The sequence below is a fragment of the Falco punctatus genome, assembly GCF_963210335.1.
Source record: "Falco punctatus genome assembly, chromosome: 10".
NCBI lineage: Eukaryota > Metazoa > Chordata > Aves > Falconiformes > Falconidae > Falco > Falco punctatus.
This window is the reverse complement of record NC_137590.1, coordinates 9,692,842-9,837,020: the sequence shown is the minus strand read 5'-3', so window position 1 is coordinate 9,837,020 and position 144,179 is coordinate 9,692,842. Positions and strand designations below refer to the sequence as shown.

At 41.4% G+C, this 144,179-nt stretch overlaps 1 protein-coding gene across 8 annotated transcripts; it reads right to left on the bottom strand.

Moving 5' to 3' along the window:
- Window positions 1–47,363: 47,363 nt before the first annotated feature.
- On the bottom strand, window positions 47,364–112,669 carry DOK5 (docking protein 5). 8 transcript variants are annotated; one of them, XR_013930839.1, is made up of 10 exons: window positions 111,591–112,505; window positions 90,467–90,574; window positions 79,465–79,579; window positions 79,245–79,385; window positions 78,325–78,514; window positions 76,851–76,986; window positions 70,410–70,472; window positions 70,079–70,214; window positions 63,251–67,236; window positions 47,364–63,158 (listed from the first exon to the last, which is right to left on the bottom strand). XR_013930839.1 is itself a non-coding variant. In XM_080405252.1 (9 exons), exons 3-9 carry the CDS (start codon window positions 79,541–79,543, stop codon window positions 67,169–67,171), a joined length of 813 nt encoding a protein of 270 aa, XP_080261378.1. In that variant the 5' UTR covers window positions 79,544–79,579; window positions 90,467–90,574; window positions 112,560–112,669; the 3' UTR covers window positions 47,364–67,168. The 8 variants fall into 8 exon arrangements, 7 of the variants coding, with proteins under 7 accessions (XP_080261378.1, XP_080261373.1, XP_080261374.1 ...); XM_080405252.1 differs by lacking the exon at window positions 111,591–112,505 and adding an exon at window positions 112,560–112,669 and having other exon boundaries at window positions 47,364–67,236; XM_080405247.1 differs by having other exon boundaries at window positions 47,364–67,236.
- Between the last annotated feature and the right edge of the window lie 31,510 nt (window positions 112,670–144,179).

Sequence of the window (144,179 nt, the reverse complement as noted above, 5' to 3'; positions counted from 1 at the left end):
TCACTGCCTTGCATTATATGTTATGCTGCGCACAGGTTAGCACTAATCTCTTAAAGTTGAGAGCATTTTGGTAAAGTGACTAAAATTGTCCATCACTAGGGTCCTTTCAATCATTTACTTAGTCTAAAAGCTGTTTTTATGAGTATTTTAGGTGCTTGCTAGAAGGACTGACATGCAAACAGTGCCTGGTGGAAAATAAACTCTAGGCATGTTTTTTGTTGCTATTTTTATTGAAAATTACAACCTGTTTGAATGCCCCCTGGAATCAGCATCTGATTTAATTAACTGCCTGGCAAAAATGGGGAGAAACCATTTCATGTGAACTCATCTGGCTGTTGTTTTCAGACCCCCTTGTGTGGGTGCTTATTAGAGATGGGAAGCAAACCTTCCCCTGCGCAGCTGCACGGTCTCAGCTGGCAGACAGCATCCAACTTCAGAGTCTGTGCTTCAGGACAGATGAGAAACAACTCGGGAGTCCACAAGAGAGCAGCGAGCAGGAACATAACACATTATGAAAGACTCAGCATGCTTAGGCTGGTGAACTGGAAAGGCTAAAAGTACAGTGATAACTGGTATGGTTTTTTTCTAAACACATAAAAGTCCATGGAAAAGGAAGGGAATCATCTGTTTCATCACATTCAGTTTGTCTAGGGGAAGGAGTTTAAATGGCAGCAAAAGAAAATTAGGCTAGATATTATGAAACTAATTTCTAATTTTAAGACTAGTGAACCAATGGAATAGAGTGTCTAAAGCGTCTGTGTGGGGTCACTCCTAACAGGGAGTAGGTTAAAGAGAAACAACTGAGGGATTGTTGATCCTGCTTTGCAAGAGCTGGAAGGATTCCTTGTCCTCTGCCTTTCTCATGAAGCTTCATGGATAGTCCTGAAATGGACATCATAACTCACTGCTGCTTATTACCTTGTGAATACTCAGTGAATTTTAATTCAGTCCAATTATTAACAGAATAAGAAATAAAGAAAAATCCTTTACATAAATGTCAAACCAAGTAACAGTGTATCACTTTCAAATTTGTTTTGTATAGTGATAGACAATTAATTCAGTGACAATAAAGGCACTTTTCTGCTTGCCACCTCACTGAATTTGACATGCCTAAGGATTAATTTTTGCATGGTAGGATGGTTTGTGTAAGGATGGGTTTTTTTGTTTTTCTTTAAACCATATGTTTGACTCATCATTAAAATCCCGTCAATTGTATTGGGAAGAATTCCTGTTTAAGATAATACACAATTTAATCATGACTTGGGGTAAGAAAAGGAAAGCTAAACTGAAATCTTTTCTTTAAAAATTCCATTAGTTGAAAGAGAATTGGTTTGACTGATTGCATACAGTCGCACTGGAAGGCCAGGATTTTCTCTGGACTCAAATAAAACACTGCTTGCCTGTGTAGATCTGACTCTGAAGTAATGCAAAGCAGCAGTGTACGTCAGCAGCAGCATCAAAGTTAAAACCTGTACAGTGAAATAAGCTGTGTTGTTTGTGCACTGCAAACTGAACAGCTTAGTCCATGTGGTCTTTCTCATGTTTAAACAGATTAACTGCCCCAATAATATTTCAAAAGTAAATCAGGTTACTTTGGCTCATGAGGCATATTTATTCTTGTGTCTGAGTGCAGTTGCTGCATAAATCTGACCTTTAACTACCAAGAGTTCAGTATTTTTACTACAGAAAGTACTTAAACAGTACAAAATCATTTCAGATGTGGAAGACTACAGCATAAACTTTTTTTTTTCCCTTTCTTTCTTTGATCTTATATGGTCCTTTTTTCCCAATAAAAAAGAGAGTGCATTGGCTACACCACCAAAAGGCAACCTTCACAAGAGTTAAGGTACCATGGTAGAACTCAGGAATAAATAAGTCCAGATCTCAGACTGACCCGCTGTGCAGAACTGACCTGCTCATCCTGGCTTTCCACTCTCAGCTGTTTTCACCAGCACATAACCCGGCTGTAGCACGCTCAGCCCAAACATTCCCTTGAAAAAAACCCAATACTGGTATTTCTTTCTCCTTTCTGGCTCTAAACTTTTTTAAAAATAAATCCATTACTGTTGATTTGCCATCAATCTTCATTTCTATGCTTCCTTAAATCAGATTCTGTTTGGCAGTGGTCGGGGAAGAATGGTTTGTCCATGGACAGCTTTGCATAGAACTCAATAAATCCTGGTTGGAACACAGTTTCCATTTTAACTGAAATGTCGTTAAATGAGACTTATACCCTTCAGAAGAGAGCACACTGATTAACCAACAGCTATCCATAGGGATATGTAAATAACAACAAATAAGGAAAGAAATCCACATCAAATTTTTTAAGAAATTTACAGCTCTCACTAAAATTGTGCAAGTGTTAATTTTTGCTTCTACACATTTTAGGTAAGTGTTGTTCGGTCTGTCATATTAGAATAGCAACACAACAAACCAAAGATAATTAAGTCCAAAAACTTCTGCTAATGGAAAGCACCTGGCAAGACTTTCAGCCCTACCAGTCTGAGTAGGCTATACACAGGCCAAAACTGCCCAATACCTGATTCTCTCATTATAAAATTAATCACAGATAAATACAGCTTTCAAAATAAATCTGAATTATCGCTAGAGTTGAAAGTCAATTTACAGCAACACAACAAACACTAACAACTCCGGCAAATGGTCATTCCAAAGCTAATACACTATTCAGGCTGCATTAGACAAAATTGAGATATTTATCCTCAAAAAAAAAAAAAAAAAGCTAGTCACATCAACTGTATATGACAATATATACTTCATGCAACCATGGCATACCTTAGTGAATTTTGCTTGTTATATTTGACAGATGGTTATTAAGGCAAATTTCTGAAAGGTATCGATGGGCAAAGAAAAACCCAGAAACAGCTTACATATTTTAGGATACAACTGTCACAAATTCTAAACAAGCAACTGGGGCAAGAGTGATTGCACTGAATGATGGGGGTAGCGAAGCAAACTGGGGCAGGGAAAAAAGTAGCTATAGCATTGCTGGTGCCAGCATCAAAACCAAACCAATGGATTTTTCTACTAATTCCCTCATGGCTTTGCTCAAAAGACATGCTCATAGTTTAGAGCAGTAGGCATTTGACATTGTAATTGTGTCATTTTCCTTGTAATAAGTAATTTGTGTAATAAAGCTGTGAGGAAATTGAACTTGTCAGCATGTTAAATGCATTTGTCTCCAGAAATATAATAAACTACATATGTGGAATTGATAGGATTGGAAGCCAAAATTCCCTGTGATTTAAAATCTAATTTGTCATTATTTTTTTTAATCCATTCAAATGCTCAAGTTTTACCAGTTAACTATGCATAATAATTTCATTTTAAATGCAAATGAAAGAGGGCACAGCTAGGCATTGAAAACAAACATTACCCAAGGCAGACTGATAGAAAAATTATTTAAATCAGTGCATTCCAGCTTGCCAGTAACAATATCAAAAGTCATTTTAAACAGGACACAGTTGAAAACTGTCAAGATTTTGGTACAAAAAAAATAGTATTTTTAATATATGTGTGTGTATATAGACCAACATACCTGGCATTTAAATACTGGTGGCCAGTTTACTGCAAGTTACACTCAGCACTTAAAACATATATTGTAGGCATGTATTAATTTTATATTAGCTACACAGACCAGCATAAGGATATTTTTCTTCAGGTTGTGCTTCTGCTCTCCGTACCAGTTAGTGCTTACCTTGAAAACACAACTACAAGGGGGGGAGGGAGTCCGGGGAATTAGATTTATGAATGGTTAAAGTAGATTTTTGTTATGACCTTAAGTGACAATAAGTAAATTACTCTGTGGTTTGCAGGCATAGATTATATTGTTTCTCAGAGTATACTAAAAGATGAAAAGAATGTTGCAAGATATTACAAATCTGTCATTTTTTTCCACTGTCATTTAAGGATTTATATAGAATCCTTTCATCCATTTTGGCACTATATATCACGTGTTTAGTCAGATAAGACTTTCCATTTACTAAAACAACTTGGTTTTTTAATCTGTTATTTCTACATACAACTTTACAGTCTATTTACCTGAACATGTTATAGAACATGTGGAAAACTGTTATTTTCCTCTGTTTACAGTGTAGCTCAGCTAAATTTATGAGACATACCGGTTTTGAGTATCAAAAAATATATTCTACTGAATGCAACATTTCAATCTAACATTAAACTTTTAAGGTTCCCCTTCCCAAATGAAGGTCATACTCTGATGATATGATCTTAAAGATATTGCAACTGTAGATTCAAAGAAAAGAATAAGTAATAGACACCTATGCAAAATTTGAAGCCAAAGCAAACAGGATATAAAGTCAGACTTTTCCTAATTCTACTAAAGAAACTTCTTACCTAGAGTAGCTCATTTTTATAAACTATTTTATTGCTTTCTTTGAAAGCCAATAGCAACACAGGCCATCACAGGTCTATAAAGACTCAAGTTTAATTACTGGCTTTGCCATAGTTTTTTTTGTGAATGTGGCTGTCTTTATTTTAAGGTCTATTTCCCACCTGTGAACTAATATAACGACCCCTGTAGCTCTGCCTATGATCATCTCAGCATTTCATGTTAACAAATGCCTCATGAAGTGATTTAGGACACAAGCGACATTTTGATCTTCTCTGTTCTTATAGGAAGCCATAATGGCTAGTTTTTAATATTTAATTACTGCAAAACTCAAGTTATAAAATGTTAAGGATAGCTCTGGGGTGCACCATGTGGGACCATTTTGCACCATTTCATGATCTCTGTGCAGCCCAGATACATTGACTGTACAGTGATGTTATTGAAGATTACAGAAGTAACAAATCAGGAGCAGCTCTCTCTACTGTGCAGAAAGCCCTGTTCCTGACCCACTCCTGGCACCTATTTCCACCTCAACATTGGCTTTGGTGTTTCAGTCCCATCCAGTTTTCTCCCTCAGCACATTCACATCGTTCCAAGTTACAATGCTCCGTTCCCCTCCTTTATTCACCATCACTGCTGCCTCTGCAAGTCGTTGTCATGCACAATATAAAGCTCATCAAGAGGGACATTGCATTTTCTTTCATAAATTTGTAGCTTATTTATCATGTACTGTGTTGTCCTCTCCTCTTTTCTCCCTCTTCCTTGAAGAGTAATTTTCCTTAAAATCACAGAATCTTAGAAAGGGTTGGGTTGGAAGAGACCCTAAAGGTCATCTAGTTTCAACCCCCACTAGGTTTCTCCAAGCTCCATCCAGCCTGGCCCTGAACACCTCCAGGGATGGGGCATCCACAGCTGCTCTGGGCAGCCTGTTCCAGTGCCCAACAACCCTGACAGTAAAGAATTTCTTCCTAAATCCACACTCTTTCAGTTTAAAACCGTTAACCCTTGTCCTACCAGTACACACCCTTGTAAAACATTTCTCCACCTTTCTTGTAGTCTCCTTTAGGTACCGGAAGGTGAACAAGGTCTCCCTGGAGCCTTCTCCAGGCTGAGCAACCCCCTCTCAGCCTGTCTTCATAGGAGAGGTGCTCCAGCCCTCTGATCATCTTTGTGGCCTCCTCTGTTCTTGCTCCAACATGTCCATGTCCTTCTTCGGCTGGGGCCCCCAGAGCTGGACACAGCACTGCAGGTGGGGTCTCACAAGAGCAAAGTAGAGGGGGAGTTCACCTCCCTCAACCTGCTGGCCATGCTTCTTTTGATGTGGCCCAGGATATGGTTGGCTTTCTGGGCTGCAAGAGTACATTGCTGGATCATGTTGAGCTTCTTGTCAACCAACACCCCCAAGTCCTCCCCCTCAGGGCTTCTCTCAATCTGTTCTCCACCCAGTCTTTATTTGCGTTTGGGATTGCCCCAACCCATGTGCAGGACCCGGCACATATGTAGAATTAATATATAATTGTGACTTTCCTTGCATTGTTCCTCTATCATAGCAAATGAGAATCAAACTAAACCCCACATGCTTGTGTTTAAAAATGCTTATACAGCTGCATATAATGTAAAATTTCACATTGACATGATTCTTATTATTGAGGATTTATGTAATTGAATATCCTATTAGATATTAACATATCTAATAAATCTTACATTTATTTTCTGCTTTGCTTATGCACATCTCTAATTTAAGAGAAATCCTCCTTAAAATTTCATATGTTAAGTATTCTTTTCTACTTTATTTTTCCCCCCAGATTTACTAGGACAGATACATACAAGTACATGTTTATGGAAATACCACCACCAGTGATAGCACTTTCTCTCTTCTCAACTTCAAAGCTTGCAAAATCTTGCAGGGTTGGATTTTCAGGGTCATGTGACTATTTACAATTTGCAGACACAACTATTGAAACAGTCTTACAGGGGACCCACAGGCTTTCTGAAAGGCTTTCTGAAACTATATTTATTACACATTATATTGCTGCAATCCAAACCCAATTAATATTTTCAGGTCTCCAAGAGGATTATGATTCATATCGATCTCCAAATGATTCCTACAACTTAAGACAGAGGAAAAAAAAAACCTTTCAAATGCAAAAGGTAATTCATGAATGTTAACAGTAGTTTTGTACACAATCAAACCTGCCACCACGGGGAAAGCGAGAAGCACAAGAACATGGGGTTTGTAACAGGACTTGAGAACTGCCGATGGAAATCAACAGGAATCCCTAGAAAAATTAGCTGAGGACCAACTTCTTCCAACTGAGAGGCGACATAACCATTTTACCATCAAGGACATACATAGATGATCTTTCCTGACATCACACATTTCCACATTAACGTTTGGCTCCTAGCCAGTAAATGGAAACATAACTTCTGTGTCAGCTACAAGTAAGGCCGTAAGAAGTCACTAATATCCCATGGGCTACACCATTTGCCAGATTATTCTACAATCATCTGGGATGAGGAGTTTAGCTCATTAACAAAACATCCCTAAAAACTGCAGAGAATACCGACTAATAATTTGCACAGGTAAGCCTCAACATGACAAATGTGCTAAACATCTTCCATAAAAACTGCCACACGAACAGTCATTTAATACGGCATGTGCTCTGGCTGGCTTTCCAGTTACCTAATGTAACCTAAACTGAAGCAGCTTGCTGTGTAATATATAAGAAATGCCTTTTATCTTTGGCATGAGCAAAGTTAAACCATAGACTGGGTATTCTTGAATCATACACCTTACTTTTCTGGTTTTAACAACTTTATGCCACTTTGCTGAGTAACAAAAAATATACCAGACTCTATGCAAGGCACTTGAAAGTTACCTAAACCTCTTCCTCGTGGTTAAACAAAGTATCCTGAAATGTCTTATTTGGAATAATTTTGTCAGCCTGGTTTTAAAAATTATTTTCTTCTGGTTAGACAGCACAATCATTACTAAACTAATACCAAGGTTTAACTAAGAAGTTTTTAAAAAGTTTTATGTACTACCTAATTGAAATTCTTTAATTCCCCCCATAAATATGCACATAATTTTGTTTAATAATAAACACCTTAATCGCAGTATCCATATTCCATTTTAGCTTTATTGTTTGAGATTTAATTTTAAATTCATAAATTAATAACATGCTATTAAAAGTGACAGATTGACAGCACTATAAATTCTTGTTTATCTATTTAAAAAAAAAATCTACAAGCAAGTGAATGCTTCCCCATGAAATCACATTAGTGTATTTTAATCTCATTCTGAATATTGGCAATAGGAACAAGAATATAATTGAAATTAATGTACTTTTTAGACCTACTGAGACTGTAAGTGACTTGCATTTGTGAAGATGCTTCTATAATATGTTCTTTGATGCCTGCGAAATCGGCTACATGTATTTTAGTGGCAGAGACCAGATTTGAACATCTAAGCTGGAGATAAATCTATCACAGTTTCTCACCAGGTGAAAAGATTTTCCTTCTGTAAAAGCTCATTTCCTTCACTTTTAAGATGGAAGGTTGGAATTTTTACCTTTGCTCTCTGCTAGGTAAAATTTTTCAGTATTCTAAATGAGAATGATGAGGAAAAATTCAAAGATTAACAGCAGTTCACTTATGAATTAAGATTAAATCTTAGATGCCAGTAAACAGAAAGTCACATAAGGAGAGAATCTCAAAATAAAATTCGTGTGATAAACCAAAGTGACTAATTTATCTAGCACTGGTTAACAAATCTATGTAAGCATCTTGCAGCTACAGGAGACTCATTATGGAGAAAAACCTACCAAGAATTAATATTTAAGTAAAGCTTCCTAGAAAATGCTGGATTTCTTAGTTATTAGGTATATTTTAGCAATAATAGAAAAGTTTAACCTGAGAACTAATTTTCACTATGAACAGGGTGAAGTCATCATAGCCAACACAGAGCAAGATATGTCGTGTAGAAAAACAGATTATGAGAGCCAGCACGTCTGAAACCCGCACAGCTGTCATCTTGAGTCACTCAAAATTCATTCAGTTTTCCTCAGCAGTTCTTTTGCTCACCACGCTCCCACCCCTCTGGCCATCTATTCCTATCTCTTTTGTACATTTCCTTATGATCTTTTAACTACTTCAGCGGGTATTTATTTTAGAAACTTATTCTGGTGGTTATGTATCAAAAACAGCTTGGCAGCTCTTTTAGGTTCAGTGCGTAAACCTTCCCCGCTACTGCTATCAGCTAGTGCTGAATGTTTGGGAGAATGGATATATTTCTCTTTGCCACCAATACTACTTTAATAAGTCTTGATTTAGTAACAGCCCTCTATGGAGGTTACAGGCTGCCTTTCTTTTTCTTAGCGTTGGCACATCCCATCCTGAGCAATTCTAAAGACATTCTTTGGTGCAGGGTGACAAGGCCTCCTTTGTTACACACCACACACGCTGTCCTGAAATCATCCCTAAAATCCTGGTAGGACTTGTGTCAACCACTTGTTCCACTGCTTGCTGCTGCACCCCAGTGGAGCAACCTGTTCTCTCCCTACAACAATTCAGTACGTGACTTCACAAAAGATACATCATGCCTCCATGCGAAATAAAATCTCAGAGAATTATTATATATAATATTAGAAGAGACAAGTTTTACAAAAGAAAAAGCTAGAATACTTGCGAACAATGGCTGAAAGTGGCTCAGTAATTTTATTACATAGTGCCGTAATTCAAAACATTGCTCCAGTGGGTTAGAGTGGGGACATAAAACACACTATATGCTCTTTAAGACTGAAGTTAAAAAACTGCTTCAGAAGTATGTAATTTTAAAAATATACATGTCAAAGAATGTTGTCTTTTTATCAGAAACTCTCCCTTAAACTGTTTTATAGGTTCCATGTGCCAGTTCTGGTAACCTTTATGAAAAAAGCTGCAGAATAGCTTTGGCAAGGAGAGCATTTGAAGGCAGCCAAGTGGTGGTGAAGCACAATCACAGGACACAGATAATCTGAAGAGAGGACAAGACTAGGTAATCTGAAGAGAGGACAAGACTAACAGCAACACGTATAGAGAGTTTTACTGCACTAGTAAGAAAAACAGCTGTTAAATAGTATTTAAAAAAAAAAAAAAAAAAAAAGAGAGAGAGGGCAACCCAGACAAAATGCCATTTTTGCTTTTTCTGCCCTTTAAAAGAAGAAAAATTCAGGACACAATAACAGTCACAAACACTCCAGGATCAACAATGATATTTTTTTTAAATACACATACAACTTTTCCATTCTCTCCATTTCTTATAGGCACATCTAAATTCATAATCCTGGCATAGGATTATGATCAACAGCTCAGGATACAGCAGCTCGATGCTATGAGCACGCACACGCAGTGCAACAGCACGGCTGAAGCGGGCAATGAAATGTGACAGATAAAATGCTGAGTATTTGACATACCAGATTAATTTGCTGAGAAAGTAACTCCCATCCAAAAAGCCACAGCAACAGATAACCTCTGTTATCTAGTCCGTCCTGTGGCAATAGGGTGGTTTACAACAGCCAGTTATTACTGTTTTCCAACACCTCTTTTTTTAATTGCAAGTATAATACAGGATCTTACTTGTTACAACAATACTCAATAAAAATTGTGGGCTCTTAGGTCCTTAAAACCAAATAAAAATAAGAATAAAGAAATTAAGTATTATTTTAGCCTTTCCTATGATACCCAGGGATAATTCTGATAGCTGACATTGCCCTATTATTAGAAAGGCACAGGCTCCTAGCATCCCTTACGAAATTATGCATTTTACTGTAAGTCACCCTCTGCTCCAATCAGTCCATAGTCTGACCTTTTACCGTACTTAATATATGGATAGGAGTAAATAGTATTAAAAGCTATATAAAAGCGCACCCCTAGTAGGTGCACCCCTCACTCTCTCATCCCGATATTAACCTGACCATTTGCATTTAACAGGACCATGGACAAGGTTGCTTCCTTCCTATAGCTTTAAACCAATAAATAAATTACAGTATTCAGGTAATTAAAGAGACATGCCTTAACTTTGCAAATGATCTAAACCAGAAACCAGTTATTCCTCTATTTTAAAATCAGTCTTCTAAAATGCTGTCAAGTCATTGGGGAAGAAGTGGAAAGAGAACTTTAGAACATTTTCAGGCAATGCAAAAGAAACTGCTTTTTCTATTCCACAGCAATACACAAAATTTGATTAAAAACAGGAAACAGAAGTTGTTAAATCTGAAATTATAAAGTTACATTAGCGACAGAATAGAATAGTTTTGCTTCAAGTGGCCTACAGTGATCAACTGGTCCAACTGCATAATCACTGTGTGTAATTCACAGAAGAGCTTCTGATTCCTTGGGTTTTGTTTTCTTTCATTTCTATAGCGAACTGTCTGATGCATCATACCTGGGAATTATCTCCAATGAAATTATCTTGAGATTGTGAAGCATTCCTTACAGTTTAAATACCTACTACAAACACTATGTTCACAGTTGTGATTGAATGCTTTCAGACCAATTCTCATTGATTAAAACATTTTATAGTAATATTATACACAATCCTATTACTTAGCATAAGATTTCAACACCATAGTTGAAAAATGATTGATCTGAAAGATATGGTAAACTTCAAGAAAAGTATTCTGTTGTTGGCTAAATCAGCAGTCAGTATCTATCAAGCACAGCCCAGGGAAAAGTTCTCCCGAAGTAGTGGTTTATTTGAAAAATCTGTGATAAGCAGTCTTATTCAAAGTGCTAGAAAATCACTTTATTATCAGTAAGGTATGCACCTGTCAACTGTCTCTATTGTCTTTCATGCTGGTTGTTCTCAGGAAGGCCACTAGCAGGAACCTGAAGAATATCAAAGTGTTCTAACAACAAAAACTCATCTAAACAGAAAAAGGTTTCGCGCTTTTATTTTAAATCACATTTTTTCTGCAATATCCAACAAGTAGGAACCTCAAGTTATCCAGCAAACAGAGATGGTTCAGTTCTTAAAGTTGGTAAGAGTATCCTTTTTACATTTAAGAGCTATAATTAAACATTAAAATAAATAGCAATAGCCTAATATTTAAATTATGAATCAGATATGAGAACTGGAAGAAGCAACTGGCCTTGGGGATAAATACCTCAACAGAAGAAAAGTTCTCCACTTCCAGATTTATTAAAAAAGTTTGATAATTCCCAAAGGCATACAGTAATCTTCACCAAAAAGATACTAAAGGGACTTAAAAAAAAAAAAAAAAAAAAAAGGGATCCTAGGAATATTCAGGTTCATGATGGCATGGATAGATGTACCTCAAAGGACCCCCAGCCCCAACTGTGGGATTTCACATGGTGGGTTTTATCTTGCTGTATGCCTTTGTTCTCCTAAAGGCGCGCAAAAGCAAGACTGTCAATGCATATTCTTCCCCTTAGAGGAACAGAACATTTTTTTGGCTGCGACTGAAGACAGACACTAACAAACAATATCTTCTAATGTCACCTAATAAATATTCTATAAACATCCAGATCTCTCACTCATGCGTTAAATATTTTATAGTCTCTTCTGTCTATAAAAATAAATTTGAGAGCAGTAAAATTAAGCAAATGGAAAAAAAATCTTGAGATGGTTTATCAACAAGATGAATTTCATTTTAGAAAAAGTCATCAGTTTATTTAACAAAAAGCAGGCAGTTGTAATTAAATCCAGCCATTCGAACTGACAGAGCAATGATTCTTCTAACATTAAAGGTCTGTTACATGCCTTCTATTCCCACTTCTAATGCATAACTGATTCTCTGAACTGGAGGATCCAGGACGAGTGGGACTGTACTCTGACATTTTTTGTTGGGTTTTTCAAGCAGAAATTAGTTTAATGGAGGGATTTTCAATTTAAATAGAATATAAGAAGAAAATATGAAATTGAATAACAGCAATTGATACTGTTAGTTATGTATTTTATGGAAGGAATAGAATAATCTAAAATTATGATAGAATTCAAGGAAACTAACTCAGCCTGATCCGATTCTGCTGTTTAAAATTAGTAGTGTGATCTGTCATTGTCCAGCAGGTCTCTGAAGTTATGCTACCCATGTTTTTCCCCCACTTCCCATCATCAGGCTAAAGATGATAGATGAGAGAAAATACAGGGAAAGGGGAGAAAAATAAATTGAAATGTCTATTTCATATTTCCATATTTACATTAGTAAATAGGAGTAGTGGTTTTGAATTACCCTTCAGAGGTTGGGAATTCTCTGTGATCTTTAAAAGACACCCACTCCAAAATGCCGTGGCTTAGGTGCTCAACAGAAATAATATGCACAAGACTAAAAATGGTCACTTCCCCCATAATTCGTATTTGTGAAAAGGCAAAATATAGTGAGAACAGGATCTTTTTTAAAAAGTTAATAAAGCAATCTTCAACATCTCACTTTTTGTTTGGTGGGGGTGTTTTAGTATGTTTCTAGTAACTCCATTTCCTTCCAGACTTTCTTTTATCAAGGCTACAATTTTGGTGAGGCTCTAAAGGCTGGGCCACAGGGCCTGGCTTGATACTAAATCTTACCAGAGCAACAAAGGGTCAGCGTGAAGGGATCTGAAAATCTTGTTCTTGATTTCGGGGCAGCAGGTCATTCCTGTTATTATAGCTTTGCTCCAGGTAGGAGAAAATTTGCAGGAAGGACTTGGAATAATGAAGGCTGCACAGCCAGTATCACCACTGTCAACTGCAAAGTGGGGAAAGGTAATTTGAGGGCTGGTAGGGGTCAGCCAAAATGCCTTATTGCCACTCTCTTGGCAGGAACAGCTTCCTGAGTTTTTCTCACTGTTTCTGTTGGGTTACACCCCCCCCCCCACCCCCCCCCCGCTGAGTCCTTCTACTGCTTTATGAATCAACTGAAAATTTCTTTTACGAGATTCAAACAACTTGGTCTTAATTTTTGAATAATAGTAATAATATGTTTAGCTTGTATTGAAGTCAAAAATTAAAGTTCACATTCAGGATGGCTGGAACAGCAGAGCCTGGGCTGCAGCTAAATCCTGCCAGGCTTTCAGGTGTACGGAGCGAGTGCCCCAACATCCCATGGTTCACTTTCAGGCAGCCTATGAGGGTAACGAGCCAGCTGGCTTCAGACCCTGAATGGATGCTGCATTAACATAGCAGCTACCTTAACAGTTATTTGAAGAAATGCATAGATCTCTTTTATTTATTTATATATTTCCTGGGTTGTTTACTCCTTGAGTTTATGACGCTGCTCCCAAACCAATTTGTCCTTTGGCTTTACAGATAAAACAGGGGTTTTTTTACTTCCTTGGAGAGCAACCCAAGCCCATATTTCCCTGCTGTTTTAAAGACTACTATTTGTTTCAAGGTAATTTTCACATAAATAGGTCCCATTCACAAAATGAAGACAATCCATGAGCCTTAAAATCATTGACTTCAGTGACAGTGAGAGCTCACTGGAAGTAAGCAGAGACAGCAGTTTTATGGCCAGTCACTGTAAATGTGTCCCTCTGGAAAAGCATTGCAGCATGCATCCATAAATTTAAGCATTTGAATGGAAGGACACATTTCCTGGGCATCAAACAAGCAGGGAAGTTGAAAACAATATTCTTTAATCTACAGAACTTTGCCCTCAAGTCTTTAAAAGTCTTTTTAAAAGAAAAAGAGAAAAAGCACTTCAGAGCAATATATAAAAGCAAGATACAACAGAAGTAGATTTAGAAAACAGCATTGTGGAATTTCTGCTGCACTGTTGTCTGGTTGCCTGCATGCTTGCTCAAGTAATGTGCAACCCAACAAGCAGCCTTAGTCCACTCAACCCAATTGACATTGCCCCAGCAAATGGGTAAATAAAGTTGAAGAAATAATTTCCTAAGAACACATCATCCCAGAAGGCACACAATAGATCTCCCTTTCAAGCATTGCAAATTGTACTGTCAACACTCCACATTTTACATGTGAAAAAGTTCCTAGCCAAACTCACTACCCTTTGTGCAATAATTAGCTTTTTGTGGGGGTTTTGTTGTTGTTCTGGGCCTTTTGGGGGGGGAGTGTGGTTGATAGGTTTTTTTGGGTAGGGATGGGTGTCTTTGTTAAGTTTAGCAGGGAAGACAAACAGCCACTTCTGGCACAGCCAGTCTTCCACCACCTGCTGTCTCGCTTTGATCCAACCATTGTTTAGAGAGGAGCAAAGGCAGAAGGACCATGGCCATAACCACCTAAAACCTTCTGTAGCCAGGAAAACAAAAGGACCAACAGCAGCCCAGAAAGCCATACACTAGGAGCAGCTCACACTAATCTTCCTTCACCACCCAAGGATCTCTGTGAATTTCCTTCTCCCAGTTACAACCTGTGTCAAAACCTACATTTCAGGTGCAAGAAGGGAGGAAAAGCATACATTTCACAGTGTGTTATATATGCACAGAGAGGCAAAAATATACAGTTTCACTGTGTGGAAACCGGGAGCTAACAGTAGAGGTTTGAATTTAGAAAGTTTTTGAACATTTATGCCCGCGCAGTACAGATGGCTATGCCGTGTGCTTGCCAGAAACCTCTTCATTATGAGCATCCTTTCTAGACTGCAGGGTGATTCAGTCTCTAAGGAAATCCTTATTCTGCATAAGAACTATATACTGTTCTGGGAAAACCAAAGGAATTCTAAAAATACAGTTAGTACAGAAAATAAATTACTTCAATCGCCTTTCTCCCTCTCCTCCGATTTTGCCATGACAGGTCACCTTCACTCTAATTTCATTCCTACTGAACACAGCAAAAAAGGAAGAATTTCTGCAAGACCTGACTATGCCACTGAACAGCATCAATGCCATTCAACAGCCAGGTAAGTACAGTGACTTTGCCCCTGTTCTGGTGTAACGCTATTACAGGACAATTTGGCTAAGACTCTTCGAGGCACTGGCAACGCCTCCCTTCTGAGGGACTTTGTCTCTCTGGAGTTGTTTGTTCTTCCAGCCATGCAGAATACCCTCTGCATGTATCCTTTGATTTATAGCATCTGAAAATGATGTGTCAGGGTAACAAAAGCCAGTATGCAAGTAGTAGACAAGCAAACTCACAACACATAATTTATGCATTTGGAAGCATTCAGGCCAGCACACATATTGCTACAGTGGATAAGAGTTTTCTTTGAGCAGTTCTGAAGGGGAAGGTAGAATAAAAGAAGAGTTGCATCACTAGCAAACACTTAAATAATCCAAAGGTTAAGATTTTTGCCTAGCATGAAGAGAAAACTATACACCAAGCAAGCATTATTTTAAATCATTTATTTATGCTTCTAAGAATATTGATACAGCATTACAGTTACACAGGTTAGCAAGACTTTGAAGAATAATCAACTTTATTGATTATTTGATTCCATTTATTTTTCCCCCAGGGCCTGGGAATTGTGGCTGTGATTAGTTTAGCAACATCCTCATTTATGTTTCCAAAAGTTGTAGGCAAGAGGCAGCCACAACATTCAAAAGCCGCCTTTGTGCCTCCTTTCGTAAAAGGGGCATTTCCCACACACGATCTGCTTCACGGAGCAGAGCCGTCCCGGAGCTGCCACGCTGGGCACTGGCTCAGCTCTTGGCTGCACATTCAGATCATTAGAAGAAATAGCTGAATGTTTGGGTTATCAAGTTCAGCAAATGTTTCACACTGAATTAGGTCCAAGCATCTCAGATGCAGTTGTTTTGTCAAGGTAATATATTTGGACAATTCCCAGTGTTTAGTAGCCCATAAAATCACACCTATTTGAGCAAGTGGCAGTTTTAGAAGAGGCTTATAAAATACAGGTTAATTCAAAGCCTTTTTAGGCCAGTGCTTTTTAAATGTGATGCCATTTAACCACAAAGCACTAAGCATACGCATTTTAGAAAAGATATCTCAATAGGTTGTACAAGATTAGCTTTATACATTCACACAGAGTTTGACTTCTTTTGATAGTTTAAGCCCTTAATGTCACTCAAATCAGCATTTTTTTCTTTAATAGTTAATGTTATTGTAAAAAGCCTTGAGAAAAGAACTGTTTAAAGTGCAAGAACACACAAGAAGTTATTTTCACATTCAGTTTGATTTTTCCCTCAATTAATTCATTGTACTACTGCAAAAGCTATCAAGTCTCCCAGTCGCTTCTATTTCTCTTCTCTTATTTTATAGTGTCACAGCAATACACAAAGCTTTGCAGACAAAGAGAGAAACCAGGTCCTTGTTCCCAAGAGCTTTGTAGCTAAAGATGATACGACCTACTAAGGCATTACAGTAAATACACGTGGGTGGGTGGGCAACAGGAATAAAAAGGTTACTGAAAATAAACAGACATGCTTATTATCTCTGTAGTATAACAGCGTTCTGTAGAAGCAAGCACTTATATAAGGGTCACAGGAAAAAAATAGTTTATTTCAGCTATTTTTGCACTTTAATATCCTGAAGTGCATTAAAGTACAACGTCAGGAATGATGGTCACTCTGGAGATTACTTGTACGCTATTTAGCGAAAATGCACCCACAGTGCAACAGTACATCTGCTGCTGCATTTAAAGCTCAAGGTGGAGTTGCAGGACCAGCAGATGCTGAAGAAAGAGTTGTCCAAAAGTAGGGGGAGACTTCTATTTTCACTTCCCCACCCGCTGCTAGGCAAAAAAATCAGAAAAAAATCAAAAAGAAAAACCCAGAAGTTTCCCTGATTCATAGACAAGGTTATCTTACAGCCGCTATCCATAGTTTCAAAATGAATTAAGAAGTCTTTTGGTTTTACATTTATTATTCACTTATTGGTAAAATTTTATCTATACAGGTCATATTTAATGAAAAAGTTTATGATGTATAATACTCTCAAAAAGTTATTGGAAGCTGGAGCTCAGGCCACACGTTAAATTTGTACTATCAGGAAACTTACAGGTGCATCAACAACAGCATTAATTTAGATCAGAAGTGCAGTTTTGAAGTAAGTGTCCTGATCAGCTCCCACTCATCTGACTTCAAATTACACTGTAGGGAGGTATACGAGTACAAAAGTAGATTCCTTGCAGATAAAACTAAACCAAAAGACATATGCCAGATGTGAGGCTCTCACACTATCTACTGCCTCGTGTTCATATCTCACAAACTCCAGCCCAGATCGAAAACTCATTGTGGCTAGTAGGGCCACCATGTCCTCAGCAGCAGGTGTCTGACCATATAGCTCCATTCCTCTTGCATCAAACTGCTAACAGACATAGCCTAAGGCTGTCTCTGTTCCTGCCTTGTCCTAATATTGAGCACATACGGGCCAGAAAATCCAGCCCTCAGACAGGAGCAAACAGAAATTTTTGTGAAAAGAAAAAATTGCTGTTAGAGTTAAACCTATTTGGGTGCCTGAATGACTCCGGCATCCGAACAGCACTGCAAGCAAATTTCTATGTATTACACTGGCAAAAGACAAAATATTTTTTCTTACCCCTATGTTCCTGATCAGGTTAGCTTTATCAGTAATGATCTATAAGAAACCTTGTATCGCCATTGGCAACGTACAGTCCAGAGTATTCTGCCTATTTTACCTAATTAAAACCATGCTGCGTTATATTCAAGATCCTGAAGAAACTGGTAAAACTTTCTGTCATTTTTAATTCTAACAGAATAATGAATAAGCAAGTTGAGACCAAAATTGCTGATGCTGACCATGGCACAACAGATTGCTATTCTTACTGTATTAGACACCTATACAAAATTAATAATCTTTCTTTACAGTATTAGTGAATTTACCATCCCTCTGATCAAAGACAACAGTATGATTTTTCCCCCCTAACAGCTATGACTAATTACACAGCATCTTTTGCAAAATTGGAGAGTTCTTTGCAAATATGAATAAATGTCATGAATTTGGCATGAGGTCTATACACTCTGCAAGCCCTTATTGGAAATTTACCATGAATACTTTCTGTCCAAGTCTTGAAGAAGCCAACTGATTGTCAATGAAAAGTTATCTGTTTAATCTGTTTGAATATTATCTCAATTTTATTAAAACCTGAAGGTAGCTGAGCCCTAGCACCCTCTCCTTGAAAGTCTGCTCTGGACACTTGAAGGAGAAATATCATCTGCATCATCATGTGTATGGTGCTGATGCTAACCCACCTGATGCATCAGAGCAACTTCACCATGGTACGGATAGCCAGGACTCTACCAGGGCATCAATATTATTGGTGTAATCCACACTGATAACAACAGGTGGATTTGGGCCATTATCTCCCGAGTTAAGCCAGGCAAGAAAGGGTAATGCCAGTCAGTAACGGATGATTACAAATGTATTGCCTCATGCCCAGGGTCTGCAGCTCTCTCCACGACTGCCACATGGCCTAGTCCCGTCTACCAACAGAAAGTCCAACTGACTTGTGGATTTAGGATTCCTCAAGAAGCAAAGTACAAGGCTGTGTAACATAGCAGATATAAACTGTGCAGACTGTGACTCAATATAGTTTTCCTCAGTGATAGGCATTTCATAAGAATTTCTTTTCAGACAAAATTAAACTCTGTTTTATAACTCAAGGTTAAGACAGGTATAAATCAGCAAAGCTATACAGAGTTTGCTATGACTCCATCAATTTCTATCAGATGAGCGTATGACCTGTCAAGACTTCATTTAAATCACTATTTCAAAGTGTTTTTATTAAGTGATCATTGCATATGTTACTTTTTTGTCTTTAAAAATAATAAATCACCAATGAACTGACATGGAAGCAGCAAAAGGGACAGAGAACAATGTATTAAGTTTTCCATATACTGTTGGTGTTAAATGTAGCCACTGCACATGGAAGGGTAGTTAACTAAGGGAAAAAGTTTGAAGTCCTGCGAATATAAAAATCAAATAATTACTGGCAAATAATCTGATCAGATAACCTGGATTACATTACCTTTATTTTTTACTAGCTTTTTATACAACAGATTAATGGGAAAACAAATAGAAGGGATGAGGAGTAACATTACTTGAAAGCAAAGGCTAAAGAACTTTGAACCCCAGATGGATTGCAGACACTGCAGCAAGTCCATTTGAGTAATGCCAATACAGTCAATGGACAGAGCTATGTAATGAAAAGAAAAAGTTTACACATGTGAAACATGGATGGGGTTTGGATAGGTTTTTTCCCCCACAGAAGTCCTTGAAGGTATTTGAGGTGTTCAGATATTTGCATAATGAAAGCCACAGGAAAACTATTATTTAACTGATTTTAATTCACAGCCTTTAGGGTCTGATTCAACGCTTATTGAAGTCAGTAGGAGCCTTCCCATTTAATTCATGAGTTTAGATCAGATCTTCATCTGCATCTATAATGAAAGGGAGTTAAAAAGGGTAATTTGGGGGCACACAGTTCTCTTCAAGTTAGAATTCTTAGAATCAGCCCCTTCAGCTAATTCGTGCACCCCTGCTAGGGAGGACAGAGGAAGAGAATTGCACCCAAATGACAAGCAGATGAAAATAAAGTCAACCAATGTTAAACTGTGTATTAGCAACCTAGTCACTCAGAACGGCTCAGCGGTTACTCTCGCACAATTAGGTTACTCTCAGATAAATGCACTGTGTTGTATAGTCCTGCCTCAGATCAAACCCTCAAATCTCAATTTTTCCAGACTGGAAAATATCTAGCCTACAGCCTACCTTCACAATTTTAGGCACAAAAATGCAAATCTCAAGCCATCAACTTCTGTTCAGCCACCAGAATAACCACCTAACCTGGTTTAAATTCACGGTTAATTGACTTCCTAACAAATTAATTATAAACTCACTCCTGTTAAAGTTGTCACATAATCCCTGCAAGAAAAGGGCATGACCAGCTCCCTAAACAGAGAGAGATTTTACTTAGATTTCATACTTTCTTAGGCAACAAAGAGCAAACTTCCCCAGATAGGATCTTTCTTATGTATCTGCCTGGAGCCTGGCAACACCTGAACTTGCGTGAAATTTGTCCCATAGTTAGGATACGTATAATAGGAACATTCAACATAGAATCTCTAAATTTGGCTCTTGTTCATACTGCTTTTTTTGTCCAGTAACAGCATTAACAGGCTGTTTTCCACCTAAGCATTTTCACAAAATTCACAGAAATTGAGATCTTCGATCTTCCACCAAGTTTAATTTAAAGAGCTGAGTTACGGGGGGAAGCAGAAGACCAAACATGGGTGCCTGGAATCTCTTTCCTTGGGGAGAAGTAACAAACTAAAAATAGAAAGAATCAGACTTGTTAACTGTTCTGTTATAAAGCTTAATTGAATGCTATTTATTTTAATTCTGTATTCATGAAAATACAGAGAATCCCAGCTTCTGAACATCTGACAGGCTTCAGCTCACATCTCACTTCCCAAGCACTTAGTTTTTCCAGTCCATATTTTCCTGGTATCTCAGAAGTGCACTTGCTTTACCAACAAGACATTTTTGATAGTAGCATAGTAGACATGACTGTCTTTGGCAGCATGTCCTAGAGACACAGATTACATCCTGAGGTATTCCTGTAGATTTGATACCTACTCTCTGTCCCAGACTTAGCAAAGACAAACGTTTTGGAAATCCAAAACTCCATAAGTAGCCATACGCAGCAAACAACTCTGAACAATCAGTGTGAGTACTTGCTTTCTTACAATTGTTTCAAATATCAAGTATCATGCACCGTTACCTTCTCCAGCAAAAAAGAAAAAGCCTTGCTGTTTCCCAGGGATACGTGAAGGGAACAGATTCATGTTTACATCGGCAAACTTCTGTATGCTCCACATTATAATGCTGTTCTACTTTGTATGTAGACAGATTTAGTCTATGCAAAAAACTAGCCTCTTAGAAGTCACTGAAATCAAAGATCTTTCCATTGCACATAACTTCATTTGGATAGAGGTGAAATTTTAGAAAAAAATAAAAATTCAACTTTTCATACTGTTTTTGCAGCTGTAGCTTTAAAAGAAATGAGCCAAGGCTCATTCTCTTAATGTTAGCCCAAAAATCTTCTGTTTAGAGCAAATATCTTTGTGAAAGCTGATGTGACATTTAATTGAGCTGATAACTCCCCATTAAAAAAAAAAAAAAGAAAGACTTTTACAAAATTCTGAAAATAACCTATCTACTTTCTAAAAGCTCATGTTTTAAGATGAGTCTAGAGTAAATGTTTCTCCTTAATTTGGTTCTGGAGCATCTTCAGATGTATAATCCAGCAAAGTATGTCGAGGGAGATGGCAACACAACTAAATACACAAACAGAAATTATTCTTTCAGATCTGACACCTGCTGTCTCTTCAGACAGTGTGGATCTGATGAGAATTAATGTAGCAGATGGAGCAAAAGAAATGGCAACTGCTTGGTTTCTGAATCATCAAATTTTAAAGAAATCCTCCAACAGTTTTTTTTTGGAGGTTGCTTAGCAAGGAAGGAAAAAAAAAACACCAGGATTTTCCTGCACATCCCCTAAAGGTGCACACAGATAAAACTGCATAGAATTGGTCTTCCCATCCTGCTTATACCAGCCTAGTGATTTATGTTGATGCTTTAAGAAACATATAGTTCCTAACAGCTAAAACTCAAGTATTCAAGTATCCTGCTAAAACATTTCTGTGCTCTAGCTCTGAATCTCTGCTTTGTCAAACAAGTCGCCTTCCAGGCCAGGAAATCCTGTCAACGTCACACAGTCACAGCAATGACTTTCTGGAGAGGCAACAGGAGTCTGGAAATTTCACACCTTACAGTTTTCTGACAGATCAACACTTTACTATTGTGTTCTTTTACATTTTAAGAGGACAGAACACCTCACTAATGAGCTACTCAACACAAGGAAAACAATCAGTGCTCAAAAAAAAAATATGCACAAGTATGCAAATTCTGTGTTTAACAGGAATATAATAATGTCAAGGACCATTATGGACAAAAATTTTAGTTCCAATATTTTGTGACAATCTAGAGGTTAAGTGGTACTACAACTGAAAAAAACTGAATTTCAAGCCTGCCCTCCTTGTGTTCTTAGTGATTATCCTCAGTGCTTCTGCTTTCAGAAATCCTATTTGTAAAAGGTGTGGAAAAGAAACATATGCCTTCAGCACAGAGCCTTGAAGACATCTGCGTTTCAGTGAGATCAGGGTGTGACTGATCTTCCAAAGAAAGTACAGTTGTCAAGAGGGGCTTTTGGTTATTTCCATTTGTTTCTTTTCTCTTGCACATTACACATGGATAACTAGAAGCAGACAGTTTGAGTTAAGCTAGACATTTTTTAATCTTTCTGAGTAGCTTCCACATTGAAACTATTTTAGGCAATAATACCTCTATAGCTGTGGCACACTAGAGACAGGTCATTCACGTTTCAGAAATCTCTTTTGATTTCCCCACCTCTGCAGTCCCCTCAGCTATAGCTGTTTGGTTGCAGCAAGGACGCAGCTTCACCACCACCTTTGCTGCGGTTGTGAATGCTCTCAGGCATCTTGTGCTATGGACCTGCTCATAAAATCCCAGAAGGCAAGAGCCTAACCTGTATTTTAAATATCTAACCATTTGGGCAAGCATAAACTTCAGCAACTGGTGACATTTGGCAGTGGGGCCTGATGTACCGTCACTGTCTTCCTAATCTCCCTGTTACCTCGAGTACAGCTGCAGATGGAGGGAGCTTACCCAACTGTGAGTGAGCTCCTTTCGGGCCATTGCTTTTTACAAGCAGATCTTGTCTCACATTTACAATATTGAGCTACTCTTCCAACGCTATGGAATTATCTACAAGCCTACCTAGAGTTGTGGTGATTTATTAGGATGTGGCAGCTCCTACTATGTACATCTCTGTCTTTATCCAACTGCCAGAGCCTGCCCTTCTCAAATATTTCCACGTATTTGCAACACCATCTTAAGGTTTTCACTTTCTTCTAGCTTTAAAACTATACTGCTTCATTGCAAATCAGAATCGGGCTGAAATGATGACCTGCACTTTGAACATTTGTAAGAGATTATTAGCAAATCAAGTCACAGAAGAGATAGCTCCTGTGTGAAAATATAGCCTTTGTATAACCTAAACCCATCTGGCAGGCAGGTATCTACAAAATACTTACACCAGCTGTAACAAAATGTAATGAAATGCAATTAGGAATTTATCTTTCTCAGACAATTACAAGTGCAGTCTTCAGAGGAGCCATTGTAACCACATGGATGTGCTTTATCTTAGATTTTCACTTAAACTAATGGCTTCTAAATTACTTGAGTGGAAAATTGAGAATGCAATGCTGCACTTAAGAAAGCATTTGCATTTCATTGCATATGCTGTTAAATTTCCATTAAACTCTATATTTATATACAGATTTTTAATTCATAAAATATGGTAATAGAATGAAACAATCTGATTGGGCAGATGATATCTTCTGAAGAAAGCAGATATTTCTGGATATCTGCCTTCCTCAGAGTGTATCCTGTATCTATTCAGTATCACGTGGCCTTTGTTTGGGGAAAACAACTTTAAACAAAGAAGATATAAGCCACTTGAAAATCAAACTGTTCAACATTTTTTTTTTCCCCCCAAATCAAGTCCAAGATCTACCCTCCAAGGTTTATGATGACAATTAAGAATTCCAGGATATTCAAACAAATACACATAATGCACTGGTGGGTTAATACCAAAGCTGTATAAAGATAAAGTATTTTTAAAAGGCAAAATAATCTGTTTACAGAGCAGTGTTCAATAGTCTTTTATGCAAAAAACAAAAATGTGGTGGCTAACTTAGGGAGTAAACTGCAGATTCCAGTGAGACATTAAGAATTGCTTGAAAATATGTTGGACTCATCTTTGCCAAAGACTTTCAAAAATCATCTTGTGATGATCCTGCCTTCCAGAGATGCCTTAGCCTTTTTAGCCCTGTTGCAGATAGATCTGTTATTTCACAACAAGGCAACGTCTGCCACTGATTCATCGTAGAGCTGGCAATAGTCTATCTCATTAAAGCTGTATGCAGATCTCATTAAGGAAAAGGCAACAAGTCCAGAACATATTGCATTTACATTTCCGAGTTGTAGGGTACACTGCACATGCATTTTTGATCCTTTTGCTTACTATGTGTGTAAGGTCAAACAACTAATTATTTTTTATTAATAATTGACATTTTGATGACATCCTAGAAAATATGTTACCAGCTTTAACCATATTCAGCTTTATTCTCAAGTGCTAAATTGACATTTGTAAGGCTCTCCCTCAGGTAGGATTTTCAAGAAGAGGAAGAATTGCTTGGCCCGTATTGGTCACTAAGGGTACATAAAGCATTCAATCCTTGAAGGGTCATTGTGGAATCATTGCTCATGTTGGAACTATTCAGAGAAGTGCTCAATAAGGTGAGTGAGGAGTCCACAGTCAGCTCGAGGGCTCATATCTGCTCTGTTTTGCATAAGAAATCCATAGTCCACATACAAATTGACTGGTAAGATCAGCTAAGTGTACAAATACCTTATAGCTAGACTGAAGGGATGAAGAGACGGCAATCAGTCTGCATTTTCATCCTGTACAATATCTAACGTGAGGCTCTGATGTGGCTAATTTAAAGGCACTCTTTGCAGCAGGAATTTTTTGGTCCCATGTCCTTTTGTAAGCAAATTCTAAAGTATTTTACCACATTTCATTCTAATCACCTCTGTGCCATGTTTATGACTAACCCGTCAGTAGCGACTGTGGCTCTTTCACTGATGGGCTCCAGGAAATTTGTTTCATAAATAACTTTAGAAAATAAGGACATTAAAATCATTGGTGTTTACATGAAAAGTAATTGAATATCAATCAAAACACACTAGCAACCTCTTGACAGCTCCAGTTATGCTATAATTCATTGAATTAATCAAGTCTTGACACTACGATATTTTATTACAAAAGCTGAAGAAGGAGCAGGAAATTACAAAGTTAAGGGGAAAAAAAAAAAAAAAAAAAGACTTTTTTTTCCACTTCATTGTATGTGAAACTTTCCAGTGGAGGAGAATAAGACCATGAAAAGAACTGCCATAGCTAAGATTCAGCTATCTATTGTTTCATCTGTTAGTGGCCGAAACCAACCATCGAAATGACAATGATGAAAGAATTGCATTAGGTGAGTCTCTTGACTTAACCAAAGCAGCAATAATGTTATAGCATCCTGCATATCCTTATAACATACCTGTATTACCTTCACTGCCTCTCAGCTGTGTCTCATTCTTTTATGAGGAGAAAGGCCAACCTGACAATATTACATTAATCCCCCTCTATTTCTCAAAGAAAACTAGGAAGGCAGTACATAGTGTTCCCAGTGCATTATGTTGTAGATTATTGCAACCTCCTTTCACTGGCCACCAGGAAAACTTTGCAATACAGTACAATCCTTAAGAAAATGCTGAAAATGCCACTCCCTTTTGATCAGGTTGGGCATGAGTGGCAGCTGCTATGACTCCTTTGATGCACTTCAGCCACAGAACATCTTTGTTTCAGAAAACTCACTCCAAGCCACGCAACATGAAAACCACACATCGAGTTTCTGCTTTTATTACTAGGACATCGTGGTACAGGCCACAAAACATAGGTGAACATTTATATATGTAAAAGTATTCAGAGTATTTCTTCCCCACAGCGAAGCAAATGCAGCTAGTACTTGCTTTTGTATAACATCAAGATAGCTGCTGAGTACTGTCCCCTCTACCCCCCAAAGTGATTTCCCAATGTCATATGATGAAGCAGTGGTGGAGCTGCTACAAGAATTATTGTCTGCAGCCTCATAGCCTCCTGCTCTAGCCACTAGATCATGCGGTCATGAATAACTGCAGACACAAAGAGGCATTTGGAAGCACAATAACACATTCAATCATGCAAATGTGTGTTTAGTGCACACTAGAACCTGTCCTTAGAATAAATGGGTAACTTAGAAGCACAAATAGGACCCTATATAATCAAACTAATATTCATTCCACCCTTCCAACAGCTTATAGACACACAGCAAACACCGCAGATGTCTGTTTCCCAAGCTGTTAATGCTTAGAACAGAAAAGAAAATGCTGAAAAAAAAAAAAAGAAAAAAAAAAAGATCTACTGTAGGGAACATTTGCAAAAAACACAACTTACTTACTGGGTATTCTTCCCTACCTTATTTCCCCTTTGCTTTTGTAACATAAGCAAAAGCAGATAAACACCTAGCCATATGCTAAAAAAGTGCAGACAGTTTATAAAGCAGGAGGGAAATTATGCCATGGGATCTTTCTTCTCCAAATGACCTTCCTGAGAAATGCTGCATAGGATGAAGTGAAATGCTTACGCTTCCTAGTAGCTACAGTCTGATGCTATACTTGATGTTTTCTGATGCCTTGCATCTAGAGAAGGGGAAAAAAAGCCAAGCAGGTTTAAATTTCTCTGGAAAGGAGAAGATTTTAAGAGCATTTAAGCTGGCAAAGTGCCATATTTGCTCATGAAAAGGAGAAAGCAGGGTATTTTAAACCTCACACTCTATTCCCCTGCTACGGTGAGGAATATAAATATCTTCATCTCAAAGATTTTGGCAGTTGATATTATTTTATTCCACTTAAATTTGTTTTTAAAAAATGAGCTCGATGAACAGATGTTGAATTTACCCCAGTGGAAAATGAAGTCTGCTTTTTATCCACACAACAAATCCAGCCACTCTAAAATAAGAGCTGACAAACCTCTCCTGAAGCACCGTGTTATGCTGTTCACTTCCTTTTGTTGCACCCTCATCACTATCCAAACTAGATTTTTCCAGTCCTCCTCCCATTTTCTCACCCAGGTGGAAATACCATGTGTCTGATTTTTAAATGTCTTTTCCCCCTTATTAGAAAAAGTGAATTTTATACTTGGAAGGGAAAGAAGAAAAAAGTCTGCAGGCAATCTTCAATTGCGTGGAAGTAATTTGTTCTACAGTCCTGAACTGGTTTCCAGAAAAAAAAAAAAAAGTGTCCTGCCTTTACCTTGTGAAAGACTATTTTCAAATTGTGGACAAAGCAAAAAGCAAATATTTAGAGCAAACATGCCATCAGGCACATTTAGTGAGCTGCAACCTACATATCTCGTAGAAGAATTTTATGACTGGGAAATTGAAACACAAACATCTGTCTGAACTGGTACAGGGATGAAGGTGGTCTCAGGTATGTCAATGCCAGCTTTCATCTTCTCCTTCAATACCAGTCCTGAAGAAGAGGAGATAATCATGGCGCCTCTCAGCCCATGCTGCACATGGGTTCCTCAGTCCTGCCCAAGGACAGGAGAAGCCACCAGCGGCGCCTTCCCCATGCTCTCGCTGCCACAGGGAGCCACAGCTCGCGCAGGCTGCACAGGCATCTCTGTGCACTTGCTCCTTTAGTGTCACGGGACGCCTCATCCAGCACGTGTCCCAGCTTTTTCTAGATATCTGGCATACTTGTGGGCTCCTGGGTATCAACATCTCTGTTGCAGTCTTCCTGAGGCATATCATAGTTTCTTTTTTATATTAAAAGTTACTGTGTTGTATGTTTGCTGAGGTGGTGATTTAGCGTATGGGTTTGCTGAGCCAGAAAAGCCAAAAGACACTCTGATCTGGAGGGATATTCTGGACTAAAAACTGCTAACGTGCTTGCCTCCAACTACAACAAATTGGATTCAGTGACCCAGATAGTTTTTCCCACTTTGCATTCTCATGTTAAATACCCAGAGCTTGAGCCCTTTGTTAATATCCTAAATTAAAATACACATTAGCACATATTTCCATCACTAGAGGATAAAATCATAGCAAGCATGGCAGTGGCTCTTCCACTACACTGTAATTCAACCCAGCTGCCTCACTTTCTAGGAGTTCAACTTAACACATGACACATGACAATTCATATTAATGGGGTTTTATATTTGAGTTAAACCTAGAGATACTCCATCTATACATCATTTAGAGATCTTTGCTGCATCAACTTTAGAACAAACAGCAGCAGAGAGAATGGCTGAGGTGCAGTGAGACTTGGGCAAAGCCTTTAAATGATAAAAGGCAAAGTACAGCACATGGTAGATATTTTCAGGAACACATTCTCATCTTCAGTTTACATACAAACACAGACAGGGCAATGATATTTAATACCAAGGTACAGACCTCAGTAATATGTCCAACAGCAATTTGTAAAAGAAGAAATGGCTTTTTTTGCAGCAGCAATAAAGCCAGCTCTCCTGGGCAATAGGAAATAAAATGTTTTCCTGTGTCTAAAATATAAGTTGTGAAAATAAATAGCTGTGTTATACAGAAAACGTCATTCAAATAAACTGCACTTTCCTTTTGATGGGATATTAAATACAACACTGTCACTGTCTGATATTTCTTCCCAGTTTGCATTACCCTACAGACACCACTTAGTTATATACATTTTGTTTTATTATTCCTAGCATGCAATATTAATCTATTCTTGGTTAGTAATTAATTACTGTTACATATTTTCACGGCTCCATAGTCTCCTCAGGGGAAAGACTCTACTACATATTTAAGAAGTAGATTAATGTGTACTTATGTAGATTGACCCTCTGGAATAATTTACATTTTGCTAGGGTGATTACTTAGTCAAACACATCTGAGTGGCTTTTTTTTTTTTTTTAGTGCAAGAATGACAATGGCTGCAAAATTAGGCAAACTGATACTAAGAAATAAAAACGAAATAATGTGGTGTCCTTTGGGAGCTCGAGGAGCAATCCTGTCTTCCGTAATGATAGTATTCAGTGATAAAATAGGAATGAATCAGATCCATTATTTTAATCTACTTTCCAAAAGGCAGAAAAAATTGTTAGTTTGCCTGCCTTAAGTAGTGCCACTCCAAAGCATCCTCAGAGCGGAAGAACTTGAAGGGGTCTCACTTTACTCTTTCATTGCTGTAATCCTGAAGATATAATGACTTCACACTTCTGGCTTGATTCAAAGCACACTGAAATTAGCTCAGGCCTTTCCTCTGGCTTCAGATTAGGCTGCTCAAATAGCCTGTCTCTCGGCACAGTATCTGGCGAAGGAGTGTGACTAATGCACTTTAAGGGTGTATAATTCCTATTCATGTCAAAGTATAGAATTTCTATGAAGATCAACATCTCCTGATTGTATGGCTAATCATTGCATTCCCACTTCGCAGGAAAGGAAAATAAATATTTTTCCTAGGAATGAATAAATTCAAATGTGACAGCTGAAGTGATAGAAGTTAATGGAGAAAGCAGCATTTCAACTGTGAGGAATGATAAATAACTATTGAGGTCACACAGAGGCAACAAGAATAATAGCTAGAGACTTGCTATGCAGTATATTTCACCTATAGGGATGCCAGCTGACTTTTTCCTTTATCCTTACTTCCACAGCCTGTTTATTAATGTGGCCACGTGAATTCTTCTGATAGTTTCTTTTCAAACAGAGAACCCAGAAAGGCATGGCACAGCACCTTTTTCATTTCTCTATTAATAGTTACCAAATACTTTGCATTCCAAGAACCTATATAATTTACAAAACCTTCATAATTAGAAAGTGCTTGACCTTAGACATACAGACCTCGGCTGTTTTATTCCACTTGATGATCTGGCCTTAATACATTGCTGCCAAAAAAAAAAAAAAAAAAAAGGACAAGGACATCTTGAATATATGTGATGGGCACTAAACAGATTTTTACATTCCTGTAGTGCTAGGTTAGCATAGAAGTTTATACACCTTGCACAGTTATTGGAATCAAATTAATCAATAGGTCCTAATGAGTGTTATCAGTGCACGGACCTTTAGAATGGCCAGGAATCTGCCAAAGCTTTGCTTTTATATTCTATTCTGCAAACTCTCAAAGTGTTCCTGTGGCAGTTTGCTCCTAAGGCTTCGTGAATCGAGATCCAAGGGTTAAGTTGCAGGTTTTGTTGCATATTATTAACAGTTTAAAAGCGCTCTGCAGAAGTTCTAGTCTCCCAAGACAATGTTGGTCATAATGTTCATCAAAATGAACTTTCATTTATTCCTATTAAAAAACTGAATTATTTTCCATCCTTCCAGATTCAAGAACAGAAAACCAGAAGTCCTTTGGAGGATTGATTGGTTTGGGGTCTTGCTATTTTTTGCCTTCCTTAGCTGAAAACTCAAATATTACTTAGTTGTCCAATGAAACAAAAGGGATTATATTTCCTTTCAAACATTTCACAAATAGTATTTTCCTGAAGACAACAGTTATTACTCTGCATTCACACAGAGGCAGTTTGTTAAAAAAGCTATTTCCATTTTTGCCCGTGCCTTTGATGATAAAAAAATCATTTACTGGCTAAATTTACTCATGACCATTTTACAGCTATTTATTCTTATGTTCACCTTTAGTGGAAATAGCTCTTCTCCCCCTGTTCAACAATATCCCATATCTGTAGAATGCTGCTGTGTCATTCTCAAACCTTCTTTTGCCAGGGACCTTTAGTACTCTCCTACCTGAACACCACAGTCTGGCAACCCTGGACTTCAACTCCCATTTTCCTAGAATATATGGAAAAATATTGTAACTCCTCCTGCCTTTGGAATAAAAATAAAAGTCGTTGTGGACTGGATAAAATATTTCACTAAGGTGCAATCCAGAGCAGAGCCTCACCTCAGATAAGAGGGAAATAGAGACAACTGGAAACTATCAGATACAAATCAGTCATGCTATCCAGTAAAACCCACATATCACCTAGCCATGATAGTTATTCTCTTGAGAGTTCGTGTCATAAAATATTACATTTAATGATCTTTCTTCTTTCCTCAGCATTTTGCAGAAGACTAGTGAGCAGTCTCAATAGAGAGACTTAAGCAAGACAACTTTCACTGTCTTACCGTGCTTCATAAATAAAAAGATAATAACATGTTTTTCAGGTACAAGAAGGTACTATAGTGGAAAAATCCACTAAAGGACATCAGTTTGGAAAGTGATGTGGGTAGCTACTACGTGTGCAAGAGGACAGTTAGTCAGAAGAGGGGCCGTAAGTTTCAAGGAGGCTTTGGGTACAAAACGTATCTTCGCAACTGAAATAGCACGTAACTGCTCATATTCACTGTTTGAAAGTTCAAAGCATCCTTATCATGGAGGGGGGAGTACTCTGTGCAAAACACGCAGCAACCAGGAATATCAGCCAGAAGTTTGAGGAATGAATCTGGCTTTTACAAAAGCCACCCAGCAGTGCAATCAGCTCGGATCTCTCCCAGGTAAGATTTGGATCTCATCCACACTTTAAGGTCACCCTGCTCCTTCATGTCTCAGGTTTAACATGATCCACAAGTCAGGGACCTCACTTTCAGTCCTAAAGCTATAAATTCCTGATTATAGAGGATAAATTTGCTGCCGGTCATCTGCTCTTCCTGAGCTGCCATTGTCTAGCAGCTACTCCACTACCTATCATGAAATACTATAAAGTTAACTGCTATCTCCAGCTATGCTGAAAGAACATTTTGCTGGCTTCTGTAGTTTGTCCAAAGGGAATAATGTATAATATCCCAGCTCTGGAACCTGGACTGCTATGGAAGATTAACATTCTACACTTAGTGAATAAAAGCGTTTCAAAAGCAAATCTCTGCCTTCTCCTAATATTGTGAAATGCTCTAGCTCCAACATTGCCTTTCATTAGAACATTTCTATCCATTTTTAGTATTTATTTCTAAAGCATGTACCAACGATACATTGTTTTCATTCCACCTATTAAGTAGTTTAAAACATAACTGAAATAAAGTCACTGCACTTTGAAGATTTATTTAGGGCTCATAGAACAAAGTGTTGTGAAGTCTATTCAGCTGTTCTATTCAGGTTCTTAAATAGAATACAGAGAAAAATGTTGTCTCTATAGAAACAGGCAGCTTCCTTGAACTTATTGCTCGTCACTTAGCTTCAACCTTGACCCTTGAGATGACAATACATATGAAAAACTATTTTTTCATTACTTTTACATCTCATAGGAATGTATTAGAAAAAATACAGGACGAGCAGATTTGTTTTTTACCCTTAGGTTTCTAAATAAAAGTCAGTAATTCAAAATAGGGCAGCTTGACTGCGCCCTTAATTCTCTACTGTCTTTGTAGTAGCAAGGCATGGTGGCACACTGCAACACAAAACGATAATCTAAATGTTAACAAGTCACCATTAAAGAATGATGACCATTTTCGAAGTGCAAATGATCCCTGATATACTATCAGACACAATAGCGGACAAGATATTTTATTCATTTCAGGGCTTCATCATCAATCCCTCTTCAAAGCAGTCAGAACTTCGTGCACCTCTCAAGTGTGTAACGACTAGTGTTGTAATTAGCATAAGAAGTTAAAACTGGAAGCCTATATTAGCACATAAAAGTGTACACATATGTGCTTCTGATTAAATATGAGATGGCTGCATTCAGAAAACCCTTATACTGGTTTTCAGTTAGATGCTTCACCCTGCTTTTGGTGTGCTAACCTCTTTCTTAGAAAGCTGAAGGAAAGTTATTAAAAGGAAACATTACGCTTGCATATCGAAACCTGTACAATAGGCCACCTCATTAAGCAACTTCCAGCCTGAGAGAGGCCAGGACAGCCACAGATGCAAGAAGTACAAGACTTTAGTTTCATTAAGGTGAGCAACTTCTGGGAAAGAAATATGCTTCAGTCACCTCTGCAGTTTAAACATCTTCTTGATAAATTCTAAATCAAGTTATTCTGACGCAGATCTGCAGCCACCCAAGATTTCTTGTTGTCACCAAGTTGACAGCACCACTACCTCTCACTTCATGCCAAGAGAGGAGCCTGAAATCTGTTCATGCCACTAAAATCAGCCTAGCCCTAATGTTTTTACCTCAGTTGTGTTTCATAGGAGTACTGTACACAAAATTTCTTATCCAGAATCAGTCCTAGCATTCACAAGTATTAGAAAAATTGTTCCATAAGCAATGAAAGAGCTATGAGCTTTTGAAGTAAGAAATGAGGAAAACAGCTGTTCCTTTGGCCCACTCTTTCAAATGCATGGATATCCATCCCCAGTGCTTCTGTCCTGGCTCACGTGTCAGTGCCAAGCCCATATCGAGCTGCCCGTGTTATTTGATTTCTGGTAAAGGAACTGCGATGGAGGGAAAAGGGATGTGCTTTAGTGACCTGATGCCCAAGGTGGGAGGCAGGATTTTGTTTGATTGATTGTTTTTTAAAGACCAGACTTGTTAACCAATCAGCCATTAATGTGTTCCCTAACACAGAGGCATTTCAAACAGAACTGGGAAGGTAGGAACAGTGAAAATGACAATTCCCTAAAGGCAATCAGTAGTTTTCTCTGAAAGTGAAAGCTGCAGGAGGCAGAGCAAACTGCAACAGGAAAATAAGTGACAGAAGACATACCCTGACTATTCCCAGTAGGCCATTTGGTCAGAGGAGTGGTTGCTATAGCACCAACTCCCTTTATATGCATTCACTCCTAAAGACCCAAAATAGCTTCTTTTCTAAGTAAGAAAGATATGGGCAGGTAAGTTTTATACCAGTACCACCACTGGAGATAGACTGTCTCCAATCACACAACAATAGCCACCAATCCCTCCGTGAAAACTCTGCTTTTGGTTGTGAACTGACCCTAGCAGCAGGCTCTGGTTCACCTTCCAGAAATCACTTGATTTAATTATTATTAACTACATTAAATTATTCTTTAACTACAACAGGAAAAAAATGTGATCCATCAGAAGTGATTCCCTGCTGTGGTAGCAATAGGGTTAATGGCATTGATACAGCTGCAGCAAGGAACACCAGGTTCAACAAAGGGCCACAGGGCTGATTAGGGGACAGGAGCATCACATGTGAGGAAAGGCTGATGGAGCTGGGACTGCTTAGCCTGGGGAAGAGAAGGAGCAGGGGGGATCTATTAATGCAGATGAATACCTGAAGGAAGGGTGCAAAGAGGAGAGCCAGGCTTTATTCAGTGGTGACCAGTGACAGGACCAGAACCAATGGACACAAATTGAAACACAGGAGGTTCCATCTGAACATCAGAAAACACTTTTCTACTGCGAGGTGACAGCACTGGAATAGGTTGCCCAGGGTGGTTGTAAGAGTCTTTGTCCATAGACACGTTCAGAAACTGCCCAGACACAGTCCTGGGACGCTGGATCTAGGTGGCTGTGCTTGAGCAGGGGTTTGGACAGGGTAGCTTCTAGAGGCCCCTTACCACCTCAACCATTCTGTGACACAGACATCAGTTGAAACATAGCTTTATTGGTTGCCCGAGTTCTTTTGAGAGAACTATTCCCTTCTAGCTACCGTTCTGTGTTTATAACAAGTAACCATACCACGAGTCATTAAGCTTGGATAGGACTTGTGTTCACAGGAAAAGACAAAACATGTAATAAGCAAGAAGTGGTATGTGGGAAAACATCTACAGACCTTCAGATTAAACCTGGCCAAAATAGAGACAAAAAGTCAAGCATATATTGAAAGTCAATAAGCATCCCAGTACTTAACTGTCATGTCTTGGGCTAAGTCTCCTTTGTAACATTGGCACCTCCACTTACCCTTGCTCCAAAGCCTCCTACCCTTCCTAAAATAAATGACTTTTCATCAGGGTAGGATAAAAGTTACGAGGTATTGGCTGGTAAGCTGAATTTTGATAGTCTGAGGCAGACAAAAATGGCTTTAAGTAAGGTATTCTGGCCAGAAAAAAGCCAGCCTTACTGCTGTGTTAAATTGCATCAAAAATCTACCCCCTGGCTGTTTGCCAGGACTGGCAGAAGATAAGATATAGAGCTCCTTCTCCGATTAGGTCTCTCTCATGTATGAAGAATTAGCTTGGTATATTAACATTTAATTAAGTTAAAAACCAAAAACTTAATGAAATGACTACGCAGCATCATGATCTTTATGGATCTAATTGAATCAAAGTGAGTCATTTTATCTTGGTTGCATCAAGAAAATTTAATAAAAAGGGCAAATATTCTCAACTTTATGGTGAAACAGTCATCATCTGCCCTTTCTATAGGGCACACCTACATTTAGAGGAGAACAGAAGTTTGATTGAAGTGGTAGCAACAGCTTCGCCATGGAACTGGTGGAGAAGCACCAAATTGTACTAGGTTTCACAACTCAGGTACACAGCTGCTCAAATTTCCTTTACCTGTGCCATTTATGAAATTACAGAACATCATTTACAACTGGCTGGGCTGGTGCACACCACAAAGTAATCCAGGTGAGCGGAGGGATAGCAGCCGAAATGACCGTAATTTGGGCGAGTTTGAGTCTCTTGCTGTACTGAACAGCTAACTCTGATGTCTCTAAAACCAGATCAAGTCCACCAGAATTCATTCAACACTTTGTCTTAATAATGATCCAATAAAAATCTGGGAAGTCCCCCTCAGCTTGCATCCTTCACTTGTTCCACGGAGCCTTGGATCAATAGCTGTCAGAGGTGCCTTAACTGATGTGAATTCCTGCACCTTGTGTAGGAGCTACAGAGAGCAGATGTGCTCAAAGTAAACTAATAGAGCAGCCATTGCTGTTAAGTAGTAAGAGGCCTCAGGTATCACAGCTCACGGATTGTTTTGGCTTTTTAAACGTTTCTGGGGCAAGAACACTAAAAAATGAAACTAAATCCTTTAGTTTCCTAGCACTTCCTTTCATGCCTTTCCTGATCACATTTACTTAGCGTCACACTCTGTCATCTCTAACAGCTCTGGCTACCTCTGTTAATATTTTCCACAGCTTTATCCTGACATTAGGTTCATTTTCTTAATTTAGCCAAATTAAAATCCAACATTACTGGAACACCTCCTTCCACCACTTTGAACATGACCAGACATCAAGTCCTGGCAATATCCTGTTTGATAACAGGTTCTTTAAGAGACGTGAAATAAAATGGAATATGCCAAGGAAGATTTAAATTCTAGCAAACAGCCTGGGGATCACATACAAGTACTTTCTCCTTCCATTTCAGATTTCTGGGGAGGACCAGACAAATCAGCCAGCAACACTTCACGTGGGTACAGCTTATGGAAAGTTTTGCTGGTGTACCCTAACAGTTCTGTCAAATATAAGTGCGCAGAGTTTTGAAAAGACCATCTTTAGGCATTTATACCACCAAAACTCAATTGTGGAAAAATTAACACAAAGGTTTGTACGTAACAACTGTCTGTTACCCAGACAATAACCGAACTGGATTGCACTCTCGCTTGTGCACGGTCAGGTCAAGCTGGTGCTACCCTGCTGAGGGTGAGAACACAGCTTGGTCTGCGCTCATTAGTCTCACTTTCATAAATGTCAGAGTCAAACTGGCTTTATTTAAATGAGAAACATATGCCCACTCCACAGGCTCCATTTCTACTTTAAAGAACCGTTTCATGAATGAGGCAGCTCTTCCATTTTTACCCAGCTATGCTCTTTTTCCTGTTAACTGCTGTGATTATCAAACTTGCCAGCCAGATTGCATAACGGAGTTGCCATGGTAAATATTTTTACTTTTAATAAACAGTCAGCTATTTTCTAATGCCTCACAGCACACAGGGAATATAAAAGTAAGATTTTTCAAGTCTCTTGCCAAATTTCACGCTAAGATTCCTAAGAACTCTTTTTTTTTTTTTTTTTTTTTTTTTTTTTTTTTTAAGCAGGGCTAAGCTGATATAGCTCCCATAACTAACTGGCCGCGCTAATAACACACAGGCTTAATAAGAAAAGTTTTGGTTTTGCTATGCAAACATGTTCATAAACATGGTGAAAGCTTTGCCAGAGTAACATCCTTATGCAAAGACACTTTTGCCCACATTACGCCATTTACCATCAAAACTTCAGTGCATATATGAAAAATGAAGCGTTTCTTTTTCCCGTCAGTTGATGGGGACCCAGTAAATCGCTCAGACTTCACTGGAGCTGGATTTTCCCTCCTGTGACACCATTCCCTTCAAACTGTGGGGGATTTAGTATTTCCCATACAATCCCCACATACATAATCTAAAATTTATAGCTTCTCCTTTTTCCAGGATTCTGACAGTGGTTTTCTTTAGCACAATCCAACTATCCTAAACAATAAAAATTTAAAAGGGTTCTGAAAATCTGTGTGTGTTGCTGCTATTCCCAAGTCTGCTGCACCTTGAAAAATTCATTGTCAAGATGTGTGGCAATGCTGTATGCTTTCCTCATATTAACAACAACACTAATAATACTTATGAAAATCTATTGTGCTTCCTCTTTTGTGCTTGATTATTTTTTTTACACTGTTTCTAATGCCTCTTTAGTGTTATACAGCCACTAAGCACTTCCGAAATGGAGCAATACACCTGTTTTTTTTTTTTTTACTGAAGCCCTAAACTCCTGGCCACCATTTTTTTTTAAGTATCTATAATCACAACTAATCAAGCCATCAGGGTTTGCTAATTCTCTAAGAGAAAAACAAAATACAAAAGCATATGCAAAGTCTAAGCTGCAGGTATGAGTGGGAAGACAATTATGGGAAGATACCTTACGTGAAATATAAAAAACCCACGTGTTTAGGGATCATTTGCAGCTCAGTCATTAAAGAGTCATTAAGAAAGCATGTTTTATCTCTTCTCTGATAAAAGCCAGGTTTCACAAGGGCCTTTTGCTGTCTTTACAATAAGAATCTGTGCAGGACTGGCTTCATCATCCAAAGATCCTTTAGGTTACACTTCCACAATTCTAAAATATGTCCACAGCTATGGGTTTATAAACATATACCTGTGCAGTGCTGTTTAGTTCTGGCACTCGGTCATACCATACCTATCCCATTCCACCTTACCCTTTCCTTTTCCATAACCACTTCTTAATGGCATTTAAAATTAGTCACAACACCTAGTACTACTGTCAATATTGCGTACCTCAAATGATCCTAAAGAGAAAAACATATTGTAAATGCACGTTACTCAGTCATCTGTCAATACATGTTGCTTTACACTTTCCCAGTTTTCACATTAGTGGGGTTATTTTGCTGCTCCAGTGCAAATCTTGGGTTGTGCAAACCCCAGTTTGGCCATGTGGGTGCCTTATGTTGCCTAAGGAGCAGTTGTGGGTCCTCTGAGTACAGTAGGAAGAGACAAAACTCCTTATGAGCTGTAAAACCCCTGCAATAGCCTCAGTACTCTGCAGTCTGATGCATCTTGCAGCTCAAACTGTCATTCATATATAAGGGGGCAGATGCAAGAGAATTTAAGTTTTTGACCTACAGTTTGAGCCAGTAAACCCAATCCAGATAGCTCCTAGGGGATGGCTTTCAAATGCTACAAGACACCTTATCAAAATCCTCAACCACAGCAAAGGTGAACTCTGGGGCATCACAGATCCCAGCCCAGGTTTTATACCAGATGCATGTTTCTGACTTCAGATACAAGCTACATTCAATGCAGTTTTATTGGGAAGAGCTAATCAAAGTAGAAGGGACAAACATGCAGAACTCGGGACAAAGAACCTGGACAAGCCCTTACAGAGGTCCCAGGTACTCAGCAAGCTGAGCCATGGTACCTTGGGGCTCCTCAGCTCCCCACCTCAGCTCAGCCTGGGCAGCAGGACACATCCACCTCCCAGCCTCTGCCTCCCTAGCACCAGGGCTGCCCAGCAAAAACCTTTCTGAAAGCTTCAGGGCACAGCAAGCTGGGTGTCCTCATGGCAGAGCACACTTGCATATCCCCAGCAGGCCCGGGGGCTGCACACCCCCAGCCGCTGCATGCAGCATCCCCATACACCCTTTGCAAGCTCTCACCCACCTTGGCCAGGTCTCACTCATTCCTCCACAGCTGCACCAGGGAGCCACAGAGTTTACCTCCCCCTATGTAACACCACTCATGTCTCTAAAATTTGTCTGAAAAGCCTTATAGTGTAATTTTTCTCCTACTATTGTCACACTCCCAAACCTGACTAGGACCTTGAAGCATAGAAAGAGCTGAAAATTAAAAAAAAAAAAAAAAAATCTTCACCCTTAAGAAATAAAGAAAAATGTTTTCAGGGTTACTTCATTTAAAGTTGCAGGGTGGTTCTTTTTGTAGTTAAATTGGGACCCATTCTGGGTCTTCCATCTGATCACTTTAAGACTATTGATCCAGGCATCTCTGCCTGAAAAACTGCTTTATTGTATGGCTTCCATATTTTTAACTGTAGTTTGAAAGATACCGTAATAGTTATGAATTCCCATTGAGACCCATTATGCTGGCAATCAGGTGCCTCAAAAGGGCAGAAGTATTCCAGGCAACATTCACTGTTCAGCTTTGAAAGAATCTGTTGTTATACTGTCCTATATTATTCAGTGTATAACAATAAAGCATTTCAAGCACTTTAAAATTAGTCTGTTACTGTGTGTACTTAAGCAGTCCAAAGTAACAGAAAATATTTCTGAGAAACTGTTAGAGCTTGGTGAAGAGATTTTTTTTATTTTTTTTGCATTTGCTTCTAATGAAGAGAAAGAAGCAGCAATGTTTACCAAAAGCCTTCCTGAGCCACCAACAAAGCAAGTATAGAGCACATATACTCTTTCTAAACTGCAATGCATGCATCTAGAGCTGGTAGCATCTTTATGTGGTAGTTATCTGTAATGATCACTGAATCCAGTACTAGGAAGACACTTATTTCCGAGGAACGGTTCAAGTGCTAAAGTAGCTGTCCACAGCCACTCTGAAAGGCAGCGCCTTCTAAACATCACTATTTAGCCATTACTAAAAAGCATTTCTATCAACAAAATCCCTTGGAAAAGTAAAAAATGAAGGGCATTACAGGGCTGTCAGTGCCCTTGATCTGGGGAAGTATTGCCCTCACTGAGCTTTTGGTCTGTGCATCAAGGCATGGTCTGTTTTGACTCTCTTAAAGTAGTATAAATGGCACCCAGGTGATTTCCCAGAGAGGCTCACACATTTGGCAATTAGGAAACCTAAGTGCAGTGCATGTAGGTGTCATGGTAAGAGTGGTCTGGGACCAAAATTTTACTCTTCCACTCTGGTGCGGGAAGTGCTACTTATTTGGAGTTAGTATGTCTCATTTAAAACTAACTGGCACCACAACCAGAAGAGCTGGATCCAAACACAGTGCAACAAATTGCACAGTTTGCCTCTTGCCTTTCTCCTTCCTCAGGGAGGCTGTAAGAAACTTGCACTTTCTTCCTTCAAACTGCTGGGACTGAACACACCTCCAGCTCTTCCTTTACCTGCCACCGCAGCAAGCACACCGTCCCCAGGCTGCCACTGCAAGGTGAGCCTCTCCCAGCACCTGCCCAGCCGTGGTCCCTCCACATCCCTCCCACTCCCCAGGCTCCCTGGGACATGGCCAGCAGCTTCCCAAGGCACCCAGCCATGCAGGCTGCTCAAGCCCTCCGCAAGCTCCTCAAACCCTTCCCATCCCGCTGTGCCCAGGCCATTCTACACAGACTCTTTATTTGGGGTAGTGGTTTAACTCGCAGCCAGGGCAGTAAACCGTCCGGACGTGCTGGTGACTGGATGGCTATCACAAATCTCTGCAAAGTAAGATTGCTCTGCATCCACAATGCAAAGGAGAATGACTATAGTTTATACCTCCATAAAACAGCCCTGGGTTCCAGGCTTGCATAAACCTGGGTAGCAATGGTAGAGGAGTTTGGGTAAGATGCAGAGGAAAGTACTTTAAACCTACAGCAAAGATAAATCCTAAGGGCAAAGCCAAATAGCTAAAAGGACATTTGCCTCACTACTATTTCTATCTGTCAGCTCCAAATAAGTCCTTTCGTATTATTCAATATTCATTTTAACAAGGTTAGGAATCTGGAGCAGACCAAGATGACTTTTGTAAAGCTATAATAATTTATACCTATCAGAATGTTTTGTTTTGCTTGAGGTTTGGTCAGTTTGTTGTTGGGTTATTTAGGGTTGGGGAAGAGCTCAAGAAAGGTGAATAACATGAAAGGTGACTCGCATCTGGGAAAATACAATTTCAGCTTTTGGGGAAAACTATTGAAAAGGAAACAGAAAACCCCTTTGAACTGCAGCAGCTAGCAATGAAACAAAATCTCAGAACAAGTAAATTAATAAATAAGTCAGATTGCAGATTGCTGCACAGCCACAACAAGCCGTACAGTTTATTGTTCTGTTTCCAGACCAAGGTCTACAGAAAATAAATATATGGGGCTCAGGGCATTTACAGATAATGAACATCCAGACTGAGGAATACACCCCAAGGTATTTTGGGAATCATCTCACTGACAGTACAGAAATCAGATAAAAAAAGCAAGAAAAAAATATGATCTGCAGAGACACAGAGAGACAGAGACTCAAACTGACTGGTAAGTAACAGCATCCTTCCTCCCATGGTACCAATAACTGCGTTTGAAGTTTACAGAGGAAGAGGTTTCAGCCGATTTAGCCCTGACCTGTTTCCGAAGTTTTGTGTATCGAGTGCAACTGGTGAACCGACAAACTTGCAGACCTATTGCAGCCTATGGAAGTAGCACCGATTCCTGCCTTCCCCACCACCAACCTCCACCTGGAGCCCTTCGGTATGCATTACACCCCACCAACCAGTCAACTAGGTATTTATTCTTCACGGGTGCATTTGTCATCAGGATAATAATTTTGTACAGTCTGCAAATGGCATTTTCATTACTCCGGAGAAGCCATCTCCGGTGCCTAAACACAGACACCTGGCTGCAGGGACGGCCACCCAGCACCACAGCCCTGGTGCACAGCACTGGCCCAGCCCCATGCCCAGCCCAGCGCCCCAGCAGCTCTGGCTTTGCTGTACAGTTCTGCACCGAGCCATCTTTCTGGTGTGTCATTTCTCAGTGCAATTCATACTGATGCATCTAATAGCCAGTTACAAAAGCAAAACCAAAAGAAAATTTTACCTGACCCCAACAAGACACCTTCCTACGATACATAATTATTCTGGCTTAGTGCTGGCACCTATAACCCATTAATTTTTAATTGAGTAAGAAAAAAAAATAGCTGTGTAATACACATCTTTCAAGGAATGGAAAATGTACCATGACTCCTGCCACAAACCATCTCCACCAATCTCTAATAACAAATATGCCTTAACATGATCCATAATAAATCCAAGAATGAAAAGAAAAAGCTTCATGAACTCACTTCAAGTGCAATGAATTTAAAGTCATTCTCCAAGAAGAAAAAAGGTTACGCAAGTTTCTTTACAATCCATTTTTTTTTTCAGCCCATTGTACAGCACAGCCAAGCTAACCATAGTGCTGTGCTAGATAGTTGCCTTTGCATTGTAACAGGAGTTTAGATCCTCAAGTACTGTAAACTGAGGTCTCTCTACTGACTCTGGCACATGGAGCCTTTCTGCTGAATCTTTACACCACATCAATCTTGTGCATTTCGATATTAACTTCAGTTTCCGTTTATCAACTTACAATTATTTAATCAAGAAAGGCTCTTGAAATGCATTATCACACTTTGAAAAATAATACCAAGGATGAAAGAAAGGAAAAGCAACAGATGGGTAACAGTTCCAGCAGGACATTTCAATTGCCAAGCAACAAGCTATCACAAGCACATGAGCATCCCTGCAGGTTTCTTTTTAAGTTTAGCAATAATGTGTTAAACATGCTTCCAATTTGTGAGGAATTTCACAGCGTAAACATTTTGGTGAACCTTTGGTAATTGCAGCAAAGCTCACTCAGATGCACAGCCCTGCTGGGATTCAGCTCTGCCAGAGATGCCAGAGGCTGCCCTGGGTGCTGCAGGGGCTATGGGGGTCTGCCTTTCCTGGGACTTTCTGGGTGGGCAGCACCCAGGTACCAGGGCTTGCAGTGTATTTGCCAACCAGGCATCCCACCTGAAGCTGAACCGTGTATAAATTGAACAGGGAGGGGAGAGGAAACTGGTTTTCTGTGCTGAACTCTCGCTGCCCATCACAATTGTGCAAGTGTTGCATTGTAGCTTCTCCATTCATCTCGGGGGAGATACCACCCACCCACCCCTTTTAATTGTTATCATCTATGTATATTGTTACCCAGCTGAAAAATAGGAAAGAACTGAGAAATCAATATAATCTATTAATTTAGTTCATTTTTGTCCCCCTTCAGGATGTCTGTGGAATTCTTGAATTCTTTCTACACATGAAGCAGAGTATTCCCAGAATTTAAATCTCTGTCAGGAACTACAGAGAGAATATCTGCTGCTCTAGGTTTATTTTCTGTTGAAATACCTCATAGCCTCCTTTCTCCTCTTTTTAAAAGCAGCCTTACAGAGGCAGGCACCTGGTACCAACAAGCACCAGTGCTCCAGCTCTCCTAAGCTGCAAGGTGCTCCAGCAGCATACGCAGACGCAACCCGCTCAGCCCAGTGCTCACCCTCGGCTCCCGTGCAGCCCAGCACAGAGCTGAAGCACACTCTAAGGCTGGAAATGGAACTAGTTTTCTTTTCATGCCCATACAACTGCTTGTCTGTGTGCTGCCTACACTTGTGACTTCTGGAAGGGAAGCATTACACTAAGCAAAACCAACAAAACCTAAGGAGTTTTACATTGTAGCCAAGGCAGCAAAACCAATTTAAGTCTTGTAGCCAGTACTGTGGGAACGGGGATGCTTTCTTCTTTCAATAAATAGCAATATTGCAATGTTTAATTCATTATGTTTATACATGGGTTTTAAGTCTTACTGTGCCTCAAGCTCATGTCAATGACTGGCAAGCCTTTGGTTTGATGCAGAGAAAGGAAGGGCTTGCACTTGGCTATCACTTCAGGCAAGGTGCAGCTTGCAACACTGTTAAGTAACAATTCAATGAATAACTATTAAGACTTTCTGTCCTATTTCTCCTCGAGTTTCCGTCTTCTCTGTGCTAAAAGCCTTTTTCTAGTAGCCCAAAGGATAAATGAATTTAGTATGGTATCACCTTCCTCTTCCTGGTATACATGATAATCTCCAGAATCTCTTACAGGGCAAAGCACAGCAACAAGCTTAGAATGAAAAAAACTGCTCAAACTCAATGTACAAACCTCTGCCTTCCTGCAGGCTTCCAGTGCAAAGTCAGACCATATAGTAAAATTCAGGCAACACTGAGGCATCAAGCTCCTGCTGGATTCAGGAAGCAATATTTACCTATCCAGGCTAAAGTTTCATTGCTACAACAGAGTTTACAACTTCACTCACTCAAAAGGTTTTTGCAGAGATTAAAGAAAAAAACCAAACCATATGCTGCAAAGTAACCAGGTGCAGTGAGGCCATAAACACAAAAAGTACTAATTACCTCACACCTCGAGCACACGGAGAGAGGGCTGCCCAGCCAGGAGAGCACGAGGAGCAGCTCTGTGGGGGGGTGACAGGGTGGGAGCCAAAAGGGACGATGTAGCAGCACCCTCACCAGCAAAGGCAGAGCCAGCTCAGTAGTACCAACAGGTCCAGCAAAGATGCAAAGTGATAAGCAGGTCCAAGAACAACCTGGAAAGGCATCAGCAAGCAGTGTTCAGGGGCAGGCAGGGCTGAGCAAAGAGCTGCTCACAACTGGCAAAAAACCCCCATATGTGGCCCAGGGTCTGCCCTAAGTGTGGCTCTGGGGCCAGTGGGTGGGTTGGGATCCCAGGTGACCCTGGTCAGGGCAATGAAGGCCTCAGCAGCAGAGGATAAGATGATTAGTCTCTGTTGCTTTTATGGAAGTTTTGACCCTTAATTTAAAACAAAAAGAAGAAAAAAAAAAGAGGGAAAAAAAGTTATTTTTTCATGATGAAGCAGAGTATTTCAACATCCTCAAGCATTTACTGTCTTTATCATCTTTAATATAATTTCTTGTTTCTAATAATTTTCATACATGATAGCTCTCTAAAAAAAAAAAAAAAAAAATCAGTTTCTACAAAATATCCTGAGAACTCTCATTTTATAAAAGCAGCTACAGAAAGAAAATACCTGTTCTACTAATCCAAACTAGGTTTCACTTCCTTAGTCACATCTGTCTGCCACTGCTAAGAGATGCATTAAATATTGAGCCCATTTCTTAGGACACCCAGGACAGTTTTTTTACTTGGTGATTCTCCATAGGTCATCCTCCACAACGCACCTTGCTAATGCCACCATTTTATTTTTTTTTTCCATTAGGGTTGAACAGGAGCAGGAGGTGCTTTCTGAGAGCAGCTGAGGTGATCAGCAGTTTCAAAATGTCACAGGAAAAGTTGGGATAGATTTGTTAGAAACAAATCACAAGAGCTCAAGACACTTCAAAAGTGGAATGTGTATCTGGAGTACAAGTGACCTGGGTAGGACGTACCCAGACCATTCCCATACAGAAAGGAATGGGTGTCCATGAAATAAAAATTTGCAAATTCAAAGAAAGAGCAAAATCGTACTGGTGGGAATGACAAAGATCATCTGAATGAATGGGGCTCTTATTCGGCTCCGTTCTTGCCACAGTTCTCCGTGCATAATGGAAGAGTCAGCACCTTCTTTCTTGCTCTCAGATGACACAGTACATTTAACCATCTGCTGAGCTTTGTTAGAGCTCAGGGGAAAGGGAACAGCAACAAGAAGAGTATCTGGGCCATCAATTGTGCGTCATATGTATTAGACAAATATTTGCATGTGTTAGCAGAGCAGTCTGATCTTTTAATTCTGATTAATGTTGATATTGCTTTCCAAATTCTGGAAACCTTTGCAGTAGTATCTGAGTGGTATCAGCACCAGCTTGCTAATGGAAAACAAGTGGAGAGTAGATGGTGAGAACTGTGCCAACATAATTGCTAAATGGACCAGCTAGCTGAGTTTTACAGAATTCAAAGAGCATGCTTCAGGAGCATTCTCCATGATTCTTGCTAAAAGTTTCTTAAATTTCCCCTATTTCTGCTGTGAATTAAGAGTCAAAACAACCTGAAAATGAGAAAATCAAAGTATTTGAAGGCACTGAACATATATCTTGCACACATCCTGGAGGGATATCTGCTATTATATGTGCATTTATACTAATAACAGAGGCAAAACAAGACAGGGAAATCCCAGATCATCCACCAACAGGAAAAAAAAAAATATTTTCAGCCCAACCACATCTTTACTCGACTTTGCACCTCTCTGTGGACAGCTGTCAGGCAGGAGACCTGATTCCTCCGCCAAGGTGTGGACAACTCAGTGTTGATCTCAGCGAGACGTTCTTCTGCCCAGTTAGTGAGACAACAGCTCCACATCGGCCGGAGCCACCAGCCACCCTGTGCAGCAGGTCGCAGGGCCAGGCTCCCTCCCTACACAGTGGGTGTCCATAGACAGGTTGCCAGCTGAAGCCACGGGGATTGCTGCGGCACTTGGGTTGGCAGGGGGCTGGGGGTAACAGCACCCAGCAGAGGTCCCAACCGTGCCAGTACACCCCGTACAAATGGTGGGGAAACCTTCAGAGCTGTGGCAGAGGGGGCCCAGCCTTCCTAGGGCAGGTCACCTGATGGAGGGAGAGCAAAAGCCAGAGGGAAATCACGTCTATTTTTTTGTATCTGTCTGAAGCTCAAGCAAAGACCAGGACATCCGAGTATGTATTTCTTACGGATGCTATACCTTTTCCTGTACTGCCTTTCCATCGCTTTTGCCCTTGGAAGAGCTAACTGGTGCTTGAGCGGGGAGCTGGGCTGTGGTCCGTGCTGCAGCCGAGGGTGTTTGTCGCTGCAGAGGAGGCACGTGGGACTCTGAACCTGCCTCAAGCTCTGTGACAGCACATACCTGAACTATGCACTGCTCTCCTCCAGTTGAGTCAATAAGGGTAAGAGAAGTATTGTGATTTTCAATATGCATTTTAATATACACTTTAAACTTACATTAACCATAATGGAAATTTAGATTTGGAAGCGCTCATTCTGCTGCCAATATACATAAATACTGGAGAAAACATAATTTGAAAAGTGTCAGTATCACGTACTGACACATTGCATCATTTACTTCCCGTGTGAAGGCATACTACTGATGTACATAATGCATATTCTACTGATGTACATCATATATATATATATATATTTGTTGTGCTTCAGCCATTTACCTGTAACCAGCTCTTCTGCCACCCTCAGCATTGCCACCAGCAAGAAGTGGGTTTTGTATCATCCTTCGATTTTATATTTTAAAATTCATTTTTACGTTTTTTAACAGTTGTCTCACATTAGTTAGAAATCATCTGCTTTTATTTTTCTGTTCTAGCATGGCTTCTTTTTTTTTTTTTTCATTTCCTGTTTACAGACAGAACCTTAACATCTATTTAAACACAGATACATCCTGCTACCAAGAATAATTGAAGTAGCTGATGATTTTAGGTACTCAGCAATTTACTGATTCGGAGAGCACAGTATCTCGGCATACCTTCTGCTTGGATCTCACGGTTTCGCTGCACAGCAAAGAGAGTTAGGAGTATTTGATCTAGCAAGCACATGTTTTATTAAATTATTGGCATTCTGCAGATTTCCATGGGGTAGCGACGGTTTACATTGCTTATCATTTCCTTTGGCTAAATTGCCTCATTCCATGTTTGACCATGTACAAAACCAAAGTGCCTACTATGTTTACAGCAGAGATCAGTAGCATTTTAATTCAAAGATATTAAATGTCCTGTGTAGTATTTACAAACTCTTCTTCTATATTTTTTAGTTAATGAATTGATTAATTTGGTACCAATTTATATATTACTATTAACCAGGAAATTTGCATTATTATGGTGATGTAAAGAAATGTCTTTCATGCTCAAAACAAAATTTTTAATTTTCAGGAGTTTTTGTTTTGTTGGGTTTTTTTGCAAGGAATTTACAATACAAAATAGATATGAAGGATAGCTCACACCTGGAGAAGGTCAAAATAATCCTTATACTACTGATATAGGAAAACACAAACAACATAAACAAAGCTACTAGGCACGCACCTTACATCAACTAAGTTATACAGATGCTGCTGAGGAGTTTGAGAGAGAAAACAGCCAGAGAGCTGTCACCTCCCTGCTTGGTGTGCCAATACTGGGGGTTTTGTGTGCTGCCTTGCTCTAAGCCTTGAAAATAGGCAGAGAGGCTGGATCCACAATCCAGCAGCTCCCACGCTGCCCAGGGGTCAACAGTCCGTAATTTGGACTGTAAAAAAAGACCCTCTTTGATCTGTAAAATTACTCCCTAGGCCAACAAAAACCATTTTGTTTTTGTAAAGACCATTCTCCACTGAGGCTGAAATGGCACAAGATGCTCAGCTTCACAGGGCAGACTTCAGAAACCGGCCCTTTCCTCCACACGTCTACTCCACTGTCCCAGATGTGGGATCCCAACACCCAGGAGGAGCACTAGGAACAATTTCTACACGTGCTTACAACCTACTGCTGCAGACTGCCCATCACCTTCTGCAGGCACGTTGCTCCCAGGGATGCTGCTCCCAGGGATGCTACCTGCCTCCCACCCTCCAGGGATGCTGCCAGCCAGGTACCGCTCGGCTGCTGCTGAGCACTGCAGAGCAGCGATCCAAGCACGAGGTGTTGGTGGGCCTCTCACCACCCACAGCTCCTCACTCAAAGGTCAGTCATGAGATTTTTCACATTTTGGTATAAAATAAGAATGGGATACTCATGCTGCCAGGTCCCTGTAGGCAGCATGCAGTTTGGCTGGGAAGCGGATCTGGGCCAACGTGCAGGCTGCTCTGCTCTACAGGGACACACACAAATGGATTTTAATAGCAGGAAAACTGGCAACAGACCCTGTTGTTCAGGTCATCACCAGAAGCATGTTTTAATTTATTTTCACAGAAAAGAACCTAACCCCCAAAAGAAATCAGCACCTATGTTTCCATGGCTTTCAAAAGGTGAGGCTCATTCCTTGATGCTCTCAGCTGACAAGTCAATCTTCATACCTGTGCTAAGGCAGAAACGTTGCTCTTTTCTTACCATGTAATTAGACATATGTAGGCAGGATTTCAAAGGCTTCGTGCAAGTGTATGTCCTTCTGTTTTCTTAAGAAATGGCACAGGCATTGCACATGCTCTTTAGTTAATTGTATGACCCCTCAACAGCTGTTACATTACCCAAGAGCTGTGGGCACCCAACAGTTGCACAGGATTGCACGTTCACCACCATGATCTGGTTGGGCAATTTCTTCTACCATACCTGCTCTGTTTCTGAATTTTAAGGGGGGGGGGGGGGGGGGGGGTGTTAGGTCTTTTTAATTGTGGGTTTTTTAAAAACAGTAGGCCTTTCTACATGCTAAAGAGTAAAGCAAAACCAAGAACCAGGTAATGCCTGAAGAAGAAAAAGTAAAATAGGTGAAATTCTGTTTTGAACTAATAAATATGAGTCACCACAATGATCTCATGAGAAAGAGAAGCCAGGTTTGTGTGTGACATTTACACTTATGAATAGCTAAAAGTCAATTCAGCTGGTGAACAGGAATGACAAGTGTTACAACAATAGTGTCACTGTATTGAGTGGCCTCTGGTTACTCAGCATAAGACACATTTAAAAGGGGTTGTTGGCCTAGGGGTTTTAATGTATGGACGCAGAAAGGTGTAGAGGTATTTACAGGAATTTCTGTGACCTGGGTAAGGTGAGGTTTCTGGGTAGCCTCATGGCCATGGCTCTGCAACAGTGCTAGTATCCCACTTAGCATGGTCCAGCCTGTCCAGACAGAACATCTGGCACTGATCAAGATGGATTTAAATGTATTTCTGTAGTAGTGAGTGACTGATTTTTTTCACCTTGATAACTGCTTGTAACACCATCCGATTTGGGACATATTACTGCAAGTGCCCAGCACAGGCACACTCTGCCCTCTCCTGTCACTGGAGGGAGAAGATGAGGCTCCTCTAGATGACACTGCAGAACATCTCAGGCTCCTTCTCTAAGTGACCCTTCCAGATCCTAGGGAGATAGGGGAAGCACTCCAGTTAGATACTGTGATTTTTTTAATGGCCAATGAGAAAAATCTGATGTTCTTAGCAAAGCCTTTAAACCGTTTCCAAAATGGCTTGCTGGGTGCTGAGCAGAACCAGTGGGCTTAATGGAACCTCAGTGGGACTCCAGCAATGCAAACGGACTTCCACCATTGTTGCATTTGGCCCTGTAGTCCCTGGGGTGGAATGATAAAGTTCACATCTCATAGTACATTATTCTTTCTTCTTTTTCTTCAGTGTTTCATAACATTATGAAACATGTGCCACCAAATGTCTTCCTTGACCCGATGCTGCAGGTGTGGCACATCAGCAAGGGCGTTTGTTATCACACACAATGGGCTTGTGGTGCAGCAGCCAAACAGGACAGCTGAAGCCTTACTTTATGAGGTTAATTACTGATTATCCCAAATGTTGCTACACTTACATACTCCTGCAGCCGGTGCTTCAGCTTTTTGCAAAAGCAGGGGAAAGAGGAAGGTCACAGAGGACTTTTTCCCTCACAGTAACAGATGCCTGAGGCTGATGAGAGATTGCTTCTCCTACCCCACTTCTACTGCCAGCCCCAAAACACTCTGATTTTAACCTTCTTTCAATTCTCAGATCCCTAAGCAGTTTCCAGAGGAGAGTGTAATTGTAAACACAGTGACCACGTGCTCACTTCCTTAACACCCTCTGGTGAGCCCTGGAGAGGCAGCTGAGGACACTTCAGAGCCCTGTAACATGGACTGAAAGCCGCTGCCAGCATTAGAATATTCTCAGCATCAGCAGTTTCCAGGCTTCACCTCTGCTTTACATCACCTAAGGCATTCAGATCTGTACCTCCTGCAGCACTGGAGAACGCTGCGCTGGGTTCCCTACGTGACAGCGATGTTGGCACACGGGCTGTTTGTTTGTCCACACACAGCCCTGTGTTACTGTGGTTCTACTGTCTTCAGCACCCACGCTTGCTCATCCACCTCCCATATGCCATGGAGCTTCACCCTGCCTCTGAGAGACACATCGAGATGCTTCATCGCACGCTCCTCCTCTTTTGACTGAGGAGCATCACTCGGGTGTTGAGGTGTTGCAGGTCACTCACTGCTCGGGGCGACTGTGCAGGACAGACTGGAAAAGGCCACTGGTTCACAGCACAGCGATGTCCCCTGCAGCCCTGAGGCTTTCAGAGCAGGTGGCACCTGGAAGGGATGTGACAGCCTTCCTCTTGGGAAGCAGTGGCCCTGAAGCAGCCTTTTCTGCAGGGATGGATTCTTTTCAGATAGGGCAATCCCAGCTTGTAAAACCCACATGAAATCAATTGTATAGGATTTGCTCAGGGCCAAGTCTATTTATTTAAAATAATGAGGGGGGAAAAAAAAGGTTAAAAACCCCAGTATCTGCACTGGTCATTCAGGGAAGAAAATACAGTATATTCCTGTCTCCCCTGAATCAGGTGGGGACGATTAAAGGCTCCCATCAGGAATGGCACAAACACTAATAGAGCCAGAGATGTTTTATATACAGCACTGCTTTGGCTGACAGCTCAGAATTTCCTTAGGGTGCTTCCCTGATGGAATGAATTCTATCTCCGATCTATACTGCAAGGGGAGGAAATGGGTATTTAAGTTATCAGTGTGTTGCTGTGGACTTTTAGACTTGCTACCAGTAAAATAATATGAGGAACTCCTGTTTCAGTGGCTTTCAGTGCACGTGTTAAGGCAGCACAGCTAATTCTCTGCAACTTAGACCCTGCCACTGCAATCTGCATTACATTGCCTGGTGTTATCATAGGACCAGGGAATTCTGAGCAGTCCTGAACAAGCCTGATGCCGAAGATGTTTATTTGTGATGGGCTTGTGCAAAGTCACGACTGAGCAAGTGCACTGGAAAAAGCCTCTGGCAGAAATTCCGAACACCAGGCGGTTGCACTATATTTTAAACAATTAATTTCTGCAAAATGTATGCGTGCTGGGGAAGGGGGGATAAAATACACCTATTAAATCACAGCCCTTCAAAATATGATGTCACAACAAGTCACATCCTATTAGAGGAATCAGAAGATAAATGTTTGCTGTGGGCTGGTGAAAGAAGCCAGGAAGAAAATAAAGCTTTCCACCCTGCATATAAATTGTAAAGGATGACTTCTTGTGTTGCCTTGCTTCTGCCACAGAAAAAAATTCTTTGCTAACTAAGAGAAATAGAGCAGAAGACAAATATCACAAAGACAGAGACAGCAACTGAGGCTTTTGAACAGAGAATGTCAGTTATTTCCAGATGCAGTTGTGTATTGTTTTGGTTTCACGCCACAGAGCCTGCTGACCAGGGCTTTGCTTTAATCCAAGTGACTTCATCCAAACCTAGAGGAAAAGGTTCCCATCTCAGGCTCTGGCTTCCAACATTACACAGATAAGAAACTGTTAAGAAAGGGAGAATTTGGGATCTGAGATAAAATTAATGAAGACTCCTGTTTAGACCAGTACGTGCTACTCAGGCGGCACTGGGGAAGAGGGAGGACAAGGCTAAACTTTCACATTCCTGGGAATGTTTTCTCAGGATGCCAGGAGCCAGCAGGAGCACTGCCCAGGCATGGCACCTGCATCAGCATCTCAGGAAATGGGCTTGTTTTTGCTGTTGTGAACTTCTGCACATTTCTGTATAAGAGCTGTATCTGGTGAAACTGATGTGTTATGACAGAGCTCTCTTTTTTTATTCTTACATATCAGATTAAAAGATGCATTGCAGGAATTACACATTGCTGTCATGTCTTTGCTGCGCCCTGCTTTCCACAGATTTATATTGCTCAGAAAAGAGGAGCAGCTGTAATTCTGCCAGCCTGACAGCCATTGACAAAGACAATGAAAGCATTCTGGGCTCAAAAGCAAATGGTTATTTAATTAAAGAAACAGGAAAACTCTCTTTCTTGCGATAGTCAGCAGCCAGATGGGCTCCAGCCCTGTATCTCTCTTCATTCCTTGAATCATCTTCTGGAGGAGAGGTAAGCAAGGTGACTAAATAGTTCTATACACTACATAAATACCAGGGACCAGCCTCCCAGGGGTCTGTGTCCTGTGGGTGAACTGTCGGGTGGGAGCTCTGCAGCACCTGCCTTTGCCTGTGTGGGTCTCTTGGGGCATCCCATAAAAGCCAAGTCCACAGATGTCTTCCCCTCTCTGGAAAACCTTCGCTCTTCTTGAAGTTTGTAGGAAGTTAATGATCTCTGAAACCATGACCACAGCGTAAAGTCAAATGCAGATTACACTCAGTATCTTTCAACAGCGAGGTGCTCCGTTCTGAAAAATCTTCTATTTTGCTATAAAAGAGTGCTGATATCTTTTCAAAATATCTCTTCTAAGTTGGGAGTCAATCAGATGTGTCCTTAGAAGCTGGCTCCTAGAGCCTTTGCTGCATAACCTAATATAAGGGTTTGCTGGAGGCATATATTAATGGTTTTTAAATGAACTTTCAGCAAACGGTGCCTTGGGAGCACCCCTTTAGCCTGTGCTTCAGAAACATTTTGAAATTAAATATAGTGAAACAGACAGCTAGAAAAATAGACCATATTAATACTAATAAAACCCCTAATAGACAACAGACTCCAAGACCATTAAAATTCTAGTCATGGCTGGAAGACCAGACTGCAAACTTTGGAGACAACAGCGGAGAAAAAGCAACTAACAGCAATTTTGAAGAGAATTTGATGTGATTGTAAGAACATCAGGTGGTTCTGCCTTGGTTGTGGTTAATAGACTCTGTTGCGACCCCCTGCACGGCAGAAATATAACGTAATGAAAGACAAGGCATATAAATCAGCAATCAACTCTTTCTTCTTCTCGACACATCAGTAACAACGAAATGAAATGAAGATCTGGGATGCTCCCCTGAGCTAGTTCTGCACCGCTTAAATTGCACCCTAATCTGCCATATTTATAATGCAAGCGACTTCAATGGATTAGGTTCTTCAAAATTCTGTGTAATTTTGTAAAACAAAGTAATTATGAAGCCAGCACTCTCCAAAGGGCTATTAAGGCCACAGCTTAGTACAGTGATAAAAGCATCTGATTCCATGGAAGTTTGAATCTAATCATAAATACTTTTTGCCTTCATTCTGATGGTGGGCTCCAACAAATCGCTTTGTGATCTAAAATCTCTTTTACTACAATGTATCTATCACTGCGTTCTGTAGAAAATGCTTGTGGTACAGGGAAAAACAGGAAGGAATGATGAAAATTGCAGTATTTTAGATGGAAATAACCATCCTGATACCTTGGTGTCTTTTTTACCTCATTATACAACTCAGATACCTCCACAGGTGTTCATTACATACTCAGCTGATTGATCACCAAAGGACACCTTAAAATGGCATTTCAGCAGGACCCTGACAGGTGCCAATAAACGACAAAGAAAAGAAAATCTAGCTAGAAATTCTGATTCTTGAATATAATACTGTTTGTGAAAATTGACGGGACATGGTGGGAAAACAAGTGACATTGCAATAATGCAGCTGGAAAACTCCACTAAGCATCATCAGGGTGAGAAAAACAACCTTCTTGCTTTCATTCACTCAGAAGTAACTGATTAATTCTTTAAAGAAATCAGTTCAAGCTGCCAGCCTAGTCGGTATTTTTAACAATGTGTGGCAGTGCATATTGGCCAGCGGCCCACCTCGGAGACCGGCTGGTTCTCTGGGAGGTTCCTACTTTGCCAGACAGGGATAGAAACTCCTTTCTGACAGGTTAGTATAAAATAAGACAATTCTTGCTGTTCTTGGACTTGGCGCTCTTCAGAACGTGTGGAGAGGTCCCTTCTATTTTTCACTGGAAAAAACACCTTGTTAAGTTCCATATGAAGGGAGCACATAAGGAACAGGGAAGAGGGCTCTCCCACTGCTGCCCAAGCCATAGCGGGTTGGTGAGATGCCTTTTGCTGGGTACCAGCTCCCACTTCCACTCTCACCTGCCTAAGGGCAATGGCTTTCCAATGGAAGCAAGCTAGCCAAGAGTTGGGAATTGCAAGGCAGAGGAATGCCTTTTTCAGGGTCTCCCCTCCTGGGACTGAGACTCTGCTTTGCAAACCAGGATGACAGTGCTCCCTTCCTATGGCAGAGGCTGAAAGGAAAGTGAGAGTTCACTGAGAGATCCTGAAGCTCAGACACTGCCAATGCCAGCACACCCAGCTACCCAAATAGCCATTTAAATGTTAACACTTAGTGGTTCACCTACTTTTATCCCATTTCTCTTTACCCTAATCAGAGTTTGGCACTCAGACAAGTACTTCCAGATCCAGCTGATGAGATGATTCCCTTTTCGAGGGCATCAGGAGTTAGAAAATGTTCCTTGCACAAAGAACCCAACAAGCAGTTCAAATGTGTTGCAATGTCAAAGAGTATGTTCTGCTTCATTCAGCAGCAAGAAAGATCACACTTCCCTGCACAGGAAAGCCAGTGCAATTAGCTGTTCGAGTAACGCTCCGACTTCTTTGACTCAGGCTTTTCACAAAGGAAAAAAAAAAAAAAAAAGCACGTAAACCTGATAAACCGCTTTTAGTTTATCAGGAGATAAAAGGAGAGGGGCTTTTTATTACCCACCAAGATGTTTTTACTGAATCAATGTGAAAACACACCTTGGTGTACTGTGTCAGAGACAACATTATTTGGGATTTTTGACAAGAAACTGCTTATTGACTTGCTCACAAGCTGCAAAAGTGATAAAAAATAAAATGCTAGAAAAAAAATCATAAAACAGTGATGGTTCAGGTCTTCTTGCAGTTAAAACAAACAAACAGCATTCTACTAAATTATTCTTTCCTAATGACATTCATTAGAAAGTGCTTTGGCTCAGGTTATTCTCTATAGTGAGAGGGAAATCAAGGAGATGCCACAGTTTAGGAAGATGGAGAAGGACCAGCGCAATCTGCAGTAAATTGCAGGGACCAACAGGGACAGGGTCTAAACTTCACACATATTGCCTGTGCATTGCAGCTCCTGGATTTTTCTCCCAGTGATTGCCTGCTGGTTTGTATGGTATTTCGCTGCTCACAGAAGCAGCAGCCAGATTTCCTACCCTACAGACAGCAAAACAGCGCCTGATCCAACTCAGAGCAAGCCAAAAGTTGAATTAACCTGCAGCTGCTTCTAGTAACTCCAAGTCAAACAGCAGAGGTTGCACATAGGTGGTAGGTACTGACGGATACATCCAAAGGATCCATGTGGCATCTTTGCTGGAGAGCTACCGCAGTAGTAGCTACCAGAAAAAACCCAAAACTTTATCATATTTTACTATCACAAAGCAGCTCGTCTCCAGCTTATCATGCTGCTTTAAGTATAAGCTTCGGCCCTTGATTATATCTGGTTTTCTTAGATGCACTTTGAATTATTTCTCTCTTGCTTTCTGACCAGTCTATTTTTGTCTTCCTTCTCATTTACAACAGGCCTGGATGAGATATTGCTCCTGGGAACAGAAGTACCATCCCAGCTCAACGATGGAAATCAATACAATTAGAAGATGCTATAAATCTAGTTTTCCCTGAAAAGCAGGGTTGTATTTTGAGCTCTAAACCTGTAAAATCTCCCCACACTTTGTAAAGCAAGTGAAATCACATCTGCAAGTACCTTCTGGAGTACTAGGGGTTTTATTCTTGGGCTCTGGGGTAAATAAATGAACACACAACAAAAACAGGAGGACCACTCACAACCTCTCATGGATAATGACATGTCAATCTTGACTCTTCTAATAAAGTAAAAAAAGCATTATTGTCCAGAATCACCTAATCATAATCAAACAAAATAACTAGCATAGAAACATAATCAAATAATATACAAAGGTTTGTTACCAGCCTATTAGTTGATCCAGACAGGTTAAAAATAGTGTTGTGAGCCGCCTTCTCCTAGATTTTCTGTCTTTATTTCTACCGGGCTTGGATTTCTTGACTCATTTGATGTGTTACAGACCTAACATTCACGTTGACATTAGCAGTGACAGGTGGTAATAATGCCATTGTCATTCACCGTTGTCTTCCTGCAATCCCAAGAGTGCTAAGAAATGGTTGCCTGATCCAAGGCCAGCAACATCAATGCAAAGGATTCTTGCTGCCTCCCATGGCTCAGTTGTTCACTTTTCCAGTTTAAGGTTGAATTAAGAGATGACTATTGCAAATAAAAAACATCAGCTGGGCTTGCTCAAATGTCATCTTTTATTTTGGGCTGTGTAGCTCAAGGAAGGAGCCTGGAGAAACCCTGACACTGAAGGCAACCTTTTCTCATATAATTTGCTGTACGCTCTTACTTAAACAATGGCTCCTCAGGAAAACACCAAGCTGTCCCCAGGGGAAAGAAGACACACAAAAGAAAGAAACCATCTTCTGCAAATGCATCTACTTAATGGGTTCTTAATTCCAGTTTTCTTACAGGTAACAATTTTTCCCAGCCAAACTCTCCCCATCTGACATGAAGCCTTTCTCAGCAATCCAACAAAACAACCCTACCTGCTTAGAAGTTAATGAACAATCGTATCCTCTTCTGGCAAAAATAAAGTGAAACTTTTCAAAAAATCTGAAACTTAAGTAAAACTCAAATCCAAAAGCGCTCTTCATACTGAACCAGATGTAAAGATTTTCCGTGTCAAAACTGGGCGATCAGTTTTCATGCCTGACTTACCTTTGTTCCACTTCTGATTCAGGCACACACCAAACTCAGAGATCTTTATAAACCAGCACAGCTTGGCACTGGTGCCAAAATTCTCCCCTTTATTTATTCTTGCCTCTGTTTTGGCCCTCTCCATGCCAGCAGCCCCAGAGTGAAAAAAAAACCTGAGAATTAATTTATTTAAATAAACTCAACAAAAAGCCAGACCCAAATGAAACATTCCCCAAAACCAAGTGCCGTTTTAAGCAGATCAGTCTTCTGCCAGCGAAGAACAACTCTCTCTGTGCCAGAACAAAGATTTTAAGACAGAAATCTCAATCAAGGGACAGCTTTTTTTTTTTTTTTTTTTCCTTTTTCCACCACCCAAATGAATATGGTGTGCGATTGAAACATTCCTAATACCTGGCAGCATATCAGCATCATAGGAGCCTGGTTATGACAAAAAGCTGAGCTTTAGGTACCTAGGCTGCCCTATGGGAAAAACTTCCATCCAGATCAGGCACTGGTGAGTAAGTGGTGGATTTCCATGTCAAAAATCATAGTTCTTCAGTAAAACCTATTTCTGGCCTTAAAAAACATCGACTAAAATACAACATAACATCTGGGTCTGCATTAACCCATCTCGGGGGGGTGTAGGTATTTAGTCATCAGCTGTAGGGATCAGGCCCATGTTAACAGGCGTATTGTACTTTCTTGCTAATGGCTCAGCTGGACAGAGACATATGTAAGCACGAGACTGAAAAGAAAACACATTCTCACACGCCGGTGAACTGTGCCGTTTCAACCTGTGCACCTGGTTCTCCTACAAATAAAGACACACTTCAACAAAAACCACTGAGCAAGTAAAGAAATAAAACAAAAGCGATCAGAGAGCATCAAATCTTCCAAGATAATTAAACTCTAATTAAGCAATCTGTTCTCACTTTGAACCATAGATCACACAATTCAAGCAATTTTCCACAAGGATTTGACAGTCACGTGCAGCAAAGGAAAAGCAACTTTTGATTGATTTTGTTTCACTCTGTAAGCAACTAAATTGAATAATACACGGGACAAACAAATGCTAGAAATAACAGACCCCGCCCCGACAAAACTAAATGGAATTTTTATTTTATATATTGCTGCTTTAGGTGGACCCTGGCCTTGGATCGATCTTTGTTGGCTTACTGCAAAAGGTCAGCAAAGGTCTGCCAAGAAAGCATTTTTTTCTTGCAATTACTTGCTACCTTTCTGGTACAGAGAAAAGGATAGGCTGTGCTAGAGACCTGCCACGGCTTTCAGGAAGGAAAATGACTCAACCCCTCTTAAAAGTATGCATTCTGCTTGCCTTTGGTTTGATGCTGAAAACACCTTTGGTAAGAACTCCAAATGTCTCAAGAAGAAAGGGAAGAAAACAGTAAGTGTGCAGTTAGCCCAGGTCAAGGCATGTCACTTGGCAGTATTTCTAGTAAAGCATCCCTGCCTGACGATTGCACCAAGTCAATTTTCTTTCCCACCCACAAGACTGCTGCTTGTGTCTTGGAGGGACCACCCATGAGAGCAAGTCCAACCCATTCCCCATGGATGGGTGCCTTTGGATAAAAGAGAAGGAGAGTTTTCTTCTCGAGAATTTCCACTGGGAGTCTGTATCCAAAGAGGAATTGGGTACCTCGGTGCCTGTCCAGCCCCAGGTCAGCAACCACTGGCTCTCTCCTGGGAAGGAACAGGCTCTGCTGGATCCTTTCCACTGGCATTGTGAACTGCAGGGTCTGTACAAGAGAGCTGGTAACTGGAGGCTGTGAGCAGGGATGGACAGCGGCGTGGTGGACGGAGCCCAGTGAGTTACTGCAGCTCATCCTCCCAAGGCATGCCTGTGTGACATCGTCCTCTTTGTGGGCTGCCATGCTCGCAAGGTGCAGTGGCGTCCGGAGCAACCACAGACTTTGTTTTTTCCAAATCCACAGATTTTTTCCAAATCCATGGATTTTTCCGATCTGCCTCTTCATTTGGTTTAAGAAAGGATGTCATTTTGCTGGGGCTGTAGGTGGACATCGCTCCATCACAGCCACTCCTGCTCCCCCTCACTGCCTATGTCCGGGGGCATTCCAGTATCTGAATACACAGAGTTCCTTTAAGCCTACCCCCAATCCATGTAAAAGGCACATGAAAGTACAGCCTGGTCTTCATTTGGAGACCAATACACGAAGGAAAGGATAGGTTACTCAAGGGCACCAAGAGGACACCAGAGCAGAGCCCCCAGCAGCTCTAGCTATCATAGCTCCTTCTGATTCCTTATCCTTCACAGCTGGCAGAGGGGCCATAAATCTAATTTTGCTCCCTTTTCCCTTCCTACACTGTAGAACAACATTTATGTGTTTCATTTATGCTAAATGTAGGTACACTTTCATTTTACTAAATGTGCCAAAAATAGAGATCATACATCATTAATACTGTCTGGCTTTCAGCTGAGTCATTACACGTTTATGGAGAAATAAGTATTTATGCGTTTACCTCAGTTTTATGGACAATATATTCCAAAAGGATCCATTGCCTTCAGCACAAAGGGTTTTCTATATCATTCGTTCTGTATACAGTTTATCTCATTATGTAAAATTAAGCACTCTTTGTTCAGTCAAAAAGACACAATAAATTATATGAGCAAGTGAATTTCTCTTACTCATTTCTCTTAGCAATTTTGTAGTGTCTTTCATCCAGTGATCTCAAAATACAAACAACCTGGTTAGAAGCTGTAATTTCATACAAGCATGGTCTCATCTACTACACATAAATAGTGTGTCCACATCTGTGGCAGAGTATGCTTGATTTTTTTAATTTCACAGCAGAAAATAAAACTTTAGGACAGGAGGTTAAGGAAAGTCAACCTAGAAAACTGAGAGACAAAATTCACGCAGCTTCCAGAGTTTAAGTGTGGCTAGGGTGCAATTCTCTTTAAAGAAAAATACCAAAAGCATTTTAACGAGCACAGGTAATTAGAAGCTCTTTTTTTATGTGTCCTTTAAAATATAATTTGTCCAACAGGACCAGAGGTCTGCTTCACACCATTTTATGTGGTCCTTACTGTATTGTTTCTGAAAATGACAGGACTGTTACTACACGTTTATCCTGGGGGCTCCTGCCTGCGGACATGCCATTCCCATTTTTAAAATGGGGAAAATCAAGTGGGAATCTCAGGACGGACTGGAAATAGAGCCTAAGCCAAAAAATGAGCCCATTTAGACATCACTAGTTTCTTCACCTGAGGATATAAAACTCTTCACTTAGGTTGTGCCCTGCAGCAGCAAGGCAAGGGGAGGATGAATCACCCACCGCCCCGTTCTCCCTGCGCTGCCATGATGGATCAGGTCAGAGGCACTCTGTTCCTTTCGCTAGCAGGTGGCTTTCTGGAAGCTTTATAGACGACCCGCTGCAGTTGGGTGACTGTGACCTCATGTCTGGAATAATTTAATAAAAAAAAAAACCCTAAGCAAACAAATGAACAGCCTTCCTGCAGGGAAGCCTCTGTGCCTGCCTCCCTCCCCTGGGACGGGACGGAGCAGCTGTACGGCCGCGCTGGGCCGTGCCAACACGGGCACCCTCGGCGGGCGCTGAAACCACAGGGTCAGGGCTCATTCACAAGCTTTGGTTTCTCGGACTGATGTCAGAAGCAGAAGAAATTGGTGCAAATCCACTTGTTTGCCAGCTAATCCTACCACCCCTCCTTTCTCTGTACCAAGCCCACCAGATGAGCGGCAATCTGCCGGTGGGGGGCTTGCACCGCAGCCCCCTCAATCTTCCTCATATGGTGCAAAAACTGTACCAGGAGTGCATAGGAAAGCATTTTTTCCTACACATTTATTGCTTGTACAAAGGCAAATTATAGTTCCTTTATAGAATCCTATAGATTGTGTTTCTATAAGCTTTAGCCACAGAAATCCCTTTTCAAATAACCCACACGCCTCACTTTGTTTCTATTGCTATGCAAGCAAGGGGAGAGATAGAGGGTATAGGCTTGATACGGAGGAAATGCGGGAAGGCGGCACAAGACAGATAAAAGAGAAAAAAAAAAAAAAAAAAAAAGGAAAAAAGGATGAGCTATCTTGACATTATTAGCTAATAACCACCAGCGCAGCGGGCCGCTGCCTTTCGCACGGCAAGGCTGGCACCCTGCGGCCGCCCACCGAGCGCCTCCGCTCCCACCGGCTCCAGCGCCACCTCGGCACCCGGGAGACGAGAGCTGCCAAAACCGGAGCCTGGCACACTCCAGGCTATTTTTGATTATCCCATCCTATATTTTCCCACAATCATATGGCTGGAAGACCAGGAATCCATTTCACCAGAGACTATAAGTTTTTGGAACAGCTCAGAGTGAGATGAACACATCGCACCTTTTCTTTCTAAGATTTCCAGAGTATTTAAAAGACAGATATCTGGGAAAATACTCCTGTACAAACCCGATCACCCTGAATGCCTCAGCACCCAGCTCCCTTTCTTCAGCTTGACAAACAGAACACCCCACAGGTTAAATACCAAAAAACAAAGCCACTACAATAAACTTTTTCCTGGCAAGTTTACTTGCCGGCATTTGTAAATCCACTGAGAAAGTATAGTGCAATCAATACAGCTGAGGCCCAAGTTCTAATTAGAGCCTTCTGTTTGAAAACAGCTTTTCTTTAAACGCTACGTGGCTAGTGATAGTGATAGAATATTCCCTAAAAATAAGAAAATGATTCATTAGTGTTCATGGAAACAGAAGATCAATCTGCCCTTGTGAAAGTTAATGAGTACACAGAAATATCACATTGTGACCCCTGATCTCGGTGCCTGAGGCAGCACTATTATTATGCACTCACCAGAATTGCTCAGCAACAGGACTCAGATACAACTCTTATTGCATTAATTTTATCTGTGTGATTATTTAAATTAATGACATTCTGGCTGCAAGTCACAAACTCCAAGAGATGTTAATCTGCTTAAATATTAATGATGCTTTTCTGCTGTAAGGTATAAGAAGGGAAAGCAAAACTAAATACTAACAACTTTAAGAATAAGTATTAAAAACAGTACAAGAAATTAATAAAAACAGTACAGTGAAAAATAAAGCTGTTTCACTCAGACAAATGCTGAAACAACCCACTCAAATGGCTTCCCTCCCTCAAGGAAGCAAAATTTTTTTAAATCTTAACATATTAAAAATCTTAAAAATTTGTGAAATCTTGGTCAAGCAAAAAAATTAAGATCTCCTTTATTTAAAAAAGAAAAAACCTACCAAACAAACAAAACCCCCAAAAGTTTTGAAGTATGATGAAAATACCTTGAAATCTTGAGCAACTTTTGGCAAGTCCTCATGTGACTCCCTCTCCCTCTATAAAGCAGAAATGGAGAGAATGTCAGCCATCCCGTTTCTCCCAGCAGCACGATGATTTACGGTAGTTATGCTGCCCTCTATGCTATTTCAGATAACGACATTTGCATTCTGTCACCTGTAATAAGAACGTCTAAGAAAAAGAAACGTAATTCAAAGTCTTGATATTACGACTTTTTCCTCCTAATGTACTTGATTCCAAGATTAGCCTTTTAAGATCATTACCTGCCGAGTTCTGCTGCAGTCTGGACCATCTCCATCTACCCACTGTGCTGTTACCAGTTTGCTGGTTCATACCTGCTCAAAAGACAGAATAACTTTTTTAGTCTGGATTTGAAAAGTGGGGTAAGCAGCTCTATATGCTTTCTCTTCTAATCCCTTTCTTCTTTTACCCCTAAAACATATTCTTCTGTCTCCACTATTATGACTTGCAGGTTGGCCAACTGGTCTTTTGTGTGATAAAAGGGAGCAGGGGCATGCATTTCTGTCCGGTCTTTGAGGAGCAGCCGTTGGAAAAAATGGCACAGTGCTTCTTCAAGCTGTATGAACAGGACAGGTTACAGGGAGCCAAAGACCTGCTCATTGGGATGATTTTGCAGAACACTTTTGTGCCTTTGAAAAAGTTATCTAGGAAGATCTGTGGACATTTGAGAAAGAACAAGGTCAAAGGATATAAAAGGCCATGCTGGAATTTGGTGGAGCAATTGAAACTAGTCCATAGAATTGTTATCCTCCTTTTCACACACAGCACAAGCTCATAAAACCCCTTGTGAAATCCTGTTAATGTGAAGGGCCTGTGTGCAGGGCAGAGACTGGAGAACAGTTCTCCAGGGTTTGTCACACACTGAGCCTCGAGTCCCACGGTAACCCTGAGCCCCACAACTCTACAAATGGACTTGCAGCACCCTCTGAAGTACATCTCTTCAGACAGAGCATAGCTTGGGTACCTGAAGGACTTCCACTCCACTTCTGTATCCATCTTCACCGGCGTATTGGGTACCAGGGACACAGCTGGCGCACGTGATGGCATCACCGTTATCAGCGCTGTACACACGCAGACTGCTGTACAGCCTGAACACCCCAGCTCCAAACACAGTGAGGACCTTCCCCTCACCATAAAGCTAGTAACTGTAGGAGCAGCAAACCCTCTCACCTCCTTCAGCTAAAGACCTTGCTAACCAAGCAAGTCAGCGTGATGCAAAGACTAAGTAATCTGTTGGTACCACAAACTGAAACAAAGCAACTTCTCCATATCGTGGCATACACACACAGCCATTCAAAGCAAACTTACTTCTAGGCCTTTTTTCCATCCTTCACAGGCGGTTTCACTAGAAAGAATAATAACAGAGCTGGTTGATTTAATGACCCTTCATTTAAAGGCCAAGGTTAGAGTGGCTTTTTTTTGGTCTTCTTTGTAATTGGACTGCTCAACCACAGATAGTTTTACTGTATCAATCACTGCATGAGTGAAAGGTGAATAAAAGCATTTACTGAACTGTCATATCCATGATAAAACAACAGATGCTGTCAGCTCTAAAGGGAATACATTAGCAGAACCAAACCTGAAAGATAAAGACCTATTAGTCATAACATGCCTTTCAATCACCTATGTTAGCAGTTCAGCTTTGAAATAAAGTGAACATAATCCTTATTTACAATAAATTAAGCTTATCTTTGCACTATGGTGCATCTTAAACAATGATGGCATACTGATTTTTCTCCCTCAGAAACACATTTACCTTCACCACACTCACCAGGTTTGCTTCCCTGAAAACCTCCCTCACCTCCAGTTCTGTTACTACAACCCTTTTGGATGTAGAAACCCAACATCTTACATGTTCCCAGTGTTTTACTTCACAACTGATCATAAGTTTATTAAACTGATACACGAACCCTAAGCCCAAACCAGTTAAAAAAAAATCTTACTGGAGTGACTGGTTACTTCAGGACACTGTTACTTCAGGACACTGTAACAAACAAAAAGGCTGAAACTTGACTTGGAAATATCTGTTCCTTCCATATTCCTGGGCAGCAAATCTGTTTCATAAAGGAAGGTAAAGACATTTTTCAGCGCACAGTGCAATTCCAGAGGTGAACTATCCCAGCGTGCCAGCACTGTACCAGGGCACAGCTATCTGTCGTAGCTGAGCACATAGCTTGGTGCTGGCCACCGTACGGGGGACTCCAGCTGAGACCTCGCCACCCTTAAGCAGAGCAGAAGAATGACTTCAGCGGTCTTGAAAGCTTTTACATTCCCTTATGGCATTTAGTTGTTTTGCAGCAACATGGACTTGTTACCTCGTATTCCACTTGTAATGAGCTATAACCCTTACAGCCCTTCTAAAGGGCTGCTGTCTCGCTTCTCTTCCCATTACGCATTTGTGTAGTCAGTTAGCCTTGCTTAGAAGCACTTGTCCCCATTGAATCTCTTCAATTTGTCCAGATCATTTTGTATTCTAATCTTACATGCCAGTGTCCTTTCTTCCCGTTCTATAGATCTGCAGTTTTAATAAGCACGCTCCCTACTGCTCCATCCCAGTGATTAACCACGACTGGAAGCAGACACAGAACTGCATGGATATCTGCCTCTAGCACTGAGCACCAGCAGCATCCCTGAGCACGGCTCACCGTAACTGTGAGCTTTGAAATCTACTTTTAGTCGTGGTGTGGGTCATGATCAACTCCTCCCAGTCTGCTTTGAAACTTCATATTCAGAATTAAAAGCCAAGATATCTGCTATTTTCATGCCAACCATCAGGCCATGTCATATGAAAAAATTAGCCTGGGCTAACTTACTTTCTACATACATGAACAAATGAAGCTCGTTCTCCACAAACCTACCCTGGCCTACTACTTTTCTTCCAGGGTACCTGGTGAAAAACTACCTGCTAACATTATACAAGCCTAGATAAATTAAATTATCATTAGATTTGTATCCCGTATTTTTTTCAATTAACAATATGCAGAGACCATATTCCCCACCAGTGCAATCAAAGTAAGACCTAGTCCTTAAGCTTGTTAGGTGAGCATGAATGAGATGGTTAGAGATGATCCGTCTGACTTGTAACCTGCCAAGGCATTCTTACTCAGAACTTGTTAACAAAGTGATTTAACTACACCTCACTAAGCGCAGTGCTTCACCTGCATTCAAGGTAACCATAGCTTTCTATCTGCAGCTGTCATACGCCTGACCATTTGGCATAGCACACAGTAGTCAACCATGCTACTTTTGAAAAGTCTGTTTACCGTTAAATTAACACGCTGGTGCCAATCTATGAAATCAGTGTCTAACAAGGATGCTGTCACAAAACAGAAAATTCAGCTTTCTGCCACGAAATAGTTTGTGGCATTGTGAGATTCCTGTTGAATCTCTTCACTCTGCTTCACCAGGACACCCAAGGAGCGGTTGTGTGGCTCTAGACGTGGAGGGGGGATCCGAGCAAACCACTGTCCCCCACCATCCGTCCTCCCAGTGCCACAGTGGTTCCACAACAGCTCTGCTCACGATGCCAACAGCGACGACAAAAAGCACTGTACCACAAACAAAGTGGGCCTTCTTTTTTTTTTTATTTTAAACATTCACAGAGATGGAAATAAATACAGGAAATAGAAGATAGAGAGGGTGCTTTTAAGAGAAATCAATCAAGTCTTCACCAGGCTTCAAACAGGAAAAATTGTATCCAATGCTTAAAACTGGCCATCATTTCAAAAGCCAAGGATTAGGCTGAACAATAATGTAAATAACTAAAGATAAGCATTACAACAAACAAGGGTGACACAGCTGACATCAGTGAACACACAGCTGTAAGAGACAAAATGGAACCACACTACAACAGGAAAGTCTCATATATTTACAACATACCTATTATACAAAAACATCTGGAAATATTTAGGGAGTGATTTCTTCTCTGTCCAGCTGTAAGATACAAAAGATACACTGGAGGGTTTGTTGGTTTTGTACCCCTCCCCGTTATCTACAGAATAGTTTCAGCTTTTGGCGAAGTTTTAAAAAAAAACTTTATATTGCAAGAATTTTTCATCCAACCTGAACTTTTCAGAGTTTCCATCCTTGCTTATCATCATCACTGTCATCCACTGGGGTAGTCTGTCAGAGGATGAGTTTGTAAAGTTCTTTACAGTCTTTTATCGATGGTCTGGCCTGTAGGTTGGAAAAGTGTCCGTGCGATGAAGCTTCACTGGGCTAGAAACATCTTTGCCAAGTCAGATGAAAAAAAACAGAACAACACTCAGTAAGGCCCTTATTCAGCATTTTAGAAAGCACTATGTGAATTACAGATTACAGCCTTTTAATTAAACCTATCCTGGCTTAACCTGGTGCTCCATCTCAGAAACACCTCTGCTCAGTTTTTCTTCCCCAGTTCCTTAAGAACAGAAAGTTGTACAAAGCAAATTAGTATTTTTTTTAAGCTCTGGCTTTGCATTTTAAATGCAAGAATGCACATTAGCTCACAATATTAGCATCAGTTCTTTCCAGTTAGAAAAGAGGACAAGAGCCAATTCAGAAATCATAAATTCTAACTCTGGTGGAAGAAAGTTCTTGCATACAAGCTTTCAGGCGCCTCTGCCATTGAGTGACATACATACGGAATTATACAACTCAGTATAACAATTATTTTGTCTTTCTTTTTCCAGTAGTAATTGAAGCATTTCAAGATTTTGGCAACCTGATCTAATTAGAAGCACTCGGAGCACCACTGAAGCAGCAGCACTGCCTGCTGAACGAGACAAGGACTTCAGTGTCTTTCCTAATTACAATGCTGGCTGCATGGCTTCCCTATTTCACAAAGACTTTTACCTCATTCTCATGACGACAACCTCCTAGGATCCTTTTTATCCGCTATAACAAGCAAGCTATTTTTCTAAATATAAAACAAGTGGTTTGTACCCATACAGTCTATTTATCTTGTGTCAACTCAGTGCTGAATTATTGTTTTAATAAAGGACTCTACAGTAAGGCGCAGTAAGACCAATCCACCGATTGTGTCAGAGTGCTGCAAGCAGCCTTGTTCTCGTGTGCCACAGGCTGCCACCAGCAGGTCATCTTCCCATGCCCTAATTTATTGAACAAATTTGAACAGGCATGTAAGTACTGCTTTCATCATTCGTCCCTCCTCTGGAACACTGGCTGGCTTCAGCTGGGGCTTTCCGTGTGCCGCCTGCCCCCTCTAGTGTTGCCAAAAGGAAAAAGGGGAAAAAAAGCAACTTTCATGATTTGCTGAAAATCAAGAGAACCAGAACAAAACACGGCTATGTATGTCAGGGCTGCCGGTGCTTGCAATTTTTAATCACAACTTGTGATATTCCATGTTCGGGAGATGCCAAGCTCTACAATCTTCAGCTTTTTTAAACAAAGTAAAATAAATATCTATCGCTCACTATTCCTTGAGAAACTTCTTGCACCTGAGAGGAGGAAAAACAAAACCAAAAAAAAAGAGCCTCTAAAAGTTTTCTAAATGAGGATGTTGAAAAGTATCTGTGTAGCGATTTCTGATAAATCTGGTAAATGGTATCGCCATGTTTAGCACCAGAAAGCCCTGCAACCTCCTGACATTTTCTCCTAAGCACAGGTTTACCTGTGGGGTTTTCTGGATGAGACACCAAGAGCAGGGCTGCCCCTTGGTGCTGCACACACCAGCCCTGACCTTCAGGGATGACAGGGAAACAACCCGCACCCTGATGGCCAAGCTGAGCTTCACTTTCTAATGCCCCTGTGGTGAAAGGTCCATCTGCATCACCCAAATGTTTAATCAAGCTAAGGCTTTATTCCATACGTTGTGAAAATAAAGCTATGACAGGTACTGGCTCCTTCCACTCAATATGCCAGGCTGGCGCGCTTCTAGTAAGCATTTAGCCTGGTTTCTGCTGGCTTTTCTGGACAATGCCCTGATCCTGGCTTCACACCTCAGCAACATCAACTCCTGTCCAAACCCCAACTCAGCCCATCCACGTAGCTTACAGTGGAAGAGTGTGTTCTGAAATACAAACGGGGTGTTGTTTTTTGGGGGGTTGTTTGGTTTTTTTAATTCTAAAAATACACCACTACAAGATGCGGACTGTGGACCAGCTCCTCAGAGGCACGCAGCACCTGCAGCGCCTGCTCCAGAGGTGCCCCTGGGGAAAGCGGCACCAACATCAGCAGTGCACGTTACCTGCTGCTTCTCATTCTCCCAGGAGGCTGAAGTTCAGTTTTCCAACACCCTCCGATGTACAGGGGCAGAGGTGGCTCCCGCCAGCACTGCGGGGAGCCCCTGTGAGCCAGAGCCCCGCAGCGGAGCTGCGCTCCCCCCTCCAGCTCCCCACCCATGCGCCCAGTAACCACTAGATGTCCCTTGGTGACCACGCAGGGACAACTGGGTGCGGAGACCTCCCTGGGGAGCGATTCCTCCCTCTCTGCAGCCTGGGGAGGTTTTCAGGCATGATGGGATGGAGCTCCGCTGCTCCTTGGGTTGACAGCAAGGAGCGGCTTTGGAGAAGACATCTGCCCATCTTCGGGCCACGCTGCGATGCATGGTGGCAGCACTGCAGCTGTTCAAGCAACAGTTTTCTAGGACTACGTATGATGGCCATTTCCTTTTACTTTCCCTAATTCAGCTGTTTTCGAGGATGCCATTGTTTTAGTTGAATGTCAGCAAGCACACAAAATGAGCAACAAAGGCTGCATTGTACATAGTGTGAGGCAGCCATCCAAAGGAGAGGGGAGCGGCATGGTCATAAGTCTGGCAAAAAATCAGGTGCTAATAAAAGAGTTTGGTAGCAGAAATGATTGGGCAAGCTTGGTAACTGGCTATCCTGTAAAAACCGTCAGAATATTTGTCATGTGAAGGATCGCACTCTAATGGGAAGTAAGAAGAGCACCTGCTGATGACAGCCCCTCTGCAAAGGTAGGACATACCCTTCTCTCCATCAACCAGACAGCAGTGACAACTGGCTGAGCCTGAACATCAGCCTTCAGCGAGATGGACAGACACTGAAACGATCCAACAACGTCATGACCTGATTTGTGCATTGGCTCTTTCCACCCCAGCCCCTTACCTTGCAGACCGTAGAGCTGGCCAGTGCTGTGCTGTCGTGTGATGTGCTGCCAGTAGGCACTACGGGGCAAGGGCACCATGGTGCTGAGGGACACCGCTCGCTCACTCATTTTCATCTGAATCTGCAAAGCGGTAAACTGATGTGAAGGAAACGGTCTGAGAATAGCATGACCACTGGCTGCAAGAACTTCCAACGAAACAGCCAGCACAGCCTCTCCCTCCCTCCGTCTGCCCACCCTACACGAGCAGCAATGACTAACTCAGGGGTTAGTCTCCATGGGCACACAGCACTCGGGTTAGGAGGCCAAGCTGCTGTTGCACACAACGCTCACCTTGGTGCTCCCCTGGTCCTGGGATAGCACTGCTTCCCCAGTGGGGAGTTTTAACTCAAGCAGCTGAAACAGAAACCGGGGATCAGCAGAAGGTAGGAGAGCGCCGGTATGATCCCCCTTCAGCAGCAAAGCCATCAGAGGGTCTTCCCAGCTACGCAAGCGACTTCCCAAAGCTAAATACAGCCCCAGCACATCAAGAACCTGACTGGAGATGTTTCACACAGATGAGGACAAGTTTTGAAACATTTCTATTCATCTCCTCTCTCCTACAGCTGAGGAGCATGCCCGCTGGATGGCACAGGAGCTCAACAGGAGGTAACTGCATCCTTGGGCTGGATTCCATGAAAGAAGAGCACATCCAGGCACAGGGGCGGCAGCACACTGCTGGAAGCCCTGTCTCACACTTACCCCTCCACACAGCGCCTTCTGCTGCAGTTTCTCACATAATCACAGCCCCTTGTTATTTATACTAAACACAAAAATACATGAGAACTGACTACTTCAACACGTTTTTTTTTCCATTAGTTCAATAAGATGTATGTGCAAGCTGATAAAAATATTTGGATTCCTAAGCTTCACAATACCACTAGAATTCTCCTCTCAAAGCTCAGGAAAACATCAGCTCAAACATACCAAGGCTGCACTCGACTTTTCTAATTTATCAAGACAGCTATTTACAAAAGAGTAAGTTTTACATTTTAGTTTCACAAAACCTGAGGTGAAAGAATTTTTAACAAGAAAATAACATATTTTTGTGGGGAAAAAAAAACAACGGGCAAAGCGAGCACAGAAAAGAGGTGAGGGCTGGCTGTATCCAAAAAGACCCATTTCCAAGTTATTTAGAGGTGCCGGTGGACACTGTCTGTGATGTGAAGGTAAAACCAAACCTGCTCTTAAAACACCCACCTCCACATCAGCTGGATGTGAATCACTGCACCATGCCAGGTTCCACCTACACCGTACAGTGTATTTGTTACGGCTCCTTCACTAAAAGCCCCGACACCCTTTGCAGTGTAACCGACACACACCTCAGCACGGTGGAAGCAAGCAACGATGAATCTTTTACTGGGAATAAAAATCAGCAGAACATTGCGAGGATGGCATTTCCCAGCTGTAGACACATTTTTTGGTGGTTTTGTTCACTGGTGAGTCGGACAGCAGGTAAGGTAGTTCAGCTGTCAGGAGGGGTGCAAAAAACCAGCAGGCTGTCTTGGGAGAAAAAAACCCAAAGAGACACAGCTAGAGAAAGATTAGATAAAGACACAGAATAAAGGCCAGAAGGGCTGTGCCTGCTGAACTCAATCAGCATTGGAAAAAAAATGAAAAACCCACCGCTAGAGAGAAGAATTAGCATGTTATGTCCTGAATACACAGCGTTTCATCAAAACACCTCGGACTGCGAGCAAAGGCAGCTTTAATGATGATCGATTTCATTCTCACAATTAACCTACTGTATCTCTGTGGCAACAGAAAGAGTAGGAGTAACTTGATAATGCCCTGGCTGTATGCCGCAGAAGCACCCAGCACCGTGTGCAGGTCGAAACCAGTCAGGATTGGGATGCTGGAACACGCATGAGCAAAGGCAGTGAGCAGACTGCCAGCGGGACAGGCAACTCCATGTATAATTAATACAACAAATAACTCGTTAACTGGAGGGCACCTAATCTGTAGCTTCTCTCCCTCTTCTGCCCACGGGAGCAGGAGAATGCTGAAAGCTGGAAGGAGATCAGGATCCCCAGAGCAGTTCAAACGCAGCTCCCGGCACACAGGGCAGGCAGGCGTTATGGTAAGTCACAGAGAAACCACAGGAGCAGCAACAGAGATGTGGGGTGCAGTGAGGGGCAACACAGAGCCACCGCACAGCTCCGGTGGCCACAAGAGACATGCAGAGGAAGGGGATGGAGAAGCAGCACTCGCAGCCATCGGCAGCCAGTGCTGAGAGCAGCCAGGGAGCTGCTGCCACCCCAACAGGAGGTGTACGGAGCTTACTAAGGCAGCTTCCCATCCTGGGTGACACACAGGGTGTGAGTGGTTCCCAAAAGTCCTGGGGGGACAGGGAAGAAGCATTTTGTTTATTGGATCCCAACTTAACAAATAGACAAAACTGCATTTACAAAATTTTAAAATTTAAAAGTACTGCTAAAAAAAAACCCAACAACCAAAAAACCCCTGCAACCCCCGCAAAAAAAATCTAAAAGAAAACCCCTGCACACCAACATTCTCTCAAGTTAGCTGTGAACATGGCTCCAAAAGGGAAGAAAAGAAAGATGATTTAAGATTTGTTAGGTTTGGTTGGTTTCCTCAGGCTGGACAATCCAATTTGCAAAGATTTTGCAGAACAACTTGCACTAGGTAAACGTTCATCTTGAGATTCCCAATTGGAGAAGATTGCGCTCACTGTGGTTTTGAGGGGATTTTTTTCCCCAGTGAAGCGAGTTCATCTAATCAACCAAAATCAATTAGAACAATAATTGCTTAAGAAACATTTGCTAAATTCATTACAGCAAAACTATAGAATGACAAACAGAAACAACTTCAGAAATTAAAGGGCACTAAAATATTGCGGCTGGTTTGGCTACTATCCGTCTTACAATAATCCTCAATATTCTCCTCTTATTTCAAAACAGTGAGCACCATTTCCACTCCTAATTCTGAAGCTCTATGGACACAGCCAGAGCAAACAGCACACTCCAGCCCAGACAGCAGCACATCAGATGGATTAAGCACACCGTGCACACCTGAGCTGCCAAGAGGGGAAGAAGAGTCAGGAAAAGCTGCCGGTAACCTGGCTGATAATATCTTGCCATGAAGCACTGAGCTTTAGCTGCCAAAACGGGGAAGTTCACCGTTACTACTTCTTAGTGAGATGTCAAGTTGTAATGTATTTTTTAAAGCAACCTGAACTGAGAGCAGACATAAATGACAGCAGTCAAGTCACAGCGCTGCTCCTGTCAGTTTTCATGGCAACCAAATACTCCTGAAAATATAACTTGAATAGGTATTTTTTTCCATTGTCTGGCAACGCAGAAGTGAAAGGAAAGAAAGAGTCGGATGAGATGAGTTACCAAATGACCAGAATGGCTTCATGCATTGCTAAGCAAAGCCAGCTCGTTCTATCCCTTTAAAAGAGAAAAGGGAGAGATCTTTGAATTCACTGAAAAGGAAAACAAATGAAACCTACTCGTGGAAGTGTCACAGACTCTGGTCAGCATATGCTTAGACCTCGACAGAAAGCAACAGCGCGCTAACAGCAAGTGTCAGGGTGAGGTGCCCAGCCGAGGAACCACTATCGCATCGATTTTCCACATGCATTTCAAGAGCCAGAGCCCGTTATAGTCATGAACTGAACCACCATACTGTAATATAAAGAGAGCGACTGCTAGGGAGGTGGCAGACACATTATAGCCCACATTCTCAACAGTACTTGGCAGCTTTATTTTGCTCTACCAGCATGGGATATTCACATTTTTTTATTATTATTTTTTAATATTTTTTTTTTTTTTTGGACAATCACATCACTGATGCAGCACTGGTCAGGATTACAGGACCAAGCAGAAGACGTCTTTTCTCACCACCACACCTCCTACTTCCTTTTTTTTCATTTACCCTTTCTGTAAATAATAGCTCAAGCTTCACTAATACAAAAACTGACACCAGGTAAATAATTCTGGGAGACAGAAACAATACAGACAGCTGAGTGTCAAGTGCAACCATCTAAAATGAACTCCTTATTGAGGTGTTCAAAAGCAGAAGAAAAATATGGGGAAATCAATCAATCTGGACTAAGATGTACTTTACGAATAATTTGTAATCAGCAAAACAAGCCACCTGAGTTCTACACTGAAATAACAATCCTCTGCCTAAATTTCTAAAACAGACTATCCTTGAACCCCAGAGAAGTCACCAAGTCTTACTAAGTATGTATTTTGGAACCCCACAAGGTTTTTATGACAGACTTGGGAAACTTGTATTCAGGGACATGTGGAGTCATCTGGAACAGTTACATTCTGCTACTGAATTACAAGACTTTCAGCTCACCAGGAATATGTTCCTATGCCCCATCTAGCACTCTAGGGTCTGTAAAATTAGATTTAGGGGTTGTGGTTGGACACTGTTCATGAAAAAGCTTTCAGAGGTTGTGCAGCTGCTCTCTGTTGAAATGTATAGCAACCGTACCTCTGCTGAGTCTACTAGCACTTGTAAGAGGGAAATTTTACAGTAAAGCATCAGCCATCACCTAGTAAAGATGCTATTACATAAATTAAAACAAACAAACAAACAAACCAAAAAACGTAATTGACTGTAAGCCTAGTCAATATTGTTATGGAACTTATGCCTGTTTTTTGAAGATGAAGTGCTGCTCTCAACAGGTTACTCAAATGCTTCTGATCCTGGTGGGCTACAAATGTTGGCTAGTTATGCTGACTTAGCCTAGGTTAATTTTAACCTGCTTAAATTAGTTACTGTTGAGTACTTGTATCATCTACCCATCTGTCTCAGCTTTGATAATTTTGGGTATTTTTGAACAAGAACTCCCTTCGTTAACTAGAACTAAAAGGTTCTTGGTTTAAAGCAAAAGTCAAAACCAGCAAAGACGGTGTTAGATGATGCTCTACTGGGAAACGGAAAAATACCAGTGCTGCTGGCTGCGGAGTTCACCTGCTACTTCTAATATTTTTGAAAGAAAGCAAGCAAAGCATCAAGCTCTTCCTAGTGAACCTGGCAGTGCTGGGAAAAGCAGGTGGTCTAAAGGGACACAGGGCAGAGATCATTACAAAGGGTCCAAGTCAGTACTTCATTCTCACAGACACAGCATTCTCCCAGGGGCTCTACAGAAGTGACCACATTGTTAGTGACACCAGCCAGAAGTTAACAGGGTAGCATCAGCTGAATACTGGTATAGCACACTCTTACATAGAGTGGAAAATGTATATCTGTATGTAAAAACCACTAACTGGTCTCTTTCCTGTTGCAAGTAAAGACATTGCATGACCTACATAGAAACAGATTTTACTTTTCCTCACTTTCCCATCTCAGTTATCCCACCTACTCTACAAATGACACAATTACCCGTTTGCCTGCGTGCTCTGCTGAAGCAATCAGTTATCCAGTCCACAAGACCGGTTGGGACACTTGAAAAGACTTTCCTGTTGCTCCTCCTCTCCTCATTTGCTCCTCCTCATTGGACTTTTATTAAGAGAAGTGACTTTCCTACCATGTATTTGGCTTCTATTCTGTCTCAAGTCCAAGACAGTGGAAGAACAAAAGACATACAAGTACTTAAGGCAATTTGCTCCTTTCTCCATTCCCTCAACATCCCCTCTCATCTTTTCTTAGGTTTCCACAAATAGTAATGGCATCTTCTGTTTCATCCTAGCCGGGTCTTCCAGTTAATACTAGGATAACTCATCACTACAATTTATTCCTGAAACCAAGACGTTAGTAAAATTACTGAAAGTCTAAGACACGGATGTGGATAATGGCAGCACTTATGCTTACACCAAGAGAAAGGCGTGAGTCTTGTTGCAGATTACATGATCCAGTCACTACTGACTGGAACAGAAATGTGGTTTATAGACAAGTTCTTCCACAGTTGTCCATTCTGAGCATTTTATACATTCCAGAGGGCCTGTTATCTTCAGGATACTAATTTTGCTGCCAGGGTGACCCTGTGAATCCTGGAGTGTAGAGAACAACTGTGATGTAGGATGAACAGAATATTCTTTTTTATTCTACAGGCTTCAGGAGAAAAAAAAATATTTTTTTTCCCCAAGTTATTAAGATCCTGAAACAAATCAGGTGAAAGTGCCATAGAATTGCCTTCCTTCAACATACTTTTGCAGATCCTATACTGTCTTTTCTCAAACTGTATGTTAGTTTTGCATCTTACACTTCTATATTTCCTGCCAGTCATGTGTGTCATAAAACAAGTTTTAGATAGACAGAGCATTTGTTGAAAACAGACATCCGCTGAGAGATCAGACAAACATCTAGTCCTCCCCCATAGCTTAATCTGAACCATATGACTCTTTCCAAATCATCCTTGGAGTGCAAATATCAATTAGTAAATGGAAAACTGAGTATGAGCCACAATATTTTGCAAATAGATTGATGAGAGAAGCTTCCAAACAAACTCATAATGCTGATTAATCAAAGGAATGTAACGAGACTGTGCACTGACAGGAGCTTATCATCTCTGTATTAATTCACACTTACTGATCACTTTGCAAACACAAAAATTAAGGACTATAAGTTTCCCTGTTCTTTTGATTCTTGAAAATCAATCCATTATATATATATATTACCCTAAATAATATAATTGAGCAGAATTTAATAAAAGCAATAATCAGACTGCTTACTATTTGTGAATCAAAACTTAAAATCACATTCAAGAAACACATTGTTCATCAGTGCCTGGTGTGAAATAACAAGTAGCCGTACCATTGAATTCTTCACACTCTGCAACAAGCGCTCGTGTTGTTCTGCTATGGCCAAAGCAGCCGAGTGAACCTTCTGATAGATCGCTTCCCCATCTCTGGTCTGAAAGATGAATAGTCCTTCTCCTGTGTCACACATCCTGCCAAAGTAACAACAGATGGGTTCCAAGTGTGAGATTTAAGCTTATGAACAAACAAAACTTTACCATGCTCCTCTAGAAATGCTATTGCACAAGCAGTAAGAAAACAAAGGTTGTTGAAATAGGGAACAAAGCTATCTAAAGGTCTTCGCATATGCATCTTAGCAGCCCTGGTCCAATCTTACTCTTTTAGCCATTATTAGTATTGCTCTCACCAAACAGGGACTCAGCTAAGTACCGCTGATCTAGCATAAGTGCTTAAGCTCTAGAGAGTTCTGGCACAAGACCCAGATTTTTAATATTTAGACTCTATCTAGAATCTGTGCCAGGTAGGATTAATTTGTCTTCTCCTTGCAGACTTAACACTGCCTGTAATGAGTTTTGAAGAGTTTTGTCTTCCACTTGAAACAATCCTCGGCACCCCAATTGCATTGTCCTATCGGGGCTAATGCACGATCAGCTAAATAAAAATGTATCCTTGTCCTTCCCCAAGAGGACTAAGTTCTACAGTAATATGGAGATGGATATTTAAATGCCTCTTCCCTTTCCAGATAAGTTAACTGTATGATCAGTTTCTCTTTTACTATTTCAATTCTTTAATGTGCTTATCTAAAATAATGCATCCGTGTCCCCTAGAAAGGATTTGATAGCTCAGTTCAATAACGAGCGCTCCAACTTCAGCCAGCCAAAGGCTTCAGCTGATTAAGACTGAGCTGCAGAAAGCAATACAGAACGCCACCTCTAAACCAAGGAATTGCATTCAAATTTCTTATAAATCCATTTGTCAAAAATGATGGGAAACAGGAACATAACATAATCAATGGAAAACAGGAGTTCCTTCTCCATTACTTTAGGTTGCTTTTGGGAAACAACTTGGCACTCCCCGCTGCCAATTTCAAACTCCTCCTTGTACATAACCCGTAACTCTGTGCCCAGAGGCCCACACTGTACAAATTCTGGAACGATGCTTACCCCTTCCTCCCAGATCTGTCCATCCAAATCTTTTGCTTATATATAGCTTTATTTAAGAACAACCCTATACAGTAATACACAACGCTGTCAGCCTCCGCCCAGCAAGCCTCTGGGATCCCTCAGCTCTCCCGCCCCGTACCTCAGGCACTTTCATTCGGCATCTGCTCCCATTCAAGCTGCAACCTGAGATTAAGAGGGGTTTTATTCGGTTTTAGATTTGTTTCCGTATTTTTGGAAGATTATTCTTATAGACTAGCCTCTGCCTGAAGAGAAGCTCTCATGACCTTCAACAACCTTCCAAAGCGGTCCAGCGCACCGCTCAGCACCACCGAGGCAAGCAACGCAATATAGCGAACGCACACCTACCTCCCTGCTTCAAAGGTGAACCAAGATGGGTCCCGCCCATAGCGTCGGAGGGCACTTAATGGCCAAGAGATGAGTTTTACTCTGGGATTCTGGATGTCCCAAAGACAGATATTCTCAAATGTTATCTGCAAGGTACATTCCCCATGCACATCTAAGTTAGGGGATGGCATCAAATACACATTGAATCTCTCTGGGAGAAAAACAAAAGGTTAGTCTAAAATCCCTGCCCATGAAATGCACAAGTCATTAAAGGAATTTCCTGTTTTCCAGCTCTAATACAAGATCTTATTTCTACTTAGCACAATTAATTCAAAAACAAAGACTCAATTCCTTCCAGTAACTCAATATTGGGACAGTCAGAATGCTGCACTCAAAGGGCGTCAAACATTCATGTGTGCATTCAGCCAATGAAAAGAACTGCACCATCATAATCCTGCTATTTGCAAACACTTAATAAAATTGTGTGCATGAATAAATACACTGCAGTTGCATTTGTGCATGTAGTTAATTTGCATAGGAAAGTGAAGTATCCACGGGGTCAGGTTTTGCATGCAATTACTATTATTATTTGCTTTACAGTGCTGCCAAAGAGCCTCAGTCACAGACTGAAACTGTTTTACAGACATCAGACAAGAAAAGACAGTCCCCATCTCCAAAAGCAACTAACTTGTCTGAGAAAGAGAAGGGCTACTCCAAAATAATTCTAGCTACCTTACTTGTTATTTCTGGTAGCAATTAAAAAAAAAAAAAAAGCAACAAAAAAACCCCTCCAAACAAACAAAAACAACCCCCAGAGAACAGGAAGGAGGGCTTGGAAAAAAAATTTTACTCCAATTTATTTCTGGTGTTCATATGCACAGTCCAAAAGGCTTTAAAATAATGCAGTTAAAGATTTAAAAGGTCAACCTTTATGTACCTACCACTCTGCTCTCTCTCTACTCCAGATGCCAACAAGTCAGGCTCTCCAAGGCTAATGTCATTAATTCGTGTTCCAAGACATTCCATCTGCAGCACCTTGCACCACTCATCTGCCTCAAGTTCTGTATAAATGCCCAGAAAATCTGTGTGTAGGTATAATACATTTATAATTTCACAATTAATGCTCTTACGTTTTTTAATGTGCGTTGCCATTTTACCCACCTGACTCACAAGCAAAGGTTTTCGACGTGTCATCATTAAAATAAATCCCAACAGCATGCTTCTTTGTGCTTTTTGGCATTCGTAATATATTCTTCACATTATTGAGCTCTGTGACCTGAAAAAGCACAATTTGAAGTTTTAATTAGGAGCTTGGAAATATATATATATATCCATTATTGACTGGAGAAGGAGAGAAAATAATTATATCGTGTTGCAAAGGACAGAGAAAAGGAGAAACAGCATGAAAGTGCCTATGGTTGTTCTTGAAGAAACAGAGCCTTGACACGGATCACCTTAGAGAATCGACTTGAAGACCCTGGATGATGAAGGCACCGTATCCTCCAGTTCTCTCCTGTCTGCGTGTGAGCTTCAGTGCAACACCATCTGAACAGCATTTTAGCCAAGAGGCAGGTAGAAACAAAGCTCACTCCTGTCTGAGAAATATTTACATGGAGGGCATGAGAAAGACCAACCTGATGTAGCAGAAGCAGAGAGGTGAAGATAAAAATCTAAAGGATTCACCCATTTGGAGGACCAAGTCCAGCTCCAATACAGCTTTCATCGTCGAGGACCAAAACTGTAAGAATGGTGAATAGCTGCTCTCTAAATTATTTTTTGATGGGAAGTTGAGGATTTGTTAGAATGGTCCACTTAAAAAATAAAAATAATTTTTAAAAAATCACAGTTTTAGTTATTAGAAAGCTTTTTAGCTTTAAAGATTTACAGACTTGTAAACACAGATTTCCATTGCTTGGTTGCCAAAAACTGATTGGAAAAATAGCTTTGACACCAAAAAAATAAACATGTATCTGTTATAAACCTTGTATACAGCTTTAATAAATACATACCACAGTTGCTTCATATATTTAACATCCACTTTTCACCCTCACAACTGTAAGTAACACTTCTAAATTTGACTGAGAAGGAATTCTTCATTATTTAAATTCCTAACACCCAGAGAATCAGGAAGTCATATTTAAATATTCATTATCAGAAAACATTTCACTGATCCTTTCACATGGTAGGGGTTGAAGAAAGAGAGAAAGAGGGGAAACTTAACAGAAATGTTCCCACAGCTGTACAGCCTAACAGCTTTGCTGCTGTGGTCTCACTAGTTCTGTGGAATAGTCCCATATCAAACTGTGTCAGCTCTAAAAGAAATGCAGAGATTGTCTTATCTATGAGACTCAGAAGTATAAAGTTATCAGTGTTGTAGAATACAGCAACAGAAACTGCTCCTCTAGAGCATCTTGGGTTCACCGGTGCACCCACTGCATCCCTCTGGTCCTTCATCCTAGGTCAATTGCTTCTTTGAGTCAATTTATTGCCGGTTCCCTTCCAGCGGGAGAGAGCAGCCAGCCAACACCACGTTTTCCAGCAAACCCCCTGAACAGGTAATCTTACTGTCAATGGAAGGAAGAAAGAGCAGCTGGCGGGCAATGTCTCCCCAAGATAAAAATAAAGAATAGACCCAATGTCCAGAAACTCATTCTGTAGCCAGCAGCAGAAGGAAATAACGGAAGGAACATCCCATGGGGAACACATCAAACCTTCTGCACAACTGCCAAATTTAGAACTCCGGTTTTTATAGCCTCCAGGTTCAAGATTTTGAGAAGTGTCAAAACTGAGACTTCCTAATTGTGCTTGATTTTGCATGAGCATTTTTTACTCTTCCAGGAAATCCTGAGATGGAAGCACATCCCCCAGTCCTAACAAGACACCAACAAGCGCATTGTGAAATATGACAAATCTGTCATAACCTATTCCCATTGTGCTCAGCACATGACAGGTCAAGCACAAATTGTCAGCTGCCAAGTTCAACTCTCCTGTATTTTTCTCATACGCCAAGAAAGGATTCGAACGCAAGAGGAAAGAAAGAGCCAGACTTTCTCATTCAGGACAGCAGCTACCTTGGCATTTATACTGAGCTCATTTACATTTTCTGCAAATGAACATGCTAATGAAGTTTTGTACCTAGGAGTACAAAAGTTAGGAGAAGTGGAATGTAGCCATACATTTTGGTAATATCATTTAGCTATCTAGGAGCTGTCCTAATGGACAGCTCATTTCTTAAAATCAGGCATGTCACACTCCGACTGCTGGATATCCCAGTGATTGTCTCTAGCACGATGAATCCTGAGGATGCTGTGACAGGGCTCCATGAGGTTATGAAAGGCTTATACTCGTCAGGGAATGTTAAGCTGCCTCCCCACGCTCACTCAGGAGCCAAAAGCACTTTTCAGTCATTAGGAGACTCAGAAGTACCAAGCAGTCAGCTGCTGCCCATGACCCCACCAGCCCCCGGTGATGGGTAGCACGTGCTGCCTCAGCCCCGGGCAGGGAGACACGCTGCAGCCCAGCGAGGGAGCCGAGGAACACTTGGCCATGCAGGATGTTGCTAGCTACTGCACAGGGCTGGGACGGAAAAACCAGCCAGCCAACCCAGACAGCATCACTAATGTCCCTGTGTGCAGACTGAGTCACACGCCTCCAGGCCAGATGGGAGCAGGTGTTTGTAACACTGCTGGGAACATGCAAAGGCCAAGATTAAAACTTTTGCTTTCTCTGCCTACACTAAAGGAGAGACATTTCTGACCACCGTTTCTTTTACTATGACTCCAGCCCTTTACATCTTACCTTCACCACTCCCAGCATCCCTACGACAACACTTTACCCCCCAGACTGTTATGTTTTATTCTCATTAGGGCTGCAAGCTGCAGCTACTTCCCAGTCTCCCTACATGAGCTCCTGCAGCCTCTGCATCCCCCGCACAGAGTATCCATCACCCATTTCCTCTCATTTCTGTACCACTAGAGACATCCCGCACTTTCCAGTCTCGGCACTCCAATCCCCAGCTCACCCCTACCCACCCAAAGGCTCCCAGCCTCACGCACTGTTGCTTGTGCACGACATCCACGTGGCAGCTCTAGCACCGTGTCATCTCTGAACCCAGCCGCAGGGACTGGGATTTGCTCTGGCCAGTATCTCAGATACCTGCAGTCTCCATCCACTCTAGGGTTTCACATCAGAAGCAGCTGGTCATTCCAACAAGATCTGCACAGCACACAGAGTAGGACAGAAGGCATGGACATGCCTTGCAACCACAAATTTTCTTTCTTTAGATCTTTCAGTCAAGACAAGTTTCACCAAAACTTACACAGCCACTCCTCCTCCACCCTATGGCCCAGCACAGCAAGCTCCCGTCTCCTCCCCCAGGTGAGGACAGCCACCTTTGCTACAGTCACTTCAGCCAACCATTCAGTTGGGCAAAACTCAAGTTGTCCAGAAGTACAGTGGCTGGGTGACTTGACCTCATGACAGCATAACTTGCAACTCCTACACTCCCCTTTAGAAACAATTGTACTAAATACAAAACAGCATGAATATAATGGCATCAATGTTTTGGAGCTGAGAAAAGCAATAATTCTTTCCTTCTTACCATAACTTCCTCTCAAAAGCCAGTTAGTTACCACAGTAAAGTACTTCTTTGTAATCTCAAATGCAGAGTAATATATTCCAATAGAGTCTTTACAAGAATCAGCTCATGCTTGAAATCCCAAAGTTCATTCTTCTGAGCAGAAATATTTGTTTTCATTTGAATACACTTTCTCCCGCATTTGCTTTTTATTACTGTACTCCCTCTAAGCACACCATGTTACGAAGAAGACAATGCAGATTACCTAAGACAATATTTATCTCTTATCTACTGCCTTCGCAGTATTCACAGTGGTCTGTTTTGCTTTTCTGGGGTATCAACCAGCAGTTAATTCATCTTTCTAAGGGAAAACTCTCCCTAAGTCAAGAGAAGATGGAGAGCACATGCGTGTGCTGCTGACCTGGCTGTTAGTGGAAGGGCAACTCAGACCGATGGGCTTTTCCCTGGGTCTGCAGGGTGGGAGTACAGGTAAGGGAGGACGGAAGAATGGCCACAGAGATGGGGTGAACATGAATAACTTAATTATATGAGGACTATTTTTTTAATGTGTTTATAGAGCTTTATCCTAAGTCCCTTCCTCATCACTTCTCCCCAGCTCGGAGTGCTACATGCTGGGAGAAGGGAGGGGGGCAGGGAACCAGTGTGAGTCCGCACGCTGCAGCAGCATGCAGTAAATCAGGTGCTTCCAGGAGTCACCTAATGCCCTGTGTGAACGCAGACTGACTGCCATGTACCAAAAACACGCTCCGAGAGCCCTGGCTTACAGCCTGGTCAAATAAAATTGCAGGCAATTTCACCCCTTGGATGACATTCTTGAAGAAATACTGAAATCAATACTATTGTGTCACTAATTTCACTGATAATCACGTCCTTTGCAACTCATGTTTTAGCTCTGAACTGGGGAGAAAAATAAAAAAGAGTATTTCTATTTGGAGAAATGCTAGCTACAACATTTGGCAATTCCTGGGTTATTTGCGCTGCATTGACTGCTTGAGAGCTCTTGTACAATGGCATTTTGCAGAGCACAGTCTGCAAGTCTTCACATGCATCTGAAGATCTGATGGTATTTGCTTCTGTCGAGCTGCACAAGCTGACACCAAAGCATCTCCCTTTGAAGCGTGACAGAGAGGTAGCCCCCAGTTCTGACCTCCAACCCACGTCCAACTGTCTCCAGTAACAGGCACATACTCCAGTCTCTTCCGAGATAGTTTGGAACTAAGGTTTTCTTCAGTACCAGACCTCACAGGCACAGGGAGAGTAACAGATGGACAAAATCTGGCACTCCGGGACTCTTCCTGAAGTCAGTGGCACAAGTGATAGCATGCAGAACTGCTCGGATTCAGTCTTTCAGCTCATGAATGCCTTCTGTCCTGGACACAACCTTGAGGTGCCTGATTTTTGCGTCTGGCAAAAATATATTCAATAAGCAGCTGCCCTCCCCAGGGTTGAACTGTCCAAGTTGCCTTCACCTCTCAGAGGTTCAATGGCACTCCAGAGCCATAACTGCCCCTTCTGAAAGATCCAGCTTTCACCAAGAAGCTGTTCCTGCTGCCAAAGCTCAACAGTGCAATGCATTCCTGAGGGAGAAGTTGTCTAAAGATCATTTATATCTGACCTGCTGTGTCACCCGGCACGGTGCTTCAAAACGCCATCGTTATCCCAGGTGCCTAAATAGCCACCTCATTGCTCACCCTTGTGCAACAGATGGTTCAGATCGTCTGGCACATATGCACCGAATTCACACTGAAGTGGCAGGCTGCTAACATCCCCTGCACCGCGCTTTTGGAAAGGAGACAGGAGCAGACACCAAACACCTGCAAATATTTGAGGCTGAAGTTTTCCTTGTTTGCACTTCTAAAATAACTCTTCTCCTGCCAGTCTCCTACAAAACAGTGTTCCCATGGTTAGTTGAATCCATGTCCATTTTATTTATCCAAGACTAATAAATAATGTAGAATTATAAATTTAACTCCAAAATTAAGTTTATAAACTGTGGGTAAACCACAAATATCAGACCTAAGACAGTATGAACAGAGAAATCACAAGAAGAATGATATTAGGGGTTAAAGACCTCCCTTTGCATTCTTCTTCCCTCCCCTTTACTTTCAAGCCTCCTTTGTGTTAAGATGACAAGTCATATAACTGAAATACATTTCCTTAGATTAAAAACTAAAATTCTTGCAGAGGTGTGTGGTAGGAGAGTTCTGACCCAGGAACAGGGATTAATCACCCATTTCCCAGCCAACAGCACAAGCAGACAGGGCTTCGCCCTGACCAGATACACTCAAGATGAAAATGCTTCCATCCCTCCCATTCCCCTCAAAACCATGCAAACACATAGTTTACTAAAAATGGTCTTTAGCATTCAAACCATTGTTTGAATTAGTACATTATTCTCAAATATGGGTGGCCTTTCACAACACAACACAAGGGAGTACATTTATCACCTACATAACTGCCACATTTAATGTTTTCAAGCATCTTGTGTTTTAATCTTAATTAAGGACTTCATGGTTCTGTCTTGGCTTCCTGAAAATTCCCCCCACAATGAGCAGAGGAAGAACACTTCCCAGGACACACCAGGGGAACATTTCATGGAAAACGCTGCTACCACTGCTGCAATTCCAGCCCAGTCCTGCTTGTAAGATTTGCCTGTACATAACTAACTTACTAGATATACGTAACATAAAATTTTATTAAAATTAAATAAATTAAATTAATAAAATTAAAATTTTATATAGTTTAAGTATTTATTTAAAAATATAAAAATATACATGAATAAAAAATAAAATCTACAGCCATGCCTACATCTCCATTTCTTCAGTGGGAGAAAACATCAGCTGCTAATTTTTCACTTGCTCACACAAGGAATTGCACACACTGGCTGTAACCACGCTGTAATCCAGTATTGGCTTATTTGGAGAAATTAAAGCCAGGAACAATGACCAGATTTAGAGATTCAATTTTTACCATCGCTCTCAGCGGCTGCTCTGCCACTCACAGGATCAGTTGTCCAGGCACAAGGTATGTCCTCCCCTATGGAAGGACACGTATCTGCCCCACAGACCTGCAGTGAGCATCGCTGTATGGCATGACCATGAAGATACCAAAATATCCTGACAAGTTACTTTAATTCTTTTAAAACCTCAAACTAGGTATTTCATTCATAGTAAGTGATAGTATTCATTAAAATAAATGTTTAACAGCTAGTTATTAGCAGAGTGGTCATACTTCAAACATTTAATTTGCCACCGATACAGTTTTGCATCAGTAAGCCTGGAAAACAATTTACAAATTACACAATTCAATTTTCCAAATGGATTATTCCATAACTAGACAGAAAGACTGTTTAAATTACTTCTGCTGTTTCAAGGCAAGATTAATACAATCGGATTAAAACTTACATCCCCTTGAGGAATCAGTATATTCCTGTCAGCGGTATGCAATTAGTTGGTTTTGTATTGGAATATTAAGGGTTCTTCTGGCACATAGAGAAGTCAAATGTCATTTGGAGAAATAGGAATTTCTTCTCTCCTCCAATACAATTTTGTTAAAGTACATGGTAATTTGTGGTTGATTATTTACATTTAATATGTGAAAAGTAGACAGCTACCTGAAAGGCAATTCTCTGCATAGATTTTGTAGCCTGGATCCTAATTATTTTTTCTCCCTTGTGGGACCAAACGAATTAAGTGGGCAATTCGCTTTGCGTATGCAAATTTCCAGTTCACTTCATAAACTACAGCTGGCTGTTCTCAGATGACCTGTATTTCAGGACACTTTAACCTTTCCACTTTTTAAAAAAATAGAACAAGATTAGGAAGTATTTAAAGGTCAATATTATTAAAAAAAAAAAAAAAAAAAAAAAAAAAAAGTACTTCTTTCTTTTGTTGTTTTAAACTTCCAGTGGCAAGGATGCCAACAATCAGCCCCTGGTACAGGGCTGCAGAAAAGGGCAAATACATTATAGATTCAAAAGTGAATAAATTGGAGCCCCCAGTATAACAGAAATGCCACCGAGACACCTCAGAAATGCTGCTTGTGACCCAGACCTTGGATGGCGAAAGGAGAGACCTTGACTGGACAAAGGTGCCAAGGAGATGTGGCGGGGTCTCAGACCACAGCAGCTCAGCTCCAGCGACTGATACCACCAGGGTGCAAACAGAACAAGTGCTCTGGACAGCCTCTTCCTGCTAATAAATCGAAGTAACATTTGCACTTTAATTCATCACAGGGGGAAAAGAAAAAAAAAAAAGAAAAAAAAAAAGGCAACGAAATGAAGCAATTTAACACTTCAGTGAAGGAGGCAGGTGCTATTGAAAAATTAGCTCCATTCATCATTTTTCTTTTTCTACCCTTTACAGTTTTATGATGGATTAAACCTTTCCTGAGATTGATGGGGTGAGCGGGGGCTCCTTGGGTTTCTACATTTGATACTGCTTTCAACAGCATTTGAGAATCACTTCAGAACCCAGGTAGGAAGTTAATAACCATATTTCTGAAACACTGGTAATCTGTGAGGCTTTTCTCTTACAGTATCATCCATCAGAATGGACTGCATTCATCCTCATATTCATTAGCACAAGCTTATGACACAGTGACACTTGACATGTTAACAGGACTAGCTGGGCCTCTCATTTGTAGGATTAACTTTATTGTCAGGAAGAAGTAGCCTTCCGTCCAGGAGCGATAGAATTAGAATAGTCACCGAAAAGCCTCTATGCACCATCAAGCTGTTACTGCAACAGCTGCTCTTGCTGACCAAATGTGTGTCAAGACAACAGCAATGACCATCCTAGACCTCTGGATGATGTCTTGAGTACCGAAGTCCCATTAATATTATATATCAAAACCATGTGACAAGTAGTATTAGTTGAAGACTCTGCCACATTAAGTTGTTTGTTGTGTTTTTTTATTAATAATTAACTATGTTTTTTATAAGAATGAGTTCAACTACAGAGCAGTATAGCACAGCAGTGACGTGTTCTTTTCCAACACCTCATATTTAACACTGTTAGAAGCTGCATCATTCACCACCTCAAGCTTTATAAATGTGTGAAATTCTATTTTAAAAAGAAACTCATTTTTATCCACCTGCGCTCTTCGTAAGGTAACACATTTTAACCAGAAAATGCTATTTAATATTCATTAGCTTCCTTTCAGTAAGGTTCATTAAAAATAAACAGGGCCCATCAACTTGTATAGCTGATGACAGCCTCATTTACCATCACAGCACAAAATCGGGGATGCTGCTGAGCCCCACTGCCAAATAGCAACACCGCCTAAGTGACAACCCACTGTCCTGGGCCACTACACTGAAACCACCCTACTCGTTTAGCACTGCTAATAAAAAAATAATAAATAATAACATAAAAAATAATAACATAATAAATAATAATAGAAGAGAGTGTGGCAAAGAGGAGCGATAAACGTGGAGGGCAAATGCTTCCTGGGGTAGCTCCCACAAACAGCAGTGATGTCGCAGCTCAGTGGTCCAGCCTGTCTGCATCCCCGTGGGCTCCCAGCAAGAGCATCCACAGCATCCAGGCTGGTGCGGTGCTGGGAAGCGAGATCTCTCTGCTTTATACAGGATGACTGCAGGCCTTCTGGCAGAAACCTCAGCACTGCATCCCGTGACTGGGGTCTACATACCTGGGACCTGAAGCAGCCAGAAGTTACAGGGAAGGGCTCAGTGATGGGAGCTGACAGTCCAGCTCGGCAGGTCCAAGACTCAAAGAAAACACAGAGAAGCTCAGACTGATCATCTCAGGTATATTCAGCTTAAGACTCAGACCCCAAGACACCCCACCCATCCCATGAAAGGAAATAATCTATGAGGTCACCCCCAGTGGAACCGGTGCTTTTGGGAGTACACCTACATTCCAACTGGGTTTATTCCTCCAAAAGGTAGAAATTTCTCTGCCCACTTCCCCTCTCGATGTTTGGGTTTAGGTCTCCATCCTGCCTCAAATGATCTCTAGACTTGACAAAGTTCTGATAAAATCCACACAAAATACGTGTGTAAGATGTCTTATTGCTAGGACAGTGTTTCTCAAAACTTCAGCCAAGACTAGGGTTTGATTTAATGGCTGTAACTATTAATATCACAGAGCCGATGATGTAGTTACTGCTTTCAGAAGCGGCCACTTAAGCAAACAGCCGATTCCATATGACTGATAGTGGAGTTTGACCGTTGTTTATTCCTGTCAAATAAGCTACCAGAGAAGTACAGAAACTTTAATGTATAGAAGACGTAATAGCTTAAAATTAAGTAACTGTTAACTATAGACTAAGCTTGACTTAAAACTGAAAATCCCTCCAAGCTAGTGAGGCTTTCTATGGTGCTTTAGTCTGCAGATCCAGATATTGGAAACTGCTGTTAGGTTATATATGTGACAAATGAGCGCTAACCTACAGAACTTCTTGGAAGAAGATAAAAAAGTCAAGCCTCATTTAGATTCCTCTTGGATTTCATATCCATTACCTAATGTGAACTTCAAGTCAGCATGTGCTGCTAATGTATTGCATTAATACAGTGCAAGAAATACAGATTTGCAAAAATAATTGACAGAATCATACTAATATAAAATCAGCATTCCACACAGCACTAGAAATTGTCTTATACGCACTGTGCCGCCCTCAAACATGTCAAATGCAAATTAAAAAAATGCACTTCTCATTACTTTTGAAAGTTGCTTAATATAAACTTGAATGAACTATTTCTGGGCATGACTTACTACAAATAGCCACAGGTTCTATGACCAATCAATTACAAATTACATGGCATGTAGACAGACAAGTCTGAATTCAGATTCAGTATTCCTGCAAGATTTCCTCCTAAATGTATGTCAGAGCGAGTAAATGCAGATCAGCCTCATGCCGAGCTGTGCTCGCCGACTCCTAGGAATTTATGCACATAATTCCTAATCTTCTAATACATTAAGCTTTTGCCAACAATGATTATAAATTAAAAGATTTCTTATTTTCATCTCCATGCCCAGGAGAATTACACATGTAAATTCTCAGCTGAATATGAAATATGCACATAACTCCAGAGAAGTGATTAGTGGGAAAAACTTTATTCTTTTAATAGCGGTGAATTTAGCGAAGGTTTTCACACTATCATTGCAAGAAAAATTTGCACGTTGTCCTTCATTCCTGTCGCTGTCTATTTCTTCCCACAGATGCAAAATCCTAGTAAAATGGGAACCTCTAAGTATCCAACTTGTTGGATTCACATGTTACCTTGGATGGTTGTCACTGTAATTACGACGAGCAGTAGTCACCACAAATTATTTCAGATGTAATTTTAAAGGGCTAAGGAGAGGAAAGGACATCTTCTTTAAAAATAAAGTCATTTCCCATTAGCTTAGCAAGACATTCACTACAAAGCAGAAAATATAACACCGTGCCTCTACTCCACTAAAGGAAGGAACACACATGTGGGTTTAGGACCTTGACAGTAAAAAAAGTTCAAATTTTCAGGCCAATTAATACATGTCAACTTCAGATTCTACTCTTAATTGTAGGTAAAAAAAAGTTTTCAGAAACAACCTTGTGTCTTACCTTGTGATAGCATCTAAAGTAAGCAGCTCGTTCATCTGAGAATTTCTCCAGCCTCTTTGGCCCTTTGCTTGAAGCTTTTTTGAATACTAACCAGCATCTCTGGTAAATCTAGAAACACAAGAGAGTAAACTTGGTATCTCCAATGACTCAAATATCACTAATATTCACATAGAAGTTAAACTCATAAATCAGCTGTTGCTCTGGAACTACAATTAATGACTCTCAGTAGATTAGACAAAACATAAAATCAAGCTACCATATACTCACATCCTATTTCTTTTGAATTATGATACAATCAGAAATTCTCATTAAGACAGTGCATGCTTGTGTGAAAGGTGCTAGCAAGTAAGCTGTAATTATGGCTGCAAATGCAGGGCTTTCTAGGAAACAGCTTTTAAAAAATAAAATTACACACTTTTCTGTATGGATTTGCTACTGGTTTCAGTCTTGCATGCTTAAGGCAGACATGAAGAAAGCTTGAGCAGACAGGTAGGAATGGACCTTCCATCACAAAAGTACGAGAGGTAAAACTGTAAGTGTATATTCTACACATAACGGTAAATGAGGATACATAAGGGAGAAGGAACTGAATCACTGGGTAATGAAAAGGACAGATCATTTAACTGCAGAAGCCAGAACCATTCTGACAACTTGCATTTTGCTTTCAAGGTCCAGCTGAATTTAAATTCAAGTTACTTGAGGCAGACTCTGACTGTACAAAGTGGTTGATAAACCACCTCTCCATCTACAGCATGAAGCCACTTTGATTCTCAAACTTCTGCCACCATTTCTTGCAATCTTCCCACCTATCCTTTAACCATGGTGCACTTTCTACCATCCTCTTACATTCAAAACCACAGTTCTCATCTTAGATAACATACTGCCTGTATAGAAGGAAAGAATTATAAGCCTTGACAACTGCTCGCAGCCTACATTTCATCAGTAATTCCAAAGTAACACCTGGTAAGTTAGAAATAAAACAAAACTGCCACTAAAATTAGTGTGATTTCAAAGAAAAATATCTGAGCCACCGTTATCAAGTAGTTCACAGCTCTGGCAGAGCTCCAGCGCAGCACATTCACAGGAGTGATCGGTGACAAGACCCATCAAGTCCTGTCACTGCCTGCAGCTAACAAGCACCCAACAGGTACCAGCAGACCACGCAACCCCATCCTTTGAACCCTGGATGGGTTTCAAACCAACACATTCATCACAATATGATTATGTCCATGAAAAGTAGCTATAACTTTCTTTCTGTACCCAAAAATGGCTGTTGGTTGAGTAGCTGTGCTTCTTCCACCAGCTTTTAACAGTTTCTATAAAGCTGTTCAGAGAACCACATTACTCCCCTCCCCCCCCCCCCCTCCCCCCAGCTTTATTATTCTGCCTCACATGTGGGCACTACACTCCTGGCCCACTTGGCTGCAGAAACATTTAGCAGACGGACAGGCTGCTCTGATGCCAGGCACCAGCTGAACCTATCAAGATTTTCTTCCAATTTTCCAGCTTATTGGCCACTCAACCTGTTCTGTTTAATGCAAGGGTTTGAATTGAATCGTTTGAAAATTACGAGACACTGACCAAAACAACAGCTCACCACCAGAAAAGCAATTTAGATATGCACCCGCTTCGACATCTGCCTTCTGACAATTTTGTGTGCTGGGCCCAGGTAACCTCAGCACACTTGACAAGAAACACTCTCCAAAACCCCACCCAGAAGAGACTGTCAGAAGTTTGAGTACTCGGCCTTTCTGCTTTTCAAACCCATATAGCTTTAACTTCAGCAATTAGAAGCCCGTAGAAGAGAACAGAATCCTTTAGTAAGGCATTTGCCATTGTACGGCACACACGAGGACAACTACAACGTGACCATGTCCTACTCAGACCATCTGCACTCAGAAGCACCTCTCCGGGTCAGCAAGCATCTCAAAGCTGTAGCTGCAACAGTGAGCTCGGCAGCACACAGAATCAGGGGCCAAACAGGACAACAGCATTCTAATACAAATAAGCAAATAAAGTTTTGCTCTGCCTCCAGCTGGGCGCAGATCCAGTATGGTTATTGCCCTTCCAAATGGCACTAGGAGCATAAGTACTATTAACAATCCGCTTCAAGCATGGTAGATGGCTCTAAGTTGGTGCTACTGGAATTTATTACTGCAGTTCACCAATGACTAATCCGAGAGTAATTCCTGGATTTAGATCAGAATCAGGGCACAGCTGGAGAGTGAAAAAAGCCTGTCACATATAAGTACCTCCAAGGATGTGAAAGCCAAATCAGCCTACAACATAAATACTGGTCTTTGAGTTTTGGTTCTGATCCCATATTACAACAATTCCCTAACAGAAGAGTCCCAGGGTTGGAACACATTATGCCAGTAACTCAGGACAACACCATCACGACCCAACTACACCTATAAAGAACAAATGGCATTCACAAAGCTAACTCGAGCAAACTGGAGGCAAGTCAGTTCATGAAGGTCCTTCCCCTGAATTTCCTCCTCCTCTGGATGAGCCAGTCTCTCTTCCTAAGGAACCTCTAGGCAGAGAGATTCTACCACAATAGTAGTTTAAAGCAGAATGAAGTATTTTGTTTTCATTAGAGACAATGAACATGGTTTTTTTGCCTGAACATACAGTTCAGAATCCCATTGATGTTAGTGATCTGATGGTTAACTCCTCTCTGATAAGTTTATATAAACAAACTCAAAAAGATCTATTCCCTCACTTGAAACCTGCTTAGCACTCTCAAAAATGAGACAATGGAGCCATCAAGAAGGGGTACTATTATCACACTCTCATTTTTACACTCCCATGACACACATATCTCACAGGTGAACATCCAGCACCGTCTGAACTGAGCATAAACTACATGATCCCCTAAACCTCTAGCAATAAAGCAATAAAAAAAAGGGTGTTGGACTAGGTGACCTTTAAAGGTCCCTTCCAACCCAAACCATTCTATGATTGTACGAATAACCAATTTGGCAGCATCTGCCTAGGAGCACTGTAAGCCCTTCAAATGCAGTCGATGCACAGAAGAGCTGATGTTGTGCCCAAGACAGAGGGCTAATCACAGACCCTGTTACGAGCTACAACACAGAGCAAGTAATTACGTCTTTGATGCCATTATGATCTAGTGTGTGTCTGAAATGTGTCATTATTTCTTCAAGTTGAAGATGGCATGTGAACTGCCTACGTTGTTACAGCTGTTTTGACAAAAGCAACAAGAACCTGCCCCAAATGCTCTTAGGTACCTATTCCATCATGAATCAGAAACGGTGTGGCCAGCAGGGCCAGGGCAGGGACTGTCCCCCAGCACTTGGCACTGGTGCGGCCGCACCATGAATCCTGTGTTCAGTGCCGGGCCCCTCACTGCCAGAGGGACACGGAGGGGCTGGAGCGTGTCCAGGGCCGGGAACGGGGCTGGGGAAGGGGCTGGGGGGCGGCTGGGGGAGCTGGGGGAGCTGGGGGGCTCAGCCTGGAGAGGAGGGGGCTCGGGGGGACCTGATCGCTCCCTACAGCTGCCCGGCGGGGGCTGTAGGCAGGTGGGGGTCGGTCTCTGCTCCCAGATAACAACTGACGGGACAAGAGGAAACAGCCCCAAGTTGCACCAGGGAGGTTTAGGTTGGATATTGGGAAAAATGTCTTCACTGAAAGGGCTGTCAAGCGTTGGAACAGGCTGCCCGGGGAGGTGGTGGGGTCACCATTCCTGGAGGTATTTAAAAGATGTGTAGTTGTGGCACTTAGGGACGTGTTTAGTGGTGGACTTGGCAGAGCTGGGTTAACAGTTGGACTCAATGATCTTAAAGGTCTTTTCCAACCTAAATGATTCTATGTTTCTATGAATACTTAGCTCACTTATGCCTCAAATCAACATTTTCACTACTACTCCATGAATAGGAATTAGTTGAAAGTACTGCTGTAATTACTTCCACTCCAAACACTTGGGCTGACAGTGATTAGATAATCCAAACGGCAAATCAGGATCTGATGTGCTGAGAGAGAACAGTAATAGCTGTCATTTGCATAACACCTAAAACTTACAAAGCTCTCCCTGTGAGATCTTCTGAGAAAGCCTAACTGAAAATTTAATTCAAGTATCAAAAATTAGCATCTACTTCCTATGGTCTCTCCTGAAAATTTGCAATGTAAAACTCATGGGAAATAATGTGCTTGTATGAAGTGGATCATCCAAAACCCAGATAGGTGATCCAATATGCATGTCCAAGGTCACATCAAAACACTTCTATTTTTGGCTCTAAAGATCAGCTGATATAAATCATTAGCACAGCTGAAGTCAAAGGAGGAGTGACTTCAAAGGAATGATGCAATCTGAGTATCTGGATTCCTGCCTCTCAGTGCTATGCCTTCAAAACCAGGCAGCATTGCTCAGCCATTCCCATGCTCCCGATGCTGGAAATACACTGAAGCAAAGGAGATACTAACCTCAGCTGGAACTGGTCAGCATCTGGCTGAGTGAAGTGGAAAAATTTCTTTTGACTTTCTTTCCACTGTTTCATGGTTCAGTTGCGATTTGAGAATACTCTCGTGCAGAGAGGGAAACTGAAACCAGAGGCTTTGCTGTCCTACGTGATGACCCAAACCCCTGCACCATCCTGGAAATGAGTGTGGGGAGGAAGACCGTCCTCCCCACCCCTCAACTGGTCAGAAAATCAAGATAACTAAGAGCTAGATTTCTGAGTGCCTAAAATGTCATTCTTTATACGTGAAGCACCGTTCCACGTGAGAAACAAACATTTGAACTTTGTAAAATCTGCATTGCAATCCAGAGCAAGTTTCCCCCACCTCTCAATACTTTTGTTCAGCAACTGATCTAAATAAAGCATCTGGAAATAGCCATGTATTTAGAAATCGGAGGGGGGAAGGCTATTTTTTATATCTTGAGGAAGGGGGGTTAAAACTGGCTATTTTTTAAAACTAAGATACGTGGCTTCCACTACACTATAGCAAAGCAAGGCTATTTTATTTCAGGACCAAACAATCTCACCCCTTATTTGTTTGTTATTTAAGAAGGATATCAAGGTCAGAGACAGTAGCACAAAGACTCATCTGGCAAATTTCTCCTTTGCGAACAAGAGAACCTTCAGGGAAAGCTGCCCTATTTTATTCCTGTGTTGTGATTTTCTGCTCTCTGCCCTAAAACAAAGAATTCCAATGAACTGCATTTACAGGGACACTGAACTTGCTGTCAAATAAACACAAACTCTGTTCTTTTTAAAAGCTGAAAGTACCATCATGCAGCTTGGGATGATTACCAGAAAGTCTGGGCTGCTGCCAGGAACTTGTCTTTTGTGACCCTGATAACCTCTAGAAACAGATAATCTGGTAAAGGCACGGCACGACAGCACAAGCTATTTCTCACAGTGTGTTCTGAGCTTTTATTTTTTGGTAGGAAAAAAATGCTGCCACTTTATCCAAGGCTGGTAGCTAGCTCACCCACTGAAGTACCCCAGCTGCATATTGAAAACTATTTAAGTATTTTTGCTGACCTTTGCCAGGGAATCTCCAGTGGGCTGCAGTTCCAGGTACAAGGTCCCTTCCAACAGGGAGTTATTCCCACAGGAAATTAGCCAGCTAGTGCCAAGTGTTTGGATCTTAATTCTTCTATATAAAAAAAAAAAATGCCTTAATATGTCACTTCTGATTCAAAAGGTGGTAAAAAGCCCTGAAATAGAATTTGTAGCCTGAAGGAAATTTGTGAGGAGACTGGATCTAGAATTTTGCTTCGCATCTAGAAAAATGAAATACTGCCAACAAAGGGAGACTGCAGCTCATTCATTGAATTCCAATCACTCCTCAGACATGTGTGAAGCAGTACATCTCCATTAGGTAGCTGTTTCTTCATGGAAAACTGGAGGATTGCTTTCCAGTAAAGAGGTCTAGGTATCAGCAAGTATGATGATGCCTTATGGATCGTGTTGAATGGGACTGTGCGGCTCTAGTGAAGACCCCACAACCTCTCTGTGACTTGACAAAATCAAAGTGTTCCATAAAGTTATGACTTGCCTTTGCTTTTCCAGCCCAGCCTTGTCACTGGCCCACTTCATCCCCATACTGGCAGCTGTATTCAGCTCTATTTCATTCTGAAAAAACACGGTGTAAGTATAAACAATTACAAGTAGATGGATTTCTAGAATCACATAGCCGTAAACGTACCTAACTTGTACTGAAATGTGTTGAGCATGACTTAGAGTGCACAGAAACATGGACTGGTTCACTGGCACTGTAAATTAAGCAAAGTTGTCCACATGTCTGTAAAGATATTGTTGCACTTGACAACAAGATGAATTCACTTTCCCAGAATACCCATTTAATGTGAGTGTGTTATGAGTAAGCAATATTGCGTTATTCATTGTGATCAGGTTATAATGACTATATAAATCAAAGTTAGTTTATATCAAGCTATCTTCTTCTCTGGGGGACTAAAAAATAACAAACCATAATCTAGATTTCTCCTTCCCCCAAGAAACACATTTGTGGAGAGATAAACCTCACTCCTTCCACTCATTCAGTATACATCTTCAGAAACAATATTTTACGACTAAGAAGTCATCCACAGCTGCTAATAGGGAATGAAGCTGTAACCTTGTCCCTGTGCCTGTTCAGAATGCACAATATTGCTCAGTATTGCAAAGTTTTTTCATCAAGTTACAAAATCCAGCTTTGGCACTGGCCAGAACTTGCTATAAGGCCAGCGCACAAAAGAACACTTCACAGATCTTTATGAATCTATACGCCTTCCTTTACTCTTACACTTATTCATACAAGTCACAACAGATGCCTACTGTTCTAAAATAGAAGGCATTTTAACTAGTCTTTGAAACTCTCCAGAAAACCTTTCTTTCTGCCCCTTCCCTCCCAACTGGAACTGCATCAACCAGATGTGGGATTTCTGTTAATGGTTCAGGCTCAGAACTCAAAGCCATTCCCCCAGCCTTAGTTTAAAACACTGAACAGCTGGATTTGAGCCTATAGATACATTCCCATTTGGCACACTGGTCAGAAGGCAACCTTGCTCTAATTTTTTTTTTGGGGGGGGGCGGGGGGTCCCCTTCATGATTACATGGGATTCATTCCACAGACAAGATTTAGTTAGTGCCAAAACATGTCAGCAACTGCAAGTCTGTGTGCTGTGACCTAGGGCACGCTGTCCCAGCCATGGCAGGGTGGTGAGGAGCGTAATCTAAGCACAGACAGTACAATGGCTCAACCAAGATTACCTAACAGTTCAGTAATGCAGCCTTTGTTTTATTTCGTGTCTGCACTGTGCTCCGTGACAATGGACATTGACGGGGAAGCACAAGCAGCATTTCACAGGTTTTGCTTGTAACTGGTATATATTAGTCATTGGTTCAGACAAAGGGGAAAAAATGCTCAGCAAAAATGCTGCCGGTGCTGGCACAGGTCACCCCTGGCAGATTTCAGATGAAATGGCAAGAAGGGATTTGCTGATACATTCCAGCCTGGTAGGAGATTATTTAAAAAAAAAAAAATAAAAAATAAAGGGACACCTGGGAGCTTATGAGAGCCCTTTACAGTGAATCACTGCAACTGTCAATAAAGTAGTTTAGAAGCAATGTACCCCTTCAAATTGCTGACGCACTCAGCAACTGGAAGTCTGGAGTTCAGAGGCATCTTAATTACAGATCCTGGCCAGATGATGAAGCGCATTAGAAGTGAAATCTCTCTGATGTACAACCTCTTGGGAGCTTTGGAAAGACACTGTGGTTCAGTCCGGAGAGGGAAGAGAAGACACCAGACTTGGGTGGACACCTAACGCAGCATTCTGGACCCCAAGGGGCAGGGAAAGGGCTCCAGGAATGCAGGACACCCGGGAGGATGGCACCTGGAACAGAACAGTGATAGCTGACAGTGCAAAATGTCATTAAGAACACAGGGCTGGGATTTAAGACTTCCTTACCCCACATGAGTATCGTAAGTGTTTTGCAAAGGAGTCATTTCTTTCCCTCTCTACCTAGTTCATGGTGCCTTGAATTTGCATTGGCAGGTGCTCCTTACATGCAACTCACAGGAGGCTTGTTGATAAACTAATGTGTAAATAAATTACCCTGTGTAATAAACTACACAGGAAATGTAAGGGAAAAGCAATCATGCTGTTTGATGTGATGGAGGGCAAGATGGAACTTGAGTCCATTTTTTAGTTTCTCTAATGACTGTCTAGAATTTCAGCACCAAAGACATTAAAGGCAAGACTCCAACTTCCACTTTACTCTCCCTGCAAAAATTATGAGTTGGATGCAGTACCATTAGAAAGAGAGCATGACCTGAAATACCCTTCCACTTTCAGGCCCTTCTTTATGGACTTACAGCCTTCAGAGTACAGGGTTGCTGGTTTGTTGGTTGTTGGTTGTTTTTTTTTTTAACTCATACACAGAAAAGGTTGTAATTCTGGGCTGCATAAGGCCATTAGAGGAGAGTGCCTCCATGTGCCAAGAAGCACTTAGAGCAGAAACTCTCTCTCGCTAGTGACAGTTTAAAAAAAGTCAGACCAGAGCTAAGTATCCGATTTAGTTCCTTGAACATCTGCTAAGCTTTATATATGGGCACAGTTAATTCTAGGCATGAAACTAGATAGGAGAAAAATCAGCCTAGGACTCCTAACTACTAAAGAAAAAATACTAAAGGCTTCAATGCAGACTGAAAACTGATTGTGTGCAGCCCGCTTGTGCTGGCTGAGCTCTGCAGAGAGCAGCTGGACGTGCTGTCCTGCTGGGTCAGGTCATTAGTGCGGTCCAGTAAATTAGTACAATTTAGTCCTGTGCTAGAATTAGGTAACTGCTGAATAACTTAAAATGACTGTGATGAATTATGGTTTGGAATTATTCTTTTTTGTTATTAAGTATCTGATTTGGTTACTCTAATTACATGGGCTACAGGGGGAAAACGGCATTGATACAGCTCATTAACAGTTCACAGAGCTCACTAATTAGTACATCAGATGCAAAGAGGCGGCAGAGCACACATGCGCTAGCCCTTGGTAACAGCCGCTCACAGCTCTGCAAGAACCCCCGCTCACCTGCTCGAGCCGCGGCGGGGAGATGCACCCCTGAACCCAGCTGTCAGAAGGTGCAGACGGGACCTGCTCCATGTCTGGAGAAGAGCTGTACTTGCCCACCAGCTCCCAGCAGCAGGCTTTGCTCCAGCCCCCCAGAGCACACGACCATTTGTAAGAGCTGTATTCCAGAGCTGGACTTGTAATTTCAAGACTACATGCAACGAGACCAAAAAGGGCAAAGAGTGCCTGTGAGTTAGGCTTTGATCGCACTGAAGTAAATTCTCCAGCAGTAAGCTGCCAGCATCCAAAGCCAGGCACGGGAGAAGGGCTTTAGTTTCTCAACCTTCAGCGTACGACTAGAACAATTCTGCTGTACCTGTTGCCACTTGCCCACCTGTTAAATTCAGTTAATGATGCTTGTTATGTGCTGCTTGGAGAGCCAAGGATGACAAATGCCCTGCAAGCCCACAAGGAACAGATGGGTATAACTGCCCATTTCTGGCCTGCTGTCATTCTTTCCCATTCACCAATTAATTTTCCTGCAAGCTTCAGAAAGCAGTGCAGGTTCCCTGTAACAGAGAGATTACCTCCATCCCTACAGACACCCTACAGACACGTACTTGAAGTCTCAAGGTTAGTTCATCATACTGTCCCAACACAAGATAAACTTATCTTATTCCTTCCACATTTTTCTTTCCATCCTGACATCAAAGCTATGCAGTCATAGGTCATTCCCCCAGCCTCTCTGGCGCTTGGATCAGTTTTAAAATCAAAGCCAATCCGCATGAAAGAGCAAATAACGCTATCAAGTGAGTCACTGCAAGCTGGACTTCACCAAAATATAGGGCTTTGTTAAGAGTGACAGAATTACAGCCCATTAAATCATAGTAACAAGCACTTCGGCATTGCCTTACAGGAGTGCAGCCAGTAATGGAAGCCGTTTGCCTAGGCTGCTGGACGGGCTGACACTGTTCGAAGCTGCTGCAGGGCAAAGTCCGCAGCAGACAAAATGCATTTCCTTTTTCAAGCACCTTGGTGCACTCAGAGCGATCACCTGCAGCGTACCCTGGGTTACTGAAGGTACATGCAAAAAAGGATCCAAGCCAGAGCAGAGCCCAGGGGGGCTGGGGTCAGTGGCTGGACCCCATCCTGGGTACAAACACCTGATCCTGCATGTAAGAGCTCCATCGCTCTGCCAGAACTTTCAAAGCTACCGGCCAGATGACACATGTCATCAGTTTGTCCCATATTTTAAAAACAAAATTCAGTTTTCTAGTAAAGGCACAACTGAGGCTGGGCGGAGGATTTTCTTTGTTCATTGTGGAGGAGGGGGGAGTTCTTTTGTTTCGGGTTGGGGGGGTGGACCAATACTGACTTAAAGAACCAGAGATTAAAATGAGGTTCCCAGAGCCAGTATTTCCCTAGTCGACTTCAGCTTTCTGCTGGCTCTGGCAGTCCTCTTGCATTTGTTCAGGCTAATCTACACATTAGTTTAAATGGACAAACCCAACTTCTACTAGTTTCTCATGTCCCAGCTGTGTAGCACTAATTAAAGAAAGAGTTCAAGAGTTCATTCACATTTAGGTAGACTCCATCCCCAAGAAAGTATGACTGCTGCGTAAAAATGCTACGAAAGCTTAGCAGAATAGTGTCTTAATTTGCACTACCTCATTTAGCAGAGAATAGCCACTTGTATTTTACCATAAGCACTGTGCCACTGCCACTCAATAGTGTGCAGTTAATTGAGTACCATCAGCTAACACCCATCCTCACTGGTGTGGAGACATTCGCGAGAGCATGAAGAGGAATTTTTCCTTTGCCGACCATAGGACATTGATAGTTCCCCAGATAAACATTACTTGGTAAGTAAAGGGACAATTTAATCTCCTACGTTAACATTACTGGGGAGAAATACTACTGATTTTATTGTATTGGTATTTTATGAATTGAACCAAGTTACATTATTTTCAGTAAAGGGCAAAAAAACCCACTATTCATTCCAATAGCTTGAACTTTCACTGGTATTTCTGACAGCACTTGATGAAGTCAGACGAGAAGATAATAGAAACAGTCCATCAATTTCCAAGGAATAGCTAAAACCACACAAACAAATTAAGATGTCAGTCTCAGGTGCAGACCTTGCATCTGTTACTTTCTTTCAAGTGTTTCCACAAACACTGCAAAATGTTAATTTATCACCCATCTAACTTCAAGGCAATGCCCATATACACCAGCAGGAGAATTACCTTCACACTCTGTAACGAATTGATGATGAAAAGGCATCAAAATCACGAAAGATTAAATTCCACCTGTTTATAATGGGCTTTTCTTTTTCTTTCGCTGCCTTTACAACCATTCTTGGCATACCCACCCGTATGCAGAGCAGCCAGTGCGGTCTCCTCCAGAAACCAAACAGACCTTTGCCCAGCAAAAGATGAGCAAACAGTCAGAACTGCAGGACTGGGACCCACAACTGGCAGCTGAGGGAAGTGTTTGAGAGAAAACCAGAAAGAAAAGGGTGTTCTGGGCAGGTTTGCGTTGGACTTGGTAAAATGAAATCTCCATCTTTAGAACAAGATAGCAAATGGGTAAGAACCACTTGTTTACTAGTTAACTCAGTTCATGAAAAAAGGGAAATTTGGAACCTCATTGTTTTGCTTCACAAACTAAGCCTATCTTCCAAAGAAGAAGGTGGAAGGTAATTTGCCAGAAAACATATGCTGGGAAGCACAAGAAAAGCTGTTGCTGCTCCTAAAAAGAGCCACCATCAGAACAGGAATTTCATCATCTCCCATGTTCTACCTCTTGGAGAAAAACTGCAACAGTTCACAGGCTTGGTTTTTAGGATTTTGGTGGTAGGGGGTTGGAACCAAATTAGGCTCTCTTTTGTTTCTGTGCACACAATCCTAAAGATCAGATTTGCCTATTTTTAAGATACACGAATCTCCAGACTTCCCAGTTCCATTTAGTTTCATAGCTTGGGCTGTGAGTGATACCCAAACCAAACTCAGATGCTGTCCCAAAATGAAACTCGAATAGGAAGAACAGTGTGATGGAAAGCCGGGGGGCATGGGAAAAATAGCAGACCCTTGCTTGCCTATCATGTTTTCACAAGGCAAAAATTAAGATACCTCAAGAGAAGAAACAAAATGTAATTCCACCACGTGAGTTGCAAAACCTCCTTCTAACTCATCTAGAATGCAGTGCTAAGCACCCTGGTCCTCTAACACACAGATCACACAGGGCGAGCAGCCCTGAATGACAAGCACTGCTCGCTTTTCTCCAGCTCATCTTCCTTCCTTCCATTCCAAAGGTAACCCCAGCAAGATACCTACTGATTTGGACTCAAATCCCATTAACTTTGTGCCAGAGGAAATCCAAAGAGGACTTGCCCATGGGCTGATAGATACAATGCCAGCTGCACTAGGTCTTGAACGTTTCCTGGTATCCCACCCCTTACCAGCTGAAGGGTAAAAGCTCAAACTTCCTAAGCATTACCCTGGATCCTATCCCTGCTACCACTGACAAGTTCCAACGGTAAGAAATCTTAATATCTGTGAATAAGTTCCAACACCTTATTTAACAGTTTTCTAAAAATATGAATATCCAATGGGCTTATTATCTTGCAGGTTTAAGTTGGTACATAAGAAATTTGCTCAGTTTTTCTCTGTCTCGATGCTTCCAGACTGAAAGGAGCTGTATAGGTGAACACAACAGTTTTATTAATAAGCTGCTTCAAATGTAGATATAAGCAGACAACTTTTCCTTCTCCTTCTCCCCACTCAGCCTTACATCATTCTTGTTTCCAGTTTTCACAGCTCATACTCTTAAATCCCCGTATTAACTTTCTGGCATGCTTATTCCAGCACCAATCTCTTTAACCATATGGTTCTAGTCCTGCAGATTGTCTCTCCCCCATTTTACCTCTCCTCCCACAGGGTTTCACAGAAACAGTGCTATGCAAAACTTGTAAAAGTACATGTCATTTTAAATGTTCAACACCAATCTTCTCATCTTCTCAATGAAGTTACAGAAGTCAGTTTAATTAAAATCAAGAACAGAAACCCCTGAAAGCTTTATGTCTTTTTAGCTTTTGACAATCAAAAATTTCTGCTGAAGTTTAATGAAAAAAAAAAAAATGGCTTAAGTGGACAAGTCCAAAACTTTATACAAACGTTCTTCCAAACTTCTAAGCATGAATCAGAAGGTTTCCCATCTAGTCCTAAATCAAAGCATATGCAGTAAGCGTTAATTCTATACTTCCTGAGGAGCAGTCTATAGCACAAAATTGTTGTATTTTCCCACTTAAATCTAGCATATGGCCACTGTCCAACACATAAGTTCTCATGCAATACTCAAATACACAAGAGATTGACATCATTCTAATGATAGATGAATGATCAATATTGCCAGGAAAGCATTAATCAAAGTAAGAAGAAGGCAGTCCAGAAACCCAAGAACAATTTTTCATTGAGTTTTTAAATGAAGCCGGAAATATCCGAGTACTTCTCACGCCATTCCACTTAAGCAAGCATTTCGTAGAAACAAGCAACTAGTTACAAAATTGTGAAGCAGTCAGCTCCCTCCTATCACAAACTGAGGATGAAACTACTGCAAATTCCTGCTTGGGGTTGACCCGAAGAGCCCTGGTTCCGCACGGGAGGACACCACTTATAACACATTCCTTCACACTGATGTGATTAGGAGGTTTTGGGCTAGTCAGACCCATCGAGCAAAGAAAATTGACACGCACAGATCTGGTTTCTGTCCTCAACAAGTTTAACTAAAGAGGGAACAAGTCTACTGTTGCAGTTCAAGCAGTCGCTTCTTTTAGAATAGCCCCAGTTACTCTTACCTACTAATTTTTACTTCCCCGATTTCACCATGAGCAGGACCTTACTGAATTTAGTTAGACTGGTTCAGACCAGCGTTAAACAGCGTTCAGAACTACAGCACCCACACAAACTTTTGCTACTATATGTTAATGTGATCCTTGCACCAGTGAGATCGAGGGCATCAACACAGCTGCTTTCAGAAGTACAACTTTCTGATTTTTCCCTACTGAGCAGCCACATTCCCAGTAACATTCAGCACTGGCATAGGGCCACTCTTGTCACGAGCCATCACCTAATCATGCCCAAGCTGATTTGGAGAGGTACAAAAGAAACCAAATCATGCTGCCCCATCAGCACGGGCAAGGACACCAAGGAGGGAAGGCTGAATGCCCTGACCCACGCCACCCCAGCACCGCCAGGAAAGGGCCCTGCAGAAGGAGCAGTCAGAAAGAAAAGGTCTGGGCTGAGCTTAGTTCATTTGCAGCTCTTCAGACAACCTTGTTGCTAGACGTATGGGCAGAATTTTCTCCATCTTTAACAGAGGTGTTGAAAGCCCTAATTTCAAACTCCGTTCTACACATCTGATCCCAGACGGTCTGGCCTCATCAGAGGGTAACGACAGAAACCCTCCAGGCAGGGCTGCTGGAACATGCCAGATGCTAGACAACCCGGTGCTTGCCGTGACTGAAACCCTGGAGGACAACGGCTGATCTCCGTGTCCTTAGGAAACTCCCATGGACAAACCCAACTGGTATCAGAACTGCACTTTGGGGCTTCAGCTGCTAAAACCCCACAAACCCTCACGTTGGGTGCTTAGATCTTTTTCTTGGATCCAGCCCAAATTTCTGTGGAGGACCCACTCTAACAGACAGATGAGGCTGATCATTCCTTGCATAACAAGGAGGTGGCTCCAACAGATGGGGTTACAGACAACCCCAAGAGCTGGCTGCACCGACTGCGGATTTAATTAGAAGTGTTGTTAAACAGATCCAACTGCAAGCACAGTTCTGTGCCTCGCCTCGTAAGTGCAAAGTGGAAGATAGATACCTCATGAGACAGGATTCTGCAAAAATCTGTTAGCACCGTCTCCTTTGCCAGACAGAGGTACAAGAAACAGACTGCTAGGTAAAAAAAAAAAAAAAAAAAAAATAATCTACTTTACCTCTCTCTTCCTGTCCGTGAGCTTTATTCTGTGACAAACAGATACATAAATCTCTGCAGAGACCTGCATTTTTAGGAACAGGACACTTAGCTGTTAGCACAGATCCATTAAAGTCAACGGATCCTCCCAAATAAGTGTTTTTAATAGCCTGTAATAATTCAATAGTAATACAAACTTGTGGAGCAGATGCAAATCTCCACATGCAGGCAATGCCTTCATAAAATCACGGCAATAATAAAACAAACCAGACTGCCTGTTAATAATACCCAATTTTGAGAGCTCCACACATTATTTTTAGTGTTCAGATTGTTTTCCTGGGTTGTAAACATCCCAGTTATCTAGTTAGCAATAGTATATGTTCTAGAAAGATAAACACTTTCTAAGTCTTTTCTAACTAACAGCAATTTGCCAGGACTATTCATTTTAAGTACCTCTGTCATGCAGAAGCAATAATCTATGTATATTAATTCAGCAGCATATGCTGCCCTACACTTTTCTAATTTTAATAAACCTGCCTTCTATAAAAGAAAAAACTTCATCCTCTTCTAGAATACAGGTCACCTTAATTTTCATATGCAAATCATTTCAGCATTTCCTATTCTGCTTTTAGATAACATACGACCTTCTGTGTTTTTTTGAATCTTTGTGAAAACATGCATTTAAGCTTGGGAAGGCTACTTCTACGCCTGCGAGAGTCAAAATTGTTTTAGAGCTCGAATTCTTGCATCTTCACCATGAAATTAATAGACAGCCAACCTGAAATAACATGTTATGAATATCCAGGAAACAGGAATAGTTTCAATATTGACAAGAAGTTTGCTGAAGCAGAAAGCATCACAACTGTTACATTATTTTTGCTTTATAATGAAAGAAATAAGTATGCAAACAACTATACATTCCATTTTTTTAACCATAATTCATTCCTTGTTTCAACCTGGATTTATATTGGATTATAGCAGAGATGTGCTGTATCAAAAGTATTCCAGAAAAAAGACATTTTAGGGGTTTTATTAGCAAGACAGGTAAAAATTGCTTCAGCGTGGGGAAGTTTGTGACAAAAGGGAAGAGCATATGAGAACGCAAACTATGGTAGATGGCTCTACATCTATTTTTAAGCCTTAAATTTTTAAAAATGCTGTCCATTCTTGCTGTTGGATTTTTCTTGGAAGATCGTTCAGTAACACAGTCTCCTCACATTGCATAAGCAGAGCTTTGATCCACCTTCTATCGCAGCAGGTCAAGCATCACAGTACACACAATGAAGCTCAAAACGATGAGTTTTGAAGTGATGCTCTCTAAGAAATGGGGATACAATGGAAACACTTGCACACAAGCCAGATGTGTTCATAGTAGACAAAGGTTGCGTGAAAGAGTACAGTCATATTTGTATCATCTTAAGGTAAGCTCAGAAAGGTATTCTACTCCTCCTGGAAAGCAGCAACCCGTAAGCCACCACAGCCAAACCCTCTACTGGGAAGAAGATCCTAGTTTCCAAGGAAGCCAGAGAGAATGTTTTTTGGAAGCCAACGTTTTCCAGTCAATCAAGTATCGTGCAGAGCCAAACCAGACTCTACAAGGCTCTGCATAGCTGTGAATATGTACAGCTCCTTAATAGAGACATCTCTGCTCACCACCAGCACATCTCAGCTGGTTCTTTGAGGCACTTCTGTGTGATCAGCACTATTTCACTTTTAGCTGCAGACAGCTCAAGGCAGTTGCTGTTCATCGAAGAGATTGTTTCCCTCTGACACTAACAGTACTTCATCACTTAATGCAACAAGACACGCCAAGTGTGTTACTGGCGTACCAGAAACTGGGGGCTGACAGCTAACCCCATGGCATCTTGCTCCAGCAGTCTCCCATACATCAAGAGGCAGGGACAGGCCAGATGCCTGCAAACTCCACGGGGTCTTCCAAGGGGAACAGCATAGTCTTGCAAGCCCCGCATGCAGGAGGGCAGCCAGCTGTCTCCTGGTGCCACACCATCAGCGCTCCCAATGCTGCCTGTACCCTGAGGAACAGGGTTCAGGAACATCACCTGCCTCCACTCTGAGCCTCCAGCACTTACTCCAGCCGACACCTTGACAACGGCAGCAGAAGACATCCTTAGAGCAGCTTCTGTGCTGCATAAGCCTCGCCCAAATTGAAATACAGTGTCCAGCAAACCTGAGTTTAGATGTGGACGCAGGAAGGGTAAGCTAAGCCTTAACAGCAGGGAGTTCAATAAAAGGGTTAGACTGCAACCAACACGCACCTCTGGGGGCCTCCGACCCCACCAGGAGAGGTGGGCTGGCTGCACCTCGCAGAAGAGCATCAGTTGCCCCTTTCCTTTTAAAGCTCTTCAGGCTCACCGGTGTCACAAAGGCCCTCTATTTCAAAGATTTGTTCCTGTTTTCTAATTGTTATTTGAACACTCCGTTGAGCCAGTCCAACCTAAAATGAAAGCTCAAGCGTGTTCACAAGCGGTGCACATCCGACCATCCTTAAAATGAAAACACAAGAACTAGCCTTTTCATTAAGGAAAGGAAACATCTCCATAATATCTTCCCCCACAGAAAGGTCACATCTGTATCACAGAAAAAGACATTAGTTGAAAATCATAAGCACAAAAAAAGCCTTTTCAGGTACAGAGGCTGTAAAATTACTCCCTTGTTTCACTTGTAGATACAAAGCACTTCACCAGATGAAAGGTGACTGCAGGCAAAAGCACTCGGTGCAACAGCACATCTTCTTTCCCAAAACACAGGTCCAGCGGTCAGCAGTGGTCACTGATGGAAGCACTGCTCACCCAGTAAAGCGGGGGGGGTTTGTTTTAGGGAACTCTGGAAGGTTGTGCTTTTACACCGTCAGCAGTTTTCTAGCACACAACCTCCTCTGTGTTACTGCTAATGACATAACAGAGAGAGACCGTTGGCTGAGGGAATTATTTTTTTCCCTATAAGGATGGGAAAATAAGGAAGAGCACGCTTTCTCCTGAATATATTTGGCGCTGCAGAAGATACATGCGATACAAATGTTGCTATGGAAACTATTCTATTAAATAATATTAAATTAAATTTACATATTTGAAGTGCACAAAAACAGTCCAGGTACAAAACTAATTAGCCTAAATTCAGTCTTGAAATTACAAAGTGGGGCCTATCAGAATTGTCATTTTCCTTTTAAAAGAGGTTTGGGTCTCAGCAAGCTGCTTCTCCACACCCCTTGCTTTTCAAATGTAGCACCTGCACCCCAGATATTCAGAAAAGTCATGTCTTGAGATAATCTGTAGATACAAGGTCTGCTCCTAGTTCCCTTGGTGATGGAATTACCATAGCATTAGAGAGAAAAACCCAGGAGCTGAATTCAGCCTGAAAAGACAATGCACTGATTACAGCTGTGCCACCATAATATTGGAATGTATTTTAATAACTCCCACTTACATCTCACCACACACACAGTATTGAAATCCCTCTGAACTAAACAGGAGTCCTGCAAGGGGCTGGAGTAGGCTTGGCCTTCCTCATGTTTTCACGGTATGGGGAAGTTCTTTGAAAGTTAGTATTTTAAGGTCTAAAGTTTGGGGGTTTTTTGCCTTCCCACCTCCAGCTCCTGAGTGTCCAACAGCCCTCACCAACACAGCTACTAGAAAACAAGCCCTTTGCGCATAGTTCCTTCCCCCCTGAAGAAGCCAAGCTCACATTAGCCACTGAGTAAGACTGAATTCAAGCTTTTGCTAAAGCCAGGCGGCAGCCCCAGGTGCTCAGCCAGCTTCAGCACCAGCCCTGCACCCACACACCTGCAGCAAGGAGGGGAATGCACAAAGGACACATTAGCTAGGGCTGCACAGCAAGGAATGGGTGCTAACAGCTACACTGCTGCTGCAAGCAACACAAGCTTGTCCTGCATTTAGAGAACTCGGGTTAATCATCATTATCCATTTCTGCTCAGGTGTTGTCAATCAGGGCACTGGGCTTTTAAGCAGCTTACAGAAAACACAAGTTACAGGAAGAAATCTGCAGCCAGGTTTCAACCATCTGTTCTTAAGCAGTGGGCCAATACTCTAACTGAAAACTACAAGGAGAGAAAAGCACTACTCCTGATGAAACTACTTCTTTCCAAACAAACAGAGCAGCAAGATTTGATTAGGTCAACTCTCCCTCACAGCACAGGCCTCTGTCACCAGATCTAAAGCAGCGACAGGCAGACCACAGCAGTTACTCCCATCCCTCCTGATGTCCTCCACAGCACTGGAAAGCCGTGGGGACAGCACACCCAGAGTCAAGGGCGCCTCAGGGCAATGAAATCCGAACAAATGAAGACACTTTAACAAATCTAAGACCATGGGAACTCTCTAGGACTTTACTTGGACTTCTCCACAAAAGCGCTTTCCATTGATAATGATATAAATCTTTGGGATCAGAAGGAGCACAACCAAATAAAGAAACCATCTTTTCAAAGAAAACATTTAACATTTATTCCATTTCGACGGCCTCACTGTCATACTCCATTTCTCCCCGTATTTTTGCATCCAGCTGTAAAATGCACGTCTACTGAGAAAGCATAGAACTCTTTCACCCCACCCCACCCTCTCAAAGTGTTTTGGAAAGCCTTAATAAAGGCAAGGCACAGGCACAAACAGAATTCACACCTCTCTCAGAGTTCACTGCGCCTTATCTACGTGCCCATTGGGTTTCACTGTTACAGTACGGAAAGATGTGTTGAAGTTTAATCTTACCCTTCATTTATGCTGGAACAAACCGAATACTAATATACATTCGGCAATGAAAGGATAGTTGCAAAACACTAATTCTGCCGAATTTACTACAAGTTCTGTCATAATGTTATTTCCATCTGTCACAGAATCATGCAGTTCTTAAAGAATGAACTATGCCTGCAAGTCCAGGTACGAGAAAAATAGCCTGCTGGAATACTTTAAAATGCTTTCAAGTTTCCAAATAAGTCAGAGAGATGCAAGTTACCAAAACTGCAGAGAAGCCACTGAAGACGGATACAAGAGAAGGAAACTACAATTCTACTGAGCCAGCAAAAGCTTTCAGATGACTGCGTGCATCCCCCGTAATAAAACTCACGCTACGGACAATTCAGAATTGCCAACCCATCAGTTCTCAGTAAACCCAAGAAAGTGGTCCCTTTCCCGTCCTGAGAGGCAGATATATCTATTAAAACATTTCATGCACACAAAGCCTCCCTCCCAGGCCTGGCTGGCTCCCAGGGGTGCGCAGCAGGCGTGGGGCGCGCAGGTCCCACCGCGGCTCCGGGCAGGGGACAGCGGCCGCCCACGCACGGCGGGACCAGCCCACGCGTGGGGAGCGCACAGCCCAGCCGGCTGGTACCTGCCCCTGCAACGGGGAACGCGCCGTGGCAGCAGCAGAACAGCCATAAAACAAGTTTAAAATTAAATAAGGAGCTAAAGGGGGCTTTGGGGGTTTTCCTTTTGCGCCACTCGGGTGAACTCAAAAGCCCTACAGACACCGCAGGGTCCTCACCCGTTCTACGTAACCCTCCAAGCCCCGGCGTGCAGCAGCCCGCTGCCGGGCACCCCCGCACTTCAGCAGCCACAGCGCACTCCCAGCCCCCAGCGCTGCCCGCACCCCCGGCCCCGCGGGCACCCCCGGCCCCCTCCCGGCCAGCCCGGCCCCCGGCCGCGGCCCCGCTCTCGCCGCGCAGCCCCGCCGCGCCGGCCCGAAGTTGGCGGCGGCTGCCCGGCTCGGGAAGGGCAGTGCCGGGCGGGGGGGGGCAGCCCAGCCCTCCGGGCAGGCAGCATCCCCCTCTCCCAGCGGGAGAGATGAAGAAAAAATATTTTTCTACACACACACACATATAATGCATATATATATATGCGCATTTAGGTACATTTATCCTTCTCCCCCTCCCCCCAATTTTTTTTGTTTCGTGTCTCCCCTGTGGAGACACCCACTGAGCTCAGTTGGCAAAAAGAAAACAAAGGAGTGGAAGAAAAAAAAACCTGAAATAACAAAAAACCAACCCAAGCAAACAAACAACAACAATAAAACACACAACAACAACACATATAAAGCCCAAAGGCAGGTGCCCCTCGGGCGAGCCCGGGAGGGGGCCAGCACTCACCCCCAGCCGCCGGCTCCGGATGCGCACGTAGCCCTGCTTCACGATGTCGTTGAAATTGGAGGCCATCCTTCCCCCGAAGTTGGCGGCGGCCGGCGCCGCTCAGGCAGCCCGCATGGCGCGCAGCAGCCGCCGCAGCCGCGCCCCGCTCCGCACCGCACCGCCCCGCGGAGCGCCCCGGCCCCGCGGCGGGCCGGCCCGGGGGAAGGGCCGCCGGCAGCGCCCGCCCCGCGCCTCCCTCCGAGCCCCCCGGCCCCCGCCCCGGGGGGGCTCCGCTCCCCTGCGGCAGCGCGGAGCTGCCGGGCGCCCCCCGTGCCGTGCCCGCGGGAGGGGCACCTGGGGGCCGCACCGCCGTGCCCGGGCCGTGCGCTCCCCACCCGGCTTTCCCCCGGGGGAGGGGGCTTTTCCCGAACGCCCTTCAGGCGCCCGCCGGCCTGCGGGTGGCACGGCCCCAGCCCCCTGGCCGCAACCCCAGCCGGTGCGGAGCGGTGCGGTGCGGGCACCCCGGCTGTGCTGCGTTTGCTAGGCAATGTGCGGGGGCGGGGAGGGCAGAGTCGGGCCGGCCCCGGCCCCGGGGTTGCCTTCTGCATCTCCCGAGCCCTCCTCCAAGTGCCAGCAGATAGGGCCAAGTGCACCAGCGAGCCCGGGAGAGGGGGCTCCGGGGGCTCCCCATGGGTTACCTGTTAGTGGTGCGCTATAAATACTGCGTCCTGAAAGAGGGACCGGTCGTGTCTTCAGAACATCTTTTAATAGCATTAAAAATATAGGCAGCCTGAGGAGGTCAGCCACATAGATGACTTCGAGAATTCCCGTGCCATGGAAATCACGATGGGTCAGGGGGCAGCGAGGAGGAAGGCAGAGCAGAGGCTCACCAAGGAGCAAAGGGAGCGCGGCTCGCTGCTGTGCCCGGCGCAGGGTGACATGGAAGTGATGCCCCATTTTATTTAGTTGTTTAATGACTACAAAACTCACCTACGATAAAGCTGACCCCTTTCTCATTTAAACATGCAGCTCCTTTCTTCTAGGAGCAGCTAGAAATGATGGTGGCTGCTTTGCTGTGGTAACAGCGTAGTGCTTTCGATTCTTGCTTGAAGAGGTGATTATGCTTTGCAAGGCTTTGCGAAATATTAATTGATGGAGTGGATTACAGAGATAGAGTGTAAGACTCTCTAGCTGAAGGGCTAATTCAAGGATGAAGGAGACAAGTCTGCAGTCCTTACCTCAGAGACTACTTTATTATTTTACACTTCCCTCTCCTTTTCACGGAATGCATAAAATAGAACAGCCGCAGCTAGAAACAACAAAAACTTCCACACCCATGCAACCCAAATACGCCAGAAATGAGAAGAACAGTCCCAGATAAGTCCACCCGCTAGGATAATATGACCCTAAATCAACACAGAAGTCGCATATTACAAAGTATCGGTTCCTCACTGCAAAATTGCCAAGTAATGTATTTTTGTGAAATATATTGTCCAGACCCAAGAACCTGGTTAATACCACTTCCACAGTACCATTCGTTAGATTTCATTGCCGGTCGAAAGCTAGAGAAGTTAAGACACCCGGCCTGCTTCATCTTGTATAGAAGTGTGCATTCAGCACAGAAACGTATTTCACAATCTCAAGCACCATAAAAATACTAATGCTGAAAGCATCAAGTATGTTCTAAACCCGGAAAAAAAACAGAGCGCGCTTATTTTGGTTTCAAAGACATTTGCAGCAGGAAAGAAATTACAGAGCCACTTTAGATGTCTTTTCAACAAGTTTAGACATTTCTTCTAATCCCTTCTAGTCCCTGTAAACACATACTGCTGATTTCATTAGCCACCAGCGTATTCTTGCAGGTAAACACATTCCTAAGAGCTTTGCTAAGTAAAGGTGGATTTAAGCCTGTGCTTATTCTTTGATGAATTAGGATATTAGCATCCACTTACGTTTTCACTTTGAACAACATAAATCCCTTACACATGCTATGGTTCAAAGAGAAAATACATTTTAATTCCCATGTGTGCAATACGTTCCAAGAATGTGCCAGAAAATCTCATTGTTCAGGTTTTCAACCCAACACTATCCCTAGCAAAAAACTTGTTTACCAGGTTTTCAATACCGATGCAAATGTGTGCTCTCATTGTTTTGACAGGAGTCCTTTCATTTCCCTGGGGGTCTGCTGACCATTTGCACTCCCTAGAAGGAAATGCTGCGCATGTTTGTTTGTATTCCAAACTGTATAAAACCTTTTTAATAAGCTCTCATTGAAATTCAAATTATTTCCCTTTTAATGACAATGCTATTGCTATTATTCCTTCCGAAGATAAGAGTCAAGGGTCACTTTGAAGTACTAGCCTGCTGTCAATAATTTAAGTGGATTATTGTTATATTCTAATCTCATAATAACTATCAGTGTATTGTCCTACAATGAGCTCGTTTGCTTTTAGGGCTCTGCAAACAGGAGTCATTGCTACGCATTTTAACTGAAAAGGAAGGTATCACTTTTTTTTCAAAATGCCATCCTGACATTTTAAAAAGAAGTTACATTCACCTTATTATATTTGCAGCATGTCATCCCCCATGTCCATGATATTATTTCATCGCAGTCTACAGGCGGAATTTGACAAACATCTCCGAGATTTACCAAGTTAAAGAACAAGAGAACTGCAGAGGCCATTTTAAGGAAGCAGGATTTTCTGTGGAAGTTATTTCCTTGAACAGATGGAGCTGGTACTAGTCAAGCATTTCCTGACAAAAAAAGTTTCTCATTTGATCACCCTGAAATTACTTTCTCAAAATGTAAACCATTCATCAATATTTTTTTATGAAAAGCTCCCATAACATTTTGTCTCCCTAAGGTCAAGATGCCAACATTTTTCCACTCTTGTTTTGACTTTTCAGAGGAGTTTAGAAACGATAACATCACAATAAAGTGTTCTGACCTTATCAAGTACTTTGAGGTCACTGGAATGCAGTATTTCAAACACAGTATCTCCACGGAAAGCTTTTTGGTATTCCTATGTCTAATTTTGTTTTGGTGTGAGATAAATTTTTGACATTTCATTCCGATTTTTGCAATGGAAATTCTGAATCTTGACTAGTTCTAGCTGCAAGGAAATGCAACAGATAATGAGCAAAAATAAGAGAGTGTCATTCTTTTAAATAGTGGTGTGGGGTTTTACCCATGTTACTGCAAGCCTTGAAATCCCTTACTTTCCTTTTTGCAAAGCCAGACTTGTAGTGCTGCCTTGGAACGTTAGGCCAGCCATATTTAATTTTGGAAGAAGAAAATAAGAGGTTGATTCTGAACTTACTTCTTTCACAATGCAGGGATTTGAATAGTCTTAAAACTCTTGGTATGTAGTTGCCTTACAACTGTGGCAACAACTACAGCTGGTGCTGATGCAAAACCATACACTGGATGCACAGCACAAAACTGCTCAGAAATTCTCTTCTTTCACCATTCACCATTCCGCACCCTTATCATCGTGCCAATCAATCCGGAGTGAATGAATTCTGCAGGAATGAAGATTTCTCAGATACTTTTCTCTGCTGTTAATTTTCTTCTGTGTGTTTGTTCCTAATGTGCCAGCAAGACAGCAATGGCCAGCGCCGCCAGGCTTCAGGCAGAGGAGCGGTGTGTTGGGTCACAGGATTTCGGTAAACCTTCGTAAAATCAGGGCTAGCCTGCTGAGGTAGCTTACCTGGTGAAGTGAGGGCAGGGCTCTCGGACAAAACATCCTCATTCGCTCCAGGGGTTTTTGAATACATTAGGTATAAAAATGCATTATTGAAATGCACATATAACTTATTGGCAGGATTGCTATGCAGATGTCAGTTAGTGCCAAAACATGAAAATTCATGAGACTGAACAGTTAACTTGAAAAAAAAACCCTACCATAACAGAATGGAGGCATATAGCTACTTGCACAGTAAACAGGAAACTGCCTGCCAGCATAAGCCACTGATAATCAATATTTAATGAAAATAAATAATCTATTAACCAGGCTAACATGTCATTTTGCACAGTAATATTGCAGTATCAGGCACTGAAATTACCTTGCTTCTGCATGATTCATTCAAATAATTTCGCTTCGCGTAGACCAAGATGGTGAAAGGCAGAGAAGATGGGGGCTGGGGAAGCTGCAAATGGAATGCATCCTTTTACTGGAAACTCTGGTTCTGATTGTAATATTTTGTCCCTAACAAAATTACTGTCAACACAGTGAATGTTAAGATAGAAATAAATATATGCTGACTGAATCTGCAAGCAAAGGGAATCCAGGGTAACATTCACTATTGAAAAACCCAACATCCATTCTGCTTGCTTTGTATTTCTGTGACAGTTACAAGCATTTAAGCAACTTTTTCATCCTCGCTCTCCTGAAGACATACATCAAGGGACCTTCCTGCATCTGCAGAACACGGCTGGAGGGATTAAGCAGGACTGAGTGGTGGGTCACAAGGTCACCATCCATCCTCCCTTTTCCTATAGGTAATTTATTAGAGCCTGCAGTGTATCAACGCACAGCTCTGGGACCGGCAGCTCGCTCTGATCTGGCTATGGCAGAGCCGGAGCAATATAGCCTGTGCAATTGCAGTCTCCCTGACTGTCTGTTTGATATTTCCCATCTGAGCCAGCACACGAACATTAATGCCAGAGTAGGTCCCAAAATATGCCACCGTAGTTTTTATCGAGCCGTGAGTAGGCAGCACAGCAGCGCCAAAGACTCAGACCTCAGCCACGGCTGCATCGGGGTTACGCCATGTGCACATGAAAGACCCGTTCACATTCATCTGTCGTTTGGACTGAACTGTGTTGTTCACGCAGGTGGATTTCGCTGCATGGCATATGTGGTTGCCACTGGGGCTGGCCCAGCTAAACCCCACAGCACATTGAATAATTCCTCCAAAAGATGCTTCAAAACAGGAACTACCACCACTGCTGGCACAATCAGCATCTTCTGGGGTAAGGCAGCATTGTCCAAGCAGTGAAGACGAGCCTGCTAAAGGTTATCTCAAGACTTAAATTGCCTACATCAAGCTGTGAGATTTAGCAGAAAAAAATGTAGAAACAGTACCATAAATGGATGTTTGGCCTGTTGTATGCTCACAAAGGAACTTGATGAGGAAAGTATTAACGGTGCCCAGGGAAATATTGAAGCCAGGGTCAATAATTAACAGTATCTGAAATTTTTGAGAAGAACGTTCTGTAGGAACCTAAACCTGTCTCTGGAAATGTTGTCTAGGAAGAGGGTTTGGGGTTACTGTTAGCACTCAGACTGCAGTATGCCTCATCAGTGCTGTAACATGATGCTGGCTGCTATTACAGTGTTTTTAAATAAATAATTTATTATTATCACACTGCAAGAAAAACATCAGCTGTTTCAGTTGACACCCAAATGTAAAGAAGTTTCACTTGAAAATCCAAATAGAAACTTCTTTACATTACATCACAATTTTAAACAAGTTGTTTCCAAATTAGACTTCAATGTATATATTTATAGATATTCCAATACTGATTGATTCTAGTGAAATTTATTTTCCATTGTTTTGCCCTAAACACCCATTACTGAGCCAATGTCAAGCTAATTTGATGTCTGTGTTAACAATGTATCTGCAAGGCGAATTCTTATCTTGACTCAATGTATATTTAAGTATTTATTGCTGCATGTCTACTGAAAATTTACACCTGAAAATTTTTTGTTGCTGTTAAATGAGGTAGAAGAAAGTATATATTCTAATTATAGTATTTGCAGATGACATTGGGAAAAGATACCAAATAGTGCCAGTTTACAATGCAGTAAGTGCAATGCAAGTGCTGCCTTATATAATCAGTAGATTTGGGGGCTGGATTTACATTTCATCATGCAGTTGCAAGGGCAAATTTGCACGAACATTTACTAGAACTGGGCACCTGCATAAAATGAATTAATATGAAAACAAATACCATTCTCCATCACAGCATGAACTGCAGGTAGGGAAAAGCCAAACCTCTCACAACATCCTGCACCCTGGAGCTATTGAACAGGGAAGGTGTAAAGAGTGGATTTTCTTCTCCGTGTCATTCTCTCAACACAGGAATCCCTTTGGATGGAGACGGTGGAAGACGAGTTGTGCTTTTTAAGGCACTAGAAGGCTAAAGCAAGTTATCAGCCCTTAGAAGCAAGACAAACTACTAGGAAAGAAAGACGACTGAATCACAGTACCTGCACACCAAAGTATCACAAGAGATAGCTAAGTAAAAAGATGTACTTTCTGACACTCCTTAACTAGAGCTGAGACAAAAAAATGCATCAATCAGCCTCCTGCACATGCAATTGGAAACATTCGGTTCATGTGTGAAAACCTGCATGTCACTTTTTTGAAAAGGCAGCCCAAGAAGGTGGAAATTCAAAACAGCCATTATAAAACAAAGACTGATTCAAATAAGGCAGACACCAGGACAGCGAGTCATTCTTTTTATGGCATGCAAACAAATCTGGAATTTGTATTTCAGTATTGAACTAAAAATATTATGAACACTTTCAGAGTGGTAAAATGCAAGTGACAGGTCCCCTGCTCAAGAAGTGATCAGAACTGTTCGCGTGTCTCTGTAACACCATGTACCAAAAGGTGCTGTGTAGAATATAGATGTTGTAAACTTCTGCTAAGTGCCCAGAAACTGCAGGGACCTTAAACTGTCACTTGTGACCTGACTTTGTGTGTCACCATTTATTAATTGCATTTGCACTGACGATGCAGTTAAAGCCTTACTGAAGATTTAAGAGGACTTCTCTGGGTTCAGCCACAGTGCTTCCTAGTCTTGCTAAACTGCACCAGCCAGCCTGCTATACAAATGGGAAAGGATTCTCAAAGGCTAAATGATTTCTCAGACTTCCCAGGGTCTTGGTCAGAAATAGAACTCAGTCATGGTCAGAAATTCATTCCACGTGCTTACACCTCCCGAGGGCTGTAAATATTGCTGTTGTTCAATATTTTTCAGTATTGAGGAGCAAATTCCAGCACAGGTGCAGACTAAAACAGGAAAAGTTTACCAAAGGGTTAATTTCCATTTTATGTCAGGACACTCAAAAGCAATGCAAAAAGTCAGGGGTTTCGACTGTAGAATGTATCAATAAAAATATTTGTTTACTGTAACCTAAAGTTTAACAAGTTTTCTAACAAAGCTGCTGTAAATTGAACATCTGGCTATATTGGGTGGAATTTACAGACCTTTCTCATGCAGCGACTTCCCTGAGGAACTAAGAAGAATGACTTAACACCCAATTATCCTTGATTTTCATGCAATTTACACAGAAAATATTGTAAATTGCATCTCTCATGTAAATTATTTCAAATGAGTATTCATTAACACAGGTGACTTTGCTTGCCAAGGCTCAGCTGGCTCTGGGGATTCATCAGTTGTCCTAAATGGTGGATATACACATTGATTAGCAGGAGCAGAGAGGGGGAGGAAAGCACAGGCATAAATGTACAGAGAGCACTCATTCGTAAACAAAACCAACAAAGACAACTCGAAAAACATGCATTGCCCAACATTAACAAGCCTTATCAGCAGTGCTTTTGTTTCCTTCCTGATATTCAAATGTTAGATTAATTCAAATATAACTTTGTCGTTACTTGTGGCCAGACACATCTATCTCACTGTATGTTAACATTCTTTCAATAAGTAGTTTACAACACGTTAAAAATGTTACGTCAGTACTAACAATACATGAACTTGGGTGGTAAAAAGCACTAAGCTAAAAGGTTATAAGTTATAAAATGTAGCGTGCTGAGGAATTCCTGCACAACCCATGTACTCCGTAACCCATAACAAACAATTTGCTGAAACTTCCATCATTGTATTAAAAATGTGTATATCTTTGTATACAGGACTCTTATGGGTGACTCTTAAGGTAACTGGGATCACCCTCTGAAGCACACCGACGTGCCGCTTCCCAGCCCTTCCAGCTCCCACCCGCCAGGACAGAGCTCTTCCATGGCAAGAGGGTGGCGCACAGTAGCCCAGGCTGCATCCAGCCCAGTTCTTTGCAAAATATACATCAGAAGGCTGAAGCCTTTTGTACTCTTTGCGCTTTTTTTTAGTTTTGATCGTTCTTTGACACGTGCACAAATCCAAACCACAATTAATTTTCCCAAAAATAGGCAATACTGGTTTTTTCTTTGAAAGACTAACCAAGGATTGCCCCATAGCACGGGTAGTTCGGGTGCATGCAGTTCTTGGCCACTTTGTGCCTCAGCTAATGACCAGTCGTCCTGGTAATTACTTGTGATCCTTTTCCATACATTTTGGGAAACAACAGGAAATTAGATAGAAGGATTCCATGTACAATTTATGAACAAACTAAACTTGCCATCTGTCTTTGCGTATTGAAATTCAAATTGTGGTCATTAAGGGTGACTCCTTGAATGCTCAAGTTCAAAGAGTCTTCTCTTCCATAACAAACTGTGGCCAAAAGAATGGCAGGAAAAGTAATTTTTAAATTGTAACTAGCCTTGCTGTAACTATTACCTGTCCCTTTTGAGTGCCAGAGCTTGAAGCAGGAGTGAGAAGTTGGCAGTGTACTCTGCTCTTGGCACTATCGCAGAATTGAGCATCGATTTCATGCTTCAGAAATCACTTGTGTGCATTGGGCTTTCCAGAAGAGCTTAGGGAAGCCCAACTCTTAATGAATTTTCAGTGGGGTTTGGATGCCTACCTCTGACAGGGTCCTCCAAGAGCCTGTTTATTACATTTTGAAGAAGCTTTTGCAACGTACAGGAGGAGGATTCAGTATTTTCCAATTCACCTATAGACTTGGGAGGTTTTAGGCAGGGCCATAAGGTGCAATCAACAGGGCAAGGAGCAAACCTGCTCCAGAGACACCTCCAGGGCTCCTGGCAGCAGCAAAATCTCACGCCTGGCTGGGAAGCTGCATCGTCCTTAACAGGGGTGCCACGCTCCTGCGCCCTGTCCGTGTTCCCCCAGGGAGCCTGTCCGTCCCTCGGGTTAGAGAGAGGGAAGGATTTGTTTCTCTCCTGCAAATTTCTTGGTAATTTTGGACCACGAGCACTAAACTGCTACAGCCCTGACTCATCAAGAGCCTCAACTGTGAACCCAATCTAAAGCTGTTCCATAGTGACACGATAAATTAATGGCCTTACTCATGTAGTAACGTTTGCCATGTGCCCAGGCGATGGCTGTCACAAGGCCTCATTCCTTGAATGACAGATGAGCAAGTCTGAGGCCTTTGTTTCACTCTCTCTCAACAACACTCGTTTTGAGGTTTTTTTCTGGAGAAACTGGTGTCTGCTCATTGTAACTTTATTATGAGCTTTTGGTTGGAGTCTTAGTAAATCTAAACTGGCAGAATTTCATTCCCTGCAGCTGAACCATGCCAGTTCACACTAGTGGACATGTCGGTCTTTATCTTCTGTCCTGGGAGCTTTCCTCCCGTCTCCAGCCCGAACACATGCTGCCAACTTGGGATGTCAAGTAACAGCCTGCAATTAATCTTTTACTGCAGAAGTTGACCTGAGATCCAAAACTTTAATACAGAAGGAGGGGGCAGCATTGCTGCCCTGCAGGCTGTCAGGGCTACGCGCTTGGCCATCAGCACATTTTCTGCCAGTTTCTCTGCAGCACCATCCCTTAGACCTGGACAGGTATCACCAACTAAAACATTTTCCTGGCAGCTTGTTCCTTCTCTTCTGAACATGCTGCACCCACGCATAGGGCCAATAGTGCACTCGTCATCATGAAAATACGGGCCCTTTCTCTCCCGTAGCAGCTGGATGGGGTGGTGGGTGGTGCAAGCCCCTGGGGGCTCTTTGCACCCCCCACCACAGCTGTGCTGGTGCAAGTGGATCAAATGGCTGCCTGGCTAATTGAAAAGCCTGCCTGGTAAGATTGATAGATCAAGTAAGACTGATGAGTTTTACCGAGAGAAAACTTTAATTCCCAGCTGTGGTTCAGTTTGGGATAGCAAAAGTAATGCTTATATTTAGTCATGGAAATAAATAATGCATGAGTGTTACCATGGCACTTGAGCAGCATTTGGGTCTGAAACTGGCATTGCTGTCATCCCTTCTCAGTCTGTTCAAGCCTTATACTTTGTGACAGTTCATTTCCTTAACATTAAACTTTAACCAAATGTTATTTCCCTTTATGAAAATCAGCAGTTTCTATTAGACTTGCTTGGGGTAGATTTGCTAAAACACATTTACATGTAACATTTAGTGTCATCTGAAAGCTACTCATTGCATTTTCTTCTTTGTTTCAAACTGGAGAAGGAATGTTTGCCAATAAACAAAATGCATAATTGCAAATCTAATTGCACATATTGTCTTTATAAATGTGCTTGCCAATTGGTTATTTTCATAAGCAAAACATACCTACAATTAGTAGTTTTAAAGGTCTAGTTGTGAGATTTCTAGCTTGGAAATTGTAAGCAATTAGTGAGTTTGTTGAATAGAATTCTTCAGTGACTTTTCCCCATGAGCTGTTTTTTTCTGTATGTATCCATCTTAAATTAAGGAACTTGATTATGCTGCATTGTTAACAGTTCCTTGAAAACACTGATAGAATAAAATATATATCTAGTGGAACCTGTAAAGGCATTTTAGATATGTTCAGATATTGTTGCCACCTCTCAAGACTGGCTTGCACATGTGAAAATGTGAAGGTTTTTAAAGCCGCAGCCCCTTGTATAATATCACTAGTTTCTTTTGTCAAATACATTTCTAGGCATTTTAATTTCAGGGTAATAAAAAACATGACCCTGAATAACAGCATGGTTCGAACCATCTTTTATTTACCATAGTCTGAGCATGTATGACTGGAGGTTTGATTTAGGTTTTCACACAGTTCTGCACATTTCTTAATGGATGTCTCAGCCCAGACAACCTCAATCATCCCAGAAAATTTTGCAACTGATTCACTGTAGGTTCTGAGCATTTTTTGCTTGTACCTTGATTTCTAGAAGAAAGGCAGAAAAATTATTATATATATTTATGTTAGTTTCACTTACTGACTCTTTTTAAGGACTTTCAGTTAATGCTATCAGCTAAGCAAAATGAAAAACTGATCTAGTGTGTACTTTGTAACACTGAACTTCAAACAGAGGCACCATGAGCAACAATAAAATACTCTCATATATAAACCACTGTGGACTTTTTGGTCTAAAATTCCAAAACTAATCCAAAAGGAAGATTATCCTTTCATTCAACAAGTTGAGTGGAGAAGATAAGCAATCATGCAAGAAGATTAGAAAGACTCAAAAATATCCTTGTAAAATAAACTATTAAGACTTTGATGTTACCTTATCTGCCCGTGAAAGACTTCCCAAATGTTACAAAATATAAACAACTGTACTTCAGAACTGAAAGGCGCAGCACTAAACGGTGTGCGCTTTTTTAGCCTTTAATAACTGAGCCAGCATAAAATGCAGCCTGATCTTCAAGGAGGCACAAACCATACAGTTGCATGCAAACTGCACCTATGTTAAAAAAATTGCATTAAACAAAATATAATTAGTCTTTGAGAAAGTTTATCAGGAATAAGTTATTTTGAAAGAGCCAGGAGCACAGAGAGCCATTCCTGAGGATGCTGTGAGTCAAACACCCAGCTCCTCTCCCCCAGTGCAGGCGCTGGGAGGTAGCCCCTACCCAGACTTGCCTCACTTCACAGCCCAAACCAGAACAAACCATCAGTGCAACCAGCTTGATAACTGGGCAACGAGCAGAAAAGAGACATGGTTCAGGACAGAAAAAAAGAAATGCTGCTTTGAGAGTATCTGTCTCTCACTGGGGCTGGCAGGGTCCAGGCATCCATCCCCTTCTCTGCCTCCTCTGTCATATGAACAGAGAGGCAGGACAGGGGCAATACTGTCTGCAACCTCAGCTACAAGGACAGCAATTTTTACCTGCTCAGGATGGTGAAAAGCCACTGCAACAGTCTCGCGTACAGATAACAGAAACTGATAAAGTCAAGGAAACCTGCTGCCTTTCATTTCCCAAAGGCAGCTCATGTGAACAGCCATACTATGAGTAAAAAGCTCTTTGACCAACAAACCCATTTTCCAGGCAAGAATGTCACGCTATAACTTGTGTGTGTGCACACATGTGGAAACTAAATAGTGCCTTGTAACCTAGTGTAAAGAATGAATTGACTTGGGAAATATTTTTACTGATAAATATAGGAAAGAGGGGTGAAGATAAAGTAATAGTTAAAAAATGTCATTTAACACATAAAAAATATAAATTAAAACAACCTATGGGAACTTTACAATATTTCTAATGATATTTGGCAAAAAGATTGCTCAAAACTAATGAACTAGAACCCAGAATCCAGTATGATGAAGTTAGAAGGCAGTTCCTGAAATTACAGATAAGATTAAAAGAGGGTTTCAGGTTTATTAAAAAGATCTGGTTAATTGAAACTGAATAACTGCAAATGACCATGTCGGCAATGCATTTCATTTAGAGAAGATTTCATATGGTTAATGGTAATTACAAAATATGCGACAAATTAACTGAGAGTAAGTGAGTATGTATGTGACAGACAGATAAGAGCAAATATTACACTACTGCTTACAGCTCCTAAGTCTTTCAATGACAAGAATTTTAGAATCAGTCAAAGACTAATTCTTTTTTTTTTTTAATATTAAAAAAAAAGCAGTATTTTGGAAGATGTAGCCACTGCAGTTTCAATGGATCTGATTAAACTTCATGGTCTTCGGTAAAGTTAAGAATTAAAACAACAAAAAAAAAAAAGTCAAAAAAATCATGTTTGTTCTTCACGTCCATTCCCTGTAGCTCTCATTCATTGTTACGCCATTGATTGATGTTTGCTCTTTTAATAATAAATAGGAGGAAAGAAACCAGAGTCTGGTATGTGAAAGCAGAAATGTTCCCATCTCTCGCTGACAACCCATGAAAAACATCACGTATTGTACATCTCCTCCTTTCTCTGTTGCTGAATAGAAAAATATCCTTAGATGCTTACTGATGCTTAACCCAATGAAGCAATTAAAGGAAAAACTTAATGAAGTGGTGTGCTAATGAGACTGACTCAGCCTGTGGCAGCAGCAGATCGGCAGCCACCACGTAAGGAGACTTGACTTTATCGGTTTCCCACCGACAGGCTGTAGCAGCAGGCAGAAGTGCCGCCCCCCAGCTCCGCGTTCCCCCTACAGCCACCCAGTCCAGGGGGGCACAAGTCTGCAACCAAAAAGTCTTTGATTTAGTATAAACACCACGCAGCAGCAACTAGAAACATCAGTGTCCCATCTATCAACATTTTTCTCATGCCAAATCCAAAACGCAGCACTGCACCAGCTACTAAGAAGAAAATTAACTCTATCCCAGCTGAAACCAGGACAGATGGGATTAGGAAGGACTGTGAGAAGACCCATCACCATCTCTAGTATTCCAGAGGTAAGAGGATTTGCAGGAGTTGAACTGTCTGTGGTTAAACTTCTTGATAGATAAAGCCCACTACCTTTCCTTTAAACAGTCACCCTAACAGCATTATCCTTTTTATCATTAAGCTGCGGAATCAGTTATTATCCCGACCTCACCATGCTAAAACTGGGACAAATCCCAGCAGAAATGGTGTTGCCCTTTTGTCATCTGAAAAAGCCTCTTCTGGTTTCAGCGCAGCACCTCGTTTGAAAGCAAGAGCCAGAAAGAGAGGCAACATATGGGACCTGCCACCACAAAGCCCCAGTGCAAACAAGCTTCTTGGTGATTCAGAGTTTGCACAGGGGAAAAAAAGAACATGCACCTCCTTCCTCCAGCACGCTGTGAGGTCCCGGTGGCAAGATCTCATGAGGGAAACATGCCTCTTTTATGCTTCAGAGCATGTTTGACTACAAGAAACAGCTTGCAAGGATCATTGCCAGATAAAGAGTACAAGACAGTTAAAAGCACCATTCGTACTGAGAAATGCATGCCTGTATACATGCGTCTGTATGTCTGCACAGTAATTATCTTATCCTTTGCACCATTCTGTGAAGCCCCATAATACCTCTGCCACATAAGCAAATTGCTGGGTACTTTGGGCTGTGGGGTTTAGGTGTTTGTTGGGGTTTTTTTCTCCAGTTTACAGGGACTGAAATGCAGGCAAAATGTTAAGCCACTTTTTAGTACGACTTCACTATGTTGGCATTATGAGTTCTGCAAATGACGTTGGCTAGCGGATAAAGGAGCATTAGGAGCATGACACCAAGCCCAGACAACAGCTGGTGGAGGCTCTCACCTCTTCCTCACAGCTAACAGAAGGAAAAAGTAGAGCAGCTTTGCAATAGAAAAATGATCCTGCACACACTGGGAGTTTAATGGGATTTGCATCAAACCTGTAATTTGTTGAATAAAAGAGAAAACAATAAGACAAAGAGCTTCATTTGTCTCCTTGCTGATAAGGCTGCAAGTCAGTAAAAGCCCCATTCCCCACAGGGGAATTAACAAGATTCTAGTGATCAACATCTTGGTAGTGAAAAGTGCACTATAAATGAAAGATCAGGAGGAAAAGATGTTAGCAATCACAAAGACAGCCATATTTTATTTAGCTAAATGGATATTTGCACTTCCCCTATGGGGAAGTAAAAGAGGAACGTGTCAGACTATTTTCCCTATGTAAATGTAAGTAAACACACATATGCATCAAGTGGATAAATATGGCCTCTCAGACAGATCCTTCTCTTGCAATCATTCTTTCAAACGAGGTCATTACTGAATAAAAATGTTTCTTTAGTTTTGAAAAATGTCTCTTTAGTTTTGCTCCAGATTTTCACTTATGACTGCAAAGAAATTTCTATCGCCACGTTCTGTATGGGAGCTTGTTTATGTCTGCTCAGAAGTCAAAGGTGATATGAAACCTAAAAATTCCTCAGTCTTGCACCTCTTCTTCTGCACCATTTTTATTCCACATTTTTTACTGAAGACATGGATGTCACTGAGGATGGATGATATGCAACAGGATGATTTAACCCTGAAAGCTGGATTTTCTATAGTGGTTTAAAAAAGGTGCAATTAGGATGGACTGTCACAAAATGATTAATACCACAAGGTACCTATCATTTCTTTTAGTCATACCAGAGTAGCCCATTAATTTGAAATCCACACGGTCACAAGTGTCACTTGCTCCCACATTTATCCGTGGGCACCAAGAATCTGTCTTTATAGGGAAATCAATACTGAGTATTGTTGTGATATCTTCAGACTAATCAAAAGCATGGGTGACGTGGAAGGGGAGGAGGATTTCATTAAAGTTAACAAATTATTGGTGTGGCATGATGGTACGGTGTTAAATGGATGTCACAGTGCAGACAGCTCATGTTTTAAAAAACGCTCATTACATTTTGCCCTGGAGTAATGATTTATGTGATTAGGATGTTTTCTTCATCTAACCTCTCTCCCCGTCTTCAGATTTTCTCCTGCCAACCATCTTCATTATACTGGTGCACTGTCAACGCAAAATTTATAGCAATACCCAAATCTCTAGGAAGCTAACGTTCAGCTCTTTAAAAAAAAAAGTGCCTCAAATTAAGGAATAAAGACAACAAAATTATTTCACTGCTCAGTCTTACAAATGTTGGAAGTGCGAATTTTACATCTATCTATGCCATGCCACTAATACCTCACACAGACCACTGACGACATTGCAGTAACTACATTCCTAGATTACTTAAGGACCATTAACGTTTGGGTTTCTTTTCCTTTAGGACACAAAGAAATTCTTTTCAAGCCAAATCCATTTCTTCTCATGCCACTGTTTGATTCCCAGGCCAGTGCACGTTACAAGGACTGGTGTGAATTGAATCACAGTGGTTTGAAACCACACCATGCTGCCGCATCCTTTTGATGAACATGTACCAGAAACCTAGCACTTGCCTTTTGGGCCAAAGCTGATCACCATGCAGTTGCCCTACACCAGTTCTAAAGAAGAACTAGTACAGCAGCATCTGCCATCAGAGTCTTAGGAGTTTCAGAGAATAGAGAGACCGTATAATTAACAAGTCAGCACCCTGCAACTACCCTGAGGCAATGTGAGAGCGGAAAATGACTGGAGAAATGCAAGGAGTGGCAGAAGGACTTGTTATGTTCATTCAGATAATGGATTTGCTTTAAAGAATCGAGTGGAGCTGTTGTCTTAGTAACCCAGTCTGAGAGAGAAAACATTTCAGTAAGTTGGCATGCAGTCACCATAACATCTGCACACCGAGACAGGTTGGCGAGTCCTGCGTAAGGATGCAGATTCTCTGGAAATATCTGCCATGAATTACCTTGGAATTTAGCTAGCACTGAACTAGATTGAATAGAAGAAGTTTGCTTTTCCCCTCATGTCCCCCATTTCCCAAGGAAAGCCAGGAAAAAATAAAATTGGCAGGCCAATTCAGAACTTGCTATGCTGGGCTGTATTCTGGGGTTTAAGTAAGTGCAAATACACAACACAGCCAAGGCGCCTTAGCTTTCCATATTATTTATCAGGTAGTCACCTGGAACAGAGAGATTGATTTGCTCAAGAATAAAAGGAACCCGTGCCAGATCAGTCGCAGACCCCCAGATGACACTGCCTCTCCCCAAACACCAGCACTGCTGGAGATAGACACCCTCCTTCTGCATAAGCCTCCCATTCGGTTAATAAAACTCATGAGTGACAAAACTCAGGCGTCACGTGCGGAAGAGCATTTGCTATTATCATATTTGAAAGGATTTTCAACATTACGCATTTATAGCTGCAAAAGATAGTTACCAAAATATTAAATAAAATAAGAAAGCATGTTCAATAGTTCAATGGTGCAAGAGCTGTCTGTCATGGAAATGTGTTTTGCAATTACAATTTGTTAAAAATACATACTTTCCCCCAGGCTAAACCATCTGCAGTAATTCAACTTACCTTCGTGGATATTTACAGGGGGAGGGGGGAAGAAAAAAATAAATCCCTCCGATCTGAAAATGAATCTTGAATTCGTTTACAACTCCCACTGTTGTTGTAAAAGACCAATTAATGTACCAAATAGAAAGATTTAACTAGAGTGCTTGAAATGATCTCCTATGAACAATCTTGCATAAACATGTCCATATTTCATTAGGTTGCTCTGCAAATAGCAAAGAGCTCTGAAAGTGATTGCACAACAAATAATCTTTGCAGTACCACTTTGTTCTTCCAGTGATCTGAAGTATTGGTGTAACAGCCAATAATGAATTTCAGACTGTCTGCAATCCCTTGCTGGAATTTTAAATGTGTTCCCAAATGGAGAGTATGGTTCTTGTGAGTCTGAAGTTCAATTGGCTTGAGTAGTTTAAATGCAAAAGAAAGTTAATTAGTCATAAAAAAATGGTACATGATAAACATGGCACCCCAATTTATATTCAAATATGACTTCTGTTCTAAAAGAGAAAGCAAAGCAATTAACCAGCAAAGGCCTTAACTGCTTGGGTTATTTAGTATATAATGAGCAAATGCATCTACCCGCCACTTCACTTTGCAATGCTGTTTTTCATTTATTTTTAATGCATTCATAACATTAGGTTTTGTTTACCATTATGGTGATTAACAACAGGGAAACTGTATCAAACTCTGCTCGGTTGCTTTACAAGATGAGAAAAGTTACTGTGGAACAGCATTTGGCCCACTGCAATTTCTGCATTTAAACCACAGGCAATTTAGCAAAGAAGTAATGGAGTGGAAATAGTTTCATATCTGAATTTGAGTCTCATTCTATGCTGCTTGGAACAACTGAAGGTGGGGTTAAGAGGAAACAGAGCCCAGTTTACCTGTAGTAAATTGATCTGAGGAAAACAAAAACCAAAACAAAAAACCAAAACCAAACCAAAACAAACAAACAAAAAAAAAAAAGCAAACAAAAAATCCCACCACAACCAAACCCAGCCAACCCACAGAAGAAGCAACAAGGTATCGATCAGAAAATCCTCTTGGCCAAACTGTTGATCACACTCAGTGGATGAAACTCTGGCAAGGGACACTGAGCAGGCAAACTCAAAGGCACTCGGCAGAGCACGCTGAAGCTCCACTCCGAGCTTCTGAAGAAATCATGGGTGAAGGAGGTGGCTGGGAACTTGCTCAAAGAGCTGAAGGACAAAGTCTTTGGGATGTTTAATGCAGACATTTCCCTACATCTTTCTTTTCTGCCAAGAAACTTTTTCTACCCAATGGAAATGTTGGTGGCCTCAATAAGCCTACCAGGCTGCCTGGCGCCCACCAGTACTCTGTGTGCAGCCACTCTTCTGTCCAAGACCTCCTCAATGAAAGGAAGCACAACAGCATTTAGAAAAATAATAATAGTTCACTTCTGCTCTCTACAAGTAATTTCTGGAATAAAGAGGAAGGAAATTTGATCCTAGTATTTATAACTCTAGCTGAAATGACTGTACTGAATTTGATGATTATTTTCAGCATGACTGCATAACCACACACCCCCACATGTTATCTGCTGGATTACTTTTTCCTCTGGTTTTAGAGTTTTACTTAATATCACCTAAAGAGCAACACCCACATATCCTTCCTTTTAGCTCATGCATTCCCTTCCCAGGCTGCATTAAGAGTGACTTAAGTTGAAAGCTTAGCCAGTGGGATTTTCCAGTTAAAACTTGATCAAGTTTACTCACATGCTTCTGTAAAAATCAGAAATGTAAACCAAGATATTTTCTCATTAGTAGAGTCTGACATTCTTGAATCCCATGAGACATCACCTAAATCTATTTAATTTCATTAACTTTTCTGGAAAAAATGCCCATTTATAAAGATTTAATGCGATTAATTTAGAGCACTTTGACATTCACGGACTTGTGCACAAGGCCCACTTAGTCTCTCTAATCCCTGGTTTGCTGGCTTTCCTCGCAGACAGCGTGTTAAGCTTTTGTTTGGCCATTGAACTGAATCCTCCGTGAAGCACACCCCGCTGCAGCTGCAGCCTCGCAGCATCGCTTCGTGCAGCGATGACGGGTTTCAGGAGGCATCTGTATTTGCTTTTTGTGCTCTGGGAAAACTGTATTACACGTAATTACATCCAGCGTAAGTACCCTTGCAATTTCAGTTGGATATTCTTCTGCGTTCTCTTCCCAAAGCCATTCGGTAATCTTGTCACTGTCAAAGAGTTGCTGCAGCCCACTCCTCAGTTAGCTGTACTTAGTGATGGATTAAATTATCTCTCGGCTTTTAGTACATGCAAATGTTATGCAAGGCCCTTTGAGATTTCTAAAGAAAAGCTCAATAGAAAAGCTCTGTGTTATTGTTTATTTTCTAACATGTCAGCAAGTTGGATGCAGGATGAAGGTCCCTGTAGAAAACATCATTTTGAAAAACATCTCTTCTGATAACATCCCTTAGGAGCTACGACCCAGAAGAGGTACCCTGCTGGTTTTCACTGCCCCAGATCTCTGCCAAAGCATCGTAGGGAACAACTACAGCCCTGGAGCCTGCACACCTTCCCTGGTGAGCAGAAGGGCCGACCCAAATGGATGCAGACTCGCACTGAAGGGCTGCTAGTGACATTCAGTTCTCACCGATTTGAACAGTGGATACTCCCATGGGACTGAGCCATTAGTGAAATAGATAAATGAGTATAAGAAACGGAGTGTTATATCATACACGTACCCAGAGTGCCTCTACAAACATCCCTTCCCAAAAACAAGTTAGAAAAATGGTGTGGCAAATATTGCTGCTTCTGAGAGGGCAAATGACTAATACCTAAACATGAAATCAGTTTCACTGCTGTTCCATTGGAAAAAGAGCAAAACTAAGGTTTACTAAGCAAAAGACATATGAGGGATAATAGAATTAAAAAGGGGTTACGATCAAGTTTCTGCATAAGAATTGTAGAACTTTGGCTATACCTCCATTTGAATTGTGAAATATATGACAAAGTATAATGACATTTCCTATAGTTGTTTTCATGTGTATCATCTACATAGATGCTTTTTGCTGGAATTATGTGTTATTTAAGAATTTGCTAGCTGTACAGTGAATATCACACACCTAGGGCAGGAGCACACACAGACATAAGTCTTTCTGCTGGCTGGTCTAATTTTATTCCATGTGGTTCACAAATGAATAATTTACATGCTAATGTAAATCAGATCAATTACTGTTTTCACTTATATGAAATCGTTATTACTATTGAAACAGTTCATCCTTACAGAGGGGAAGCGCACCTGTTCTCTGCTCTAACGTTAGGGAAACGCTATTAATGCCAGATATAAATGCTTTTTGTCTCATACTTAGGTCTACTTTTTTTCCCCTCTTGAATCCATCTTTCAATAAATTTACATGCAAATTAAAGTTCTTTCAATGGAGCATGATTTCGCTTTATCTTCCAGCTTACCTACGCACTAATGTACAATTTCAGAGATCAAATCATAGAAAAGTTTTACATAATACATTATATGAACTTACTGAAGCTCTATAATGTAGAAATACAGGTGTTTATCCCAGTTTTTCTATTCAACAGATGACAGACAAGTTTTAAAACTCGGTATAGAATGGGTTTGTATTTTCTCCATATGTTATATCAACTGTAGAGACAATTATGAAGAGAACCATCATATTTGTTTCATTCTAAAGGACAACCTGTTGCTTCTGTCATTACTTTGCCAGGTATAAGGGTTTTTTCCCTGAACTTGCAGAAAGAATTATGTGACAAATTTGGGTTCCCTTAAAAGCATTAAAAGAGGGCTGCAGCATCAAACGGAAATAAGGAGATAAGAAAAAGTTCATCCACAGAGTCATCAGTATAGAAAAACCACAGAGCAAGAGGCTTTTACATGATCTGTGCATCAGAAAAGACCCATGCTTGGGCTGACAGTGCGTTAAGATAAAAAGTCCCAGGGAAGAACAACTGTGTGTCTGTTGTCAGTGACACATACTAAAAAAAAAAGCCTCCGGGCTGAGTTGTCTGGTACTTTGCCCAACAACATTAACAGGTTACATGAGCAAAATTCATCCCAGTAAAGTGGCAATAGTTTGCTCATTTAGTATGTGAGACCTACAGCCTGGAAAACTTGTCCAGAAAGATACAATACAAAATGAGAACCAAGCAATTGAACTAGATCCCTGACAAACAGCAAAGAAGCTAGAACATCATACTCAAATGAGAACATCGCAATACCAGAGCATAGAAAGGTTTTGCAACAGTATGTCTATGCTAGCACCTATTAGTAGCAGATGCAATGCAGAATCAGACCTGGGTGCAACAGGTTGCAGAGCTTTGGTGATCACCAAAACCAAAAGGATAAGAAAAGAGGCAGCAGCAAAGATGAAGTTAAGCTTCTTGCATTCGTACCTAGAAATTTCTGCTATAAATATTTAAAACCTTACACAAGGGCTGGCTTTGTTTTTAAGTGCTCAGCCTCTCCCGAAGTCACCGAGAAGCCTGCCTTTGATCTCACTGAACTCTGAAGCAGGTCAAACAAGTAAAGGTGTTTTGCCTACTGCCCTCCCCTATCACACTACATTAACAGATGAATGGGGATGACTATGCTTGTACTTTATAGAAGCTGGAGTTCAGATTTTTACTTTTCTTTATTAAGCCCAAAACCTCCACCTCTCATGCAAAAAGTTTTAATACTGTTTCCTAGGCTACTTGAAAACATTCCAGCAGTTTTTCCTACAGCAAGAAAATCCACTTAAGAATAAACACTTCATTTAATTTTCTTTCTTTACAGGGATTTCATTCAAGCAAGCCCCATTTGTGCAGATAGCAGACATCCACACTTAAGGGCATTCATTTGTCATTTCCTACTCAATGCCACATGGCTCATGTCATTAGCTGGGTAATACCGGCTTTTTGTAACCACCTTTCACATTTGATACAGATGTAGTCATGAGTCACTGTTACAAAGCAACCACTTATCAAAAAACTTCAATTAGGGCTGAGAAAAACCATGGACAGTTGTGTTTCTCAGTGCACTGAGAAATGGGAGGACAAGTTTGCTGCATTCCTAGTCTAGCTACTTCCAGCTACAAACATGCCAGTTCAGACTCATACCATCATCAAAACTCCTCAGTAGTATCTCCTACATAAACGTGAGCGATGCCTGCCTCAAAAGGAAGGTGAGCTGAAGACAAAGACTTTTGCCTACTGATTTCTAAAACTGTCAAATTAAGACCTGAATATTGATTTCAAGACTATCAAGTAAACAGATGAATACAATGATAACTGAAATATCAATACAAATACACTTAATACTTCTGTATAGGCAGAATGTGTTGGATTTATTGTGCATGTCAAAGTTACACGTTCAAATGGCATTGTAATGTGTTTATTCAGATGTGCCTTTGGGGGGCTGTACAGATTCATTTGTGAAGGTCAGCTGGCATGTGAACATTGAAAACACTCTTCAGAGGATGCAGACAGTGCTTGCTGACCTGCTGTGTATTTGACTTCACGTCTTTTAAAATGTAAATAAGAAACTCAAATATCTACAGCTAATGGAATGTGCGGAAAGAAAATATTTATTTTCACTGAGGAAATGCACAAATGAATACAGTAGTGAATGACACACGCCAAGAAACAAGTAGCTTCCTAGCCCAAGGCACAGCTGTTGACTGGCAAGGCAGAAGCATGAACAAGGACACCGAAAACAAAACAAAAAAAACCCTGAACCGGCCACTTCTTTCTAGAGGCACAAAGGCAGTGATCAGCCACCATTTCACTGCAGTTGGACATCATACATGCAGAATAATACCTTGAAGAAACATCTAAGATATTCAAAGGGAGAACTTCCAAATCCTAACTCAAGTGATTTAACCTAATTTGAATTGCATTACTTTTCTCCCTCTCTGAATATTAATTGGGATTTTTGACAGATAGGTTTACTGTCAGTGAGATGAAAGATATGCCTGTCAGCTAATGTTTACAAGTCAGTCTTCAAGCTGAGAGATAAAATTAAAACCATTACCATACCACCAGTTTCAAGCCAAACAATACCATACCCAATACTTTGCAATTAAGCTGAATTAGAAGAAATTAAGCAAAGAATCCTTCACCTTGGCCAGAACAGGAGTTTTCAAGCCTCAGCACATTGCCCAGTCACACTTACACCACAGATTTTGGGAGCGAGAAGAGGGAAAGTGAGTTCACCACAACACATGTTGTAGGTTCATGCGTTCAGAGCCAGGTCCTTACCCCAGACCTAGCAGGATGCTCTGCTCGGGCCAGTTAGAGATACAGCATGGTGTGACTTTGGCATCTTCTGGGTGTTATGGTTTGCTCTAGGCATGTGCTGGCACCATGAATTTCTCTCTCTGCTATTTTTGCCCAATTTTTAAACCAGATGTATTCTCGCAGAAATGGCCAGACTATTTGATGGTCCCTTCTTCAAAAGGGTCTCTGATTTCCAGTGAGAGACGACAGCAATAGCAATCAGAGGCAGCCACACAATTCTTCAGCTTCCTCACCCACTGCCACCTCGACACCCAGGAAAGGGCGAGTGGAAGCTCCTGGGCTATGGGGACACCACAGGTGGGACCGGTGCCCATCCCACCACCAACCAGGGAGGATTTTCCTGCTGTCTCAGCCAATTTGCCCAGTGCCCAGCTAGCACCTTCAGCCAGGTGCTTGGGAGAAGACATGGGTCATGGCCATGGGATCTCAGTTCACCTCAAAAGCAAGGAACAGTCTAGTAAGTTATTTTGAATCAACGTGACTGGGCCTAGCAAATAATTGGATGAGACAGGAGAAGCCTGAGGCACTTTTCTGGGCCCATCTGAAGTACTAAGACAAAAATAAAACAGAGTGATTTGCAATACTGATTTATCTTGCAAATAGTGCGCATCAGCTTCAAACATTTGTCAGACGTGACTCACTTCATGGTGACAGGTAGAAAGGTCAATGTTTTCTTCTTCTTGAGCAGAGTAAACTGGGGCTGCTAACAGAAAATCAGTTTTCCAATTACTGGCTTCGCAAATAATAATCAGGTTTATCCCATCTTTAGCTTGAGAAACCTGAGGCAGTTGGGAATAATGAATCGAATCTTCAAATGCTCTATTTGGTATCTATTTAAAAGCATCCAGAATTAAATGGGAAAGGCAGGTAGGCAGAAGCAGTGGAGAATACTGTCTGGGGTAAGTGGAAATAGGAAGAGACATCTTGGTACAGAGCTCTAGCTTAGAAAAAGTAGTTTTTATTAGTTGTGATTACAACCCAATTCAGCAAGCTCCAGTTACTTTTTCTCCCATATAGTACAATCCTGCTAACATTTTAATAGACTACGTTGCCATATACGTTGGTATATTCATTTTTTCATTGCCATAAGACTTCTAAAACTAAAAATAAGACTAAATATATCTTGTAAGAACTCAAGGCATTTAAAGTCAATGTTGCAGCACTAAATACCGATTGATAAATTTCCTTCAAAACAGCTTGGGAGTATGGGAGCAGAGAAGGAATAGTGAAATTATTTTTTTTAACCCAGTCTTTGCAATTTTATAACAAAGCACAGAGGTATTCTGCAGCTTTCATGAATAATTCGAATTTTTGTAATAGAGGAAGGGAGATGTTTTCTTGACTGGCTCCCATTTGAGGGCAATATTTAGCAAGGCCTTAGTCCCATCATTCAGATGTGCTGCTTTTTGTGTGGCAGCAGGTTTGGCAATGAATTTCATCCAGACAATTCTTCACACCAAGGTCATAGCAGTGTTGTGATTGTGAAAGATATTCACAGATGTATTGCACTAGAAAAGCTTTTCCCTTGAGAAAGAGGGGGGATATCACAAACAGTTCTACCCCCACCTAAGGACACATCATCAGGCAGCTTGAAGGGGGAAGCTTGAAAGCGAGTTAGCAAATGAACTTTTGGGGAGGTCCAGGCAGAGTTTGTCCTTTGGGAAAAAATATAAAATAGGTAATCCACTTTGTTGGGTTCACAGGCACAAAAGCTTGTTCAGAGACAGACTGCAATTTAGAAAGGATTAGCTACCAGTATCCAAAATGATATTGTAGGAGGAGGAATTCAATGCAGAGGCTTTAAGTATGTTTATGCCCTTCTTCCTGCTGTTTCAGATATAAATCAAATACAAACAACAGCTAATCCACACCTGTTCAAAGTGATTATTTCAGGTGTTTCTTCTGTGGCCTCTTGGTTTATTCCACCAGAGAGCTTGAACCCCCACCCCCCACCCCCAATCTCTGGTATGGACTATTGTTTTCCTAGGGCCTTACAACCTGTTTGTATTTTATATGCAATGTAAGGAATCATACTCCTGCATTTGCGCCTATTAACCTTTTTCAAAGCACTCTGAATGGATTAGGAGTTCAGAAAACAGGTCAAAGAATGCCATGGGCCAATACTGTAACAGCTGTTAATTTTGTTCTAAAACCCACTTGTTTTGAAATATTTCAGTTTGGATTTTTACTGGGGGCAGACAGGCAGAAGAAGGTAGAATCCAAGTTCCTTCTGCCAGTACAATGCCTGTCTCATGCATTTTCAGCAGCCAGCATAGGAATGAGTTCATTTTGAATTAAAATTACTTATAATTTTTTTATTACTGGCTTCTGGCCAAGTGAGGAAGTGACTTCTAATATTCAGAACATGCTGTACAACTAATTTCTTTACAAACAATTTTAAAAAATATATTATGGTCAGAGAATTATTGTATTTCTGATTTAGACAGTAACAGAAGTTTGCAAGAATACAGAACCTCATGAATTTTGGTGAAATTATTCCATGAGATTTGTGTTCACCATGTTACCTGTAATATGTTAGTTATAATTAATACAGCAGTACTTTATGAATCTGTTTGCTCTCCTTTAGTTAAGCTATGCCTACCTTGTCATTAAAAAAAACATATTTCTGAGCATTTAAAAGAACTCTAGCATAAAATTTCAGTTTGCACTTCAGTACAGCCTAGATAAGTTTCTGACTAAAGAAATAAAAATTTAAGATTTTGGGGTAATTTCAATGATGGGACTGCAAAACCAGCAGCAAAACTGCTGGGCGTAGGAGGGAGAAGACGGCACATAGATGGGGAAAGCTCCCGCAGTCACTGGCAGCTCACTGGTCTCCCTTCGAATGATTGATGGCCGCGCTCTGGCCAAAGGTCCAGGGCACTGAGGGGCATCAGGACAGGGTCTTGGCCAGCACCATTTCAGGAGCACTAGTTCTGTGTGGCCTGGGACACCACAAAGAATGAACATGAGCAGAAGAGGTCTTTTAGTTCCTTGCATCAAGAAGAGAGAATGTGATCCGAGCAGATTTCCCACAAACCTGACAAAATCATGGACTAAATACAACTGTGCAACAGCCAGCTGCCAGAGGAGGTGGAAGTTCCTGCTATTCCCAGACTGAACATAAGCACAAACAGTAGAAATCTGCTCAAGTCTAATTTCTACACTGCTGCTCAGCCTGAAAAAAAAAAGCCTAATTTTTAAAGGAAATGGGTTTTGATCTGTTCTTGCTCTTCACTCAGTACAAGGTCCTTCAGATGCAATTCATGTCAATTCATGCCATGACAGCTTTAGAACAATTGAGACTGTAAATAATGTGGTGTTTTGTTCGTTTTGGATAAGCTTACAAAAGGGAACTGTCTGCCTGCTTAGGTTATTGGCAGCCCATAGGATGAAATGAACCTTCATTTTTTAATGAAGAAGCAATCCTGCCAAAAGAGTAAACAAAGAGAAGTGCAGAGATGGTTATTTCACTGGCTGGCTCCTCACTGATGTCAAAGTAAGAGTCACATTTCTAAGCAACTTCAGCATTTTCTTAAAACTGAAGATAGAGAGGCAAGATCTCATAATTTGCTAGGTGGTAAGAATTTAACAAGGCTGTTTACTTTGCACCTTCCGGGACTGCCTTTTCATTTCTTACTATTTTGTATTCCAATATGTTGCTTCTCAAGATTTCTGCCCACATGACTATAAAAAAGGGCTAACAAATGACCTGCATTTCCCAAGTGCATTCCCTGCCTCCAAGCCAAGACCTGAACTGGAGATGTAGATGTACTCAGACCAAAATTGTCTTCCCATTCCTTCTGCAGGTCCGGAAGTTCCCTGATGTTTTATAAACCCTGACACAGCTTATGCCAAAACTGGGACCCTCCAGAGCTCTTCTGTTGCAGCTAAATCAGAGGCAAAAAAAAAGTAAAAATCGCTTATGGCTAGATCATCATAGCAATAAGATAATGAGCTCACTATTTTCCAAGGGACAACTAAAAGAATATATAATTAGATAAAATTATAATTATATTGAATGATTTTAATGAAAATCATCTGAAACATTAATTTCAAAAGCAAATAGTCCACATTAAGCTAACAGAAATGCAAATGGCTGAAAGCACAATGGGACATTTGGGAAAAAGCATATTACCTGGGTATCACATATCTTCTTGTGAAATGCAACCAACTCTTTAAGAGAAAAACAGATCCCTTCACAGAATTTGTATTGAAATTGTCAGAATTAAGGAAGATCCGTGAAAGTTTCTGTACCGTACCACTCCTTTTCCTAATCAATATTGGACAGAAAGGTCTTTTCTTTCCATATTTATTTCATCATTATGGAACACTAAATGGAAAACTCAGAGGTGCATGATGCACTTGAAAAGTGCACAAATTCTCCACAGCCCACAGCAAAAGAAAATGTTTACCTTAATCTTCAACTATATAACACTGCCTTATTTCCTTCCATCTCCATTATTAATTACATTCCTCACTGACATTCAAGGTTTCTAAGAGAGAAGACCACTATGAAGTCTGTATCATGATATAGATGTGAATCGAGCGCACCTTATCACATTCAATGCAGAGAAGTGATAGAAGTCTCTCCCCTAATACTGGGACTATTAGAATCAATCCAAAAACATTCTCTCTGTGAGATGGGACACCACCTTTTTCCTGCCTCACTGTTTACCAGTCCACATCAGGTCTGTGTACACCAGAAGCGAGGAGAAGAATTTGATAAACTGATGATAAATGACCAACTTTCTGCTGACTTTATAAGGGTTATTAGCTTGGGCAATATTGCAGACAGGCTTGATTACTGTCAGAAAACCAGACCATGACAAAACCCACAACACTTTACACAATAAATCTGTTTCCTCCATACCTTTGATTCATATCTTTGGGCTTCACTGAAGAAATACATTTCTTTTCCCTTAGCATTTGCAGAGCTGTGATTTCTTAGGAATGATCAATGTATGACAGGAGCCACATACTATTCTGGGGCTCAGGCAACCTGGCCTTCTAAAATCAAAAAGTTGCCTCTTTCATCCAAGTATCACAAACAGTTATAAAAAGCCTGAAAGAAGAATTTAGCTGAAAAGGTAACTTCATGAGGCAAAGATGTAGAGAAGAGAAGAGACTAGAGCCTTTTTTTTTTCTCCCAAAAGCTTGACTTTCGATCTCAGCTGTGTTTGCTGCTATGGCAGAAAGCATTCTTTGACTTGTAAGCTGATCAAATTTGACCTAGAAGTTAGAGAGCAATGACTGTAGCATTCTACTAATCCTATCTTTTTTGTAACCATACAGCATTTTATAAACAGCCTAACATACATAGCAAGTTGAAGAAGTGGGAATAGATTAAAAAAATATTAGAGTTTTCATTTACTCCATGCTAAATCTAGATAAATGCTATTAAAACTACTACTCCAAATGTACAATGGGATCAAAACACAGCACATTTCAGAACTGTCTCCCAGGATTTGCAGATATCAAAGGAAAAAAAATACTGAAATGGAAGTTTAGCTCATTGGAGACAGACATGCTGCCTGCTCTGCCCATGTTCCTCACTGGACTCAGCTTCACAAACACACCTTTCTCTCCCCTGCCTCCTTTGTTAGGATACATTAACCTGTAAGCTACACGTGACTGCCTGGCTAATGCTGCGTGTGATCTGCCCTTTGATGAAAGGGCCAAAGGATTTTTCTCTGTCTTTTCAAGCATTGGTAGCGAGGGCCATACCAAATTCCAGGCAGCGGTGACAAAAAACAATAGGGTTTCTGGGACTGCTAATAATTTTTTTCAAACTACGGGTGCCACTCAGACCGGGCATCGCATCTTCTCGCAGCAACACAACAGGCCAGCTTCGGGTGATCCCTCTGGATAATTTCCATACATTGTTCCAGGACTTTGCCTGAGCCCCTGCTGAAGCAGAAGCCTATTTCACCACAAAGCCAAGACATCTCTGAAGGCATTCACCAACAGCTACTTAGGCTGAGATAAGCCTGAATCTGTCTACTTAAGGCGCGAGGAACCTGCTTTACCCAGGAGGTTATGGCGGTGGCTGTACACAGCCACGAGCAAGCACACCTGCAGGCTGTTGCTCTCCTGCACTGTGCTCCCATTACATACCTGGGTGAAAAATTATCTCAGGAAGCTGGCGTACACCTGTCATTATTTACTGGCATCCTAGTTACTATTTACCATGAGCACCACTACCTGCTCCTTCAGAACTTATTTGCAATTCTCCTCACTTTCACACTGTGACACCAAATGATGTATATTCAAACCAATATGAAACCCATTAATAAACACAGATATGGAAAAGAATTTGCAAAACAAATACCAAAGAAAATAGCTTCTAAAATAGGCCAAGACATTCTGCAGTGACATTCAAGAGGAAAAAGCCTGTGTTTCATTGGAATAATAATCAAACACACTATTGGATGCCAAGCAAATACTCAGCCAAAAGAAAATAAACTTTACTATGTTAGTCCTTCTGTCAATCCATCTGTCTCCTCCTTTCGCTCAGCTTCCCAGTCTTTTTTTCTGATATGCCCTAGAGTAACAGTGGTTTCCTGTACTTGCAAAAATGAAAATATTTCAAAATAGTCAATATCTGCATTTCTAGGGTTATTCTTGTGTGTTGCGGAACAAAAATAATGTTTCTAAGTAGAACTTACGTTGACAAATATCAAAGTATCAGTGTAAAAGCAAAAAAGTCTCTACCATGGTGGCCAGAGGAGCCAAAATGTGAATGTATAGACTAGAATTTGCAAATCCAGATTGGCTAAATACACTGTTGCCTGCCACTTTCACACATACTGCTTCATTCCTGTAATCAAATTTAAAGTCTAGATTTTTTACATTGAAAATGAAGTAAGATTACTTCAGAATCATTTCCGCAGTCTTGTTTTCCTTATTATGCATGGTTTACTTACAATCATTTTAGATTCCCTGTCTAGATTTGTTTTAACCTATGAGTAATCCCAAATCACAGGAAGATAAACAGCAAAAACCAAAAGCCTGCATATGAATAAGAAAAATCTATGACTGATCTTTTTTAATGCTTTGAAGGCAAACTGAAGCTGTTTGTTTTTTCAAAGTTAAGTTATCCTGAAATATTATTTATTATCACATCTGTTGAGAAAAGCAACCATACATTCCACGGAGTACTGTATATTTTGACATTTATTTTTATTCTGTTTCAGAACAACGTGAACACTTGGATGTTCTTCACAGACTAAGAATGCCATATTGTTTCATGTAGGCAATGTTTAAAACAGTAAAGGTCAAAATTAATTATGACATGTCTTATTCAATATGCATTGATTAATATTAATTATGGCATTTAAAGTCTGAAACTAAACAAAATAAGGAATTAAAGATTATCAGAACAAAATAAGAAAGCTCAAATGGAGTGTTTTCATCAGTTCCTACTAAAACATTGCCATACTTGAGACAGCCAGTGGAATACTTCTATTCTGACAACCCTAGTTTTCTCTTGGAAAATTTACAATGGAAAAAAAGCCAGAAATTCAGTTATGCTTTGTGTATTGCTCAATTCATGGGATAAAAACCCCCACTGATCTATTTGCCAGTGAGGTAAGAGGCCAGAATACTCAGGGAACAGCCAGTGCCGTGGAGTGGGCTGGCAAGCTGACCCAAAGGGCTCAGTCCGTGCCCGCTTCCCAGTGGCACAGCCCTCGCTCCTACGGGGACCACTTCGCACCCATTGGCACCACGGGGCACGAAGGCCAGCGGCAGAGGAGCGATGTGAGGGGTAAACACAGACACGACCCAGCTCTGTGTGCAAAACCGCCGGCACTGTGGGGGGAAAAGAAAGATGCGCTCATAACAACAGAAAGAAAATGAGTCAGAGAAAGAATGAATGCGTGCGGTTTTACCCAGCAGGAACTTTCCTCCTAATGAAGTCTGTCTCTGCAATTTCACACAGAACTCACTCTAAACTGTGCTTCTCACCACCGGCAGGTTAGTGAAAATTACTGCCGGGTCTATGTTCTTCTGCCTTGTGGCAATTAGGCTTACACAATTTAAAGACCATTTTTCTTTCTAGTTCCCAGGAAGAAGGGAAAGAAATGCTGCCAACCTATCCACAGAGCTTCAAAACTGCATTTGAGAATAGTGAAGCAGAGAAAGTCCCAATTTAATCTACTGCAATACTCATTTTGAGCCAATCTTACCCTTTCCAATTTCCTGCCCCTTTATAACAGGCGCCCAACGATGAAAGCCCTAAATTGAGAATAATGAATCAAATAACCTTTGTTGTGTAATTCAGCTGAAGTCTCCTCTCCGCACTGCTCCCCATGATGCTGTTAAACTTGGGTGTGCCACTGCCCTGCTCCACAAGTAATGAGTTTTGTCATCCAAGTGGGCAGGACACAGATGCAATTAATGACATAAGGGAAATCGTGGCATTATTGACCCTTCCTCTGAAGGAGTCCATCTCTCAACAGAACTATTGACAGCTAAATAATCCCGATTTCATTATCTTCTTAAATATCCCTAATCTACTAAGTATAAAAAATAACGCAGGGGCAGTGCAACCATACCATCTGAGTAAATTGCTGTATGTAATTGAAACATAGGTTGGGGCTTATGCATCTTACTCTGAGATTAATGGACATTAAATTATTTTCATTTTTACCAGGCTTGCTTGTTATCCAGGGATGCAGTTACACACATTCCACAGGGAAAGACGTTATTCAGGTTAAACTAAAGTACTCATCCTGGTAGAGTGTTATTAAACTGAAGAAAGGCAAACAGAAAAGAGAATTAAAGTCTTCACTTATGCTCTTATATTCTATTTGTTTAGAAAGGTAGCTAATAATTCACAAACTGAATGACTGGCAATGCAGGTAGTATCTAAATAGGAGTGTTGCTTAGTTTTCTGTGTGGTTTATTTGCAGAAAGGAACATTGAGAACCATGCAGTCTCCACATTTGTCATTTCCCTGCTGAAAGAGAATTAAAATGTGCCATCAACACTGTCTCTGCTCTACAGAAAATGACACAATACATCAGTTATTCCTAAATCTGTCTATTGTATACAGACCCAGCACAGGGGCAGCAAGTGTCACAATGACATTAAAGCAATTATGAAAAAAGATCTGTATAACTAAAAGATCTGTGTGTATTATTTAATCAAACATACAAGGTCTTACAGCTTCTGAATCTCAGTCTGCTATGAACAATATTTAAAGTGTAAATAGTTTAGATCTCAGTTCAGGTGAGTACACAATCACATTTCAATTCCATTGAGGCAATGGTTCAACAAGTACAGATTTCTCTTGAGTAATAACATTTTATTGAATAAAGTGATATGAAGGAACATATTTTCTGGCTTCCTATGCATCTCTCTGCATCAGCAAAACAAAGTCAAAAGGAGCTATGCCATGCTCCTGAATATTCGAGTACCCAGTGAG

Excerpts from the sequence above, each read along its gene's own strand:
- DOK5 (XM_080405247.1), bottom strand. The coding sequence starts at position 111,656 with ATGGCCTCCAATTTCAACGACATCGTGAAGCAGGGCTACGTGCGCATC. Across the intron at positions 70,215-70,409 it reads AGGACCAGGGGAGCACCAAG|TTTACCGCTTTGCAGATTCA; the intron begins GTGAGCGTTGTG and ends CCTTCACATCAG. Across the intron at positions 67,237-70,078 it reads CCAGCTCTACGGTCTGCAAG|ATGTTTCTAGCCCAGTGAAG; the intron begins GTAAGGGGCTGG and ends GACTTGGCAAAG.